The following is a 121,896-nucleotide window of genomic DNA, read 5'->3' on the forward strand; positions in this document are numbered from 1 at the left end:
CAGGCAAAGCGTTCTTTGAGATCACCACAGGGGAATTAACACCCATCCCTAGAGTACGGGTGGCACCGTCCATTTTGTTTTCTCTCCGTTTCTCATTTTCCCAATCTTAAATTCAGTTTTCCACATTTCTGAAGCGATTTGCAATGGTTTTTTTAAAAAAATCCTCATGAAACTTTGTCAGCTTGTTAGTGTGAATTCTGCCTAATAAACACGTTTTGGAATTCATTTTCTGCCTGATATACACATTTTTGGCAAGCTGCCTTCCCTAGTATAAGGCATTTTGGTATGTTATTTTCACTACAGTACTATGTGCATTTTCATGTGCATTTCTAGGAGAGATAGGTGAGTGAGCTGGCTGGTCCTCACCTTACCCAGCTGTGCCTACCTGGGTACTTGGTACATCAAACTAGACTGGGAACGGGTTGCTATTGTCCATAAAAGCACCATCTCCTTGACCATAAAACCTCTTTACCTTAGGAAGGGCTTAGAGGTCTGCACTTGGTGTTGCACCAGAGAGAGCGATTGGGGATGTTTCTGATCTATCTGCCCCCTTTTGTCCAGCAGCATCTCAGATCAGGCTGGCCAAGGTAGTCTCTAAGAAAAGGCCTGCCTTTTAACCCTTCCTGTGAACCTCCTCCAAATTCACCTTGCAATGTCAACTTTGTTCCAAATCCAGTGACAATAAAATGATGAAAGGCCGGCTGGCTTGAAAAAGATTTTCCTAATCTTACTGACATTCATTTCACTCCACTCTAAATCCTGCAGCTGTTTTGCCTCAACAGGACCCTCCAAATCCAGAATCAATGTTGCCTCTGGGTGAAATTGGGAGGGACCTCTAATAATAATTCCCTTCTCCCTGCTCCCCCCCTCCACCTGCTTCCCAGGCACTAGCTGCTCTTTCCTCCGTTTGCATCCTTTCTTCCCTAGTTTATGTGTGCCACAGATTTAAATAGCTCCAGCAGTCATTCTCTCTCCCCAGGGAAGCCTGGGAACTGTAGCTTGTGAGGGGAAAGAGTGGAAGAGATCTCTTAGGAAGAATTCTCAGTCACCTCACACCTACCGATAATTCTTTGAGGTGTGTTGCAATTAGCTAAACTGCTAGAAAGCATATGTAAACTTTGTTGCTAAACTCTAAGCCTGCAACCCTATGTATGCTAATTCATTTTTGTTTGTTTGTTTAACTTTTCTACTCGGCCTTTCCTCCAGGGGGTGCAACATGGCATGCATGGTTCTCCCCTCCCTGTTTCAACCTCCTCAGAACAACCCTGCAAGGTTGTTTCAAATTCAGAAACTTCAATAGGAAATCTGTACCACAGGGGGTTCTGTTCCTGCACTGCAGAGGGTTGCACTGGGTGGCCCTTGTTCTGGGAGTCTAGTAAACATTTCCATACGCTCCAACATTTCTCCAATAAAAATAGGGACATCCTAAGGAAAGGTGAGGGACGTGGGTGGCGCTGTGGTCTAACCCACAGAGCCTAGGGCTTGCCGATCAGAAGGTTGGCAGTTCGAATCCCTGTGATGGGGTGAGCTCCCATTGTTCGGTCCCACCTCCTGCCCACCTAGCAGTTCGAAAGCATGTCAAAGTGCAAGTAGTTAAATAGGTACTGCTCCGGCGGGAAGGTAAACGGTGTTTCCATGCACTGCTCTTGTTCACCAGAAGCGGCTCAGTCATGCTGGCCACATGACCCAGAAGCTGTACGCCGGCTCCCTTGGCCAGTAAAGCGAGATGTGTGCCACAACTCCAGAGTTGTCCGTGACTGGACCTAATGGTCAGGGATCCCTTTACCTTTAAGGAAAAGTGGGACATTCCAGGATGAAATCAGAAACCAGGATGTCTTCTCTAAATCAGGGATGTCCCTGGAAAACGGGCATGTGGAAGGTCTACATTTCATTTGGCTGTATTGGGTGTTCATAGGAACATAGGGAGCTGCCTCACACCAAGTCAGATGACTGGTCCAGCTAGCTTGGTATTTTCTCTATACTGACTGGCAGTTCCTTTCCAGGCTTTCAGGCAAGGGTTCTATGCTGGAGATTGAACCTGGGACTGACTGTGTACTCTGCCTCTCCCAGACAATTCAGCTGCCTTATACTGAGTCTGCCCATTGGCCCCTCTACTTCAATACTGGCCACACTGACTGGCAGCCGCACTCTAGGGGTAAGACCTGGGTTTCTCCCCACCGTACCTGGATAGGTCACTGGGGACTGAGACCTTCTGCATTCAAAGCAGATGCTCTACCACTGAGCTATGGCCCTTTCCCCTGGTCACACCCTATGCACAGCTTCCCACATGTTAAAACCTCCCCTGGGGTCACTTGTCTGCTCCAGTGGCTGCGCCTACACAGTGATAAATAGGATATCTCAGGGACACCACAGCTAATTCCTCTGGCAGTGCTTGTGAAAACAAAAGGGTTGTTTTTTTATAATTGGAATGGGAAAAAAACGAGGAAAGAGATTTGTGCCAAATTGAGGAGATGGAGGGTTGCAGGCGGGGGGTGGGGGTGGGGGTGGCGGAAGGAGCCAGCCAAACGATTAAGTGATCGGATTTTCCCTCGAGATGAGATTGTAGCTTTAACGGGTGATCAGCACTCTTAAGCTCTCGCTGGCGCAGCATTTAAAAAGAGCAAAATCTGTGTGGTAAAGAACTTTCATGAACGTTTCTCGGTTCCCAGAGCAGCAGGCCGAGGAATGCCCGACTTTAGCACTAAGAGGACAGAGGCGGCTGCCGCTGCTGCAGATCCTGCCTCTGCGATGTCTCCAAAACAGTGGATTTTGGGCAGGCGAAGGAAAGCAACCATGTGCAGAAGGAAGGCCGGAGAGCAAAGTTGTCTCTGCTGGTTTCAGATGTGAAGCTTGGACTATGTCTATGCCTCCGGGAAGGTTATGGAGTTGCAAAGAGAGAAAGTGTTGTGAAATAAATGCATCAGAGCCTACTGGATGAGGCCAGTGGCCCATCTTGTTCAGCATCCTGCTCTCACCTGCCGGTCACAAGCAGGGCCTGAGCACAACAGCCTCCCTCTCTCCTGTGGTTTCCAGCAATCTATGCCTCTGGCCATGGGGGCAGAGCACAGCCGTAATGACTAGCCCTCTCCTCCATTAATTTGCCCAATCCTCTTTTAAAGCCATCTTAGTTTGAGAAATGTTTTATGAATGTTGGGGGAAATGTTGAAATGAAATTACTTGGCTCTTGTAAAAAATGTTTTAAGAACTAGGTAAAAAGGTAATGGTTATGAGAAGTTGGTAAAGATAAGATTTAAGTTTTAAGTTTTAAGACTTTTTATAAGATAAGATGATAATAGAGTAAGGTAACGTAATGGCAGAACATTATGAATTATGAAAAGGATTTGCTGTGACAATTATAAATCAAGATACAAGATAAGGGAGGAGGAGGAGGTCATGGAAAGAAGGTAACAAAAATGGATAACTTGAAAATGATGGTTTGTTTTTTCTTTTTCTTCTTTTGTTGTTTTTTCTTTTTGTAATTTTGTTTTTTATCTTTGTAATTTTGAGAAAACTTTTTTTTCAATAAATATTATTAAAAAAATAAAATAAAGCCATCTTAGTTTGTGGCCATCACTGCTTTCCATGGGAGTGAATTCTATAGTTTATGTGCTGTATGAAGAAGTTTCTCTGTCTTTCTTTTCTCTGTCCTGTATATTCCAACATTCTGCTTCTCTGGATGTTCATGAGTTGTGAGAAAGGGAGGAAAACCTTCCTCTACCCAGTTTCTCCATGCCATGCATAGTCTATTACATTACCTCTTCCTCACCTTTCCTCTAAACTAAAAAGTCACATACGCTTGCAACCTTTCCTCACAGGACAGCCACTCCATCTCCTCGATCAGCTCCAAAGAAATACTATCGTCTTTTCACAAAAGGATGTCAGCTTCTGCTGCCCTGATGCTCAGCACATTTACCTGGGCATAACAACCATTTTGTTGCAGAAAAGAATAGCATGTTTCTGCAAAATCCCCAGCCTCTGGCAAAAGCTGTTTTAGGGTAGCATGACTGGTCTGGCCGCACTGGGGCCACGCTGCAGGGGGCACCACAACAATGCTGTAGAATGGAGCATGAAAGGTGGGAGCACTGAATTTTAGTGTTGCACAACATGCCACTGAAATTTGAGAGCCCAAAGTCTGCCACCAACTCTGAGCAGCTGAAGACTCCAGGGGTTACAGCACTTCAAGGTTTTGTTTCCTTGGATTGAAGGTCAGTGGAGACTGTGGTGTCTACGGTATATTGTTTTATTTACACACACACACACACACACACACACACACACACACACCGTGCACAGGATAGAGGCAGAACTTCCAAATGTCCCTGTTTTCCAGGGACATCCCTGATTTAGAGAAGCTATTCTGATTTCCGATTTTATCCCAAAATGTCTCACTTTTCCTTAGCATGTCCCTATTTATTTTCATTGGAGAAATGTTGGAGGGTATGGAGTTCTCTATCCCCCGAGCCATCTGAAGGCAATCCTGTATAGGGAAGGGTTTTTAAAAAAATGTTTTCTTAAGTTTTTATATATGTTGGTAGCTGTCTAGAGTGCTGGGGCAACCCAATAAGATGTGTGGGGCATATATAGTAAAATTATCATTATGGGATGAGACATCCCTGTTTACACCAGAGAAATGTTGGAGGGTAGGATAAAGGAGCTCACAGCATTAACATGCCAATAGACCTTGCTTCCCCAATAGGTTTCCAGGGACATGTGAAGCCACAGCTTTGGGTCCAGCACAGAACAAAGTGTGCCTCTGTGTATCCAGCTTCCAGCATAGCCAAAACTCATATACCAAAAATTTAACTCACTTGGCCTGTTTTTTCCTCCTTCCTAGGCTGACAGGGACATCCAGCCAGGCGAGTGGGGTTGGAAAATGCCTACCACTTTCCTGGACAGCATCACCACTGAGTTTTCGCTGTGTCCCATAGCTTACTCTTTGAGATGCTGCAGAGAGCACTTAACTGGCCAGCTACAGAAATTAGCCTGACTGATTCAATAGCTGCTTCTATTGTAAATGTCAGGTGTGGAAGGAGCCCCCAATCTAAATTGGGGCTTTAACCATTACCCTCCCCTTGTACCTGTTATTTAATTTTTCAGATGCCATTCACACAATCGTTTGTTGTGTCTACTGTGGCCTTGAGTGTTGCCCATGGAGAGGAGGAAAGAGAAGGAGATAGGGGTTGGGCCTGAGCTGGGGAGGGGAGAGAAAAAAGGGTGAGGGAGCTAGCAGGGATTTCCACATATCCAATCAATCGGGTGGGTATTCATTCATTATGTGATACAAATTGGGGGCCTGGGTTGATAAGTGTCCTGAGCCCCTGGCCTACCTGGCAGCAAGTCAGTATGTCAAGTCTCCAGTCCAGGATCAATCCACATATCCAAAGCCCCACAGAGATCCTGGAGCGTCCAATATGGGCAGTTGAGCAGACACAGCACCTCCGCTCTGCTGCCCTTTTATACCTTGCATGCTGATTGCAGCATCTGGGCTGGACAAGGCATTCCTCACCTGTTCCCACTCCAGCTGAGGAATCGCACACCTCCTCCCAGAGCTAGTGAGACCACCTGGCCAGCTAGGAAGCTGGGCTGTGGCTCCTTGCCTGCCTCAGCCTCCTAGAGCGCCCCTCCTCCTGCTGCTCCCTACAGCTCAGAGCCCACTGTGTTCATGGAGACAAGGGTCTCTCTGGCTCTGGTGATGGGTCCTGCTGCTCTGGTTCCTGTGCACTGACCCCCATCCACTTCCCATCCTCCGTCACCCTGTGAGTACTTACTTCCCCATCCCCTCCTTGCCTCAGTGTGTCCCAGTCCCGGCTAAACCCCTTACCGGGATCCAATTCCTCCTCCCCATTGTCCTGCCAGTTCATGAAAGTAAGAAAACGGAAGAGGAGGGAAAGGAAGAAAAGTTTGAGTAGCATGGATGTAGGGTTGGAATAGGTCCGGAATTTCCTGCACATATCCAGAATACTCCTTGCCTGGGCAGCAATTGCTAAAATGTCCAGGAAAATCTGCACATTTGGCAACCCATATCAGCAGTGGTGATGTCCCTTAAAAATAGCTCAAAAACTTATTTTCTTTTGGCAAATTTGCCAAAAATGCTCAACCACCTTTCTGTCTAGATTTTCACTATTTGAAATATGGCAACCCTGATGGATGGTCAGCAGCTACAGAGGTCAGGAAAGCTGGGAGTTCTGCAGTAAGAGGAACACACACAAATATTCACATCTTCCTGTTTCTTTCTGGATTCTACAGAAAGTGCTGGTTTAATTTTAACCGCAAGTTCTCCATATTGCTCAGGACTTCAGTAACAGCCAGACTTGCGCACATTTGCGATGCCATTTTCACCCTATTGGCTGTGTGATATTGCTGCTTCTATGATTTTGTCATGTTTAGTTTGCTGTGGAGTTGTATTTTTGGAGGGGCAGGATTTTTTCTGTGGCCTTACAATCCCATTAGGGATGCATGTTGGAGCAAAATGCTTTCATTTTGCATAGACACTCATGGGATCTGAACTAGCAGTGACTGACCAGGAATGTGACCTTGGGGCCATAGTGGACAGTTTGATGAAGATGATATTTGTTTTTAACAGAGCTTTGGACCAGATTTGATCCCACTTGTGTTGAAGTATGAATTCAGCTGTCAGTTTGGCTGGCTTCTTTATCAGGAATGGGTGACACTGTCTTACCCTTCTCCTCAATATGGATGGAAGGATCTGTCAATTTTGGCTATTTTCTCAGTTTCTAATTCAGTTCTCCAAATTTCCACATCAGTTTACAATTATTTTACTTTTTTTAAAACCCTTGTGAAAATTCATCCACATTTTAATGAGAATTTTTCCTAATAAACACAATTGTTGTAGGCAGCTTTGACTTACGTATACATTTTTGCAAAGCTATTTCCCCTAATATAATGTATTTCTATATGCTATTTTCACTAATATGTTCATTTTTACACAAACTTTCCCCAATACATGCATTTTTTGTTGCAGAACTGCATCACACAATTCGGATAAGTATGGATTTCGAGGATGGCAGTGTTTTGGTTTGCATGTTGTTTTAGGAAGTGTGAGTTTGATAAATTTGCCTTTAAATGTGAACTGATTCAAATTTCTCCTCCATTCCCATTTTTTTCAGGCCATAAAGTGCTGTAGGCCAGGCACCCCCAAACTCAGCCCTCCAGATGTTTTGGGACTACAACTCCCATCATCCCTAGCTAACAGGACCAATGGTCAGGGATGATGGGAACTGTAGTCCCAAAACATCTGGAGGGCTGAGTTTGGGGGTGCCTGCTGTAGGCTGATCCTGTTCTCTGGGGAGGGGACTGTGTTGTCTCCTAGCTAGCTAGCATAGTCTTAATTACCATATTTTTCGCCCTATAGGACACACTTTTCCCCCTCCAAAAATGAAGGGGAAATGTGTGTGCGTCCTATGGGGCGAATGCAGGCTTTCGCTGAAGCCTGGAGAGCGAGAGGCGTCGGTGCGCACCGACCCCTCTCGCTCTCCAGGCTTCAGGAGGCTATCCGCAAGCCTTGCGCGCCTGGCGGGAGTTGCTGCTGGGCTCGCAAGGCTTGCGGGCAGCAGCCTGCAGCCCGAAGCACGGGGCGCCCTCTGGAGGGCGCCCTGTGCTTCGTGCAGGTGTCCGCAAGCCTTGTGCGCCCAGCGGGAGTTCCCACGGGCTCGCAAGGCTTGCGGATAGCAGCCTGTTCACACCCCCAAAAAAACCGAGGTACGTCCTATGGGCCAGTGCGCCCTATAGGGCGAAAAATACGGTAATTAAACAAAATACATGTACTCAGTGCCGTTTTTCTAGAAAAAGAGGTACCGGAACTGAGTTCTGGCTGAAAAAACACACCCTGCATTTACTGCTTGAAAGTAGTATAAGCTCTTTACAGGGAATAGCAATGAAAACTGTGAAAAACAATTAAAAGCATTTAAAGTTAATTACAATTAACAGTCAAAGCAATTATAATATGTCTACATCTACCATGTCTTGCCTAAACGATAGTGTCTTAAGCAGGTTCTTGTCAGCTTCATTATATACAAAAAAATGAATAAAAATAAATCCCTTATGAACCTGCACCTGCTGATCACTATTTTGAGTGGTGGCTACCTGGATTCGAGGCTGGGTTTTCTGGTTCGCTTTTTGCCTCCTGCTTGCATAGAGTGTGCTCTCTGGGCTTTGCCTTTGCTCTTTATTAAGGTCCTCTCAACCACAATATATGCTATGAATTAAGATAAGATTGCAGAGAGCTGCTCTTGCAGGATCAGTGCAATGCACTTTGCAAAATATATCTTCTGCCAGCTAATGAGATTAAGCCTTGTCTAAAGCTAAACTGCTGGAGCAATGGGAACCTTGAAAATCTATTGCATTTTTTTTTAAAAAAACTTCCCTATAGAGGATTGCCTTCAGACGTCTTGTGGGTCAGATAACTCCATACCCTCCAACATTTCTCCAATGAAAATAGGGACATCCTAAGGAAAAGTGGGACATTCTAGGATCAAATCAGAAACTGGGATGGCTACTCTAAATCACGGACATCCCTGGAAAATAGGGACACTTGGAGGGTCTGCTATTGTCCTACTGTAAATGAGAATAAATGTGACTGATCCTGAGCTGCTAGTGAACCAAGATCAAAGGTCTTGCAAGCACAACCTGCAAAATCTTAGGATCCTGGACAATTTTTATGTGTTTGTAGTAGCCTGTTTACTATCACCCAAGGTCAGAGATGCTGGAGTAGACAAACAGAGGAAGTAGAAAAGCAAAGACTCTTGAAACAGCTTAATCATTCAGAAGTTGATCATTAAGACTTAATGTTTTTGCTTTCAGCATGCATTTAGGAATTTGATGAATGTACGTATTAAAACATTGACACTGGTTTCCTTGGCATTGCTTCCACTGTGGCTGAAGACTCCAGTGAGTGGGACTCCAAACTCCTCAGATGGAGCTTTAGCCACTCAGGAGGTCAGAGGCCTGCCTGAGGCTGCTTTGATTCCACCTCTAGCAGAGGGTGAGCCATGTCAGTGGCTTGATGCTCAAGCTTTGTGGATGGCCTGTTCTATTCATTATGTTGGGTAGGGAATCCCTTTTCAGCCTGAGGTCTGCATTAAACTTCTGGGGGCCAATATGCCCCTGGTGGGCAGGGCCAGAAGCAAAAAGCAGGCAAATGTGATTGTAACCTTCGTACAGTTTATCCACACACCCCTTTCCATCCTCTATGTAGGCACGCAAGATGTGTTATCAGAGGTATATCCCAGCCGGGCAAAAACACCCCAGTTCAGAGGGCCAGATAGAGAGGCCTCAAGGGCCTGAGGCTCCCTACTCCTGCATTATACTCTTCCTTTAGGACTCTTGGAATAGCATGCAGGGGCTTTCGGGCCTCACCTCGCCTCTGGATTGGTGGTGGACAGAACCAAGCCACTGGATTGGGCAGCCCTGGTTTAAATAATTGAAGCCTGGCCCTCAGCCAGGAATGCTACTGTTTTCTCTCCCCCCCCCCCCAGCTTTCAACTACAGACCTTGATCTGCATGGTAGATAAGGTAAAAATCATACAGAGTCCTTGGTCTGGACTCAGGAGTTGCCTCCCACAGTTCTGGCCTGCTCAGAAACCACCCAGATGTGATCCAGTCCACCACACACAGTGGACACTGTAGAATGAGGCACCAGCCACTTTGGCAATAGAAAACCCGCTTCCCTCAAAGGTGGTCTCCCTCACCCCCTGCCATCCCAGTGTGTGTGTGTGTGTGTGTGTGTGTGTGTGTGTGTGTGTGTAGCTACTCTTACAGGAAACCCTGAGGATGCCATTTCTGTCCTTAGTGCCATGCCAGGAACTGAATCCTCGTTCCCAGGAGTGGAGTGGGCTCCAGGCGCTCAGGACTCCCTGTTCTTATTAGCTCAGGCCTTGGAAAGCCTTTTTAAAGTTTCATGGAGGGGAGGAGGAGAGTGCTGAAGCCCAGTCCAACCAGGCAACATTGTGGCAGCAAAAGAGATCAGGCTGGCTTCCCGAAACCCATGACAGATCTGATGGATAAGTTGGTGCCATATTGATTTAGACTCTCTGGCTTTGGACCAAGACAAAAACTAACAAAATATATTCTCGGCTATGAAATCGATCGGAGGAGGTTTCTAGGTTCAGAAGAGGCACCAAAAAAGCAGAGGCAAAGATATCCCAGCTGTCATTGTTCATCACGGGTGTGGTTTGTGTGTCTTTGGGCCGATGCCAAGGGAAAGTCCTCCGTCCTCCAACCATCATGAGGAACTGGTTGTCCACAGTCATTTGGACACATGGTTGGAGATGTCTTGATGGCCAGCAAAATACCCAGAGACCCAGGCTCTTCCTATGACCTCAGTGTCCTGCATAATAGAGGAGATGCTCTCATCTCGCCAACGGAATACAATGGAAGGCTTGAGGCATTTTCTTGAGCTGAAAGAAGCTCTGCTGGGGGTGGTTTAATGCAGGGGTTGGCAACTGGTGACCCATATACTGGTTCCTGGATGCACACAAATAAATTCCCTTTGGCCCAACACCACCACACATTTAGGCTATTATGGAGGACAAAATGAGCCTTTCCACTCCAGTTTCAAGAGAGAAAGGAAACAACCCAAAGAGATCATCAACACACATTGTGCAAGCCTTATCAGGAAAGGCACAGAGATGTGGAAAACCCCTGGTTGCAGAAAGTGATCTGTGGCATACTGCTCCATTCTTACCACTCACAGGAGTAGATTCCTGATCAGTGGCTGGCTATGCTGGAGGCCTGCTTTGAGAATGGAGGTCTTGGTTCTGCTCGTTTATGTAGCCTGCTGGCAAGTGCCATGCCACAGAGGTTGCTGCCCCCCCAACTGCTACATTTATATATACAACCTCTCTTCCAAGGAGCTCAAGGCCATGCACATGGTTCCCCCAACCCACACTCCATTTTATCTTCACAACAATCCTGTGAGTTAGGCTAGGATGAGAACAGAAAGTGAAACCTCAAGCTCATGGGCTAAATGTACTCCTTTCTGGCTTTGGAACTCTCCCCAGGCCACACCCCCTTCTCCAGGCCACGCCCCTCACCAGCCCTGCATTGCACCGTCCTTGATTGTATTTGCGTGACTGGAATTTGTCCTTGAACAGTAATACTGCGATGTTTCTTGCTTCCCTGGATGGAGGATGGAATTGGGTGTGTGCAGAAGCTACTGGGCAAAGGTAAAAATCATACAGGTTGCTCTGCCCCCTTTTGCCTCTGGCCTCACCCACCACTGGAAGAATGCCCAGATGGAAATGTAGGCTTTGATCCAAAGGCGCTTCATGTCCCCTGGGCTAAGAGAGAGCAACTGGCCCAAGGTCACCCAGTGAGTTTCTCAGCTGAGTGGGGATGTGAGACTGGGTATTCCTGGGCCTAGTCCAATGCTCTGACCACTGCACTGCTGACTCTGAGTTCTCTGGCCTGGCAACTGGGAGAATGGCTGCAATATCCCTCTCAGGACCAGCTTTGGCCCAGTTGCTAATCCCATAAAGCAGACTAAGCATGTGAACTGTTGATTGTGCAGATCAGCAGGCAAAGGAACAGCTCAGCTGTGTCTCTCCAGAGACGCCCACCAGAAAAGATCATCCTGCCCTTGTACATATAATTGTTTATCCTGAAAAAGCAAGGTGAGTCAAGGGCTGAAAGCTACTCTGCGTATTCTTTGATAAAGAAAAATCCTGCTTCAAGCAAAGGTGATTTCTGCGGCATGTAGAAATTAGGCAAACGACGAGAACTTGGTTGTTTTGCATAGTTGACTCTGGTCATGCTAGTTAGGAGGAAGGACACAGAACTAGCCAGTCACATTCTTTAATTAGGCAGCCTTTCCTAAATATATCCTCACACTAATAAGGCCTCAAAACCTAGTTCTCTTTTCAAATGAAAGCTGGAAACCATATGTTGTGTTTCTCCATTCTCTTATAGAACTGCAACATGCATAGTTAGCAGCCCTGGTCAAGAGTTTCCGGCTGCTATAATCAAGGAACCACTGGTTCTTCTTCACAGAATCACAGAATTTGGAGTTGGAAGGGATTCTGGAGATGTAATCCACCCCCAGTGCAACACGCATCTCTGATCCTCCTCCTTAAGTAAGCAAACAAAATTAATATAATCTTGTACTTGATTTATCTCCTGCCTTTCTTCCATCATGGAGCCCAGGACAGCATAAATGTGGTTCTCAGGTGGTCTCCCCTCCAGGTGCCTCCTGGGCCTTCAGACTGTATGCCAAACCTATGAGCTCAGTTCAGAGTTTGTCAACCCAGGGTTACTGAATGTATAAAGGAGTGGACCGCCTTTGACAGGTGGGTTCTTATGTTCCCTTCCAACTCTACAATCACATGGCTCTATCCATAAGTTTGTATTCCTTCTGTGAAATGCAAGATGCACAAACCATTCTATATTACAGTGGTACCTGGGCTTAAGTACTTAATTCGACCCGGAGGTTCGTTCTTAACCTGAAACTGTTCTTAACCTGAAGCACCACTTTAGCTAATGGGGCCTCCCGCTGCTGCCGTGCCGCTGGAGCACAATTTCTGTTCTCATCCTGAAGCAAAGTTCTTAACCCAAGGTACTATTTCTGGGTTAGCGGAGTCTGTAATCTGAAGCGTATGTAACCTGAAGCATATGTAACCTGAGGTACCACTGCATTTATATCTTCTGCCCATCAAAATGTGATTCGCCATTTCTCCCCCATTGTGTTTTATTGTTTTCTAAAGTGGGCGCAAAATTAATAAAGCGTATTTAAAATAAAATAGAATGAAAGCGAACTGGGGTTCTTTTTTAGCATAAGGTGGGCAGAGCAACAGTGAATCTCTGTTGTTGTGGGGAGAGAGTGCTGCTGCCTTCAGGTCCTGCCTGCAGGCTTCCCATGGACACCTGGCTGGCCACCTTGAGAACAAGTTGTTAGGCTAGATGTGGTCCTCCTTTGGCCTGACCCAACAGCAAGGCTCCTCTTATACTGAGGGCCCAGGAGTAAATAGGGACATTTGAAGCATGTGCCTTGACCAACCACTGGTCATCTTTTCCTGGACGCGGGAGATTGCTTCTGCTCCAGTTTTTCCTAGCAAGCCCCTTTGCTGGGAGGAGAATGTAGGTGGCAGAGGTATTACTTATTGATGCTTTTATGGCCCACATCTCTAAGTGCCTTCCGAAAGCAGCGACGCTCATTAGGACTGGGCATCGGTGCCAAGCCCCTCAACCACACATTAAATAATTCACTAATGCATGAGCCTTTAATTTTCATTCTTGTTCCTTGTGGCTTGGAGCAGTTGGGATCCCGTGGGTGCAATTGAAGGAACCAAAGCCCGTTTTGAAAGCATAACAGACCCAACCTCCTGTGGGATTAATCTGTAGGTGGGGAAGTGGTTCCGTTGGCAAAGATTTAAGGGGACGTAATCTGACAGTGCCACAAAAATGAAACTGGTCTGCCATGACCCTGGGATTGGAGTCTTCTCCTTCATTATGATATTAAAAAATGAGTTAGAAGGGGATTTGCACACAGATGCAAGTCTGCAAGGTGAGTCAGTGCTCACCTCTGGCCTGAGGATGTTGCATTTGCTGGTCTCTGGTGGCAGACAACTCCATCACAGAAGCCCAGTGCAATCAGTCTCCCCTGCTCTGTAAGGATAAGTGTGACTATACCTTTAAGGGCGTCTTCCACATCTAGTTTAGGAGGCCTGGCTAGAAGCAGAGTGGGAAAGCAGTTGAAGAGAGAGAAGACTTGTTGTGCATGGCTCTTTATTAGAACTATTTCATTTTCAACTTAAAACCCTAGAACTGTGGAGTTGGAAGGGACCATGAGGACTATTGAGTCCAACCCCCTGCATTGCAAGAATCTTTCACCTAACGTGGGGCTTGAACCCACAACCCTGAAATTAAGTGTCTCATGCTCGACCGACTGAGCTGTCATGATCTCTGACTTGTTCATCATTAAAGGTAGAACACTGCATGCTCTGTCAAAGACTGTTGGAGTGGGCTGGGCCTCTTTAACTGAAGAGGCACCTTTCAGTAAAGGTAGAACTTACATTTGAGGCAGGACTGCTGCTCCACCGTAAGGCTGAGAGGCTGGCTGTTGCTGAAGCAACACCAGAGCATTGCTCTCTTCTAGTATATCCTGAGTCTTGCCTTGAATGAGGTCAGCGCTTGCAACTTAGGTCATTTTGATGACTGGGCACACTCCCTGTTGGACAGTTAAAGCTTAAGAGCTTGCAGTGAAGAGATCAAGTTTGTGGTGGCACCAAATTGTTCAAAATAAGTGAATGAGCAACAAAGCAATGAAATGCTGTTTGATGTAAGTAAGTGCCAAGTGATGCCCACTGAGACTAAAATAACAAACTGAACTTCACGCAAATACAGAGCAGGATTTGAACTGGCAATGGCTAACTAGCAAAGAGATCTGGCATCAATGAAAATGTCAAACCAGTGTATGACAGCTGTGAAAAAGGCAATTTCCAGGGTAGAGATTTTTTGGAAAGGAGCAGAAAATAAAACTGCCAGTACTGTACTGAAATTATACAAATCAATGGTATATCCACAGTTGGAATATTGTGGGCACTTCTGGTTGTCCCAACTCAAAAAAAGAGAAGAGAAGAGAAGAGAAGAGAAGAGAAGAGAAGAGAAGAGAAGAGAAGAGAAGAGAAGAGAAGAGAAGCATATTGCAGAAATGGAGAAGTCGCAGTAAAGGAACAGAAAAAATATCAGGAAGCTGGAGCACTTTACCTACGAGGAAAGACTAAAATGATTGTGGCTTCCCCCTGTTTTTTAACAAGGCAAACTGAGTGGTTATATAATAGAGTCGGCATGGTTAGATTCAGGCCTGAGGTCTGAATGTGGCCCTCCAGGCTTCCAGATCTGGCCCTTGGAACTCTCCCCAGGCCACACCTTTCTCACTGACCTTGCTTGGCACCCTGAATATTTTTGTGTGGCTGGAATTCTCTGAGTGTGGATCTTTATGTTGACCAGACAGTGTCATCCAGGCAATATCAGCAGCCTTGGGGGAACCCCAAGGTTTTTGTAAGTGTAAAAGTATTTAGGACAAAAAATAACCTCAATGAGACAAGGACCCCCGCCTGCTCCCCCCCCCCAACAAAAAAGAATTCAGCACAATGAGGTTGGAGCAAACAACAACAACATATAATTTGTACCCCTTGCTGAGTGCCCACAGAAACCTAACTAATGTTTGGGGGAAGGGGCGGAAAATTGGGTGGGAAACATGTCTGGGTCTTCCTATCAGAAATTGAGACAATTAAAGTTCACACTGGGTCCTTATTTAGTGGTTTTGTGGCTGCTAATTTCCTACTGATCTCCTTAGTTTCCCCGTTTAATTTGATCTGCTTAGTACAACAAAATCCCAAACAGAAATAGATGCATCACATAACTAAAAGCTCCCAGGAGTCCAAAGAAGTGCTGCTCACAGTAGAGGCTGCCTGTTGCATCTCTGAATGATTGATTTCTCTAGGCTTGTTGGCTCCATCCAATCATCTTCCTCTGGGGAGGGGTGTGTGGAATCAGGTCATTCTGCTATTTCTCTACATCAGCTATGACTGGATGATTCCTGGTGCTTCAAATATCCTTGCCCTCCCTGCCTGGATCTATGGTCTGCGATCTATCTCTGCAGGAGTCTATGTATGGAGAATAGCCTGTTGCCTCCATTCAGTCATGGGGCACACCAATCTGGCTTGAGAGCCATGTGCTTTGGGACATTAACACTTTTCACTCATATATCACACATACGAGAATCAGGACAAGGAGGCAGCTACTCTGGGTGGCTCCCAACGAATTATTATTATTATTATTATTATTATTATTATTATTATTATTATTATTATTAATTATTATTTAAAAAAGTGATAAAACATCAAACATTAAAAAATCCCTAAACAGGGCTGCCTTCAGGTGTCTTCTAAAAGTCAGATAGTTGTTTATTTCCTTGACATCTGATGACACTGCCGAGAAGGCCCTCTGCCTGGTTCCATCTAACCTCAATTCTCACAGTGAGGGAACCACCAGAAGGCCCTCAGAGCTGGACCTCAGTGTCCAGGCAGAATGATGGGGGTGGAGACGCTCCTTCAGTTATACTGGGCCAAGGTCGTTTAGGGCTTTAAATGTCAGCACCAACACTTTGAATTGTGCTCGGAAATGTTCTGGGAGCCAATGTAGGTCTTTCAGGACCAATATAATATGGTCTCGGTGGCCACTTCCAGTCACTAGTCTAGCTGCCGCATTCTGGAAAAGTAACAATTTTTCAGGTGAATTGAGCCTCCCTGCCCAACTGATTAAAATTCTTCTTTTTTGTTTGTTTTTGCTGATTAAAGCAGTCAGCTGTCGATTAATCTACCAATTTACTCAGCCCATTCCATTAAAATGAGCACTCTGCTTTGGATGTTTTCCCAAGGGCTTTTGCAAAACCACAAGGAGGCAGGGTTGCCAACTTCACAGCATTCCACCGTAGCTCTGCCTCACACAAGAAGCTCAATCTTTGGAGAGACATAACCCAGCCTGATGGGTGGGGTATAAATAATAAATTATTATTATTAAGGCCCCTCCTTCGGACCAATGTTTTATTCAGGGTGTGCTCTGCAACAGGTTCTTGATGTAATCATAGCGCCAGTAGTGGTGGCTTTATTCTGCTTTAATTTGTTCTATGGTGCTTCTCCAGTGTCACCACATTGTCGCTGTCCAGAGGGGCTACAGTGGAACAACACCCTTCCACACACATTCATGGTATAAAATGTTATGCGATTTCAGCAGGAAGTTACGGGATATGCAGTGATTGGAAATGAAGCTGTGTGACAGCCCAAAAACTTTTGCAGACACAAACAGTATTGAAAGTGAGATTCTGTGTCACCACCCTGAGAGCATCCTGAGCACAAATCAACATGAACCTCCCCCCGTGGGGACGGGGGGGGAGCCTCACTTTCTGGTTTCTGCACCACAGGCATTAAGAGCAAGCTTCTTTCCAGTCAGTTGGCAACATTGTGCTTGCCCTTTTCAGGAAACAAGGTATCTCTCTGTCTGTATTTTGGAAAGCGAGGCGCGTAGGTCGAGACCTCCGTGGTGGGTTTCTGGGCTTCCCACACGATCGGGAAGACAGACGGTCGCACAGATCCCCGAGAGAAAAGGCATATGAAAAGCCTGCTGGATCAGGCCAGTGGCCCATCTGGTTCAGCATCCGGTTCTCACGGTGGCCAACCTTACGTATCCGTGAGAGTTTTGGAAGCGACTTGCAGCGCCTTTTTCAGTCTCCGGCTTGGGACGGGTGGCTTAGCGGGAAAGGAAGACGGCGGACCCCCAGTCCCGAACAGGAAGCCGCGCTCCTTTGCGTCCGTCTCCCTTTGAGCCTCCCGCCTGGTGGAGGAAACGCGCCCCCGGCTCTGGGCTGGCGCGGCAGGGCGGGGCTGAGTCGCGGGCGTCGTGCTTCTTGAGCGCCGCCGCGCCGTCGGAAAGGCGAGCCGCCGAGGGGCGGAGAGAGGCCGAAGGAGGCGGGTGAAGAGGGTGCCATGTGAGTCGGAGAAGCAAAAAGCAGGTGGGAAAGCCAGCAGGATGGAGAGGGGCCGAGGCAAGAGGAGGAGAAAGAGCCCGCCGCGGCGGCTGCTCCTGTTTCCAGCCGGCTGCGCTTTTGACGCTGTCCAGCTCTCCAAAGCGAAGCGCCATGTAAAACGGCAACTCTTCTAAACTTGGGCGTAGGCGGAGAAGTAATTGGGTGAGCTAGGCAAGGGGGAGAGTCCCAGTTCCTCCGGACTTCTTCTCTCTCTCTCTCTCTCTGCGCCCCCTTCTTTTCTGGATAGGCTGAAGAAGCTGCGGGGACGACGCGGCCGAGGCTAGCAGCGCACCTCACTTTCCGAAGAGGGTCCGGCACGTGCGCCCTGGGCGCCTCCAGCCCTTGAGACCCGGGCGCGGCGCTGGGCGAAGTGTGACCGGGCGAGGAGCGAGCAGAGCGAGGGCGCGGAGTTCCCTAACCTGGCGCGGGCGTCGAAGTGTCGCGGCGGAGCCCCTCTCGGTCCCCTTCCTCGGGCCATGATGCCGGGCTGACCGGCTTCGGGGCTGGTGCCTCTCCATGCGGTGACGGTGTCCTCTCCATCTTGCCAGCGCTATGGCCGGGGCGTCTGGCGGGGACCGTGCCATGTTGTCTCCGGCCACGATCCCGGGCGGCGGCGTGGAAGCCCAGCGGGTGGAGTTCGTGGCCCTTACAGCCGTGCAGACGGAGAAAAACGACGTCCCTGCTGCCGGCAGCCCCAGGCGCCTGGGGCTCCTCGGGACGCCGCTGCCGGTTCCCCCGGGGGGCTCCGGAGCCCGATCCGCCTCCAACAAGCGCTACCGGCGCCTCCAGAACTGTCTCTACAATGTGCTGGAAAGACCCCGAGGTTGGGCGTTTATCTATCACGCCTTCATGTGAGTACTGGACCCCCCCAGACCCTTCCCGGACAACCTGAAACTTTCCCCCTAAGGGTCTTTGCATGGGGTTCCGTCATCCAGGGGTGCCAACTTGAATAAAATATTGTGGGGGCCCAGGTAAGCCCCACACCACATAATCGATCACATGACTCAGTGCACACACATCATTTGAATGGGAATGCCCATCAACTCTGTGGGGGCCCAGCCCTCTCAAATATGTTATTGTGGGGGCTGAAGTCCCTAGGAGTTGGCTCCTTTGCCATGCATCCAACTCTTTAACACCTCGGTTCTCCCTGTCCCATCTTTTAACAGGCCCAGAACTAAAGACCATGGTCCTTTCTGTTTGTGTCTTTCCTCCTCCCCTTGCAGTATTAAGATGTATTCCTGCTATTCTTACCGCTTCCCACAGTTTTATGCTTAGGGAGGAAACATGGGGTGAGGGGCGAGCAGTGGCGTAGCGTGGGTTGTCAGCACCCGGGGCAAGTCAAGTAATTTGCGCCCCCTAACCCTTGGATTTGCGCACCCTAACCCTAACCCCCAGATGTTGCGCCCGGTGCGGCTGGCCCCCCTGCACCCCCCACGCTACACCACTGGGGGCGAGAGGATTCCCCAAATAAGAGGTGTTCTGGTGGAGCTTGCTTTCTAGTAAACACAGGTGAGAGCTTGGCCCGAATGGATCAGAAAGTTCAAGAGGGCCAACATTGTCTCACGCTGACCAAGGTGTGCTGCCCTGAGCTGCTTAGTAAATAGCTTGTTTACAGCACTGGGCAGGTGTGCAGGCTCATGCAAAACATATTGAGGGCACTGTTGCAAGGGATGCTCAGCAGGCCAGTGTTGCTCCACTTGTGAACGTGGCCCTGAAAGTCAACAGAGGGCTGAGCCTCCCGCTATTCCCAGTCTGCATAAGTCTTGCGTTCTTTAAATTGCACGTCTGTAAAATGCAAAGCCAGATTTAAATGGCGCTTGGGCAAAGCAACTTTTGACATGACATTTGGGAAGTGCAAGTTTCACCTGACCAGTCCTTGATTACGCAGCCTACCCTCTGCATCCTATTTTCTTAAGGGCCCAGCCCCTCCTTCCTACAAAGGACTGCTGGAATAGGAGGGCAAAGCTGCTTCTCTGTCACCAAATCCAGATCACGGCCATATTCCCCTTCAGAAATCCATTTCCTCCTTGACTTCTTGCCTGCTTGGCTAGAAGCAAGCTTTCTTAGGCATCTATGCAGTCCCAGCCTATCTGGGAACCGCTTTGTACCTGCAGGTTCCTATTTGGTTTTCTCTATTCTTCAGTGCAGACTCCAGGATTTGCTGTGGGGGCAGGGGCTCTGCTAGAAAAGGCAGGACATGCAAACTATTGTTTCCCTTAGGAATTATCTGCTGCTTCTTGGATATTTTGTGCAAAGTGGGAAGGGCAGCACTGTTGGTCCAGCGACCCCCTGTTGGTCTTGGGCAAATGCCCAACTTTACCACCCTCTTGCTCTTGCTGACTGGCTGCTGAACTGAAAAAAGTTGCACAATGTCGCAGTTAGAATGTTAGACTTGGAGTTGAGAGACCTGGGTTTGAATTCCTGTTTAGCCAAAGAAACTCGCAAAGTGGTGCAGGCAGAGCCAGTCCCCAGTGTTCAAGCTAGGCTAACTCTTTGGGCATCTCTCTCTCTCTCTCTCTCTCTCTCTCTCTCTCTGTGTGTGTGTGTGTGTGTGCAAAGGAGCCAGCCTTCCCTCCAATGAATCCTAACCTGCAGTTTCCCGGCTTTCATACTTTAAAAAGAGGAAATAGCATAGAATCATATAATTAATAGTGAAGTTGTAAGGGACCACATCTGGAGCATTTTTAGAACCTGAGATATGAAGCAAAATGTTCAGGCACTCTTCCTCTCATAATGAGTTTTTGAGAAACTAGCCTGCTCTCCCCATGCCACCCTTATCAGTTTTTTAAAAAACTTTTTGTAAAGTGCATGCCCACCTTACTGCTATGCTCATGCATGCCACATCTATATCTTTGGAGGAAGGGATGGGATGGGTGTGTGAGAGAGTTACTATATGGCCAATGGCCCATTCCCATATGCAGATCCTTGCTTCTGCTGCTTTCCCCCCCTTTTCTTTTGCAATTTGGTGTGATAAAAGAGCCCTGTGTAACTCTGAAGCCTGCACGTTCTTTTGCTGATCAAAGTTTGAGCCATGATAAGGTATTGTGGTGCTTGTTTTGCTGCTCTCTTTCTTTGGCCAACACAGAGATCAATAACTTGAGCTAATGCAGATAGACAGGCAGTTCCTCAGGTCCCCCCTTGCAACCCACAAGATTTAGGGCGCAGTTTAAAAATCAGTTTGAAAAATATATTTAATGATGAAGCCATTATTTTGCTCTTAACTTCTGGTGGCAGCTTAAGCAAATGGCAGGTCTTCGCTTACTTCATATCACTGAAGCTATAGCCTCCAATTTGGCTAGCCATTGCTCCCTGTATTCAGTAACTAGTGGTAACTGTTTGCAATTAAGCATAAATTTACCCAAGCTGTATTCCTAGTCTGATTAATAAGTGGTAAAAGGGTTAGTGCTGCTCCTTCTGTGCATGCTGCAGATTGAACAAAGAGGCTTTTTTGTTTGTGTTTTTTGCCTTGGTGATTGTGGATATGAAGCCAAGCAGATACCTCACCTGGAAGGGGAGTGATTGGCTGTGATTTGATGACCACTTACATTTGGATAAAACCCTGGCTAAAGCCATAGCATAGGATTACAGTGGTATCTCGGGTTACAGACGCTTCAGGTTACAGACTCCGCTAACTCAGAAATAGTACCTCTGGTTAAGAACTTTGCTTTAGGATGAGAACAGAAATTGCGCTGCAGCGGCGCGGCAGCAGCAGCAGGAGGCCCCATTAGCTAAAGTGGTACCTTGGGTTAAGAACAGTTTCAGGTTGAGAACAGAGCTCTGGAACGAATTAAGTTCTTAACCTAAGGTCCCACTGTACTCTTCCCATTCCCTCTTTCATGTAAGAAATCAGTTTCCAGGTGAGAGGTTGGGACTGGCTGGATCTAAAATTGAGGTGAAACTCTTGACTGTGCCCCTGTTGTTCAGACATTGAGGGCACCATATATCCAGTACTTTTCAGAGCAGCACAGCAAAACAGATCAGGAGCTTGCAGTTCAAATTTTGCAGCAGTGGAAGCAGCTGAGGAAGAGACAAGGGTAGAAGGAATGGATTTTGAGCAAAAGCAGTTTCCTTTTTGGAAGGAGTGCTGGATTTAAAAGTGTTCTTTAATTCTGCTTCTTTTATATGGAACGACAAGTTAGAGGCATTATCTGGAAGACTTGGCACCAGGGGTTTCCGTTGCCTGAGCCGACTGAGGGAAGGGAGGGCCAGATCTCTTAAGTGATGGCACCAAACTTTGGAGGCAACAAGGCACTTAGATTTTCCCTTTCTTGTGCATCTCAGGCTGTGCAGCCACAACATTGTGCCAGCAGCCAGAACCAGTTCCCGGGCTGCCGGGGGTGCATTGGTGTGATGTTTTTGAATGGTATGGAAAGTCAGTGGAAAGTCCACTCCTCCCAAAGGAAAGTTAACCTTATTGATGCTGAGAGAACCCTGTGGTGACAGAACAGCATTTCAGGCTCTTTGAACAGAGCAATTCCTGAAGGTCTCCCTGTTTTTCACTGCCACCTGCTTAATCTTACCCAGGGCATGTTCCTCCCAGCTTCTGAGCTCAGAAATGTGATCTTCCTCTGCCTCAGGACCCATTTTTCCACAAGAGGGGCAGCCTTGGAACACGGGAAGTTGTAAGATGGCAGTAGATAACTCTGCACATGAGTAACAACAGATGTCTATGATGATGCTTCCATGCCCCGGAGCCTCTGATCTCTGAAAAGTTTATATTGGCCATACTAGCTAAGGGGATCCTCCTTGGCTAGGGTGCCATTTAGTTGTGGGGCTAACAGGTAAAGGGGCCCATTTTGTGTTCTGCCAGCTTGTGAACCCTGAAAGGTACCTGGCTAGTGGCTGTTGGCAACTTCTGTCTGTAGAAGAAGGATGAGGAACCTTTATCCCTCCAGTTGTTGCTGGTCTACAACTCCCTTCACCTCTGACCATTGGTCATGCTGGTTGATTCTGATGGGAGTTCTTACCTTATTTATTTCAACCATTTGTATATTAGTTAATCATAGTTGTCTGGGCACCACAGTTCAAGAAGGACACTGACAAACTGGAACGTGTCCAGAGGAGGGCAACCAAAATGGTCAAAGGCCTGGAAACGATGCCTTATGAGGAACAGCTAAGGGAGCTGGGCATGTTTAGCCTGGAGAAGAGGAGGTTAAGGGGTGATATGATAGCCATGTTCAAATATATAAAAGGATGTCACATAGAGAAGGGAGAAAGGTTGTTTTCTGCTGCTCCAGAGAAGCGGACACGGAGCAATGGATCCAAACTACAAGAAAGAAGATTCCACCTAAACATTAGGAAGAACTTCCTGGCAGTAAGAGCTGTTCGACAGTGGAATTTGCTGCCAAGGAGTGTGGTGGAGTCTCCTACTTTGGAGGTCTTTAAGCAGAGGCTTGACAACCATATGTCAGGAGTGCTCTGATGGTGTTTCCTGCTTGGCAGGGGGTTGGACTCGATGGCCCTTGTGGTCTCTTCCAACTCTATGATTCTATTATTCTGTCTCATTATTTAGAGACAGTCCAGTGACACCTGAGTCCAGTGACACCTGAAGGACCACTGCTAGAGAGGCTTCTCCAGATCTCCCTACCCTAGGCTGGCTCCTGCAAGGTCCTTCAGGAAGATGTAAGGCAGAGTTGCAACAGGAAAGCTGAATATGAGGTCCAAAAGATATTCCTTCCGTCATGGGGAAAAGGATCTTGGTTTCAATAGGCATACAATAGGCAACTGGGCTTCAGTCTCCTGTCCCAGCTCCCCTTCTGCTGATTCACCCCAAAATACTTCCCTTTTTTGCAGAATCTGATCCCCACTACGGACGTGATAAGCTCCTTTATCCTGACTCAGACCATTTGTCCATCTAGCTCAGTATTGCCTGCACTGATTGGCAGTGGCTCTCCAGGATATTCAGACAGCCTTTCTTTCTCTTGGTCCTACCTGGAGATGCTGGGGAATGAACATGCAAGGCAGGTGTTGCACTTTCTCTGGGCCTCTGTCTTGCCCTACCTGGCTGCTCCTTGTGGCATTATTTATCTCTCCATCTATTAGACCTCGATCTCTTCTCAGTTGTGTCTACCTCCTTCCCAAACACTGCAAGGAGCAAAGCTAGCATAGCTGTAAAGTGGAACAGAATCTCTTCTTGATTTGTGTGTGAGACCATCAGACTGTCTTGGCAATCCTGCCCTCCAACACCCTGGGCATTTGCCTCCCTGTTCACCTTTTTAAAGGAGCAGTCCTTTATTCCCCCCTTAATTTTGAGAATACAATTATTTGCTTCTCCACTGATCATATTACCGTCTGAGTAGGGATTCAGTTTGGGCTGTTCCTCTTATCTGCCTTTGTCTCCAAACAGGAACTAGATAGGTAACTATTCTATATTTCTTTTCACTGAGTCAGGCAGGGTGGAAGATGTTAGTTTTGTGTGCCCTGGAGGACACAAGCACCTGTTCTCTGCACTGGAAACTTTGGCTGAGGCTTTTTGTTTCTTTGGGAAGGTGTGTTTTGTATAGACAATCATGATACAATAGCTATGGCCTGATGCCTAGGCATTTTAAATTGGTTTTAGCTTTAGGCTATTAAAAGAAGAAGAACTGTGACATGCTTTGATACTGTAGCTATACTTTCATTGTTAAAGAATTTTATTTTTTAAATTTCTTGTTTTGAGCTGCACGAGAACTTTCATAGAATCATAAAATGATAGAGTTGCAAGGGATCCTGAGGGTAATCTAGACCTGCAATGCAGGAATGTCAACAAACGCATCCATGACAGACGTCTGCTTGAAAACCTCCAACGAAGGAGCATCCACATCGTCCTGGGGGAGACTGTTTCACTGTTGAACAGCCCTTACCATCAGAAATTTCTTCTTGATGTTTCGTCGGAATCTCCTTTCTTTAAAAAAAAGTGGGATTTGGTCAAAAAAGGTGGAATTTAAATATTTCAAACAATATAAACATAAAAAGCCCTGTGAGACCGGTCAGTCCTGTTGATGTGTGCTTTAATCTGTTTTCAGTTTATCATTTCTTTCAATGTTTTAAGTAGTTGTTTTCGCTGATAATTCTGTTGTTTTATTCATTTTGTAAACCAATTGGAGGTTTTTGCTATCAAGCGGTGTATTAATTTTATGAAATGAATCATTATTGTCACTTTTAAAGGTTAATTCTCACCCCTACCCTGTTCTGTTGCTTAGCAGCACAAACTATTCTGCTGATACTCTTTTTAATTTTTGAAATTGTTTTTAATGTTGACTTTTAAATTGTTGTAAATCACTCTGAAACCTTAGGGTGAAGGATGGGTAATATAACAACAACAACACATTATTTTTCATCTAAGAAAGAAAAACTTTTTTCTTTTTCTTTTTGTGAATTTCATACATACTGGCTTTCCCAGTCTCTTCCCTTCCACTCCCAAGTTCAAGGGAGAGAGGGTGTGCTTTCCTGCTTTGAATTTGAAAAGTTGTTTGAATGTTTAAATAAGCTGGTTTAACAGGCTCATAGGCTTTCCAGGATTGGAAAGGACCCAGAGCCCAAACCATTCATTTGCGGGTCTCTTTTTCCTGTGCGTAAAAGTCTCTTGGCATTACAAACTGTTTAAAAACCCCCGGCTGTGAGCATCCAACTAAAGAGGCAATTGGTGAAAAATCTACTTAGTACTTGAGGAAATGTTATTTATGTTAAAGCCGGCAATGGACTTTTGGAGAGAGAGGCTGCTTAGTTTAATTACACTGGAGGAAACAAAGATTAAAATCTTAATCTCTTTCTTGCTGCCCGACAAGGCTGTCTTGAGTGAAGACTTCATTTGACTGCGTATGTTGTTCACTTTGACTTTGTGCAGGTTTGCTTTGAGCTATCTTCCGTGAGACTTGCCGGGGGGTAAGCACACTTAGGACTGCGGCCTTAAAAGTTCCTTTGGCCAGGATCTAGAGGGCAATGGGGACTCAGTTGAATTACACAACAACTTGAGAAGCAAGTGGAAATATATTTCTGTAACAGATTGCCCCTCTGCTTTCAGACTTACGATAAACACTCAGGCTAATAAATGCCAGGGAGAAGCTACTGTTTGCTCTCCTGCTGTGGTACCCAGAATAGTAGAAGAATATTTTGCAAAATAATAATTGCATATTAAAGATGATCCTGTTATTTGCAGTTATTTATTATAAAAAGTATATAATAATTTTTATTGGCTTTTACACATATTTTCCAGCATATCATTCTTTTAAACATCGTTTCAAAATCTTTGGCTGTCACCACCTAAGACTTCCTTTAACCTCAACTGATGGTTTTCTAAAATCTTTTCTAATTATGCATTTTGTTACTATAGTTATTGCTATAAATTCAAATCTTAATACCTATTCTTTTCACAATAATTTATATATTACTCCTTACAAAACTTCTTTTGACCCTACAAGCGATGTCAATTGATTACAGTTGCTTTCCAAATATATCGAAAACTTCTTCCATTCCTTTAGGAAAGTCTGGTCCTGCTGGTTCGAATTTTCCTGGTTAATCTCGCCATCTCACAGATATTTATTAAATTGGGACGTGGGTGGCTCTGTGGTCTAAACCACTGAGCCTCTCGGACTTTCCAATCGGAAGGTCAGCGGTTTGAATCCGCGCAATGGGGAGAGCTCCCATTGCTCTGTCCCAGCTCCTGTCAACCTAGCAATTTGAAAGCACACCAGTGCAAGTAGATAAATAGGTACCATTGTGGTGGGAAGATAAACGGTGTTTCAGTGCACTCTGATTTCCATCACAGTGTCCTGTTGTGCCAGAAGCGGTTTAGTCATGCTGGCCACATGACTCGGAAAGCTGCCTGTGGACAAACACCAGCTCCCTCGGCCTGAAAGCGAGATGAGCGCCGCAACCCCATAGTCCCCATTTATTTAATTAATTTAGCTTCTGCCTTTTTCTCAGTCAGGATGCAAGGCAGCCCAGAGCATAAATGAAAACAAATACAGCTAAATCCACGCAATCAATATAAATATTGTTAAAAATTAAATACTGTCATTAAAAGCAGTACAAAACACTTAAAAGCATTTAAAAGCAAAAACTAAGAAAAGAAAAAAATCCTTCTTGACAGTGTATATAGATGGTCGTTTTGCAATTGTACCCAAAGAACTGGATGTTGCAAGAGTGGGATTCTCTGGTAGTCTCTATAATGGTAGTCATGAGAATGCAGATGACTTGGTTCTAAAACTTCCCTGGATCATGTCCTTTACTGTCTGTTTCATCCCAGAGCCTTGGAGGCAGGGAATAGTAGAATAAAATTCAGATGAAGGTCCCACTCACGTTGCTCCACCTCATCGACCCACTTCTGTGGTCAAAGCACATACATTACCTGTGTTTTATTCAGCTGTGATGTGCTGGTTCCCAGTATGGATTTGGCAATGGCAGGGTATGATTTTAAAAGCAAGTTCCTAGTCCACATGGTGAGAGAAAGAGATGGTCATATTTGTTGTATCTGCTTGCCTTTGGAACTTAAAGGACTATATGTACATCAGAATGTCGTGCATTTCACTAAACTTTGGGTTTCCTTGGTGTTAGAAATTTGGGGCTACAGCTTGTGAATGCCTGTGGAAGAGTTGGTGGAAGAGCATAACGGGGAAGAGTCTGAGGTGCACACTGAAAAATTCCTAGTTCTAGGACTTATAATATGCAGTTTAAAAGTTACTCAGAGAACCCATGGAGGGGAGGAAGGAATTCTTGAGATTCGAAAGAATCTTGTGCATTTTTTTAAACTATGGATGAATATGAATGTGAACGAATTTCTAAAACCAAATAAAAATTATTTATAAAAAAAGAATGAAAAAGGCCTAGTTCAAATTTCACCACTGCTGTAAACTCAGAAGGGGCACTTAAGCAAGCTACTTTCTCAGTTTCAGTTGTCCCATCTGCAGTATGGAGATAATCTGTCTGATTTGCAGCAGGATGTAAAGCATTTTGAACATTTAGATTGCAATCCCATTAAACTCAGTGGGGTGGACTTCCGAGGAGACATGTATAAAAGGGTTGTGCTTTATAAATGCATATTATTGCATTGTCCCAGCTGTATAGCAGCTTCAATTTGATTCCAGGCATAATGCAAGATGAAGACATATCTATAAATCCATCTTTCATTTGGCAACGGGTTGCCGTAAATTGCTTTGGGCCATAGCTCAGCGGTACAGCATCTGCCTTGCATGCAAGAGGCCCCAGGGACCAGAGTCAGTCCCTGGCACCTCCAGGTAGGGCTGAGAGATGTTCCTGCCTGACACCCTGGAGAGCTGCTGCCAGTCAGTGCAGACAACACTGAGCTAGATGGACCAATGTACTTACGATATGGCAGCTCCCTATGTTTTCTCTTCCTTCAGAACAAGGCTTTGTATTTGCTCTTGTTTCTTTGGAATTCTCTTGCTCGTTCTGAATTGCCTGGGTGCTGCTTTCCGTATTTGGCTCCTATCTCTCCCTACATCTGAAAGCTCAAGGTAGCTAGCAATATTTTTCTTTTCTTTTCTTTTTTAATTGAGATGGAAATATATCAGCTAGCCCCACAACGTGGAGAATAAGAACCCCATCCCTAAGCAGAAAAAATGGAATATTTATATCTTTTTAAGGTTGGCTTTGAAACCTGCAGGTTTATTTATTTTGATTTGTAAAAATATTTCTATGCCAGTATTCATAAAAATATATATCAGAGTGTTTTACAAACAGTGTATGTGTGCGCGCACATGCGTGCTGTGGTTAACCCCTGGAAGTTGCTTTTGCAAGATATGGCAATGGCTAAACAGTTTCAAAAGCAGGGCAGACAATTCACAGAGGGAGGGTTTTAGGAACAACCATGATCTAAGAGGAACCTCCAGGTTCAGGGGCAGTCTACCTCTGAATGTAGGTTTCTGGGGAACAGGCAGTATTGCAGGGAGGGGTGCTATTATTTTCACATCCTGCTTGTGAATTCCTGGAGATGTACTGTTGTCTAGCCTAGCATATGGAACAGAATGCTGGACTTAACTAGAGTTGTACTCAAATGTCCTCTCAACATTCTCTATTTGTAAGTCACAATTTTCCCAGCAGCCTCCAGTCGGTGTGGTACCCTATTAGCAGTTGTAGCCACATAGCCATATTTCCCCCTCTAAGGAATATTATTTGCCGCTGCTTTTGTGTTGACAGTCTGGTCACTATTTTGAATTCTCCACAATCCCTAATGGGGTGGGGGCATGAGTGGTAACCATCATCAAAAAATGGTGCAGAACTGCAAGGTGGGAATTGCCACGTGGTCTTCTTTGAGGCAGGGGAGTGTGTGAGAAAAATATGAGACATTTTCTCGGAAAAGTATTTTGAGAAATTTCAGCTTAGCTCTTGACTATATGTACCTTTGGTTTGATTCAGCAAGTTACTCTTATAGTCTTTAACTTATAAAAACATGATATATATATATATTTTAAAAATCAGCATTATCAGGAAACTTGAGTTGTCATAAGTGACCCTCTTTATAAATAAATGGGAGCTAATTGCATGAGGTGGAAGTTCCTGGTACAAATAAGACAGCTTTCGGCTGGCTGTTGTTTATAGCTTTGTCCCCGCCATCTGGGTGTGTTAATACTGGCCTACTTTGCAGAATTGTTGTAGAGATAATTAAGATGATGCATGGGTAATGCTTATGAATTGCATTTTGAAATGTGCTGAATAAAAGCTAAGCATTTGTTAAAAGCAGGTTTGCCCTCTCTCCCTTTACCAACGCGTGCCACGTAAAACACACATCTGAATTTGTTAATTTCATTAACAAACTCACGCTCAGCAACAGCAGAAAAGACAGTACAATTCATCAAATGTGGGCCTTGGAAGGGAGAGCCTCACGAGTCCGTGCACCGGGGAGTCTCGGAATGAAGAGTGATTGGGTTAGCGGCAAGTGGCGGAGGACCGCCTTGCCTCTAATTGTTTTGTAAAGCCCACAAAAGCATTAATGATCTATGAGTTAATAGCACTGGGTGGCGATGTTCCTTGGGTTCAGCACAAAGGGTAATTATGCAAAACAAAAGGAGGAGTGGCAGGCCTTGAAACTTTGCATCGACTCCCGTGCTGGGCGCAAAGAGACAGCGTTAATTCTGGAGGGTTCAGAGGTGGGGCTGCCTTGTGATATCGAAGATGACTTCCCCTCTTTTCCACCTAATTAGATAGCTCATCTTCTTTGAGCATCAGGGTTGCAGCAGGGTTTCCGAGAAAGCAGGAAAGCTATAAATCAAAGAGCAGGTGTTACGATTCCCCTGTGCTGGGGATCTTGCTCCCTCCCCTCCCCCCAGTCTCTCTTAACTGGGTTATTTTAACAGGATGGATAGACAGAGAAAAATATCAATGTGCAAAAGGAGAGAAGTGGTGTGCCTGATGATTATTACTGATCTTTTCCTATTAGCCATGCACCAAACCCCACTTTTGAAGTCTGGTGTAATGTTCAGATTCATAAGAGGCATAGTTTTCATTTTAACCCTATTCACCAGGTCTCTAGCCCTCTTGGTGTGTGTTGTAGATTTAGTTCTTCTCTGCCCCCTGAACCAGTTTCTGCACCAGTTTCTACAGCTGCTGTGGACTCCACTGCATGCTGTGTAGTGCAGAAAAGTCCACATGGAACTTGGTGCTGATGCAGAATTTGGTCTTTTGACAATCTTGGCTTTTCATTGTAATCTTCCAGGTTTCTAGCCCTCATCATATATTTCGGTGTGCATTATTGCCTGCCTACTCACCTGCTGGTCTCTACAACTGACAGAGCTTCTGCAACTGAGTTCCTGTGCCAGCTGCCAAGCCAGAAATATGGGGGAGCTGTTAAGTAAAGAATCAGTCTTAGTTGGTAGCAGCAACTGTTCTGTACTCAGCTTCTACTGTCAGTCCATTGATCCCTTTAGATCAGTATTGTCTACACCACTGGTCTTCACCTGGTGGGTTGGGACTCACTAGTGTGGGTCATGGCCTGATCCAAGGTGGGTCGCAGCAAGAGCTCTACCACCATGCAAACATATAGTAAAAGGTTAAGAAACAGATCCCCAAAATGCCACTTAGTAGAGTTGTGTTTGTTTCGCTGTGATGTCTTTGCTGTCACATTACAAAATGCTTTCTTTCTCAGTCCCCAAAAAAGAGCTAGAAGTGAGAGATTGCATTGTTTGTAAGTTCCAAGGGTTCAGTAGTTGTTTAGTTGCTTGTTTGCAAATATTGTGCTAGAAAATGAGAAATCCCAGCAAGGGATTTAGCAGGGTGGGAGGGATGGCAGTGAACTTCCAAAGCACAGCAGAAAATTCAGCCCAGTGCAGAATGTTTCCTTAACTCCTTGAATGTCATGGAGAGAAGCTCTCAACGGAGAGTTGTCTTCTTATCCAGATCTGTTGTTCGGAGAAGGAGTCTCCATTGCTACTGAACTGGTACCCTGGCAGTTTGTGGAAGTTAGAAGCTCAGGCCTTTGGGCTCCATCCCTGGTTGCTGGGAAGTGGCTGGGGTCATGCGGGAGGGGGGTGCTGAGTTCCACAGGTACATTGCATTCGGCTGAGCAGGCATGACTTGTTGCAAACTGGGAGTGGTACAATGATTGACAGAATTCCAAACAAATATATATTGAAATCTGATAAATTGTACCGTGCTGTCCAGAATCATGTAAAAGGGCCCTATACTGAGTGAAAGCTTTCTTATTCTGTGTTCTCTTAATTTAATGTATGATGTCAGTCTTTCCATTTCAGCCACATGCCATACCTTGTTTAACCATTCAGTTATGGGTGATGTGTTTGTTATTTCTCGCTTTAGAAGGCACTAAAATCTTAGCTGCTAGCAAAAGATTGGCAACGTGAGTTTGTGGGCTCATTAACGCCAAATAAATCTATGGAAACTGTTCCCATGTTCAATAAGAGGTCATATCTGAGGGATGTATTATTTGCTAGAGCAGTCAAGTCCAACATTTTCCTGTTGCCTAGAATGAACACACAGGGGAATGTGGCTCCAGACAGGGAGGACTTCCTGTCATACCTGCTCTGGAGCCTCCTCCCCTTGTGTGTAACCAGGTGGATGGGCGTGACCCTAGCTGACCATGTAAAAGGGCTAGCCACGCAGCCATCTTCCCTTCTTCTCCTTTGGACTTCCTCTTTTGGATCTTCACTTCTGGATCTCTACTGCCTCTGGCTCTTAGCCAGCACATGGCACATCCTTACAGAGGATGAAAGCAACAAGTACGTTAAAAAAAAAAGGTAAAAGGGTAAAGGCCCCTGTATGGTTAAGTCCAGTCAAAGGCGACTATGGGGTTGCAGCACTTATCTCACTTTCAGGCTGAGGGAGCTGGCATTTGTCCACAGATAGCTTTCCAGGTCACGCAGCCAGCATGACTAAATCACTTCTGGCACAACGGAACACCGTGACGGAAACCAGAGTGCACAGAAACTCCATTTACCTTCCCGCCACAGCAGTACCTATTTATCTACTTGCACTGGCGTGCTTTTGAACTGCTAGGTTGGCAGGAGCTGGGGCAAGCAACAGGAGCTCACCCCATCATTGGAATTTGAACTGCCAACGTTCCGATCGGCAAGCCCAAGAGGCTCAGTGGTTTAGACCACAGGGCAACAAGCAGAAAGTCTGAGACCTAGCTCTGACTTCTTTTCTCTACAAATGTAACTTGTAACCACAAGATAAAGCCTGCCTTCAGATTACTGGTGTGAACTGAATGATAGCAAAATTTTATTGTTATTTTTCAAGAAGACTGTGTTGTGTTATTCTTATTTTAAGAGGGAAATAAAAGGGAAAATTTACCTGGAACAACCCAGATGGGACAAGCCAGACTGGATTGCTTAATTAAAAGACTCCAGCTTAGGGGTGGGCAACCCAAAGGCTAAGGGTGGGATGCGGCCCAATCATCTTCTCAATCTGGCCCGTGGACGGTCCAGGAATCAGCATGTTTTTACATGAGTAGAATGTGCGCTTTTATTTAAAATGTATCTCTGGGTTATTTGTGGGGCCTGCCCGGTGTTTTTACATGAGTAGAATGTGCACTTTTATTTAAAATGCATCTCTGGGTTATTTGTGGGGCATAGGAATTGGTCCTTTTTTTTCTTCAAGTTGTAGTCTGACTCACCACATGGTCTGAGGGACAGTGGACCGGCCCATGGCTGAAAAAGGTTGCTGACCCCTGCTCTAGCGAGTCATCAACTGCTTCACTATAAGCTGCAAGGGAATGTTCTCTGCTGTTTGCTCACTAGCAGGAGTGAGGAGGGATAATATCAAAACAATATATCCTCTCCTACCTTCCTAAACATTCCCACAATATCCTGTAAAATCCGTCCCCACCCCACAACTGCTTCACCATATATATTCAAAATCAGCATTTTTAACTTGTCTTTAAATTGCTTCAGGGTTATTTTTTAAGAATAAAATAAATAAATGATGAAGCAGATAAGGTAAAACCTATCGTATGTTGCAGGTTGGGGCAAATCAGTGCTGTTTTTAGGCCAAATCAATTGTATTTTGCTTTTTAGCAAAATATGTGTCATAATCAGAAATGAGCTGCACTTAGTACAGCGAAGATTGTACTGTATATTTTTTAGTATTTAATATTAAAATGCACTTTAAAATAGTGCTTTCTTAAGTTCAGATTGCTTAATAGATGTTATCTCCACAATCAACTTAGCCGTAGTGATGTGAGAACACAGGTTCTCTTATGGATTAGTAACTGATTAAATACGTAATAGAAAGTGAAAAGGAGGAATAAATGGGCAGCTCTGATGAAGGTGCTGGAACAACAACTCCCTTGTGAGGAATGACCTCAACATCTGGGGCTCTTTTATTTTGGTGGGGAAGGTGAGTAACTGGGGGGTCAGGACTGAGTTTTATAGAAGCATACACCGTGTAGGAAAGTAGACAGAGCTTTGCCATCTCTCTCATAATTTTAGGTCATTGCAGCAGACTCAGTACAGACACAAAAGGCAGCATTTCTTCACACAATGCATCATCTGTGGGGTTCACTACCAGAAGACTTAAACGGCTTTAAATGAGGATTAGACAAATCCATGATGAATAGGACTATCATGGCTATGTACATTACCTCCAGCAGGGAAAGACAGCTATTACCCTCTTATTCTGCTGAAGAACATAAGACGGTTCTGGCTGCTGGATCAGACCATAGGACATGTAGTCCTGCATCCTGTTCCCACAGTGGCCAGCCTATGGGGAACCCACAAGCAGGACCTGAGGGCAACAGCACTGCCCCTACTTGAGGCTTCTAGCAACTGTGGGATTGCAATTTACTTCCTAAAAGACACCCTAAATGAAATATACTCAGAGTCGCAAAGTGATTTCATGCTCTTTATTCAGCTCATAGTGGTGAGGAGGAATGAATGAATGTCCCCTCAAAGTATCTGCTTTATATACATTATTTACACAATGGGCTGCACATGATTGGTTAATTCTGGAATTCTACTGTAAGCCAATCAGGTTGTGGATTCACTTATATCTGGAGCATGATTGGGTGGTTCCTGCCAACCAATCATACTGCTGCATTGTTCTAGGACCAATCAGACTGCTGCATTCTGAATCCTATTGTTCTAGGACCAATCAGACTGCTGCAATTTGGATCCTATTGTTCTAGCAGACTGCTGCATTCTGAATCCTATTGTTCTAGGACCAATCAGACTGCTGCAATTTGGATCCTATTGTTCTAGGACCAATCAGACTGCTGCAATTTGGATCCTATTGTTCTAGGACCAATCAGACTGCTGCAGTTTGGATCCTATTCAACTCAGTACATAACACTAAACAATTCCTTATAGCAGTGTTTCCCAACCACTGTTCCGCGGCACACTAGTGTGCCGCGAGATGTTGCCTGGAGGGAGGCGGGCGAGTCGGGCGGCGAGAGGCGGGGCGGCGGCGGCGAGGAGAGGCCGCCCAGCGCGGGGCTCTCGCCGTCTGCCTGCCTGGCTGCCTGCGAGCTCGGCGGGCAGCGCCTCCGTCCGCAGCGCCCGCCTCGCGGCTCTCATTCCCTGCCAAAGCTCACCCAGCCAAGCCGCGCTCTCCTTCCTGCCTCACTTTGCTGCCTCCTCCCCCCCCCACCCCCAAAGCTTGGAGGTTCCCCGGCAAGGGGGAGGGAAAAAAATTGAAACTTACACTTTTGTGCTTCCCTCCCGGCGTGACGCTGCGCGCTGACGTCACGGGGCTGTAATGGTGGTGTGCCTCGAGATTTTTTTCATCAAACAAGTGTGCCTTTGCCCAAAAAAGGTTGGGAAACACTACCTTATAGTATAAATATCACATTGCATTGGTTTTTCTGCCTTCCCAAATGAAGGTGGGGACACATAGCTATCATGGTGAGTAGCCCCCAATAGGCTTACCTTCCCTGAATTTGTCCAGTCCTCTTTTTTTAAAGGCTGACTTTGTGCTTGTGGGCTTCCTAAAAGCATGTGGCCTGCTACTGTGTGGCATCAGTCTGCTGGACTAGTAGATGGACCTTTGGTCCGATCAGCAGAGCCATCCTTAGGGGCATGACCATTAAAACAATGATCCAAGGTAGGTCAGAATGGGCTGTTCTCCCAAAGGGTCTTGGACCTTTGCAGTCATAACTGGAGATGTCGGGGGTTGAACCTGGCACCTTCGGCATGCAGAGCAGATGCTCTACCACTGAGCTACACACCCACCCCTACCAGGCTTGTTTTTTTTCTGGCTTAGCTTGGACTCTCAGCCTCATATAACAATTGCAATGAATGCAGCAGAATTTGGACCACTTGCTTTGAAAATCCCCTTCCAGCAAAAATGCTTTCAGTGGGGAAAGTGTTGTTGCCAGCCAGTCCTCACTCACAGCCTTCCCTTAATTGCGGCACTTTTTCTTGAGGTGCTGACGACTTCCTCACTGGTGAGATCGTGTTCCTCTCTAACCAGCTCCTTGGGTGATCAGCAGTTAAACACCGTGGACCTGTAGTATCCGCTTTTTTTGAGTGCGTCACTAACAAGCAGGAAGGTGGCATTCATGCCCTGCTACAGAAGCTCTGTTCTCCTTTCCAGGGTGGCAACCTTTCTAAAAATACCATTGCCATTTGGGAATCAATAACACCAGCCGATGCCTCCCGTTACTGCTGTTCTCCTTGATCTTGGAGGAGACGCAACGGGGTACCCTCCCTGTAGACCTCTGTGCATGGGAGTTAATGTGGATTAAAGAGTGTGATATTTCTTACTAGTGATACTTAAGGAGAAGGGTTGAAAAAGCCTCCACTGAGTTATTAGGGAAGCTTTTGGGCACCTGCAGATGTGAACCGGGATGAAGCGAGTGTGTTTCAGCATACCTACCCCAAAGGCATAGGGCTCCTTTTCTTGAGCGTTAACGATGATTTGTGCTCATGATGGAATCAGGGCAGTCTCATTCTCCATACTGTTTGTGCCTGCAAAGGTGAACACGTACAGCTTGGATTCCAGTTCCCTGTAACTTCCTGCTGAAATCTGGTAACTTTTTGTAATTCAAATGTTTGGAGTTCCCCACCACCACTACCACCATTCTGCTTTTGTCATGCTATAGTTTTCCTCCAGATGCAAATGATGTGGTGACATTGGGGGAGCATCACAGAACAACTGACAAATTGGAATGATGTGGGAATGATCCAGTTTATATCCACCACTAATGAACTATTATTGCATCAAGGACACATTACACAGCACACGCACGCACAGAGCACCAGTCTGGAGGGGTCTCATAAACTTGAGTGCTTTTGTGGCAAATGGTGCTAGGATGCTCTACAGCAGGGATTGCCCAGGTGGGGCTCTCCAGCTGCTATGTAGCGCAGCTCCCATTAGCTCCAGCCAGCATGACCTCGGAATGTTCAGGCTGATGGAACATGGCCAGGAAGGCTGGGCCAATGGGGATTATAGTCCAAGACATCTAGAGAGCACCAGGCTAGCGATGGCTGTTTGAACAAAATGGGTTATTTCCCCACCCCACACTCTTTTGCGCCACAAATGACAGACAGGGTACTTAATCTTTTGTGGAATTTTATTTTATAAATAAAACAAAATATTGCGGCTCAAATTGGATTTGGCAACAATGCTTTAAGGCAGGGGTGGACAATTTGTGGCTCTATAGACCAGGCATAGGCAAACTCCAGCCCTCCAGATGTTTGGGGACTACAGTTCCCATCATCCCTGACCACTGGTCCTGTTAGCTAGGGGAGTTGTAGTCCCAAACATCTGGAGGGCCAGAATTTGCCTATGCCTGCTATAGACCACTGGTTCCAAACCCTTTTTTAACATATAGACCACTTGAAAATTACTGATTGTTTTTGCCTGTCATAGTAAATGTGATTCCACCAGAATTTTAATTCGAATATGATAAAATGCAGTATAAGAAATAAGAGAAGCAATAAAAATACCCCCCCCCAATGATCCTCAGGGTCCATATGGGGATTAAACTTGCAATCTTGGCATTATCTGCACAATGCTGAAGTTGCTTGCAAAAATGTGTGTATTAGAGAAAATAAGCTATAAACATGCATTATATTGGGGAAAATTCTTGCAGAAATGTGCATATTAGGCAAAATCACATACAAATTAGAAGCTTGCACTAAAATGCTGGTGAATTTTCACAAGGACTTAAAAACAAAATCACAAACTGATGCAGAAATGTAGAACAAACCTTAAGGCTAGAAAATGCAAAAATGAGCGAAACAAAATTTGACAGATTTGCCCTTTCCTGTGCCATTAATGACTACTTCATTTATGAAGAAGTCATTTATTAATGACTACTTCATTTATGAAGAGAGCCAGTGTGGTGTAGTGGTTAAGAGCGGTAGTCTCGTAATCTGGTGAACCAGGTTCGCGTCTCCGCTCCTCCACATGCAGCTGCTGGGTGACCTTGGACCAGTCACACTTCTTTGAAGTCTCTCAGCCCCACTCACCTCACAGAGTGTTTGTTGTGGGGGAGGAAGGGAAAGGAGAATGTTAGCCGCTTTGAGACTCCTTCGGGTAGTGATAAAGCAGGATATCAAATCCAAACTACTACTACTACTACTACTCCTCCTCCTCCTCCTCCTCCTCCTCCTCCTCCTCCTCCTCCTCTTCTTCTTCTTCTTCTTCTTCTTCTTCTGCAACCCTCTCTTGCCGTTTGCCCTCCCTTTCTCATGACACCCCCCTTTTGGGTGGGGTTTCTTCACCTGTTGATTTCCCAATTTGCTCTTTTGAAAAGTATGTAGCAGGCTTTGCTCTTAATGCCTCTAAATCAGCTGGGGGTAGGATGGGAAAAGGAACAGTTGGCTCAGCAGAATTTTCCCATTTTCCTGGAGGACCATTTCATTAAAAAGAGCAATTTGACCAGAAGCAAATTACAGGCGAGAGAGAGAGAGAGACATTTTTCCCTATCCTGCACCCTCCCCCCTCCCCGCCCAGACAACACAGCCGCTGTTTCCTTAGAAATTTGAATTTGTTCCTTCCTCCCTCCCCAGCTACAGTTTGGAGGCCTGTTTGCGTCTCTCCCTTGTTAACAGTTATTTGATGCATACTTGTTTAGAGGACCCCTTGTTAAAAACCTCACCTTTTGGACTCGGAGTTCAGGGTATGATGAGACGGGAGCAAGCAAATTGGTGGCCACGAGGGAATTGTGTTGGCTTTATTGGCACATCTGTTATGCTGCTTAATGAAAGCTGCACACCCTGGCAAGCTTTGCCTGCACACCCAGGGGCTCGAGAGATTAATTCGGCCCCGAATGGCAAAAACAACCAATTCAGCAATTTCCCCTCTCCCCTTTTTTTTTTTTGGATTTGTGTGTTGGAGAAATGGTGCTGCCCATGGACAGACGTGACTGCCCGGGTAGTGACTTTTAGGTACAATTGGTAGTGGGCGATGAGATGGTTCTGTTTAATGGACACAATCCAGCAGGAAGTTCTCAAGCCCTGAGCAGTAGAACTTCCTATTTGGTTTGTACACCCTGTGAATCTGTGGGAGATGGAGGGCGCCCTGTCAGATTGTCTGCTTCGGCTGGCAAAATGTCTTTCTGAAAACTTGTAGGAGCAGGGCCAGTATAGTATAGACCGGGGTTGGGGAACCACATTTCAGCCCGCTGCGTTCCCTTCTAGGCAAAGCTTATTTGTATGTGTGCACGTGCGCCAGAGTTGCGTGGAGCCAGAGACAGAAAAGTGGGCAGGACCAGAGGCAAAAGTAAGGGCCTATCCACACTTCCTCTTGTGCAGTGTTAGAAACTGGGATAGAAAAGCTAGGAGCCAAAACGGAATGTCTCGTCACCATGGGGAGGTGTGTGTGTCAGCAACACTTTTTTTCCCATTTGGTAAACATAAACTAATATGTAATTTGCATAAGAGACACATTGTTAATTTCACATTTTTATCAGATATTGTTAATTCATGTTTAACTTGGTGTTTATGATAAGAATACAGTCGTACATTAGTTCTCAAACAGAATTCATTCTGGGAGTCTGTTTGACTCCCGGAACCATTCAAAAACCAAGGCGCGGCTTCTGACTGGCTGCAGGATGCTCCTGCAGCCAATCAGAATCTGTGAAAGCCGCGCCAGATGTTCGGCTTCCAAAAATCGTTCGAAAACCGGAACACTCACTTCCAGTTTTCGACCGTTCAGGAGCCGGAACATACGAGTACCAAGGCGTTCGGCAACCAAAGTATGACTGTATAGGTACCATACTTTAGTTTTCAAAACACTCTACCCTTTATTGTTAAACTCCTTAACATTGTTTATCCTTAACGTATACTTCAAGGCTTCAAAGCACATGCATTTCAGTAATCATTGAGCATCAGCCAGGTGCAAAAAATGGCACCCAGACTTTTTGAAGTGCTCGCAAATGGAGGATCTTTGGGGAAAAAATGCGCCTGGCGCCCTGCTAATTTCGAACCCTATGTCTTGTCCTGCTGCTTTTTCCCAGGAAAGCCAATCTTTAACACTGAGTTAGAGCAAAAGGCAATTCAGATTGCCATTTGTTGTGATCTTTCGCTAAAGAGCCGGAACTCATGCTTTCTTGGCACAGCACACAAGCGGAAATGTGGACGAACCCTGAGTGCAGAAACAGATGTTGTACAGTAGGCTACATTCCAGGCCTACAAAAGTCAAGAATTCTTCACACGCTTTTATCGCCCTCCTCTGCCAATCCCTCTATCCCCTCTTCCACACGTGCAAGAGGCATTATTACAGTTCAAAGACAGATTCCTGTTAGGCATGGAGGGGGCAGGGCCAGTGAGAGGTGTGGCTGTGGGGAAGGGGGATGGCCCAGGCAGAATCCCAAGGGCCGGAGAGAGAGGTCTTAGGGGCCTCATTCATCCTTTGTGCATGAGTTTCCACCCCTCTGGCACAGACAATATTGGGCTAGATGGACAAGACATCTGACTTGGTGCAAGGCAAACTATGTTTGTTAGAACATCATAACTAGAATCAAGTGGTAAAAATGACTGTGGATTGATGGACATAGAAAACAAGTGGTTGACACTCTTTTTTTGTGAAGGCCGTGGTGGTGCAATGCACGATGTTGCCACCTGCTCAGTGATCTTGCAGCTGGAATCTAATGTCCACACAGGTTCTTAGTGAAAAGGAGAGCCCTGTACAATGCCTGCTCCCATCTTTTGAGACTTGATATTTGCATCTTGCTTTGATACTGGTGGAAAGCAGCTGCATAGGGATGGGGTGGTGGTGGTGAGACATTTTGGGGGTGTGGAAAGGGAGGAAGACGCCACAGAATAGCTTCAGCAGGCCACAGGTTTGAACACCGTGCAGGGAATGCGCAGCAATGGGAGGAAGGGGGCCCGTGAGCATCTGCGCGCACTTGTTCCCCAGGAAGCTAAAATAAAAGCCAGCTTTGTCAGCAGAATTGCCTCCGAAATGGAGCAGCTCCCCACCTTTCCCACCACATCTACAGGGACGTGCCGGCGAGTGCCTTGAGGAGAAGGGCGTAAAGGTGCTGAGCGGAGTTGCAGTGGGCCGGTGTGTGTTACAATAATAGCACAATGCTTAATTATAAAGAGCCACCTGGCAGCAGGGCTGCCAAAAAGATGACAAATGGCACTTGAAATCCCTTCTGAAATAGCTATAAAAACCCTTGTTCTCCTACACGTTGGGGAGATGTCTCGCAATGCAGTTGTCCCATTGTTGTAACTTAATACAAGGCAGTGAGGACAGGGAAGGAGGATGGTGAAGGCAATGTGTGGGTGTGCAGAGCTCAGCGGTAGAGCATATGCTTGGCTTGCAGAAGGTCCCCAATTCTGCCCTTGGTTGTCTACACTTAGAATCGCCTGGGGCAGCAGAACTAAGAAGGTCCTCCAGCTGGAGACCTTGGATTGCTGCTGAGCTGTGTTCCCCTGTGGCCTTGACTTGGTAGAAGGCAGCCTTATGTCTTCATAACATCCAGGTTGATCTTGCAGAAGAAACATTGCCTCGTCTTGTCCTGCTTGGGAAATTGGTAGGGTCTACTTTGAGCAGAGCCAAGATGTGAAATAATGGAGGGTTGTGCCCATAGAACATGCAGTTGGGCCAGAGGGTGGGACTGCAGCTAAAAAAAAATCGGTCTGATATGTACTCTTCACTTTAAAATGGATCAAAAGCTTCCAGTGTGAAAAGCTGGATTTTGCAACCTGTATAAATGAATTTCCTTCTTCTACACAATTTATTCTGCTCTTCGTGGTCATGGGGAGGGGCAGCGCAGTGAAGCCCCATAAATTCTTATCTTGCTTTGGAGGTTCCAGCATGTGTTCCCTTTCATAGCCATGAGGGCTAGAAATTTGGTGTGTGTTTTTTAAAACAACAACAAAAATGAACAAAGATATGGAAGTTGAAAATCTCAGGAAGTTGAATTCTGTGGTCAATTTTGGATTTGGTGGCTCCTGTGGAACATAGCCTATAAGTCACTGTGGTATCCTATTGTCAGGACTGCAGAGGTCAGTGTCCTACACAGAGCTGTAAACAGCCAAGGTGCAAGGCTTGGAAGCTCCTACCATCACAAAGGTGCTCTCAGTGGGTTCTCCTCCCCTTTTCTCATTGACAGCACTTTTTCTTCCAAACCGCTTCCCACTACCTCTGAGAGTTTCTTTTCTTTAGTCTTGCCTCACCTTTCCTCCAAGGGGCTCACATGGTTTTCTTTCTCCACTGCCCCACCTTTGTTCTTAGAAGAAAGAATCTGGACCCAAGGTCACCCAAGGAGTTTTGTGGTTGTGTGGGGATTTGACCTTGGAGACACTCTTTACTACACTGTGGCTGGCAAGTGAGAAAACACCTGCCCTCTCATGCTGATGGGAGCTTGCTGCTCACCACCACCACCACCACCTGCCTGAGCACCACCTGGCAGCAGGTGAGGTGTCAATATTTAGCCCTTCCAGGTTTCTGGGGCCTTAGCAATTGCCCAAGAATCTCAGCCTCTTTAAAAGCTGCCCTGATCTGCTTTCATCTCCTTGGCCAGAATTCCCCAACCTGGTACCACCCCTGCCAAATACCATCAGCTCTACTCAGCATGGCTGAATGATGTTGGAACTGATGGGAGTTCAAATTGGAGGACACTGGGTTGGGGAAGGCTGCTGTCCATGCAGATATGGATGTAGTTGCAACCAAAGAGAGCAGCTAGAAGAACAAGCATGTGTGGGAATCAACTGGCTGGCTTCAAAGGAAGCAAAAGGAGATAGATGCATGCAAAGAATGGGCTGGTCCTACAAGGAGTTAAAAAATATTGAGAGGAGAATTGGTTTTTCTTTAATTTTAAACCTTTCTTTAAAAAATAGACACAATTTTAAAAATAAAAATAAAGGTTTCAACAATAGTGTTCCTTTAAAAAATATAACCTGGTTTTATAATCCAATATTCAATGCAGGCATGTTTGTTTAAGTCTGGATCCATTGTCCTCTGTTGAAGACATGAGTTACGTCTGCTTTTTATGTAAAAGAATGAATAGCACAGGGGAGATATGCGACACTCAAGGTCAAGTTTTGCAAACATGACACAGTAGGTAAGCCTTTGCCAACCTGGTAACTGCACAGCACAGGGCTGATGGGAGTTTTAGTCTAAAACTTCTGGAGAGCTCTAGGTTGGAAGATGTTGGAATAGATCATATAGTTTGGTCACTTCTTTCTGGACCCAGGGGCTGCTTGCTACAATTCTGGATGTGTCATCCTGTATCTCACCAGGATTCTCTAATGCGCCCATCTCAATGATCTTGAACTTCTGCATTATACTCTCTCTCTGTTCAGTTCCCAAATTCATGACTCTCTACCCCCCTGCAACAGAATGAATGTTTACTTTCAGGGCAAAGATGGGGGAGGCCTTTATCCCCTGCTGTGATCCCAATCCCATTTGCTGTTCCCCCACACATGCAATTTTGCAGTGTCAGGGATTCCCATCAGTAGCATGAGTTTCCATTGGTACAAAAGGGGGGCTGGACTGAGGCTACAGCAAGTAGCAAAGGTTTAAAGCGGCCAGTCCAGAACATCTCCCACTGTCCTCCTGGCGCCTGGAATTTTAGAAAACCCATTCAGGCAATTGCTAATTGTATGGATAGGGCTTCTTCGAGTTCCCTTCTTTGATTTTTAGGTTAATGTTCTACAATAGGTCTTATCCATCTTGATCTCTCTCTCCCCCCCCCCCGACACTTTAAATCAATCCACCTGCTTAAATTCTTTTGGAGCTTGGGGTGGGAATAGTGACTCCTTTCTCCTTCCATTCAACTACTGCCAACGGTGACCTTGGAATGGAAGCTTCCCCTTTCAGACCCTATGACCTGCTTGTTTTCTGGGAGGTTTTTTTGCAAACAAAAAGGCCAACTTTCAGGTAGAGGGTGGTGACCTTCTGCTCCTTCTCAGTCCTGTATTTCTGTTCCTCCCTCGGCATCAATGCTTCAAAGACGCTGTTTCAGCTAAGCATAACAAAATTATGTGTGTGCCCTTAGCTTTGATAAAATTTCCCTTGCTTTATGGGGCTGGCTGTTTGATGGATAAGGTAGAGGTGAGCCGAAGCGTCGCACAGAACACTCAACATGAAATATTTACATCCAGTTGCTCTAGCGCCAGGGACTGAGTTTTGCCATCCTTTTCCAACTGGGCTTCTGTCGTGGGGTGTTGCTGGATGATGGATGGATCGATGGGCAGGATGCTCGTGTGTACTGCTCGGCTGCTGAAAGAAAGGTCAATTTATTAATGTATTTATGCTCGGCCAAGGGGCTGCGACTGATTCTAAGGCACGGCTGTGTTTCCACCTGTAGAAATATCCCCTCTGGACCTGGTTCCCCTCAGCCGCCCCCTCAGCATGCAAGCTGCTGTGCCGGGGATCCTTTCACTACTGGATGGGATGTAAAAAGCTTTTGCCCATCCCATAGTTCTGGTTTGAAGGTTCAGCCTTGAGGTTTGTGTTTGGGAATCTCGGAGCTGCCCAGGATTCCCAAACATGCTCTTGAAGCCAGTGTGGTGTAGTGGTTAAGAGTGGTGGACTCGTAATCTGGTAAACCAGGTTCGTGTATCCGCTCCTCCACATGCAGCTGCTGGGTGACCTTGGGCTAGTCACATTTCTCTGAAGTCTCTCAGCCCCACTCACTTCACAGAGTGTTTGTTGTGGGGGAGGAAGGGAAAGGAGAATGTTAGCCACTTTGAGACTCCTTCAGGTAGTGATAAAGTGGGATATCAAATCCAAACTCTTCTTCTTCTTGAAGACCTCCTGAGAGGCTGATGCTGGAGCCTCCTGACTGGCATCTCTCCTGACACTGAGGACAAAGAATTAGCCAAGTGTTCCTAAATCTGAGTTGGCTTTTACACCTGGAGCTCGCAAGCTGCCTCCTCCACTGCACCACATCCTAATGCAGGCGTAGGCAAACTCAGCCCTCCAGATGTTTTGGGACTACAACTCCCATCATCCCTAGCTAACAGGACCAGTGGTCAGGGTTGATGGGAGTTGTAGTCCCAAAACATCTGGGGGGCTGAGTTTGCCTATGCCTGATTACTGATTCTTAAATTGTTGTCTCCAGGCCACTGTTGGTCCATAGTGAGCTGGTTTTTGTCAGGTCTACATAGCCAAGGTGGGAAATGTTGGAGCACACAGTCACAAGTGGGGCTCCTTCTGTTTTCTGGTGCAGCCATATGGAATAAGTGAATTGGTGATGAGCTGGAAGAAACTATTCTTAAAGTTTGTTTGTATCACTTTTTAAAATTAATATTTTATATTCTTTGGCAAGGCACTTAAGAGAGATACTTTTGATTAAGCGATATATAATTTTTGCAAAATAAACAAAGCAGTGGTGCTCTTCAGCCACAGCTGCTCAAAGGGGGACTAATCCTTAAAAAAAGTTAGCTGCTGTCTTGAGAAGAAATAGAATCTGGCTGTTTGGGAACTATCATTTTAAATGAACAGAGCTGTTTGGTTGAAGGAGGAGCCCACATGCTGTTGTCCAAAATGCCCCCCTGCCAAGCCCCCTTGCCCATCACTCACTGCAACTCTCCCCTGGAAGCCTTTCCTCATCCATCACAGAGGCAGATGGTCCATCAATCCATCCCCTGTCAAGTAGTTGCTGTTCCATCCAGTTCGTACCATCTCTGAATGCCAGGAGTCCGGAAAGAACTGCTTGGAGCATCACTTACATCCTGAAGTGGGCACTGAGGAAGGGCACCCACCACAGCTGAGATCTGTAACCTAGAGAAGAGCTTTCATTTTAAAACCAGAGGATTATAAGGCTAAATGTTGACCATAGAGATAATTTAAGTTGGAACAGCAGGCACACAGTCTGTGGAGGCTAGCCCTGTCAGCAATGTCCTTTCTGGATTTTGGGCTGAGTTTTTCCAAAAATCAACTGCTGCTCTTTTACTTACAGAGGTATAACTGAGGATACGCTGGTGGTATTTTGTTCAGTTGCAAAGCTGGGGGTAAGCAATCTTCCACCTTCCATTGTTCTGGCCGAGTATGATGGGCAAAGGCTGCGTGCTACCTTAACTTTATATAAAGATTTAATGACTTTGATGGATGACAGGTGTAGTGGGTTTTCGGGACAGGTGGCGCTGTGGTCTAAACCACTGAGCCTCTTGGGCTTGCGGATCAGAAGGTCAGCAGTTCAAATCCCTGTGACGGGGTGAGCTCCCGTTGCTCTGTCCCAGCTCCTGCAACCAAGCAGTTCGAAAGCATGCCTGTGCAAGTAGATAAATAGGTACTACTGCAGCGGGAAGGTAAACGGTGTTTCCATGCGCTCTGGTTTCCGTCACAGTGTTCTATTGCACCAGAAGCAGTTTAGTCATGCTGGCCACATGACCTGGAAAGCTGCCTGTGGACAAATGCCAGCTCCCTCAGCCTGCAAAGCAAGATGAGCACCGCAACCCCAGTCGCCTTTGACTGGACTTTACTGTCCAGGGGTCCTTTACTTTTACCTTACCTATTGGGTTTTCTTTCCCCGTTTGCTAATTTGCTGTCTCTTTCACACCCTGAGCCCTCAACAGCTTTACATTAATAGCTATGATTGCTCCTATTCAATAGACGCAAGGAGAAATACAATTACTGCAAAATGAGGTGCTTTTAGCACTTCTGCCCTGTCGGGACAAGGTCTGAATGTAATTGGTTTAAAGTTAGCGGAATAAGATTTAAGATTGACCCTTTCTGACTCTTTACAGAGCAGGGATGCGGGGCAGGAAGAAGGTTTGATGGCCTACTCTGGGCCCCGGCCAGTGGGAGCGAGTTTTCTCACTGCTGTCTAGGAGTCCTGGGTGCCCTGGCAGGCAGGGCGGAGAGGCCTGGAGTGTAACATGCAGCAAGATAAACAACAGCAGCGGCCCTCGCCATGGTGACGGCTAGAAACAAACGCTGCTCCACAGAAGGGTATTTATATCCTTCGGAGCAGATCAGATGCCTTCTCTCCCTTCTCTCACTCTCCATAAAGGTCGGCAGAACGAGGGATGGGTGGATTTATACGACATGCTGTTTATATAAGAGGCAGGCGACCCTTCAAGTCCTCCTGGGAGCTGAGTGCTGGCTTGGAGACAGCCAGCAGGAACCCCCCCTTTTTTTCTGGCTTGAGAAATTAACATGATGGCTGTGGGTTGGGTTTTGGCATGGCTGCCCGACCCAACACATTTTGCAGCCTGAGGTAAATAAGATGTCTCTCTCTCCACCCCACCCCCACTTCTTACCCCGTGTAAACGGCTGCCTGCTGAATCTTACTTCAGCACCCGTGATGGGCAGCAGGCTAGTTTTTGTAGTGGGGAAGGGGGCAGGACAGACTGTGCAGCAAAGGTAAATGGCTGGGGGAGGGGAGGCTTGGGAGAAACAGTCAAAAACTGCATTCCTCCAGCATCAGCCTCCTAAGGTGGCCATCTCAATTTGCCCACCAACCATCTCCATCCCTCCCAACCTTCCTGGATGTCAAGATCTGTTTGGGACGACAAGGACAACACTTCCTTGGTAGTTCTGCCACCCTCAGGAAGTTGGGAGATGGTGGCCCAGGAAGGGAGAGGGCTTTTTCTGTCGCAGCCCCTCAAATGCAGAACGTCCTCCCCACAGTAGTGCAACTAGCAACTTGCTTGTACAGATTTTCCCCCCTGTGTGCTGAAGACACATCTCTTTATGTACTTATTTATTGAGATAATGTGTGTTACTTAAATACAATTGTCTTTAAGCAGTGTGCAAGTAACTCACAACAATAGAGATAAACATTAAGTTTGACTGCTAAGGTGCAGTAATGTGTTTCCCTCCTTTACTGGGTTTATATCTCTCTGTTTCATCTATGGGGACTCTGCTTCTGGCTCTCGTCTTGTTTCTGGATGGTGTGTTTTCTTCTTCTTCACTCGCTCATCCGGTTTTGGTGGGAAGCAAATGATAGCATGGAATATAGCTTGGCGAACAGCCTGCATTAATATTTTTCTCTTGGGTTGGGATGTTTGAAACCCTCTGAGATCTGTCTTGAGTTCTACCGAAATCACTTCATGACCCTTTGCAGTTCTTACACTCTTTTGCTTGAGCTGTTGTTGGGTGAAGTCCATGGTGATAGCTGCTGGTGTGGGAGATTTTCCTCCCTGAAGCGCAGCCCAAACACTGCTCCTTCCCCCTGCCCCACACCAGGACCACCAGCTCTTTAAGCAGTGAGGATCCTCGGGCTTAGGTGGTGGAAAAACTATGTTTAATTAGGCCAGGAGTTGGGAACCTTAGGCCTAGGGGCCACATGTGGCCCCAAGCCTCACTATCTGACCTTCAGGACCCTCCTCAAGCCACACCCCTTCTTCCCAGGCCATGACCTTCTCCAGTCCTGCTTTGCACCCTTCTTGAGTGCTTTTACCTGGCTGAACTGAAATATGTCCTTGAAGTCTTGATAATGCCTCTTGCTTTCCTGGCTGGAGACTAGAGAGAGTGGTGTGTGAATGCAGAAACCAGCCTACAGTACTGTATAAACTGGATGATTTAATATGAATATCAGGGTTAATTTGGATTGCATACTTTAAATATGCACTATGTAACTCCAGATACAGTGGTACCTTGGGTTACATATGCTTCAGGTTACATACGCTTCAGGTTACACACTCCGCTAACCCTCAAATAGTGCTTCAGGTTAAGAACTTTGCTTCAGGATAAGAACAGAAATCGGGCTCCGGTGGCACTGCAGCAGGAGGAGGCCCCATAAGCTAAAGTGGTGCTTCTGGTTAAGAACAGTTTCAAGTTAAGAACAGACCTCTGGAACGAATTAAGTACTTAACCCGAGGTACCACTGTATTATGTTTCAATATATGCTGTAAGATGCCCAGAGTGGCTGGGAAAAACCAGCCAGATGGGTGGAGTATTATTATTATTATTATTATTATTATTATTATTATTAAATTGCACTTATTGTTTCACCCACTTTTGCTGCTCGCCTCACCCACCACTAGCATGTGGTCCCCAAAAGGTTGCCTAGAAGGAAATGTAGGCCTTGGACTGAAAAATGTCCCCAACCTTGCTTTAGAAAGCATCGCTGCATCACCCGCACCCATCAGTGTCTTGCCTTTCATGGATCCTGCTTGTGGTACTGCCCAAAATAGGTTGCATTGTCCTGCTGCACAACAGTGCTACCCTCGTCATCCTGCAGCAGGGCGCTCATCCTATTGTCTCTGGCCTGTTTTCTGGTTGTCATTTTTTAGTGGTGTGGCGTTAAGGGTGCATCCTTTTTATATTTATGGTTGTAGCAGCACTTTTAGGCATATTGTTCTATGGTATTTTTTTTTGCCCTGTGAATTTGGCTTTTAAACTGTTGCCAAGCTCATTTGTATTTTATGGATCTGTAAATTGCTTTGACACATTTCCTTGCAGAACGTGAGGAATAAAGGCAGCAGTAGCAATATAATTGCCTGCCGGTGGGCTGCAGGTCCCTAGGAGGCTTATGAGATGGCCTCTTAATCTTTGGCCTCCCTTTGTGGTCTTCCCCCTTCTTTGCTGTCACAGTATGCTGAGCTGATGAGCTATTTGTAAGAGAGGAATGCCCCTGCCTGCGCAGGGACCATTTGTGCTAAGATCGATCACTCGGTCCATCCTGTCCCAGTCTCCCAGCTCTCTTCCCTTCTTGCCACCAACACTTTCTGGCTTCAGATGCTAAGCTGTGAACAAGGAGGACCTGAGACGAGACTCGTGAGATTAAAGCCTTGAAAATACTTTAATCTGGGTGGGAAAGGGAAGGGAGCAAGGGCTCTGTCAGCTGAGAACACAGCAGGAACGTCTCGGAAAAGTGCAGCGCTTTTCTGTCTCCCCAACAACTTATTTTATTTTGTGTGGAGTGGATAAGTGACACAGCTGGACTTTTCAATGGCTGGAGGTAGTATTAGCTATCTTTCCCTCCCACTCACCCGCAAATAAAAATAGCAGACTCTACTTGTATTTTGTATTTGAGTTCTCTCCTCTGCCCCCACCATGTACATACATTAGTTCATAATATCCTTCTCCTCTTGTTTAAGTGGTATATGTAGAGAGGCATGCAATGCTGATGCATTAAAGCAGAACATGGCCTGGGTTCAAGTTCTTTCTGAGCTGAACTGAGCAGGGAGAGGCTTTTTTTTGGGGGGGGGGTTGATAATTACGGGAACTTTTTTGCAGGTTTCATAGGAAGTTCTGGTGGGCTCACTGGCACCTATGTGTTTGTGATAGGGCAAATGTGTGTCTAGGGCAAATTTGCTTTCTTGGACACAACTTTCCTCACCTATGTAATGGCTTTAGCTGTGATCTACCACCCTAGGGTGACTGTACCCCCCAAAGGTACAGATGTCCTCTGCAGATGGACAGTCCAATCTTGTGCCACATTTGTTTGCAAGCAAAGCCTTCCTCTGTTCTTTGAGACTCACTCCCAAGCCAGTGTGCTTGGAGCAGCCGTGCAAACATGCTAGATGCATGAACAGGTGATGGCATTGCTTTATTTGACATTACCACTTTGCAAAACTGATAAGCTTTACCAGAATATTTACATATTACTAGCAGCCTTGTCCTTGGCATTGCTTGGGAATTCAAAGGGGGGGGGGGGGAAATCAGCGCAGTTTGGAAATCAGTGGTTATAATCGGTGCAGCGGTGAAAGGTTCAGTCTGGCATCTTGCTTCAAAGTGGCTTGCAAGTGTGTCCAAACATAGACAAATACCTACTTCTTGAGGATTTGGTTGTTGTTGTTGTTGATAAGATTTTGTTAAAGCTTCTTCGTGATACAGTAGGATAAAAGAAACTAATCTAGATAAAGGCAGAAACAGAGAAAGAAAGAGAAAAGAAAACACGGAGTCCTCTCTCAAATGTAGCTCTTAACCCTTGTCTCACACAGAAAGTGGTGGACCCTTCTAACTCTTACCAGGGAGCTTTCCTTTCTTCTCCCGGTCTCTCACCCTGGGAGGCCTTCCCTCCCCTGCCTCTCACTCAGAAGATTTGGTTGTGGTATCTTAAGATTTGTCTAGTTGCATAGTGAACAAACGGCTTTCCAAAATATACAGTACATCAATAAAATGGCTCAATGGCTAGGTGCTGTAGGAATCATGTTAAAAGGAACAAATGTCCATGCATTGCCTGATGTCTAAAAAACTAAATTATGGTTTCTATTAACAGAAGGGGCAGAAGAGAACATAGTTCAAGTTTTGTTATGAAGTTATATAAATAAAACACACAATCAAGTATATTTATGTCTTTTCTCAAACTATTTCAAAAGTTATGAAAGGCATGCCAAATTTCCATCAATGCTTGCCTTGCTGGCTTGTTTTGGTGTAAATGTACATTAGACTTGGCATCCTGGTGCTCTGAATCTCTTTTGCACTGCAGCTCACATCAGTTGTGCTCGCAGGAGCTGATGGTGCATATTCCAAAACAGCTGGAGGGTGCCAGGGTGGCAAATGCTAACATAGACTGATATGTAACATGGGAGTTTATTCATATACATAGGTGGTGGGGAACTTTTATCAGCTGAAGGGCTGCATTCCCTTTTGGGTGACCCTTCTGAGGGGTGCCTGCTAGTACTAGGGGTGGCACAGGCAAAACATGGGTGGCACAGTGGATGAGACTCTTTTTGTACACTCAGCTATGCAAAAGTTGGAGGTTTCTACATATTACACAGACCTTATTTAAAACTTTTTGAAAGTTCAAGTATACTATGTCAACCTCTATTAAGGATTATCTCTATTTGTGTGTTTGTGGGCACTCTCAGTGACCTCTAAGAGGTTCATGACTTATCCTTACAGAAGCCATGCTAGCTCTGCTTCAGCATGGCTTGTTCTTCTGTATGCCCAATTTTGTTATCCTTAAGAATATTTTTCTGCAGTTTCCCAGAGCAGACGTTAAGCTAACTGCCTGTAATTTCCAGGATCTCCCCTGGATCCCATTTTGAAAATTGGTGTTACATTGGCTACTTTCCAGCCTTCAGGGACTCAAAAAGAGTGTGGAGTAAGACCAGTGAGAGGTGTAGCTGGGAACAGAGGGTCTATCCTGGGCAGAGTCTTGAGGGCCAAATCGAGAGGGCCATATTTGGCCCCCAGGCCTCAGGTTTTCCCATATCTGAGATACAGGATATCCCAAATGGTGATCAACCATTTCAATTGGCCTGGGAAATGTTGTTTCCCATTTCTCTCCCAGCCACCAACCTCCACACAATGTTATTCTAGTAACTGTAAGGAGATACTCTGCTAAAATAAAAAATTCTTCCTACAATTGAGTCAGTTCTTCTGATTATTTCTTCCTACACACTACCCAGGACTTGCTCCATGGGTTGGCATAACTGGGCATTTTGTGAGGGCCCACTAACCCTAGCAAGGGGCCCACTGCCAAGGGCCTTCTTGAACCGCTTGCTCCTCTTTGCCATGGCAACCTCCTTGCCCACCTGCACCTCTCACTTGAGCCCAGGCAAGTGTGCTGGTGGCAAGGAGGAGCTCTCCTCACCACCAGATTTGCTGCTATGGGCTCTTACTTTATTGCAGAGGTAGAAACCTGTAGCCCTCCAGATGGTGTTGGACTCCAAATCCCTTCATCCCTTGCCATTGCCATGCTTACAGAATCTGCTGGGAGTTGGGGTCCAATGCTGTTTGGAGGACCGCTGGCTCTCCATCCTTGCATGATAAGTGAGCACCGCAACCCCAGAGTCGGTCACGACTGGACCTAATGGTCAGGGGCCCCTTTACCTTTTTAAGAGTTTTAAGAATCCCACTCTTAAATTAATATACTGAGAAATGGGGCATTTAAATTTTTTTTTTTTAGGAGGAAGAGCACTGTTGCTCTTCTGCGCAGCTGTTGCATTACCTTGCCTTCCTATATCCAAATTCATCGGATACTATTTTAGTAATTCGGGTTGGCAGGCATGCAGGACAATTGATCAATCAGATATTGTCAGTTGATCGTCTGTTGCTTGACCACGGCCAATTATTCCAAGAATGCCACTGTGCAGTTGGCAGCTTACCTTCTTAAATTTCATGACAGGGATCATTTGCTAGCAAGGGCAGGAGGGAGGGAGATAATCTCGCCCTACAATGGTCACGGATAAACCCAACAGCATCACAAAAATGCATCTTCAAGGAATACCTGTGGGCATCTGTGAACCAGAGCACAAGGATCTTGTCAGCGGCAAAAGCCATTGTGCAAGGGGGAGAGTAGACCAGGACCAGAGAGACCTGGGTTCAGTTTTTCACTCAGCCATGAAGCTCAGAGTAAGCTTGGGCAAGCACCATCTCTCGACCTAACCTACCTTATAGGGTTGTTGTGAAATCAACAACAACAACAACTACTACTACTACTACTACTACTACTAATAGTAAATAAAATTGGGGTGGCTGTACATTACCCTGAGCTTGATATAGGGGGAGGGCAGAAAAAAGATGCAGCAATCCAGTCTTCCCCAAGCCTGGGGCCCTCCAGATGTTCTGGACTATGGCAGCCATCAGCCCAAGCCACTTCCTGTCTCCTTATGGTGGACTTGCACCCTGCATAAATAAAGTGTACCCCACATGTTTGGACCCCAGCAACGAAAACAGATGGTTACTAGAAAAGAACTGTGGCAAACACACCAGCCCACTTTATAGGGTTGTCAGAAGACATATTGAGATTATGCCTGCAGGGTCTTTCAACATTTTTAAGCAGGGACCACCAGTGTGGCATCCATAATTGCACATAGCCCCACAGAAGCGTTCCCTGGTGCCTGCAGCATCCTCACCCCTGCTCAAAGTAGACTTGAAGGAAGCATTCTGTTGTAGCCAGAAGACTAGGCTGCAGCGTGTGATTGGTTGCAGTTTGTATGGGTTACCCACGGCAGTTTCCCCACTTTGCAGATGTGCACCTGGGCCCCTGAAGGCTGGCAGTCCCCTGTTAATGCACCCTATTGGTGCTGTGTCCTGAAGTGGCAGTTTCAGAATGTTTTTTCCAATGTAGATCTGAGTCTTTATTGCACATCTTGTAGCTGTCAATATTTGCAGTTTAACTGCATATCACACTGTACAGTGGTACCTCGGGTTACATATGCTTCAGGTTACATACGCTTCAGGTTGCAGACTTCGCTAACCCAGAAATAGTACCTCGGGTTAATAACTTTGCTTCAGGATGAGAACAGAAATCGTGCTCTGGCGGCACGGTGGCAGCAGGAGGTCCCATTAGCTAAAATGGTGCTTCAGGTTAAGAACAGTTTCAGGTTAAGAACGGACCTCCGGAATGAATTAAGTACTTAACCCGAGGTACCACTGTATATAGAACCATGGCTTTTCACTTCTGCTACTGCTCCTTCCTTCCTCCCTCCCCTTTTCTTTCTTTCTTTCTTTCTTTCTTTCTTTCTTTCTTTCTTTCTTTCTTTCTTTCTTTCTTTCTCTTGTTTCATGGATCTGACAGTCCTGGTCTCAAACCTGCAACCTGCTCAGGACTCTTATCAGCAGCATTGACTGTTTCCTTTGCACCCTGGGGAGGAGAAGAATCTTGCCTTCTCTCCTGGCATCCATATTTGCAACATCTGCAGCTTCTCTTTGCACAGTTCACCTCCTCAGCCTTCCAGCTCTGCTGCCTTTTTTCCATTTTAAGGCAAATTTCCCATTAGTCGCCCTTAGCCACATGTGACTCGCTCTCTACTAAGCAGCTTAAGAAAGCCCCTTTCTAGTGTGTGTCTGCATAGAAGTACACATTTAAAAAAAGGGGGGGAAACGAAACTTTCAGCAAAGGTTTTAGACATTAATGCCTAGCAGGTGATCCAGTTTACGAAGTATTCTTCTCATACTCTGTACTTTGCATGACCCTTTTCGTGGGATGCTAATCCCATTTAGGGATTATTAGGCAGAAGTGGAAAGAAGGGCGGACATCCAGAATCAGGGAGTGTGGGGTTTCGCTAATACATATTCCTCTCATGAGAAAGGGTGCAGTACGATTGAACTAGCTGCAAGTAGCCCCAACTTTTTGCAGTGCTTTGCAGTGTTTCATTGCATGCTGGTAAGTACTTGCTAATGAGTCCCTCCAGACTGGTTGTGTGGTTGTGTTGTGTGTGCAATATGTTGTTAATGCAGTATTTGTTTGTTTGTTTGGTATACCACCCTCCATCCAGAGATCTCAAGGAAGTTCACAACATAAAATTACAGTATAAAAACACAAAACACATAATAAAAATAAGAACCAAACCAAACCAATAATCACCCCCTCCCACAACACATTTAAAAGGTCATTGGATGTTAATAAGCCAAAGGCCGGGTTGAAAAGAAACATTTTCACCTGGGGCCTAAATAGTGTATTCGTGGTGGATATATTAGACGTGGTTGCTGGGTATCTAACTGAGACTCTAGGTCTTTTACAGCCACAGCAGGCACTGCAACCTTCTGACAGTTTGACTTCATCCCCAAAGGCGCACACTCCCATACCTGCTGGGCATGTTTAGCCTGGAGAAGAGGAGGTTAAGGGGTGATATGATAGCCATGTTCAAATATATAAAAGGATGTCACATAGAGGAGGGAGAAAGGTTGTTTTCTGCTGCTCCAGAGAAGCGGACACGGAGCAATGGATCCAAACTACAAGAAAGAAGATTCCACCTAAACATTAGGAAGAACTTCCTGACAGTAAGAGCTGTTCGACAGTGGAATTTGCTGCCAAGGAGTGTGGTGGAGTCTCCTTCTTTGGAGGTCTTTAAGCAGAGGCTTGACAACCATATGTCAGGAGTGCTCTGATGGTGTTTCCTGCTTGGCAGGGGGTTGGACTCGATGGCCCTTGTGGTCTCTTCCAACTCTATGATTCTATGATTCTATGAATTGCCCTGGAAAAAAGAGACATCCAACACAGTGCCCATCAGCTCTAGCCAGCGTTGGAAGTTGGGATCCAAACCATTTTGAGGGTGCCAGGGTGGTGAAGGCCGCTGTAAAGGGCATTTGTCACTTGTGGGCAGTTCACGTACATCCGAGTCATACACGGCTGGCAGTAAATACAAGTCAGACAGCCAGGAATGTCAGGAATTTAGACAAAGGGAACCAAAGCAGCTAAAGCCATCATCCCTCTACTCCCCCCCCCAACCCAGGCAAGGGAGTATGGTGGGGTGGGGTAGGGGGGAGGTGTATGCCAAACATTTGTATGGGGCCCAGATAAATGCTGCTATTCTGCATGGAGTGAAGTCTTGGTCTGGCTTGGTATTAACATTCAAACAAGCCTAGGCTGCAGCCTGTGGTCTGCCTGGGTTCAGATGTCAAGCTAAGCCAAACTATGGCTTTGCTCTTGGTAGAGTGGCAATATCAGGACTGGCAGAGGAGTGAAGCAGCCATTGTCTTGTTCATACTTAGTTTGGCTCAGTGTTGTGTGTGAACCAGGCTGGTGGCAGCAGGAGCGAGGGATCTGTGATAACCGCAAATAATAACCAAAATGTGTATTTTTTTGTTTCCTTTCCATGAAGTGCTGTATAAATATTGAAGTGAATTCTGTAAATTGCATGCATATTATTCACTCATCTTTTTCAGCCTGTTTTGAATCTACTCCCTGTCAGCTTAGTTGCCACATGTCAATTGCCCAGGGTGTCACACACACCAGTGGGATTTTCACAGTTGATCTGCAGCAGTTGCTTTCTGTGGCAAATTCGATTTACTTGCTGCATAGAAAATCTTTAGGGTAGCAATTCCAAAGTCTTTCTGATGGATTCTGCTGTGCTACTGATTCCCCTACCCCACTACCAAGCTGGTCCCAAAACTCAGGAAAGTATTGCACATGGCCTCCAATACAGCTTATTGTTATCAAAGGGAGATGGACATTGCAGTCCCTGCACCAGGTGTCTCCAACCTGTTTCCCTCCAGGTTTGGGGCTGCAAAACCCATCAACCCTCACCACTGGTTTTGCAGGTTGGCATTGATGGGAGTTTTAAGGAAAAGATCCAGAGGGGGTATCAAGCTGGGGTGGTCTGTGCTGTGCACTACTGGAAAGAGAGACAGAGAGTCTTTTGAACAAGGCACTCACCCATAATATTAGGCCTTTCTCTTTCTTCCCTCTGCTCCTCCCAGTTCCCAAGTATCAAGGAGTCATCACTACCATAAACAATTCATGCTTCCCTTAGTGCATATATTAAAACAATTAAGCTCCTTCAAGCAGCCTTCAGGTGCTCCTTGTCCAATGTAAAAAGTCCCTTTTTGTTCTGTACCCTGGGCTCAAGGCCAGGTGGGGTTTTTTTTTAGCATGGAGTTGGGCTGGCGATGCCTCCATTATGGACTCTGTTCTTTCAGGGACTTGGTCCTGATTTGGATACACACTTGGACTTTTGGACCTGCATACTCTCATAGCTTCTCACCACTGTGGTCTCAACCACTGAGCCTAGGGCTTGCCGATCGGAAGGTTGGCAGTTCGAATCCGTGCGACAGGGTGAGCTCCCGTTGCTCGGTCCCTGCTCCTGCCAACCTAGCAGTTCAAAAGCACGTCAAAGTGCAAGTAGATAAATAGGTACCGCTCCAGTGGGAAGGTAAACGGCGTTTCTGTGCACTGCTCTGGTTCGCCAGAAGCGGCTTAGTCATGCTGGCCACATGACCTGGAAAAAACTGTCTGCAGACAAACGTCGGCTCCCTTGGCCAGTAAAGCTGTCAGAGGTCCTTTACCTTTACCTTTTTACTCTCATAGCTTCTCACCCCTATTTGTTTGTTTGTTTATCTGTCCTTGGCAAAGTCCTTTTGAAATTATATGCACATGCATGCATAAACATAAACACAAGCAATGTGTCATAAGAGCATAAGAAAAACCAGTACAGCATCCTGTTTTCATAGTGGGACACCTAGAGGAAGCCCAGAAGCAGGACCTGGGTGCCACAGCTCTCTCCCCTCCTGTGGCTTCCAGCAACTGGTATTCAGAAGCATTGCTGGCAGTAGGGGCAGAGCATAGCCATCAAAGGTAGTAGCCATTAATCCAGTCATTTGTCTGATTCCCTTTCAGAGCTGCCCAGGTGGCTATCATTGCCTCCTGTAGGAGCAAGTTCCATAGTTTAACTATGTGCCGTACCTTTTGCCTGTCCTGAACCTTCCATCATTCAGCTTTGGATGTCACCTGTGCAGGTGCACTGGAGGAAGAATGCTATGGTATCTAGCAGCGTCCGATAAAGTTTCTTTAAGGCCCTTGTGTGAGGTACCCTCCACGCCACCCCCCCCCCCGCCTCTCACTGCAGCAGGTCCAGGGGGGCTCTTGACTGAGAGACCCTCGGCAGGTGTCTGCAGATCATCCCTTGATGTTGGTCTTGAGCATGGAGAGGGATTTATTATTTTTTTCAGCAGCTTCTGAGCAACCTAATACCATATTCCATAAGCGGTTTTACAAAACAAAATAAAGGGCTCTTCCACACTTTCATTTGTCCCATGCCTAGCAAGCACAGATCCAAGAAGTTTTCTAGGCATGGGTCTGAGTGATTTCCCCTTACCCCTCTCCTTTCCCAAGGCAAACCTGCTCTTTAGTGCTAAATTGGAGCAAACATCAATCCGGAAAAAGCCTAAATTGCTGTTTGCTCCGATTAAGCACTAAAGAGCAGTTTCCTCATGGGGTAAAGCAGTGGGACAAGGGGAAGTGTAGATAAGCCCAAAGATGAAACAGTTAAAACTTAAGCATAAAATCAGAAGGTTTAACTTGAAATCTCTGCTGAAATAATAATAATAATACTTAAACCTCCTGAACATGGGGGGAGGGGGACTGTTTGAAATGACAGTGACTCCCACAAAGACTACAGTGATGGGGCTTGATATAAGCAATCCAGGTGGTCCTTAAACTATCGTAGACTCAAGTTATGGGCCTTGTAAATTAATGCAGGAACCATGAACCCAGTAGCACCCAGACAGCTAGTGGAAGCTGTTAAGCACCCAAGGTATGTGCTGGCAGTAGCCTGTCCCCAGCAACACTTCCACAGCAAGCATGCCCAGCATGAAAATGAAACAGGATTCTGCCTTATTTTCTGCCTTATATCATGCTAAACCATAGTTTCATTGAGCTCAATATTGTCAACACTGACTGGCAGCAGCTTTCCAGTGACACAGACTCGGGTCCTTCCCAACCCTACCTCGAGATGCCACAGATTGAAAATGGGTTCTTCTGCATGCAGAGTGTTTGTTTCAACCCCCCCCAACCCAGACCTCAAGGGAACTTTGCGTGTTGCAGTTTCATGCTTACCCAATTGACTTTGGATCGCCATACAGTGCCCAAATTCTTAGTAGCTGAATGACGGCTGAATTACTTTCTGCTTTGTTGCACCCCCATCTCCTCTGAAATCGCTTGCAACATTTTGATTTTTGATAATCTTTGCTGCCGGTGATGGGAGGCGTGGAGCTCAGCTGATTAAAGATCTGGGCTGCCGTTAGATGAAATTATTTTTGCCTCTTAAACTTAACTATAAATGGTAGGCTTACCCTGGCTTTTTCCTGGTGCAGATTTAATTTTTAAAAAACTGTCGGAATTGTGCAGAGTGATGTCTAGAGCTCTCTAGAATAGTTAAGTTCTGAAAACAAGCAAAAGAAACAGGACGGTGGTGCTAAAATCTTTCTGGAAGCCCCATACCTTGTTCTTGAAACCCTTTTCCTAATGGCAAATGGTCTGGGCATTATGTTCTTTCTTGGTAGCAATGAGGTTAGGAAGAGCCAGGATGCATCAGACAAATGGGCTGTTTCCGTCGGAAGGGAGCCAGCTTCTATGGAAGCTCGCAAGCATAACAGCAATGGCCTTCTCTTCTTTATTCTCCCCTGACCCTGGGGTATAGTGCCTTTGCACATGGAAGCCCTACTCAGCTCCTATGACTATAAAAAAAGCTGCCTGTCCAGATGTTTTGAATTCCTTCTGCCCCAGCTGTGGCTGGAGCTGATGGGAGTTGCGTTCCAAAACATCTGTAGCACATGCAGAAGGTTCCTTGTTTCCAGGCAGGGCTCAGAAAGGCTGAAATTCTGGACAGCCACTGTAGACAGTACTGACCAATGGTCTGAGCTGGCATAGGGCAGATTCCAGCTTTGCAGCTGGAAGAGAGCAGGACTGGGTCCTGTGGGGTGTGTGTGTGAAGACCCTTCCTTGAGGTCTTCAAGCACAGGCTGTGCAGCGTTCTGCAGGGGATGCTCTCGATCTGCAATTTCCTGTACTGAGTAAGGGGTTAGCCCAGGTGGCCTCTAAGATCCCTCCGCTGTCAGGTGCTGGAGTCAGGGGTAAGGTAAAGGTAAAGGGACCCCTGACCATTATGTCCAGTTGTGACCGACTCTGGGGTTGCGGCGCTCATCTCGCTTTATTGGTCGAGGGAGCTGGCATACAGGTTCTGGGTCATGTGGCCAGCATAACTAAGCCGCTTCTGGCAAACCAGAGCAGTGCACGGAAATGCTGTTTACCTTCCCGCCAGAGCGGTACCTATTTATCTACTTGCCCTTTGACGTGCTTTCGAACTGCTAGGTTGACAGGAGCAGGGACCGAGCAACGGGAGCTCACCCCATCGCGGGGATTCGAACCACCGACCTTCTGATCGGCAAGTCCTAGGCTCTGTGGTTTAACCCACAGCGCCACCTGCGTCCCTGGAGTCAGGGGTAGGTTAGCAATAAAACAATAAAGAACCTGCTGTTGGTGAAATTAACTCTTTGTTGAAAGAAACAAACAGCTCTGTCCTAGTCCAGACCTAGTTCCCACTAGGTCTTGCCTGCCATGAGGCAGTTGCGAGGGTTGAAGGTCCCTGCCTCAGAAAATTGGCTTCCAGGTGGAGAAATCAAAATTAGAAACTGAACTGTTAGAACCCAATACTAAGAATTTGTCAAGAATGTATAATTTGCTGCTGAAATGGAATACACAAGATGAAACAGTCAAATCAGCTATGATTAAGTGGGCACAGGACATTGGTCATAACATTATGTTTGCTGACTGGGAATGGTTGTGGAACACCGGGATAAAATTTACGGCATGTAATGCCTTAAAGGAAAATATTATGAAAATGATCTATAGGTGGTACACGACCCCAGTCAAGCTAGCAAAGATTTACCATTTGCCTGATAATAAGTGTTGGAAATGCAAAGAAACTGAAGGCACTTTTTACCACCTTTGGTGGACGTGCCCAAAGATTAAGGCTTTCTGGGAGATGATATATAATGAAATGAAAAAAGTACTTAAATGTACCTTCCCTAAGAAACCAGAGGCCTTTCTCTTGGGCATTGTCGGCCAATTGGTGTTAAAAAAAGATAGAACTTTCTTTCTGTATGCTATGACAGCAGCAAGAATACTCATCGCAAAGTATTGGAAGACACAATATCTACCCACCTTGGAAGAATGGCAGATGAAAGTGATGGACTACATGACACTGGCTGAGATGACTGGCAGAATCCGTGATCAGGGGAAAGAGACGGCGGAAGAGGATTGGAAGAAATTTAAAATCTATCTTAAGAACTATTATAAAATTGATGAATGCTAAAATGTTGAGGTGTTGAGAAAGAAAAGGGGATCACAGCGACATAAGATTAAGTTGAAGAAAAGATTAAGAGGACATATATTTGATAAAATTATTTAGAAGCTGCTGAAATAATTTGGGAAATTGGGATGCAGAAAGGGGAGGTATGGGGGAGTCCGAGAAGTGAGGGATATGAAAAAAGGTTATGAAATTATACATGTTTGTATGTCTTTTTATTTGTCTGTATTGTTTAAAAAATGTTGTAAAACCAATAAAAAATTTATATATATATATATATATATATATATATAAAGGTCCCTGCCTCCCCACTGCTCTCTAAGGCTCCTCTCCCAGTTCCTCCCCCAGTAAAAAACTAGTGTCCACTATCCTGCCCTGCATGCTGGATTTCTTGATCTCTTTGCCAAACCTCAACAAGTCTGCTTTCACTGGACAAAAAGAACAAAATCAGCCCGTGGTAGATTCTCATTTTTCCAATCTTAAATTGAGGGTGCCACATTCCGCATCAGTTTGTGATTATTATTTTTAAGTCATCATGAAAATCCACCAGCATTTTCAGTGACCATTTCCCCTACTATGGACATTTTTTCCCAAGCAAATGTCACTAATATAATGCATTTTTATATGTTGTCTCCATTAATATATGTATTTTTAAAATGCATACTTTCTCATCATTTAATGTCTTTTTGTGCATATTGTTTGGTTGGAAAACTGCATGGCAAAGTTCAAAGAAGTGTGAATTATAAAGGAGTTTTTTTGTGACGTGTATTGTTTCGGGAAGTGCAAATGAAGTATAGGTTTGCATTAAACTCTCAACTTTCCAGCACTTTCCCACCCTGCTACCTGTATCTCCTTGAAACTGGCCACGCTCTATTTGGGCTCACCACCATTCCTTTTATCCTTCATCCTCCCAGACTCCCTCTGGGCTCCTGTTTGGAAAGAGTTAACATCAGAAATGCTGAATGGGAAGAAGGAAGGGGGCTTGTTAATAATTCAGAAGGGGAGAGAGTTGTCTCTTGCTGCTGCTGGAGAAGGCAAGATGGTAATTGTACATCATCATCATCATTGCAAGATCTTGGCCTAAGCTGCAGGATAGTTTAATCCTTCCCCTTGAAATGCAGAAGGATCAGCGAGTCTCTGGTCACATACCCACCCAGCCACACAGAAACACTCCAAAGCTGTTTTACCCAGCGGGGAAGAAGGGATGGCTGTGCACCCCATACAAGGGCACTCTGGGCCGGGCTTTTGTGCATGGGTTTATTCTGCAACATCATTAATGCAATAATTGTGCATTATTGGGTTTAAACTGGACCATCCACACGTCATTCCTTTTTATCAATAGTTCTGCAGTGCTTCCTGAATGTGATTGCATTAATGCAATCCGGAGGGGCCCTCTTGTTTGTATTCTGCCACAAAACAACTCTCCAAATCTGAACATTTGTGGTATGACACTATACATGATTTCAGCAGGAAACTGCAGGGCATGGTACTGCTTGTAAACAAAGCAGTGCGTCTGCCCTGAAACCTTTGCAGGAGCAAACAGTATTGAAAGCGGGATCATATGATATAACTGCCCCATATAACATCATGAGCACAGGTAGTCATGAATGCACAGTAAAAAGGACACCTGGAGGGGCCCATAGACAGGGCCTTTTGGGTGGCTGCTCCTAGACTTTGGAACTCCCTCCCTAGTGAAGCTAGACTGGCTCCCTCCTTGTTGTCTCTGCTGGCAGCTGATTACTGTGCTGTTCTAACAGACATTTGGGAACTGGCTGGTTTTAATGAAAGGGCTTGTGCTGTGCTGTTTTTATTGTAACTGTTTATATGGTGTGTGTGTGTGTGTGTGTGTGTGTGTGTGTGTGTGTGTGTGTATATATAGTTTTTTAATTATTTTTTTCTAGGTTCCATTTCCCACTCTGCATCCATTTCCCTTTACCAGCTCTCCTTCCTCTGTTCACACATGCCACCCTGTTACCTGAATCCGTCTCTCTCATGTTCTGCTGACAGGATAGGAAAAAACGAGCGTAGCAATTCTCTTGCCTCCCTCCATCCTATTGCAAGTTTGAGAAAGTCTGGCTACAGAGGCAAGGAAGTCGGAGGAGGGGGGACAAGGGGGAAAATGCAACCCCCCTTCTTTACCCTTTGTCAAGGGCTGGAATCCCTTGTCATGAAATCGAATACTCTGGGAAGGAAAAGGGAAGGAAAAGAAACTCCCAACCCCTAAGGGTGGAGCCATGAGTTGATGAGACAGTGTCTGCCTGTATCAAAGCAGTCTTGTTGCTGATGCTTGTAAAACAGTGGGGGTGGGAGAGGGGGCACACACATTCATGTACAAAATTGCCATGCTGTTGACCAATTAAAGCAAGGATGGGAAACCTTTTCCAGCTTGGGGGCATATTTATTTATAAAAGTATTTGCATCTTGCCTCTCACAAAACTTCAGGGAGGCAGGCAACTGCATAAAAACATTAAAAAGCAACATGACCCCATCAAGGGATATTTTAGACAATTGCATAAGCCCAGTGGCATATTTTCTCCTGAGGGCCGTGTTCCAGTGGTGAGAAGGAACAGAGGCAAAACAGGATGGAGGAATAAGAAACGTACATTTAGCCTTTGTACAGCAGGCTAGTTTCTACATACACTCATACACCCCTCTCTGCCCTCCACCCAAGCAAGCAAAAAGGCCTTATCAGAGTTCAAAGGGCACATTCCAGCCAGGCAAAAACACTCAGGGTAGAAAGCAGGGCTGGTGAGGGGTGTGGCCTGAGGGCCAAATAGAATGGCCTGGAGGGCCTCATTGGCCCCTGGGCCTGAGGTCCCCCACCCCTGAATTAGAGAAATGTTTAGCCCAATTGATTAAACATATTTACCTTTTTAAAAACCTTTATTTGTTTAGAATCTTCATATAGGTGCTTCTTTTAAGAAATAGTGGGGATTGTGAGATAGAATCAAGGAATTGTAAAGTTGGAAGTGACCCCAAGGGTCATCTAATCCAACTCCCTGCAATGCAGGGATCTCAACTAAAGCATCCATGACAGATGGCCAGATGCATGAATCATAGAATAGAATCATAGAGTTGGAAGAGACCACAAGGGCCATCGAGTCCAACCCCCTGCCAAGCAGGATAATGTCAGTATAATGCAGTGTTTCCCAACCTTTTTTGGGCAAAGGCACACTTGTTTGATGAAAAAAATCTCGAGGCACACCACCATTACAGCCCCGTGACGTCAGCGCGCAGCGTCACGCCGGGAGGGACGCACGAAAGTGTAAGTTTCAATTTTTTTCCCTCCCCCTTGCCGGGGAACCTCCAAGCTTTGGGGGTGGGGGGGGGAGGAGGCAGCAAAGCGAGGCAGGAAGGAGAGCGCGGCTTGGCTGGGTGAGCTTTGGCAGGGGCAGGGAATGAGAGCCGCGAGGCGGGCGCTGCGGACGGAGGCGCTGCCCGCCGAGCTCGCAGGCAGCCAGGCAGGCAGACGGCGAGAGCCCCGCGCTGGGCGGCCTCTCCTCGCCGCCGCTGCCCCGCCTCTCGCCGCCTGACTCGCCCGCCTCCCTCCAGGCAACATCTCGCGGCACACCAGGCAACATCTCGCGGCACACTAGTGTGCCGCGGAACAGTGGTTGGGAAACACTGGTATAATGAACAGAGGCCAGTGCACTGTTAGGTAGAAAGAGGCCAGAGAAGATTTCCGTTACTAACACAATGCTCATCAAATGGTGGACATGTAAGTGGAAGAACTGTTTTGTTTTGTTTTATATTTTGCCTCCAGGTTTTTTGTTTTTGTTTTAGCTATGACCATCTTTAACAGATTTTTGCTGGTTGCTGGGCATGCAAATAGGTTTGAGATGAGAATGGATATTGGTAGAGTGGTTGTCGATGGCAGAGAGACACAGATGCTTCTTAAAGATATTTCACTGTGCTGTCTCTGGGGTGAAGGACTGGCAGGGGCTCTCATCCAGGTCAAAGGATGCAGGTTCCCCAAGTTGTTAGTTACCCCGCTCTATTTTAGCTTTTAGATGGAGTCTCTGCTGAATGACAAAGTGGTTGAGGAAGAGAGACGAGGCACCGTCAACCAAAAGCGTGTGTTGCCATTATTTAATTCTTTATGCAGCCCTTTCTGTTGTACGTGGCACTTTGCAGCATAACCCCAATGGTCAGATACCTGCCCCAAGGACCTCACAGTTGGAAAAAGAACAGACCACTGGCTTAAAGTGCCGAAATACTCCGACTGAGAGTTGCTGGGGAGTGCACTCTTGCAGGCGAATCAGGGTTTCTGCCAATGGTTGGATTAATTGTCTGAGGTTGGAATGGGATGGTGCAGAAGTAGGCAGAGAAGAGATCGGGAAAGCTAGGAAGCCACCACTTGAGGGTTTTTTACACTCTGACTTGCTTTTTGGGGATTAGTTTCAGGTCCCAAAGACTCCTGTTACAGCTGATTCAACTGTAATCCTTCACATCAGCAACAAAAGAAGAGAAACTGAATGTCAGTACTGGGCAGGCTCAGTCTTTCTCTTGGTGGAGGGGTGTCTGTGATCACGGCTCCCCCCCACCCTTTGCTATATTTAGCAAGTTGATTGATTCATCTTGGCGGGTCTCTTTTGTTGGAGAAGCTGTTTTGGAACTGCATCTCTCTGCTGAACTAAGGAAAGGGTTTGCATGGAGAACTCAAGGGTCCTAGAGGGCTAACGTTACTGCCCCACCACTGTTCACTAACTTTTAAGCTTCTCTTCTGCTCCCCACCCTCACCTGTCTCGACTCCTTGCCTGAAGATGGTACCTGCCTTCTTGGGGAATCTGGTTTGTGATTCTCTAGGCAGTGTAACACATTTGCCCAAGTGCAATGAGTTCCTAGATTTGAAGCTGAGCAAGAGGTCATCTCCATTAAATTGCTGAAAGTTGAGATCTTGCAAGAGTTCAGTTGCAGATCAGCAAGCTAACATAATTCAGCAGATCCAAAAACATTTGAAAGAACTTGACATCCTGCTCTTTTTTACTTTTAACAAGCACTGTCAATTGCATTACAGTGGTACCTCTACTTATGAACATGATCCGTTTCAGAGTGCGAACAGCACCCCGAAAAGTCCATAAGTAGAGTGCGCTACTGCGCATGCACGAAGCGTGATAGAGCGCTTCTGTGTGTGCGGCAAACCTGGAAGTAAACACTTCCAGGTTTGCCACGTTCGTAACCTGAAAAGCCGCAACGTGAAGCAAACGTAACACGAGGTATGAGTGTACTTAGAAGTTTTGTTTTGAACACACACATTTATGGAAAGTGTCTTAAATTAATTCTGCCTACCCCCCCTTTATGTTTGGAACTCCATCCTCCAAACACATACATGATCCCTGTCTGTCTGTCTGTCTGTCTGTCTGTCTCTCTCCAGCCTGCCTTCCTCTTTTTAAATCCCAGCTCCCAGCTCAAAATCCCCTTCTTTGACAAATCATCTGGGGTCACTTCCAGACAACCTGTTTATTGAACATTTGTTCTGATTTGATTTCAAGGAGGCTTGACAATAGGTGCTGTTTGCTGAGTATTTATTCTGATTGGTTTGTGGGGAAATGAGACAGCATCGATTCAGGCAAAGGTATTTTCCCATCACTTTCCTTATCGGAAACAGTTCAGCTTTGGGGGAGGGAGGATTGAAATTTGTTGTTTAAGAGCTCCATTGCACAACCTGAATTTGCTCATTTGTGATTGAATCTTACCCAGAAGCTCCCTGGCTTAACCCCTCTGCCCTCACCCAGAATCAAAACAAACCTGAGATCCATGCAACAGCTATTTACTCCTAATTTGCACCTCCTTGCTCTCACCTCTCCAATTCCTCTCCTGTCTTGGATATCTTCTCCTCTCCCTTGCCGGTCAGTGTAGACAGTATAGATCTCAATGGTCTGAGTTGGCATAAGAGAGCTATCTGTGTTCCTGGAACTTAATTGCCAATTTAACTCTTTGGTAAACCACATGTCTTGCAGGATGGAGCTGCTAGGCATCTCTAGCTAAAAAAGAAAATCAGGTATCTGGTCAGTATAGCGCAGTGCTGGGGAAGTTGTGAACTTCCAAATTTTGCTGGAGTAGAACTTGTATCATCCTTGAGCATCTGGAAGGCCAGAATCTCTTCCGCACCCCTGGGGTAGATAATACTGCACAGTGGCGTAGCGTGGGGGGTGCAGGGGGGGCCGGCCACACCGGGCGCAACATCTGGGGGTTAGGGTTAGGGGGCGCAAATCCATGGGTTAGGGGGCGCAAATCCACGGGTTAGGGGGTGCAAATTACTTGCCTTGCCCCGGGTGCTGACAACCCACGCTACGCCACTGATACTGCATTGCAAGGACCAGAGGTCTCATTTGATAGGAGGCAGTTCCCATGTTCCAGCCTCACTGCTGCTGCTTAGTTTCATCGGATGATCTTGAGTTCTAGAGTTATATGAGAGGGAGGAAAACTTCTGTCTGCACGCATTCCCCGCACTGAACACAATTTAATAAACATCTTTTCGTGTCCTGCTGAGCAGCAAAGGGCAACTGGGTGCCGTCAAGAGGAGACAGTCCTCTAATGCTACTCGGCTGTGGATTAACCAAAATGATTCCGAAGTGTAGCCGGTAACTGACATACTGACTTGTAGGAGCTGAGAGTCCCCCCCCCCCATTTCTTTAAACCAAGTGCTGTCAAATTGTCACGTACATGCATGTACCTAGTGTTGCTGCCTGTGGGTCTTGGGGGCAGTGCGCTGCCCTGGGAGATGGATGGTCTCTGCACGCGGTTACGCAAGCTTGTGGGCCAGTCTTTCCATGTGCCATATTTAGAATTGCTGGATCGGGGGAAAATATTTTTGCACAGCTCCCATTCCTTTGTCTTCAGCAATCTTTGCTTCCCCCTTTATTCATTTCTTTGCTAATTGTGCCAACTCCACCTCCCCTCCTTTTTTTCTTTTAAGGATGCTTGGATAAAAGAAGGGAGGAAGATTTGAAATAGCTTAGCTTACACTCTTAATCGGCCCATTTTTGGAGGATATAGCGGCATTGGTAAGAGAAACAGTTCTTTCAGACAGTATAATGTTTCTCTGTGGAGATTTCTACCCCTCTAATTAGTAATGATCAAAGTCACTTTGCGATGTAACAACTGGCCATGATTCAGAGACGTAACGGTAACATTTTCTCCCGTTCAGCACAAAAAAGGTGCAAGTGTTATTGATTGTCACAAGCCACTGTGTCAGCCCAACCCCAGGGCTTTGGGTGGCTCATGAAACTCCCAGTCCACGTCTGGAGTTTCTTTGTTTTTCTTCTAATATCTAGCACTGACATTCCACTGTTCATCGAATGGCATTGACACAGCTTGCAATGTAAAATGCTAATATACCAAAGATGAAACAGCAGCAGTAGAAACAGCAGGTATAAATGGCAGATGAAACAAGAGCCAACAATTAAAAGCCCAAACAAAAGGCAGCATAAAAGGCAATTGAAAAGATCCATAGTACCATTTAAAGTCATTAATTTGCAATGTCAGAACAAGATGAACTTGGTGCAGCACCCAAAAATGGGAGTTGCATAATTTGGGTGCCACCACCAAAAAGTCTATTCTTTTTCTGACAGCCATCTGTCTGACCTCCAGGTGGCTATTCATCAGCCCGGGGTTCTTGCAGTCTGAAGCATGAAGCATGAAGTGTAGCAAGCAGTGGCGTCTGTTCAGTTCCACCAACCTCATTCCACTCTCAACCAGCCCCCATTCTTACTTAAAACCAATCCAAGAGGTAGCCCTGCTTCCCAGCTTCCTCTTCCTCCTTAGTCTCTGTGTTGCCCTTGCAGAACACAGCAGGGTGGAGCAGGGGGACAGAACCAGAATTAGTTAGCTTTGCCTGTCAATGGCTCTAGCGCCACCTACTGTTGGGCTCCCTGCTTCCCACCCTACCCATGGGCTTTAGCCATTACTTTCATTGACCCAGAGTGGGAGGCCAAGTTTTCCACATTCATCCTTTCGCTGGCAATCCAAGGGCTTTGTGCCTTAAAAGTTCTGTGGGTCTTGCAGCACTCTTTAAAAGAAAGCTCGGAGGGAGCCTTTGGCTCACCCTGTGGTCGGACATATCTTCCTCCCAAGGCCAAGCCAGGCAAATTTCAGCACAAGCCATCTCTTCTCCCCACACACCCCAGGAGTGTGGATTCTGTGACCACAGAACCCTCCTTCCTCAGAAGAGATTGGAAGACATTGATATGTTTGGCTGGCAACAGGGTCTTGTTTGCTCCTTCTCTCTTTTCATTCATTCAGTTTTTAGAAACCGCCAGAATCGGCAGTATTGAGATCCGGCGGGTTTCTCATTTCAGGCGCCTGCTCTCGGACTGCAGCGAGGCGAGAGTTTCACATCCTTTGCTGCGTGCCTTTTCTACCCAAGCTCCAGTTTTTCAGCCCAACTTGAGAAGTTTTCCAAAAGGCCAAAAGGATGGGACTCGCTGTTTTCATTATTCTTTTAGTATCTCTCACGTGTTTCCAACAACACAAACTCTCCTACTGAGTTCATGCAGCCTGCAGAGTCCTGTAGCAAAGGTGTTTCGTGGACTGTGCCATCTCAGGCTGCAGCTGCAGAGGAGTCTGAATCCTCGTCCCAAGAAGAAATCTCCCTGCATGGAGAACTCTAGCATGCAGTGGAGAAGTGTTCACCCTAACTTTCCTTGTTGTCTGTTATCCCCCCCCCCATATGTACTTGGGAGAGGATTCAAACACACAGCTGGCTTTTCTGCCCCCCCAGCCTGCAAAACTTTTATTTCCAAACTTTGCTGATTGTACTTAGCTTGTCCTCTGTAGCAGAGTTGTCAGAAATTGTGAGTGAAAGATATTGGGTTGTTTTGGTTGTTGTTTTTTTAATAGAAATAATAGCAACAGCTTGATCCATCTGAAGCTACCTGTGAAGTGCTTGGGAGACTCTTGTGCAGGGGTCAGCAAACTTTTTCAGCCGTGGGCCGGTCCATCGTCCCTCAGACCATGTGGGGGGCCGGACTATATTTTTTGGGGGGAAATGAAAGAATTCCTATGCCCCACAAATAACCCAGAGATGCATTTTAAATAAAAGCACACATTCTACTCATGTAAAAACATGCTGATTCCCGGACCATCCGTGGGCTGGATTGAGAAGTTTTTTTTAATGTTTGATGTTTTATTATTTTTTTTATATATGGTGGAAGCCGCTGAGAATGGCTGAGGCGACCCAGTCAGATGGGTGGGGTAGAAATATAATAATAATAATAATAATAATAATAATAATAATAATAATAATAATAATAAATGTCCCTTTCATTGGAGAAATATTGGAGGGTATGGAAGAGACATCAGTCTGGTGGGCAAAAGCATAGCCAAAGAGAAACACATACCATCCACGTGAAGAATTCCAAACCCTGGGTTCAGCTAGTGAGAGAATCCACTCTTGCAAGGCCAAGGGGGAGTGTGTGTACATACTGTCAGACCCAGGGGCTTTGCCTTGTATTCCTAGATAGCTAAGGTTTACTTGTGAGTTTAGTAAATGCCAAGCGCTGTTCTTGAGTGGAGTCCTTTTCCACGTAAGTTTACCTTGCATGCTGCATGGACAAAACTTGCCATGAAACTGGGACCCAGGGTTTAAATTGCGCCTCAGCACAGCAGCCCCTGGCCAGGGGGCCTTAAGCTTCCTTTGTAGAGTGTTCTACGTGTGACCCACCAATCAGGTTTGTATTGTGGCCTCCTGGCTGGACACGGCTGTATTTCCCCACCCACCCCAGTCTCAGGCAGGCAGCCGAAAAGAAAAGACTTGTCATGCTTCTGCTGGACTGTTTGTGCATGGCTGATGAGCAGCTTGGTCTGTGAGTCTACAGCCGACTTGCCATAAGGACTAGAAGCTTGAGGTTGAAGCGCGGCAGAGAACTGATGGAGAAACTGACCAAGAAGGCTTTGAGCTTAATGGGGGAATTCTGAATAGATGAAATAGTGCAGGTCTCTCCAAGAGCAAATATGGCATGATTCAGAAAGACATGCATAGGGAATAGCTGCCACACTCCATGGAGTGCTGGCTTTATTCACAGCTGTGACCTCAGGGGCCATGACTGATCCCTCCTCCCCCCAAAAAACTTTGCTGGTCATGCCAGTTATTAGTGCAATAATGGGATTCTGAGCCCCTTGTCACCACAAAAGTGCTTCCTTTCACCAGTCCCCAGAGAATGGCTACAAAGTCCCCCCCCCCTTTTCTTCTTTTTATAAGTGATTAAATATTTAAAATTCTGGCTCAACTCTGATAGTGCTCAGAATATTACAGGCTGTGTGCGTCTCTTGTTCTGCTTGTTTGAGATCAGCATTTTCCCTGGTTGCTGTTTGGGAAAGAAAGACAATGTGTAAAAATTGTTTTGTTGCTTCCCCTTGGATAGCTGGGAAATGGTTTGGCTCCCTGTGGCTGAATTGAGTGGGGAGGGGCCCCTCAGGCTCAGGAACCAAAAGTGGCCCCCAAGACCTCTCTGCCTGGCCCTCGGGACCCTCCTCTTTATTGTCACGTATGCTGGTAGCTTATTCCACACCCTGTAACGATGAATTCCACCTGGATTGTGTGTTGTGTGAATAAGCATTTCCTTTTGTCTGTCCTGAGCTTGCTGGCAGTGGGTTTTCCCTGAGCAACTCTAGAGCTTTAGCCTTCTGATCAAGGAAGTTACAATGCCGCTAAAATGTCTGCATAATGTAGTAAGTTCATTCATAAGGATACAGCTTTTTCTTCTGATTTTCTTCTAGTTAAATAGGTGAAGTTCTCGTCATTTTTCAAAGGGGCAAAGTCTTGCAAGCAAGGAAGAGGCAAGCAAACTTTACAGCATACCGGTATTTCACCTTAATAAATGAGAGCTCAATTATGGGCATTTGATAATATTTCATTCGCTTGCTCTTTTTCCTCTTACTCATGGGAAAAAGCAATGAGCTCTGGTGCCAGCCTCCACAACTGCTGGAATTCCTTCTGAGACACTCACCAGTTTTGGAGATTTTACCATGCATTGCTCCCAGACTTCTAACTTATCTTTGTAGGCTAGAAACTTAGGAATGTAGGAAGCTGCCTGAGTCAGACTATTGGTCCAGCCAGCTCTATATTATCTACATGGACTGGCAGCAGCTCTCCAGTGTTTCAGATGGGGCTCTTTCCCAACCCCACTGAGAGGTGCCAAAAATCAAACCTGGAACCTTCTTGTATGCAAAGCTCTACCACTAAGCTACTGCCCCCCCTCCAAAAAAAGCCTTTAAAAATCTGTGAGGTTGTTTTCTGGATGCAACAGAGATTTCTGCTGGTCATTAGGTATTTGTCTCTCTTCTCTGATGTAGCCATGTCTTGGACTTGGTTTGCACATAAAGGGAGGGGAAGTGATAAAGTTCTAAGGTGGTAGAGTGCTGGGCAAGGATCGCATATTAGAACACTTCCCTGGCTGTAGTTAAACATCCCTGCACTTAGAAAGCTAGCCCAGAAGGTGGTGTGGGCTAAAATGTCTCCCCCCTGATGTGCTTGCCTTCTACTTGCAGGGAGATTTTACTATTGCAGGAAGATCGCTCCAAAGTGGCACCTCCTGCTGACAGAAGAAAACTTTTCAAGCTTGCAAATTCAAGTCTCCGCCTTCATTTCTCTTAAAAGAAGCTGAGAGGCTTCAATAAACTAAGATAAGATTGGCATTTGGGGTGCGGGTGTGGCTAGGAGGTTCAATGGCTCATCCCCCAGATTTTGCAGTAAAAAAGTGTTGTGCCTCTAGCTCTGGTTTCCGAGACCCAGGCTCCATCAGCTGCTCCATGCTGCCACCTATGGGCCATGCCTCCCACCTGCAGCTTGGTCAGATGCACTGGTGGCGTGTTCTTGAGGGTTCTCTAAATTGTTGGTGTCTGAGGTGGAAACTCCAGCTGTCTTCCATGTCTGAGGAGAGGGTTGCTGAGAATGCTTCCACTTCCAAGTTTCCACCTGGTCTGTGTTTGATCAGACTCCAAGCCTGGCTGGACCAAGAGATGGCCAAGCGCCAAATGTACTCTCCTGCTCTCAAACATGGCAGCTCCAGTGTGAATTATGTCCATCCCCCTTTGAGCATGGCCTGCTTTGGGGCTCCACTGCTCCCTGGTGAGCCCATGCCCTACTTTTCCAAAGGATTGGCTAAATTGAATAGGCTAAAAGGGGCCTCCCTGCTTCCTTTTGCCCAGTGGTGAAGCTGCATGCTCTGCTACCAGGGGCAGACAGCAGGAGGGGGCATGGCTGGTGCCCCCCAGGGGCATGACATGCATCCCAGGGGCATGACATGCCACCCATGGGGGTGTGACACACATCCTGGGGGTGTGACGTGCTGCCTGCAGGGGCATGACACGCAGTCCATGGGGGCGTGGCACCCAGCGTGTGAGGGGTACACGGCGTGTGTCCAGGGGGGCTGCCGCAATGGCACCCTACCAGAATAGTGGTGCCAGGGGCAGTCTGCTCCCTCCCCATTCCCATTCCTCCGCCAGTGCCTCCGCCACCTGACCCTTTTAATTGTAGGCGTTGGGTAAGGAACCTGAGCTACGATCCCTCTCCATAGGCCAGTCCAAAGAAGACCTCACCCTTGCTCTGTGGTGTAGTGGTTAGACTACAACCTGCGGAGGGGGAAAGCGAGCGTTCAAACAACCCTAGAATCATAGAATCATAGAGTTGGAAGAGACCACAAGGGCCATCGAGTCCTGCCAAGCAGGAAACACCATCAGAGCACTCCTGACATATGGTTGTCAAGCCTCTGCTTAAAGACCTCCAAAGTAGGAGACTCCACCACACTCCTTGGCAGCAAATTCCACTGTCGAACAGCTCTTACTGTCAGGAAGTTCTTCCTAATGTTTAGGTGGAATCTTCTTTCTTGTAGTTTGGATCCATTGCTCCGTGTCCGCTTCTCTGGAGCAGCAGAAAACAACCTTTCTCCCTCCTCTATGTGACATCCTTTTATATATTTGAACATGGCTATCATATCACCCCTTAACCTCCTCTTCTCCAGGCTAAACATGCCCAGCTCCCTTAGCCGTTCCTCATAAGGCATCGTTTCCAGGCCTTTGACCATTTTGGCTGCCCTCCTCTGGACACGTTCTAGTTTGTCAGTGTCCTTCTTGAACTGTGGTGCCCAGAACTGGACACAGTACTCCAGGTGAGGTCTGACCAGAGCAGAATACAGTGGCACTATTACTTCCCTTGATCTAGATGCTATACTCCTATTGATGCATCCCAGAATTGCATTGGCTTTTTTAGCTGCCGCGTCGCACTGTTGGCTCATGTCAAGTTTGTGGTCAACCAAGACTCCTAGATCCTTTTCACATGTACTGCTCTCAAGCCAGGTGTCATCCATCTTGTATTTGTGCCTCTCATTTTTTTGGCCCAAGTGCAATACTTTACATTTCTCCCTGTTAAAATTCATCTTGTTTGTTTTGGCCCAGTTCTCTAATCTGTCAAGGTCGTTTTGAAGTGTGATCCTGTCCTCTGGGGTGTTAGCCACCCCTCCCAGTTTGGTGTCATCTGCAAATTTGATCAGGATGCCCTTGAGTCCATCATCCAAGTCGTTGATAAAGATGTTGAATAAGACCGGGCCCAAGACAGAACCCTGTGGCACCCCACTAGTCACTCTTCTCCAGGATGAAGAGGAACCATTGATGAGCACCCTTTGGGTTCGGTCAGCCAGCCAGTTACAAATCCACTGAGTGGTAGCATAGTCAAGACCCTCTCCATCATGAAGCTCCCTCTGCCCACCCTACCTCACAGGGTTGCTAAGAGGATAAAGTGGGGAGGCGGAGAGCCAGGCACACCACTCTCATATCCTTGGAGGAAAGCCAGGGCATAAATGTAATCCTAAATGCACACTTTTAAAAAAGGAAGCCTTGCCAGTCTCCATTCATTTCTCCTTAACATTTATATATTATTGTTGTATTTTTAAAATTTATTTTTAAAAAAACACTTTAACTTTTAGAAATCCCAAAGTGGTTTACAGTGGTGGATTAAAAATATATCAGCACAGTAAAACATTATTGATAAAACAGAGCAAAACAGTAAAATATAATAAAAACAGTACATTTAGAGGGTTTTTTGAGAAGTTAAAAAAAACCAGCCCAGGAGATTATTTTATTTTTTTATTTCATAAGATTTATACACTTGATTGTAAAAACAAACAAACCCTCAAAGCTATTTACAAAAAGATAAGACGATAAAATTAAGAAAAAATTGCAACCTTAACTTAAAACATACAAAAGCTAAAATACCAAAACAGATTAAAATTACATCAATTTTCTAAATCTGTGTTGAAACAGTGAAGATAATCTTTGCCAAATAAACACTGCCACATTTCCTTCCCTATCCTTAGAGTTATTTGATCTTGTATCTTATTTTCTTACAGTACGTACAGGATGTGTTGTGGGGTCTGCTGACTAGTTCAGTGAGTTGATTTAGACTGAACTTTCTGACGGTAGCAGCTGTTTGACGGTGGAACTGCCTACCTTGGAAGGTTGTGGGTTCTCCTTCCTTGGAGGTTCTTAAACAGAGGTTGGGTGGCCATCTGTCAGGGATGCTTTAGCTGCGATTCCTGCATTGCAGGGGGTTGGATTAGAGCACCCTCAAGGGGGGGGGGTTCCCTTCCAACTCTCCAGTTCTATGATTCTATGAAAGAGGAAGAAAACAGTGTCAGAGGTATGTGCCATTGCCAGCCCAAGCTAATCTGTGTCCCCCTCCTCTTGTTGTTCCAGATTTCTCCTGGTCTTCAGCTGTCTGGTCCTGTCTGTGTTTTCAACCATCCCAGAGCATCACAAATTCGCCAACCAGTGTCTCTTCATCCTGGTAAGGGGGGCTCCTCTGGCCCCCTCCTCATCTGTCTTGCTCTCCTGTCTGCCCATCTTAAGTCTGTTCTTCATTCTTGCAAATCCCTTCTCTCTGCCTTTGGTCTTGCAATCCTTTCTCTTCAGGTGGCTTTGCTATAGGGCCAGCTCCAAGTTTGTAAGTAAGGGACTTAGGGATCCCCATTCCATTCCCTCCAAGAGGGTGGTAGCAGCTCCCTCCCACCATTCTCGGTTTGCTTGCCCCAGGAAAGGAAGAAGAATAAGCAGAAAAGTTTGGATTTGATATCCCACTTTATCACTACCCGAAGGAGTCTCAAAGCGGCTAACATTCTCCTTTCCCTTCCTCCCCCACAACAAACACTCTGTGAGGTGAGTGGGGCTGAGAGACTTCAGAGAAGTGTGACTAGCCCAAGGTCACCCAGCAGCTGCATGTGGAGGAGCTGGGACGTGAACCCGTTTCACCAGATTACGAGTTCACCGCTCTTAACCACTACACCACACTGGCTCTGGAATCAGAGGTTGGCATCACTGGTCACCTTCCAAAGGTCGTGTCTCAGTGGGGTCCAGAGAAGGCTCTTTTCCTTCTACTGCTGCCGCTTCTCCTTCTCCTCCTCTCTCAGCAAACCAGCAGTGGAAGGAATGAACAGGGTGGGGTGCCAAGAGCAGGTGCCAAGGAGATCCAGGGTGGTGTAGTGGTTAGAGTGCCTGATTATGACCTGGGAGACCAAGGTTCGAATCCACGCTTATCCAAGAAGCTCACTGGTTGACCTTGGGCCAATCACTGCCTCATATCCTAACCTGCCTCTCAGGGTTGTTGTGAAGATTAATTGAGGCAGGGGAGAACCATGTGCATCACCTTCCGCTCCTTGCATGGAATGCAAATGCAATAAGCAAATACAGTGGTGCCTCGCAAGACGAAAAGAATTCGTTCCGTGAGTCTTTTCGTCTTGCAATGTTTTTCGTCTTGCGAAGCACGGTCCGTCGCAACTGCGCCTCTTCAAGCGGCTTTAAAAAGAAAGCGCAAGACGTTTTTGTCTTGCGAAGCAAGCCCATAGGGAAATTCGTCTAGCGAAGCAACACAAAAACGGAAAACCCTTTCGTCTAGCGAGTTTTTCGTCTTGCGAGGCATTCGTCTTGCGGGGCACCACTGTATATAAATGAGGCCACCCCTCTCCATTCCACCTACAGCAGCTGGCTGGCCTAGTAACTGAACCTTAATTCCCTAAATGGCCTTAAACGGCCTTGGCCCAGTATACGTGAAGGAGCGTCTCCACCCTCATCATTCTGCCCAGAGGTCCAGTGCTGAGGGCCTTCTAGCAGTTCTCTCGCTATGAGAAGCCAAGTTACAGGGAACCAGGCAGAGGGCCTTCTCGGTAGTGACACCCGCCCTGTGGAACCCCCTCCCACCAGATGTCAAAGAGAAAAACAACTACCAGACTTTTAGAAGACATCTGTTTAGGGAAGCTTTTAATGCCAGATGGGCAGGGTATAAATAATAATAATAATAATAATAATAATAATAATAATAATAATAATAATAATTATTATTATTCCACACTGATGACTGGAAAAGCATCCTCTGCTTCCCCTGAGGCCACAGAGTAGTTTAGGAGGGGGCTGGGACAGGCTGTGTAGCAATGGAGACTGGTCCTTTAGGGCAACTGGGGGAGCACTGCCCCACCAACCTCAGCTTACATCTACTTTCCTGCTTCCTGCCTTGCAACCTTTGCAGGTGGTGGCAGCAGTGGCTGTCAGCTTCCTTCTTCTGGGTCTCAGTGTTGCCCTTGCAGAACTCAGCAGCGGGGAGGAGGATGGAGACAGTTGCCTCTGGCGCCACCTGCTGTTGGCCTCCCTGCCTTCCACCCCAGTGAGCACCAGCCACCATTGCTGTGTTTGCAAGTCTACCCTCCAACAGAGGGATACGACCACAGGACTTGGAAGGACAGCCAGGGAGTGGCCTCTACCGCCCCAAACCTCCGCTAATAGAGGCAGCTGTCTCGCTTGGCCTAATGGTAGGGCCAGTACCTGTCAGATGCTTTGCTTGTGGGCTTCCTGGAGGACTCTGGGTGCATAATGCTAGCTTAGCTGGATCTTTTGGTCCGATTTGGTAGCAAGATTCCTCTTCTCATAGCCGACAGTCCTGGTGGTGAACTTTATCCGTATGGAAAAGGCGGGTGACAACTTGGGGAAGAGGGAAGGGTGACCAAACCCAGGGGGAGGGGGTGGGCGAGAAGAATCTTTAAAAAAAGCAACTTTCCCCCAAACTGTCAGAAACGGCTGATGCTGGAATTCTCCCGACTGAGATGGAGACTAAATTAAGAAGGTCCGTGTGACTTTCCCTCTAGTAAGCAAAATAGGGGCTTGTTTGTGAAAAAGGAAAGAAAGGAAAGGGAGGCAACGAGGCAGGACAAAGCTGACACGGCGGGAAAACTTGCCCTTATTGACTAGCGCTCCAAGGGTGCAAGAAAAGGATGCAAGCTCATACGGGCTTCCTGGGCAAGGGTGCTGAAGCGCCACGCTGGCTTTCCAGTCAGACCAGGAAAGATGGAGAGGCTTGTGAAGCTGCCATCTCCGAGGGAAGGGTTATAATTCATTGGCAGAGCATCTGTTTTCCATGCAGAAGGTCCCAGGTTCAATCCCTGGCATCTCTGGGCTGGCAATATCCCCCCCCCCAGCTGAAACCCCAGAGAACTGCTGCCAGTCAGTGTGGACAGTACTGAGCTAGATGGAGCAATATTCTGACTCAGTAGAAGGGATCTTCCTTTGTTCCTATTTAAACCATCCCTTTATTTGGAACCACAAGGGCTGGAATCTTACTTTAGCAAAAGGGAAGGGCCATAGCTCAGTGCCAGGGCCCCCGCTTTGTGCACAGAAGGCCCCAGGTTCAGTCCCTGGTGTCTGCAGGAAAGACTGGTAATGTTCCCCATCAGAAACCCTGGAGAGAGCTGCTGGAAGTCAATGCGGACAATACTGAGCTGGGTGGACAAAGGGTCTGGCTTGCTATAAGGCAGATTAGCTAAGTGGAAGGCAGATTCCTAGGTCCCTACTGCAGTGATTAACTTTATGGATAAAAGGTTGGGTTTCTTCAGTTACATGAGAAACCATGGCTCCATACCTCAGCTGTACAGTGGTACCTCGGGTTACATACGCTTCAGGTTACAGACTCCACTAACCCAGAAATAGTGCTTCAGGTTAAAAACTTTGCTTCAGGATGAGAACAGAAATTGTGGTCCGGCGGCGCGGCAGCAGCAGGAGGCCCCATTAGTTAAAGTGGTGCTTTAGGTTAAGAACAGTTTCAGGTTAAAAACAGACCTCCGGAATGAATTAAGTATGAATTAAGAACGAATTAAGTACTTAACCTGAGGTACCACTGTACATGGAAACAGCTGCCGCAATTCCTTGGCTTGAAACAAGGGTGACCTGGAGCAGACTCCCCTGTAGCTCAGTAAAAGCCTCTGCTTTGCAGGCATCACCAGATGGGAATGGGAGAGACTTTTTTTCCTGGAACCCTGGAGAGCAGCTGCCAGTCAGCGTTGACAGTACTGAGCTAGATGGTCCAATAGTCCAACTCTGTGTAAGGCAGCTTCCTGTGTTCCTACGAATAGGCCAACCAGGCTGGTGCTCACAAGTGGCTTTGCAGCTGAAGTTTTCTGGGGGTTCTCATAATACGTCCCCCAAATATCTATTCGAAAGTGAATTCCTGGCATCGGTGTAAACCAACTTCCTCCACCTTCTCCAGAAGAGATCCTTTGCTATCTGAGGTCTGGCCTTTGCTTGGGAGAGGGATCAATGATTTTCAATGAGGACATTTATATTTAGAAAGCAGGTCCGTATGCCACCCTGCCCTTTCCGGATTCTAATTTCTGCTTGTGGGGTCCATGGGGGCCTGCCGAGGTGGCCTGGTCACTGGGCTGTGGCGGAAACTGCAGGGGGGGGGGTGAGAGAGGTCTCATTTTGCATGGCTTGAACTGACATTTGGTAGTCGCATAAGGAGGAATCTCATAGCTGTACTTCTGGTCTGATCCAAGCCCCACCTAATCCAATGTCCCATTTCAGCCAGCCTGTTAAGATGCCTCTGGGAAGCCATTAAGTGGGAGCCTCTACCTGCAGCTCATTCCCTGGGCCTGACATTCAGAGATTATGCTGATTGTCTCTTGAACACGGAGGCTCCATTTTAGTTGTCATGAGTAATCAAAGAGGTATTTATTTATTAGATTCCTTGCCATCCTTTACTGTGAAGCCCCAGGTTAAAACAATAGAATATTAGATTACAAGGATAATACCAGGTTACGACCACGGTGAGAAATTATGGTTACAACAATGCAATATTGAATTATAAAATGCAGCCGCCGCAGCCGTAAAACACATTATCATGAGTTCGTTTAAAGTCTTTCAAATTAACAGCTGTCTCTTAATTTTTACGGCAGCAAATTTTGTAAGTTAACTGTGCTTTATGAAAGACCGTTGCTTTGCTCTGGTTTTATTTTTCCTTTTTTATATATAGGGGTTCAATAGCTATCTTTAATATGCTTTTGTGGGAGAAGGTGTAGCCTGTCTTATGGTACAGTAGTCCTGAAAGGCGAGGTGTAAATATTTTATTAAATACAATATATGAGTGCGAAGAAGCATGTTCCTTTATTGATTTTAAACTTAGCCACATGTCTGCTTATTTGGCTGACTTTCAACACACACACACACAAACATACAGGGGGGCGGGGCAAGTTCTTACTATTACTGTTAACGGAGAGTGATTTCAGAAGTGTTTTGTAGCTTTCTCCTGCCTGGTTTACCCCTCTCCAAAACCCCACATCTGATTTTTTCTGTTCCTCTCTCCTCCTTTGCAGGAATTTGTCATGATTGTGGTTTTTGGCATGGAGTACATCATCAGGGTCTGGTCAGCCGGCTGCTGCTGCCGCTACAGAGGCTGGCAGGGACGCTTTCGATTTGCCCGGAAACCTTTCTGTGTCATAGGTACGCCTTTCGTTTTGCTCTATAGCAGCCAGGAGAGAAAGAGGAGTCACAGGAAGAGACATAGCAATGGGACAAGGAGTGCACAGCTGGTCCACATCTTTGCACTGAATGTGTAAACCACACCCACCTGTTAGCCACCAGACATCAGGAGCAGCAATCTGTTATCCTTGATCTAAGCACTCAGATATGCACTGCACTAAGATCAGGAGATAATTCTGTGCCTGCTGCCTTTCAAAGAGCAAACAGAGCTTCATTTGTGATCTTAGTGATGTGCTGAGATCAGATATAAGCCTGTACCTGCTGCTGTGGCCTGAACTTTGAGCCAGGGCATGCCATGTGACATCAGGTAATTGACAGATAGGTGGCCCCAACCTGCCCATCAAAAATGGTCCACAGAGGGTGAACCAATTCTGGATGGGGCCCTCTTCCTGTATCTAATTCCCCACCGCTGATACAAGGCTAGCCAGCAACATTGTTCTTGGGGTAGTGTGCATAGAATGGTAACATACAATTTAAAAAGACAATTTCATATTTTATTTTATTTTTTGAAAACCCCAACTTGCAACATAAAATTCATTTTCTGTAAGAAAGGAGAATCAAAATAGACAATTCAAAAGTACATCATGCAGCTCGTAAACAGGGGCTGAAAAGGCTAAAATTGTATATTTGTAAAAAATAAATACCGTATTTTTCGCTCTATAAGACGCACCAGACCACAAGACGCACCTAGTTTTTGGAGGAGGAAAACAAGGGGAAAAAATATTCTGAATCTCAGAAGCCAGAACAGCAAGAGGGATCGCTGTGCAGTGAAAGCAGCGATCCCTCTTGCTGTTCTGGCTTCTGGGATAGCTGCGCAGCCTGCATTCGCTCCATAAGACGCACACACATTTTCCCTTACATTTTAGGAGGGAAAAAGTGAGTCTTATAGAGTAAAAAATACGGTAAATGCAGGTTGTTAAAAAAGAATTAAAATGTTCCAGAAAGACAGCAAGGCAGGCATCAGATGGTTCTTTCTTAGGAGGGCGTCCCATGGCTCAGCTACTACCACTGAAAAGCCCCTGAGCCTGCGGCTTACCTTTGTGGGGGCACCTGGAACAAGTCCTCTGAAGATCTAAGGCTTACAGCAGTTATATATAAGAGCATATTATTTTTCAGGGATCTTGGTCTCAAGCTACTAAGGGCTCCAAAGGTTAATAGGACCCAGAAACAGTGAGATCCTAGATACAGGTGACCTTAAGCCATCTAGACCTTATGTTCCCCTTTCACAGAAGGTTTTTAATACCTTCTTCATGATTTGAATAAAGACATCCAAGTTGTTTTACTGCAGTTCTTAAAGAGCTCTGGGTGGCCTTTATCTCAAGCCCTGCTTTGTCCTTTAGAGACCCACATTTTTCTTAATTTTTGCTGAGCTATCAAGTTCTCTTCACCAAGGGCGGCCTTGAATGCCACCTACTGGAAGTCCTGAGCACTGCATGCATTGCATAGTCTTACTCGCTTCGCCGCAGGAGAGCTGGTGTAGCCCTTTGAAAAGAGAACTTTAAAAATAGTCCCGTTGCCCCAGTCTCACAGCAGTGTCACTGCATAGCATGCCTTGCCCCAAGAGGTTATGTTATCTTCCTCCTTTCTATTCTTCCTACAACTGAAGATGCTGTTTTTAAAACAAGCTTTTGATTCCATGTGGTTCAGTTTAAGTAATTGCTTTTGACTTTTGGCTGTTTGGCAGTGGCGTAGCGTGGGTTGTCAGCACCCGGGGCAAGGCAAGTAATTTGTGCCCCCTAACCCGTGGATTTGCGCCCCCTAACCCTAACCCCCAGATGTTGCGCCCGGTGCGGCCGGCCCCCCCTGCACCCCCCACGCTACGCCACTGCTGTTTGGATTCTAGTTTATTGATGCACCTTTTAGTTAGACAGTTATACTGGATTATTGTTATTTTTATGCCTGTTTTTATATTTTGCAAGGTGCTTTGAATTGCTCTTGCAGTTCAGTGGCAGAGCATCTTATTTGCTTACAGAAAATCCCAGGTTCAATCATCCACATCTCCAGGCAGAACTGAGAGAGGCCTCTGGAGAGCCACTGCCAGTCAGTGTCAACAGTATGGAGCTAGATGGACCCGTGATCTGACTCAAAATAAGGCAGCTTCCTATGCCCCTAGGACACATTTTTATACAAATAATTTAAAGACTTTTCATAGTTCAAGGATGTGTGCTTCCCTACCGCCCCATTAGAACATAAGCACCCTATGAATCTCTCTCTGTGTGTAATTTTGGCCCAGTTGCAAATCCTTGGTGGTGCTTCAGGTGACCAGTTTCTGCACTTAGGCAGAGGGTTTTTGCTGAACACACAGGGATCCGACCCACCCCTTGGGCCCTGGATCATGCTTGCTTTCCCCTTCTCTTCTTCTGTTCCAGATTTCATTGTTTGCATTGCTTCTCTGGCCGTCATCGCTGCTGGCACCCAGGGGAACATCTTTGCTACCTCGGCACTGCGCAGCATGCGCTTCCTACAGATCTTGCGCATGGTGCGCATGGACCGCCGCGGCGGCACCTGGAAGCTCCTGGGCTCAGTGGTTTATGCGCACAGCAAGGTGAGTTGGCAGCCTGAGGCAAAAATAGAAGGTACAAAGCACACTGTGGGGGTGGGGGTGGCCATGTTTGAGGTGTGGGAAGAAAGAGGCTCAGTTCCAGCACTGCAAAGACCTAAAGACCTTCAGCCTCTCATTTGTCTTCAAGAAGAGTCTTGCTGCCAGATTAGGCCAAAGACCTATCCAGTCCATCACCCTATTCCCATAGTAGCCACCCACATGTAGACAGGAAACCCACAAGGAGCACCTGAATACAGAAGCACTCTTCCACACATGGTTGCCAGCAGCTGGTATTCAGAGGCATACTGCTTCCAATGCGGAAAGTGGTTTTAAATCTTTTTGAGGATGACTATGAGACTGAAAAAAATTTGAATCATCAACTTCTGGAAAATCAGGGGTTCTCAACCAGAGGCAGATGGATAAACCTGTTTCCATTCTATGGCATTTTGCTGTTGCCCAATCAAAGGTCTGTCCCATCTCAGGTTTTGCAGATTTTAAAAAACAGAAAGCACAAAAAATTCTACATTTAAATTGTACATATTCTGCATTGCACATGTATTCTTCTTCCCCTAAAATGCACATTTTTGTATGCTTTCCAATGCATAAAATATATGCTTGTCTTTCCTCCTTTCAATAAAATGTATAGTACATCTTTTGTGTGCACATTTTTGGGGCATTGCATAATCTGGAGAAGTGCATAATCTGAGTGATAATTACATTCTGTTCCACAAGAAATTTTGGTAACAGAAAACTGGGTCTGTCAGTTGCGGAGGTTAAATTTCTTCTCCCTCCCTCTTCTCAGCACGTCTGCTTCCTCTCTGAATAAGCAATGATATAAAGCAGCAAAACTTATACAAAGTTCCAGGAGACCACGTGGTCTCTTAATAAGATCACTATTTGTTTGTTTGTTTGTTTGTTTGTTTGTTTGTTTGTTTGTTTGTTTGTAATATTTCTCACTTGCCCTTCACTGTAAGGTCCCAGGGCAAATCACCAAAAATATAGCACACAATTATAAAAACAGATAAAAATGTTGCAATTAGAAAACAAAGCAAGATACAGTGGAACCTCGGGTTACAGGTGCTTCAGGTTCCAGACTCTGCTAACCCAGAAATAGTACCTCGGGTTAAGAACTTTGCTTCAGGATGAGAACAGAAATCGTGCTCCAGCGGCGCGGTGGCAGCGGGAGGCCCCATTAGGTAAAGTAGTACCTCAGGTTAAGAACAGTTTCAGGTTAAGAACGGACCTCCAGAACAAATTAAGTTCCTAACCTAAGGTACCACTGTAATTTCAAATGGAACAGAACTAAATAGAGAGAACTGGCATGGACTATATATCAGAGTGGCCTTCTCATCTTCTAGTGGGAATGATTATGTGTGGCGTCCAAGCCAGCCAGCCAACCCCTCCACCAGGAGACTAGAAGCAATAAGAAACCAAGCAAGGCATTCCACTCACCATCTGCCCAGTTTTCCGTTTTCATTTTTAAGTGACATTCAACTTTCTGTGGACACTTAGCATGCTCAGTCATCATTAGGCTGGTTTGGGGTGTGGGCGTGTCTCTTTGGGAGGCTGCTTTTCTTAAAACTGTACTTCTGCAAAGCTCAAGGTTCCCCTGAGCATGCTGCTATCTCATTGTGTGGATTTCAAAGCCCCCCGGAGAAACATTGAATGATTCCAGAGAATCGCCAGTCATGTTGTGGCTTTTGTAGTTTAGGAAGGCCTTTCTTTCCTGGTACTTTTGGGTATGTTCATATCTCAGTAGAAGAGCCCCTGAATCTTGCACTCTGTTCCATGACTTAGGTTTCTGTGTCCTATTCCTTTGGTTTTCTAGCTGGCTTTTTATGTCTTCAGCTAGGACTGCTTTGCTCCAAGTTCCTTTTCAGGTTACTTGCTGAAGTTCACTTTTGTTTGTGTGTGTGTGTGTGTTTGTGTGTGTGTGTGTGTGTGTGGGCAGGAGCTGATCACAGCTTGGTACATCGGTTTCCTGGTCCTCATCTTCGCCTCCTTCCTTGTCTACCTGGCAGAGAAAGATACCAACAAAGATTTTCTCACCTATGCAGACTCGCTTTGGTGGGGTACGGTAAGTTAGACATCTTTTTGATCTGGCCTGCTCTTTCGCCTTGGGATGGGCAGGGAGGGAGAAGAAGTTAAGTTTGTTGGGGGATGTTTCAACTGACCTGTTGAGAGCACACTGGGTGCTTAGGAGATGTGGAGGACCAGGCTATGCGCTCCCTCCACTGTCAGAGACTGTATGCTAGGAATTGCTGGAATCACAGGTGGGGAGAGTGGTGTTGTGCTCAGGTTCTGTTTGTGGGTTTCCCATAGGCATCTGGTTGGCCACTGTGAGAACAGGATGCTGGATTAGAGGGGCCATTGGCCTGGTCCAGAAAGGTCTGTCTTATATTCTTAAGATGCAGGGGGTGGGGACGACTGAGTGCAGAGAATATCCTCCATAGTCTGTGGAGGGGGAAGAAATTGACTTCAATTTGCTATTTAATATGAAGCTGCCTAATTCAGGTGGTGCTGTGGGTTAAACCACAGAGCCTAGGACTTGCCGAACAGAAGGTCGGCGGTTCGAATCCCCGCGACGGGGTGAGCTCCCGTTGCTCGGTCCCTGCTCCTGCCAACCTAGCAGTTCGAAAGCACGTCAAAGGGCAAGTAGATAAATAGGTACCGCTCCAGCAGGTAGGTAAATGGCGCTGCTCTGGTTCACCAGAAGTGGCTTAGTTGTGCTGGCCACATGACCCGGAAGCTGTATGCCGGCTCCCTCGGCCAATAAAGTGAGATGAGCACCGCAACCCCAGAGTCGGCCACAACTGGACCTAATGGTCAGGGGTCCCTTTACCTTTAATTCATGCTTCCCATAACAAAGTGAATGGCAGCCATCCTTTGAAATTCACACTTCTTTGAATTTTGTAATGTCCTTCTCCAACCAAAGAGATGGGTGCAAAAATGCATATATTAAGGGAAAGTGTGCGTAAAAATATACATGAATGTAGCAAAATGCTGAGATTGCCCTTTTACATATATTGTTTAATGTTCATCCTTACACTTACAAGGAACCCATCATATAGTGTGACAGTACTTAATTTCTGAGACTCCTTTCCTGTTAATATTAGGCAGGTGCCCTTGTTGTATTTTTTTTTAAGCCTGCTAGAAGCACTTTCATTTAGGCAATATAAAGTACCCAGATGTGTACTTTTATTATTATGAATATTTTATGCTATTTATGTAAGCAGCTTAGAGCTTTTTTATTTTAAGCAGTATATACATCTTGTTAAATTTTTTTAAAAAATCATGTTAAGGGAAATGGCTGGCAAAATCTGTATATTTGGCAAAGTTGCATACAAAAATGCGTGTATTAGGAATACACACACACACACACACACACACACACACACACACACAGTGAGGACTTTGCTAAAAAACAAACCAAACTGATGAGGAAATAAGAACATAAAAGACCCCTACAGGGGTTTCCTGCAGCCAATCAGAAGCCATGCTTTAGTTTTTAAATGTTTTGGAAGTCAAACGGACTTCCAGAATGGATTCCATTCGACTTCCAAGGTACAACTGTAGTTGATAAAGACCAGAGGGGTCCAGCATCTTTTTCTAAGAATGGCCAACCAGATGCCCCAATGGGAAACCTGCAAGGAGGGCCTGAAAGCAACAGACGCAACTCTCCCCATGTGAAATTCCAGCAACTGGCATTGGGAGGCACAATGCCCTCCAGCACAGAATGTAGTACATTGCCGACATGCTTAGTAGCCATTGACAGCCTTATCCTCCATGTAATTGTCTAATTCCCTTTTAAAGCCATCCAAGTTGGTGGACGTCACAACCTCTTGTAGGAGCATATTCCATTGTTTCACTATGTAATGTGTGAAGAAGTGGTTTCTTTTTGCTACTCCTGAATCTTCCAACATTCATCTTACCAGTAATTGAATATTCCTGAGTTCTAGTTGAGAGAGAGAGAGAGAGAGAGAGAGAGAGAGAGAGAGAGACCTTCTCTTTTGCCACACTGTGCTCCCCACCCCCACTTACACACCTTTTATTTAAATCGAAAAATTCAAAATGTTTGTAACCTTTCCTCATAGGGGAATTGCTCTACCCCCATGATCATTTTGGTTGCCTTTTTCTGAACCTTGCCCAGATCCAACTGGGGGTGAGGCAACCAGAACAGGACACCGGATTCCAAGTGTGGTGACACCGTAGATGTTTGTAACGGCATTATGGTGCCGGCAGTTTTATTTTCAGTATGTTTTGTGGGGAACTGAACTTAAGAAATGAAAAGTGTTGTGTATCTCTCAGCTTCACCCTCTGAGCGTGTAAAGGAACCAGAAGTTGACGTGAATCTAGTGGATGCCAGCCTAGTCCTAGCCAGTCATCCTGACTGAGATAGCTCAGTCGGTAGAGAGTGAAACTCACAATCTCAGGGTTGTGGGTTCGAGTACCATGTTGGGCAAAAGATTCCTGCATTGCAGGGGGTTGGACTAGATGACCCTCATGGTCCCTTCTAACTCTTTAATTCTGTTCTATTCTATTCCCAGATGTTGTTAGGCTACATCTCTCATCAGCCAGCATGCCCAATGGTCAGGGATTGCGAGGGCTGCTGTCCAACAACCTTTGGAAGTTGCCAGGTTGACGGCAGGGTGATGGCAAAGGATTTGTATTGACATCTCCTCTTCTGCTTTCAGATCACACTCACCACCATTGGCTATGGGGACAAGACCCCCCAGACGTGGCTGGGCCGGGTGTTGGCAGCCTGTTTCGCCCTCCTGGGCATATCGTTCTTTGCTCTACCTGCTGTAAGTAGGTGCCAATGAGACCTGGGGGAAAGGCTAACAGGGATGGCAGACTGGTGGGTAGGGGGAAGTGAGGAGACACCAATGCCCTTGTCTGGCACAAGCAGGTGGGCTGGTGGGCTTTTCCAAGCAGTTGATGGGGCTCCTCCTCCAAAATTAGGCCTTGACCTCTGTTTTCTTGCTCCATTTCTCTTTTCCACACAGGGGATCCTGGGCTCGGGGTTTGCTCTCAAAGTCCAAGAGCAGCATCGGCAGAAGCATTTTGAGAAGAGACGGACACCGGCGGCCAACTTGATCCAGGTGGATAGAAAGGAGAGAAGAGTTTGCTGCAAGGCCCTTCTCCAGCTCTGTGGGTGGGCTGAGATCCTGGGATTTCCCCCCACTTCTTTATTTGTGATAGCCAAATCCTTGCCCTTGTAATTGTGGAGGTATGCTTAGAAGGGTGTGGACAACACCTCATGGAATGGCTGGAATAATCCCCCCAAAGAAACCAGGTGTTACTTATTTAGAATCACAGAATGGTAGAGTTGCAGGGATCCCCAAGATTCATCTAGTCCCTGCAGGGACCTCAAATAAAAAATCCCCTAGAAACATTTTTACCCTGCTCTTTAGGCTTGCAGTTGCTTATGGAAATCAGCTAAAAGGCACGGCACACAAGGAAGGAGGGATGGGTGGGAAGGAGGGAGGGAGGGGAAAAAAGCAAGGCTGAGCAGCAGTTTCTTAAAGTAATATAGCTCCTCCCCAGGACAAACAATATGACAATGTATTATGCAAAATAAGAGAAAGTAAGCAAATTTGCATGGATCACAGTGTGGAGCTTTTCTTGGCACAAAAGGGGGGCACAGCTTAGTGGCAAAGCATCCCTGGCAATGGATCTTGAGTTGGGGAAAACGACACTCTGCCTGCCTTAGAAAATTGATGACAGTGGGAACAAGGGCTCATGCAGATTTCCACTTGTCCCATTGCTTTCCACTGGGAAAACCCATGGTTTAGCACAGCAATTGGGTTTTTTTGCAGATTGCCAGATTCAGTGGTAAACAGAAGGTTTCCCTGGGGAAAGCAGCATGGCAAATGAAAAACCACTCCGCCCCATGCCTAGAAAGCATGGAGCAAGCCCTAAGTATCATTGCTAGTAGAGTAATGGTCAAGTGGGAGGGGTCCCAGTTCACAGTACAAGATTGTGCCTAAGGTCCCAGGTTTAGTCACCACTCTCTCTGGATAAAAATATCTCATCAGGGCTCAGAAAGACTCCCTCTCTCTTCCTGAGATCTCAGAGAGCCACTGCCAGTTGGAAGAACAATGCAAGCCCTATTTAAGGAAAATGCAACCCCAGCCCCCTTCTCTTGCTTAAATACAATAGCTGAGCATGTCATAGGAAAAGGTGGTGGGTGGGAATCCCATCAGCTTTCCCCAGGACTCTGGTTTTCCTATGAGCTCAGCATGTTAACCCCATCAAAGCTGGATCCAAAGGGGAAACTGCTAAAGCTAGCCAGGAAACCTCCTCCAAGTCCTAGAGATTTGGGTGTAGATGGCCTATCTCCCATGGTTACGTATATTATTATTTTTCACATAAGAAGCAGCTTTTTACTTGAAACACTGGAGGCTTTAGCCTATTGGCCCATCTAGCTTAATATTGTCTACACCGACTGGCAGCAACTGCCCCACTCCCAACAGCCCTTGCAGCCAGCACAGCCTGTGGTCAGGGGGTTGATGGGAGTTGGAGTCCAACAAGATCTGGCATGCCCCTGGCTGGTTCCCCTGCACAATAATATCATTTATGAAATTTATATCCTGCCCTGCCTCCCCAAGAAGCCCAGTGTTGCAGTCTGGTCCTTTGCCTATTCATCCTTGTTCTATCTGTGACCTCCTTCTTGGCCCCCTTTCCCCTCCCCATGTTGCATGCTCAACCCAATTCCGATTCAGTTTTTCTTTGGCTGTCCCTCCATCTGCCCTGCATTTTATAATATAGAACCTGCCATCAGGGCAAAGAACAAAAATCCTGGTGTGTTAGCCATGTGCCTAGATTGTTTCCTTCCCATTGTTGCTGGAAAGGTGATGCTTCTGACTCCCCCTTTATCTCTCTGGTTCAGAGGACTCTTGTGACAAAGGGGACCCCTCCTGCCCCTCCCATCTCCTCCTGTCAGCTTTCCTGCTGCCCCACTGCTAAATGCAACTCCAAGTTGCCTTTCATTCGCTGAAAGGCCGACGAGGAACAGCTGGAAATGGACAGTGAGCGAGACAAAAGGGGAACGCACTGATTGTTTCAGCACACAAAGCAATCGCAAGGACACAGCTCTCTGCCCCCTTTGCTCCCAAGAAGGGCTCCTCTGTCCTTCCCCACCTGATAACGCCGGCCAATTCAGAAGGCCTTGCTTTCTGGAGCAGATGGAAAATGGTGATATGGCCGTCCACTTTCTTCCACCCCACCCACAATAATTCCCTATAGAGCATTTCCCCACCCCCAGAAATAAATGGGAAATGATTTGGGAGAAACATCTCAGAATATTGAGCTGCTGTAATTTGAGGACTCCTGGGAGAAGTTTATGGGCTCATCATCCTCTGGTTTAGGCCCCAGCCCTGTCCCCCTGCCTCTGCCCCAAATCCTCTCTATGGGGTTGAGCGTCTCATACTCAAGGCATCTGATCAAATGAAACAGATTAATACTGGAATGTGTGATGAGACAAAGCATACGTTACAGAGGGCCTCTGTGTTAGACTGAGGAGTACAGTGTCTAAAGCCAGTTCACAACAATGTCATGGTACAGGGAGATGTGACTTTCCAGCTGGGTCATCCCTACCATTGTTGTGGAGCACAGAGCTGAATACACTGTGTGACATGCCCCCACACCTGCCTAAGGTATCCAAAAAGTCCCAGGTTCAATCCCCGGCTTCTCCAGGTAGGGCTGGGATTGTCAGCATCGCCCTAGAGCCAGTGCACCAACTGGACTCTTGCACCTCAACCCCGACTGGGCTAGGCAAGCTGGGTAGCACCGCCAGAGACCTCCTTTCTCACAGGAACAGGTCACAGTGCTGTGGACTCACAGCTTAGAGCTGAGAGCACCGGATTCACTGTCTCAATAATACAGTCGTTGCGCAGCAGAGTTTTGCAGAGTCTTGCAGAGTATAAACCACTCGGAGAGCAGCTCTGTAGAATATCTTCCTTTTATTCTATAACTACAACTATGATACAAAACTATATACAGAGCTGAATATTCTAAGCATAAATCAATGCTACACTGAGAGTCTGCAGCTGCTCTTAGCAGCAATCTTATCTCTAGGCACTCTCTTTCTCTCCGATACACTGACTGACTGACTCTCTCTCACACACACAGATATGTTGCTGGGCAGAATAAGTAGATAGGCAGGACACGCCTCCTCTTCTCTGTGGAGAGTCAGCAGAGACCATCAGGAGATGGTCAGGAGATTCTTGAGTATGGGAGGGGTGAAATCTCCTCATCCTCCCCCATTTCATCCGACCATTTCAAGAATCTTTAACATAACTGCAATTTGCACATACACTCCAAAAGTTGTTCTCTGCTTACAACCTTGGTTAACATATCTGCAGGTATCTCTCTCCCGGTATATAAAACACTTTTACAATACCATTGAATAAGCAGCTTCTGGAAAAATCTTCACACACATTTCTTTCTTTCAAATGCAAATTGACATTTCTAATTAGGCAGATTTGAACAAACCATTTTTCAGAACTGAAATACACGCTTTCCTTCAAATATCAGGTAAGGAAATAAATAAAGCGTTTTGTGCTACTACTCTCAGCACACTTCATGCCTGGTTTAAAAACTCCACCAGAGTTGCTCGTGACCGCAGTCTTTGCAAACTCTTCAGAAAACCTTTTCGGTGGTACACCCTTGGTTGTTCTCTCGGACCTGCGCAGAACTCTTTGATTCTCTTGTTCTGGTGCTTCCTCCTCTTTGGGAGAATGGGGAGCTAAAGTATATGAAGCTGCTAAGTCTGAGTCAGCGTCAGACTCACCTGAGGCTTTTGAGCTCTGATAATCTGTGCCATCATCTGGAACTACACTGGCATCAGGATTATCACCACCAACAACACTTGCCTCCCTCTTAACTTTCTTTGCCCCTTTTGCACCATCATCACAAATGGGATGGCACTGAAAAACGCCAACTCTGTCCCATTGTGGATTGTCATCAATACTCCTGGTCAGCCTTATGGTTTTCGTGTCTGTGATCAGAACACGATAAGGCCCTTTCTCATATCCTAGGAAAACACCACGTTCTCCATGCTTGCTCAGTTTGTCACCCTGCGAGGTGTGCACCCAAACCTCCGAACCAAAAATTTTAAAATGCTTTACACATGGCTTTCTTCCGTGAAGCATCTCATATGGGGTGCAATTTACACTAGACTGGTACCTCCTGCTATACACGTGACAGAAAAACGAAAGAGCTTCAGCCCAAAAAGGATTGGGCAGCCCCGAATCATGTAACAGCGTTCTGATTCCTTGCTGCAGGGTCTGGTTTACTCTTTCACATAAACCATTCTGCCAGGGTGATCTGGGCGTGGCGGTCCTATGCTCAATGCCCTGTTCAGAAAGAAAACTCTCAAACTCTTCTGAACAAAACTCTCCACCCCTGTCTGTGAAAAGAAAACGTACATTCTCATTATGTACATTTCTGAGCCATTTACAAAACTGGCGAAACTTGGTAAAGGCTTCAGACTTTTTCTGCAGCATATAGACCCAAACATATTTCGAATAGGAGTCTATCAGAACCATGAAAAACCTTGAATTGCCTCTAGAGAGCGCTAGAGGCCCCACTAAGTCTGCATGAATGACTTCATATGGTTTCTTGGCCTCTCTCCCAGACTCTGTACCTTTGGGAGCTTGCCTTGCCTTACTCTCAGCGCAAGAAACACATTTCATGTGGTAGGGACATTCTTTCAACTTCATACCCTGAACCATATCAGGCATTTTTGCCACAGCCTGGAAATTCAAATGAGCATAAATACGGTGATAATAATGAATACATTGGTCATGCAACTTCTCATTCTTATCCACAGATAAATTGCAACACTCTTTCTCAGTTGCTTCTGCAGTGCCTGTACCTGAAACAAAAGGCAATTGGTACAATCCATTTACACATTTTGCATACAAAATGAGCTTGCCATCTCTAAGAATTTCACAGCGAGATTTAGCAAACACCACCTTAAACCCTTGACGATCAAGCTGGGAAACACTCAACAAATTGTCCTGAATATCAGGCGCATACAGGACATTCTTAATAGTTGCATTCAGGCTCTTTAAGAGCACAGTTCCCTGAGCCACACTCGTGAGAACTGCCCATCTGCTTGATGAATTTCTTTTTCTTGCTTCTCAAGCTGAACAAAGAGATTCTTATCTTTGGCCACGTGGTTTGAACAGCCAGAGTCGACCACAAAGAAACTCCGCCCACGTTGACTGGAACAGCGAGAGATCAAGGCCTTTGAAGTAGCAGGTGCTTGGGGATTTCTTCCTCCTCCCCCTCTGCCTCTGAAGTTTCCCTTCTTCTTTGAAGACTTCTTACACTGGAAACTCAAATGGCCTTGTGCTCCACACGAAAAGCACCGCTTCAATTTCAAAGCTTTAACAGCAGCAGTTTCACTTTCACTTTCCCCTGCTGAAGACTCAGGCACATTTTCAAGCACATTTTTAACAGCACAGTCCCGGCTTTCTTTAACAGCCTGTCTGCGATCCCACTCATTCAGAAGCACGCTAGACACATAATCTTCTGTTAGCCGGTCAGAAGGCATTGTGGAAATCTGGGCAGCTACTCCATCATAAGACTCATCTAGGCTATTGATCATCAGCATTGCAAACACAGCCTCTGAAATAGCCAGGTCTCGCTGAACAAGGTCCTGTCTGAGACGCTTTAATTGAGATAGATGGCTAGGCAAATCACCACTTTTCTCCAACTGCAGCCTGCACAGCTTCTTAAAGAAAATCACACTGGAACCAGCATTTTGTCTCAGATGCATATCTCTCAACTTATGCCAAACAGCTTGTGCAGTCTTTTGACCCTCTAAGTTCACCAGCAAGTGGTCTGAAACACTCAAAACAATTGTCCCTCGGGCTTTCATATCTGCAGCATGCCATTCAGCCCAATCATCATCATCCTTATCTGGAGGGTCATCTTCTATCGTGTGAAATAGCTTTTCCCTCTGTAAAAGCGCTTTCATCTTTACTTGCCAAACTGCATAGGTTTCAGGCGTGAGGAGAGGAAAGGACAGAGCCAGAATGTGCACAGGCCATGTCTGCTATTACTTAGAGCAAGACACTTCCCTCGTGCAACACAGATAAAGCCTTGACTCCTTCAGCCACTCTCTCTCCCACTCAGAGCGCAATTAACAGGCAAACAGGGATGCTATCTTCTTCCTTTGGCAGTCAGCAACATACCTCCATAAATCAAGCAGCAGCAACAGCAACAGCGGCAGCTTGAATACTCTGCTCCAAAACAGCTCTGCTTCTGGGCACCACAAATCAGTCCAGCATGCAGCGTCCGTTCCACCGTCCGGCAATCAGCAACAGAAACCTCTGGCGACTGGGATGACTGGGACGCCTGGGATGACTGGAACAACACCAGGTCAGACGACTGGAACAACGACTGGGCCCACAACCGATGTCAGCATCGCCCTAGAGCCAGTGCACCAACTGGACTCTTGCACCTCAACCCCGACTGGGCTAGGCGAGCTGGGTAGCACCGCCAGAGACCTCCTTTCTCACAGGAACAGGTCACAGTGCTGTGGACTCACAGCTTAGAGCTGAGAGCACCGGATTCACTGTCTCAATAATACAGTCGTTGCGCAGCAGAGTTTTGCAGAGTCTTGCAGAGTATAAACCACTCGGAGAGCTCTCACACACACAGATATGTTGCTGGGCAGAATAAGTAGATAGGCAGGACACGCCTCCTCTTCTCTGTGGAGAGTCAGCAGAGACCATCAGGAGATGGTCAGGAGATTCTTGAGTATGGGAGGGGTGAAATCTCCTCAGGGATAAGTTCCTTGCCTAAAACCCTGGAGAGCTTGCTGTCAATTCTGTTTTTTTTTAATAAAATTTTTATTGGTTTTACAGAATTTTTTAAAGACAAACAAACACCTAAAAAGACATACAAACACGTATAATTTCAAACCTCTTTTCATACACCTCTTTTCCGGGACTCCCCCATACCCCCCCTTTCTGCATCCCAATGTCCATAATTTTTTAGCAACTTCTAAATATTCCTTTCCAACCTCTGTCGTCTTAATCTTTTCTGTAATCTGATCTTATATCACTGTATCCCTTTTTTTTCTGAAAACCTCAACATTCTAGCATTCATCAAGTTTATAATAGTCCTTAAGATAGCTTTTAAATTTTTTCCATTCTTCTTCCGCCGTCTCTTTTCCCTGATCACGGATTCTGCCAGTCATCTCAGCCAGTGTGAGCTTGCTGTCAATTCTGAGACAGTTCTGAGCTAGATGGGCCAATAATCTGACACATCTCAAGACAGCTTCCAATGTTTCTACATGGCCAGCTACCTGAAGGTGTGGAGAAATACGGTCCATATCTGTATGTGGAATGGGACACAAAGGGGAGCTCCTTTGTCCATTGCCCCATGCAGCAGAACCCCTTTCGCTATGGTTTGCAAATCAGAAGTCACCCTTGTGAATGCAGGCCAGCACCACCACTCCCTTCATTTCCCAGGGTTAAACATGGCTTCGTGCTAAATGCACAGCGATGCCCTCTGTGATTTACAGAAATCAGATTCCCTCTTAACCATAGCTTCAAACCACGGGTACCGTTTCAGTTTTGTAATAGAACCACAACTGCCACTGTGAAGGGAGGGGGCAAGTTGCTCTGGAAAGTAAAGGAGGAAAATGGCGCTTGCATTGTGTGTGGACCACTTGGAGGTTCTGTTACATTACAGTATGCAAGTATAAATGAATAAATGGAGAAGGAATCTTTTGTCTTGATTTGCAAAGATTGCTGCCTGGGACATCTGTGGGGTAAAAGGCAGCAGATTTTGGCCCCATTTCTGCCAAAGCAATAGTGCAATTCCTTCCCTGTGAAGCTTTTTCTAGATTTACCTTTAAAATCCAGTATCCTTTTTCCAACAACGTCTGACCAAATGCAGGTTGGATTGGTGGGTGAGAATATACCTGGTCTTCTGCATTAGAAAAAGAAGTGTACAGACCATATATTCAAAGCACATCCACACACACCCCTCCAGAATCCTGGGAATTGTAGTTTACCCTTCAGGGATCTACAATTCCCAGTACCCTTAACAAACTACAGTTCCCAGGATTTGGGTGTGCTTAGAATGTATGGTGTGCATGCAGACAAAGATGGTCCTGGTTGCAGTTTTAAACTGCTGTGTTTTTGTTGCAGTTTGGTGGTTTTACTCTTATCTTGTTTATCTCCTGTAACAATGCTGAGGTGGAGTCTATCTTGCATGTCTTTTTAACTGTAGTTTCTCCCAAGGGACTAGGAAAGCCCTAATATATCCCATTATACAGTCCCTTCCTGGCTTCTTTTCTGAGTCTCACATGATCACTTAGCTTCAGGGCTACAGTAAATCACCTACAGCACATTTTTGAAAATGGCCATCCTTATTAGACCATTTCTGATTGTCTTATAAATATAGGGACACTGTTTGGTGTTTTTTTAAACAAACAAACAAACAAACAAACAAACAAACAAACAAACACAATTCTGTGTTTTTTAGTTGTATTCATTGTATTTGCTATTCATTTTTTCTAAAAAAAAATATTGTTTTTCCCAAATTGTTACAAATCAGATCAGATTACCGGTACTTAAATTTAATACAATTTCTTAAAATCAGGTTTCCAGCTCCTGTTGCAAACATATGCTGGTCATTTCCTCCCGAAACCGCATCTTCTCTTGTTTAATGTCCAGTCATCATCCTTCACTAGATGTTAAGTTGTATTTGTTATTAATTGTTATTAATTACTGATTTCACAGAAAGAAAGGGAAGGAGGGAGATATATATCTTGTTTATCTTGTTATACTGTGATATCTTCGTGAGCCACCTTGATTTCAAAATGAGAGAGTGTCAATCAGTAACAATAATGAGATGGGCACTGGGGAAAACAAGCAATGCATAAAGAACATGCCCTTCTCTTTCCCTACCCCCATCCCCCTCGTCCCGGTTGGTGCAGGCTGCGTGGCGCCTCTACTCAACGGATGTCAGCCGGGCCTACCTGACAGCCACCTGGTGCTATTACGACAGCATCCTTCCATCATTTAGGTAGGTGTGAAGTTGCCTTGATGGAGGAGCCTACTTGGTGGTGGGCCCCTAAAATTCACAGACTCTCTGCAAGCCAAGAGGTGGAGAGCCAGGGTTGGCTGGAATGGCTAAACCAGTGGGGCTGATAATTAACATCAGGTTCAGGATGGCAGTGGTTGGACTAAAGTTACATTTTTTCCTGTTTTCTTTGTGGATTGTTGCCATTTCATGTAACAGTTTTCAATATAATGGACGTATCCGTTCCCCAGCAAATAAGAATGGTGGGGACATTTGTGTCACTGACTTTCTGTCATTCATCCAGTGTTGGGTAGCTGGTGTTTGATAGATCCAAATCAGGGGGGTTCTTATGTTAAGTTAAGTTAATATGGCAAATTAATTTGGGGAAATGTTGCCATGCAGCAATAATCCACTGTTCTTTTTCTGTTCAGTCTATGCGCTAGTCAGATGTCTGTCTTTAGGATGGGAAGGGAGAGCACAGAGGGCCTGAACATTGCAGGCACTCAGGTTGAAAGGACAATGTCTCTCCCTCTCTCCCTGTGCAACACTCTTTTGCTTCCATAGTAGTGAATGACAGCCATTCTGTTGCACAAGAGAGGGGAAAAACAGGTGCCCTCAGGAGTGTGATGGTATGACTTTTAAAGGTGAGGCAGTGGCTTATGCCTCTCGTGCTGCTGTTTTCCCTGGAGCCAGTGGAGGAGTGAAACAGAACATCTGCTGGCTGGGGATTGTGTGCAGATCTCACACCCTCATCACAAGGCATCACACTTCCATCACAGTTCCATCCCCCTCTCCCTTGACACATGACCTTCCCATCTCAGTCAGTGTCGGGACTTTGTTTGCAAGGACTTCTGTGGAGACTGGGAGGTGCGGTGTGGATGTTGGAGGAGACCCTTAGTCTTTACATGCTGATATATATACTGTACTCACTCACATACATATATACATGAATATGCACTGGTGGGTGTGGACATACGACGCTGGCCTTTACTGAACCAGACTTGTTAATCCATCTCGTTAAGTTCTGCCTTAGGCTCTTCAGGGTCTCAAGTAGGGAGTTATAGCAACCCATAGTAGAAGTCATATGACAACCCAGCCCAGCAGGTTTGCACCACAGAATCATGGAATGGAATAGTTGGAAGTGAGACAAAGGGTCGTCCAGTCCAACCCCCTGCAATGCAGTTGTCAGATGATTGATTCCGCAAAGTACAGCGAATGACTTCCATACTTACCTTTATATAGCCTGATTCCACGGCTGGTTTCAGAAAACATATTCAGTAGTGCACACCCTGTCACAGAGGCAGCCAAACCTTTGGGGCCAGTAAGCACATCTGGAATTTTGAGAAAGTGCCGTGGGTGCCTGCCTCCCAATGGCTGCTGCCGGGGTGTGGAAGAACACAGAATTGCTGCCGCATCTACAACAGCAGGGAAAAAACAGGGCTGCAAAGCAGCCCCCCCTCCCAGAACCCCCTCAAGTCAGTGGGAGAAATTGCATGTATATCAAGTGCCTGCACGTTCATTCACAGAAAGAAGCTCTTTGCACTTCTCAGAACAGAAGTGAAGATGGATGTCCAGCCCTGGCGTCCCATGGATTGCAGGCGTGTTTCAAGGGGGCAGGTCCAACGTAAGAGGGCCTGAATCTGTGAAAGCAGGAACCAATCGGGAAAAGCTATCAGTCGTTCATGCATTGTAGATTTTTGAGGGGATATTTTCTGAGAGCTTTTGTGGGCACCATAAGAAGCAATTACATTAGTGCCGGTGGGTACAACTTGGGCAATCTCTGCTGTAGCAAGATGAAAATATAGCACTCTAAAGAGCAAGGTGCTGCAAGTTCCTGTTTTGTTTGCCTGCTATTTTGTTCATTCTTATTATTTATTTATTTATTTATCAATCAATCAAAAGATTTCTACACTGCTTTTCATTTACCAAAAAGAATACCACAGTGGTTTGCACAATAATAAGGCATAGTAAAGGTAAAGATAAAAGGACCCCTGACCATTAGGTCCAGTCGTGACCGACTCTGGGGTTGCGGCGCTCATCTCGCTTTATTGGCCGAGGGAGCCGGCGTACAGCTTCCAGGTCATGTGGCCAGCATGACTAAGCCGCTTCTGGCGAACCAGAGCAGCGCACGGAAACGCCGTTTACCTTCCCGCTGGAGTGGTCCCTATTTATGTACTTGCACTTTGACGTGCTTTCGAACTGCTAGGTTGGCAGGAGCAGGGACCAAACAACGGGAGCTCACCCTGTTGCGGGGATTCGAACCACCGACATTCTGATCAGCAAGTCCTAGGCTCTGTGGTTTAACCCACAGCGCCACCTGCGTCCCTTATAAGGCATAACAGTATCCAATAAAAATTAGTAAGCAGTAAAATTGTCACAATCACCAAAGTCTACTAATAATATGAAAGGCTGGGGTAGCCAGCATGGGGCTAGTCAGTTGTTTTGCTGTACAACTCTCAGCATCTCGTCCCATTGGCCAGGCTGACTGAGAGTGATGGGAACTCTAGACCATTGTTTCCCAACCTTGGGTACCTAGCTGTTTTTGGAGTACAGTTCTTATCATCCTAAACCACTGGTTTTGTTAGCTAGGGATGGTGAGAGTTGTAGTCCAAAAACAGCTGGAGACCCAAGGTTGGGAAACACAGCTCTAGACCATAACATCCTCAGGTCACCATGTTGCTACCCTTGGCCTGGATGAACAGGCATGTCTTCCATCAGCAGTGAAAGCACCCCACAGCTGCGGCATAACTTGCTTTGACCATACAGTAGCTTTGTATGCAGTTCACTCTGCTGCCATCGGAAGGTTGGAGATGGCATATTTTGTTGTGTCCAGTAATTTCAATGTGTTTTCAAGCTGTGTGCAGAACCAAGCAGTTTATAAGGTTCAGGTCCAACTATGAAGCCTCACCACTGCAAGGTTTTGACCAGGCATTCAAAGGCAAAATACCAAAGCCGAACACCTGGAACCCCCCAGTTCAACAAACCCACCTTGGCCAATTCACACCTCGGAGAGACCAACTCAAACAACTGAAAGAATTATGGGTTACCCCCCATCTTTATTCCTCCCCTTTAATTTCTGCATGTTAGATTGATATTATTATTATTATTATTATTATTATTATTATTATTATTATCATCATCATCATCATCATCATTATTATCATTATTATTATTATTATTATTATTTTCTTTCCCCCCCTTTTCAAAGCATTTTAATTTCTCCATGTTTTTATTTGGACCCACCCCTAGAGAACTGGTCCTTATGTTTGACCACTTGCACCGAGCTCGCAATGGGGGGCTCAGGAACTCTGAGGTGAAGAAATTCCCCGATGGAGCTCCACCACCGTATCACTCCTTCACCTCTGGCCTGAAAACCATCCATCCTCCATTTTGCTCGGGGGAAAGGTAGGGTCAAAGCCTCTTCCATGCCTGTGGTGTGTCCCCTCTGTCTGTCTGGTGTGTTGGCTCTTTCTCACTCTGCTGCTGCTGCCTTCTGGTTTAACATCTGACATACGTTGATCTGGCTTCCTTCCATTCTGCAATGGCCCTTTGACTTGAATGCACCACCAGTCCTTCTTCTTGGCCTCCCCCTTCCGACTGGAGTCTGCCGCTACATCTTGCCTATTCTAATTAATCATTTTTAACAAGTGCATTTTCTACAGAGAACTTCGGCGTTTGTGAATTATAGCTGTCACCATCCTGGCCTTTTGGTGTGGATTGTAAGACTTCACTAACAGTGGGACTCTAGTTTTCTATCACAGATTTTAGTGCCCACCTCAGAACCCTGAGAACCAAAGTTTTTAGGATATGTTTCTTGCTGCTGTGATTGTAGGGCAGAATGAATAGACGATGGAGAATTTGTTTCTGAAGACTTGGAGGTCAGGATTGGGCTTCTTTATTCTGCTCTCCAGTAGTTACAAAGAGGTTTAGGGAATAAGCAACACAAGCTACTTCCTCTGTCTCTCATCCATGTGATCAGGAAATCTGCTCTGAATCAAAGGGGTGGCAGCAGTGGCATAGCGTGGATTACCTGTGTCCGGGTTAAGGAAAGTATCCTTAGCAATGCCTGCCAATAGGCTGAAATGAAGGGGCAATAGCTTGGCAACCTGTCCGATTTGCAGCTAAAGTGCCCCATGAGTGTCAAGCACAGCTGAGAGTGGGACGGGGATTGGTCGGGAGTGGGTGACTTTCTAAAGCCTGTGCAGAGGGCACCCTAGCAACCAGCTGCTGCCCAAATCCACTCCCCAGTCCACCCATGTGAACATTGGGATATTTTTTGTGTGAGGGGGAGGACGCAATATTTTTCATTTTTCATTACTACTTTCTTTTTCTTTTGAAATTTTGCACCCCTAAGAACTTTGTGCCCAGGGCAACCACCCCATGGCCCTGCCCATGCTATGCCACTGGGTGGCAGAGAGTGACAAGAGGGGGAAGATCTGCAAGGCAGAAGGTATGGTGATCTATGCACATAGTGACCGGATCAGAGATAGACTTTAAAAAAGACATATATTTTATTGGTTTTTAACAACTATAATAATACCTGTAGGTTTTTACATGCCTACATCACGCACATATAAGAAGGAGAATTAAGCAGAGGCACTGCAAAATAACTGAATTATCTGAGACATAGCCTCTCCCAAAGCAAGCATGAGTGGCTGGAGGTCTGACATTGACATCACTTCTGTTTACATGGCTGTTGTACAGGAACCAGAACTTATTATACGGATCTTGTTTAGTTTGGCCTCTGACAGCTCTTCTGGGTTGTGTTAGATACTCAAAAAGAGCCAAATCCCAAGTTTTCCCTTGCCATCTGGGAAAAGTCAGACTTTTGGGGGTCTTTCCAATGGGAGGTGGTCTCTAAACAGACAGCAGCAAACAGCATGGCAGTCGGGTCCTTATTTGTAAGAGGAGGGACAAGGGACTTCTGCCTTAGGAGCAGAAAGCTGTTTATAGAACCTATAAACACTGACGAGGGTTTGGCAACTTGTGGGGATGGAAGGTGGGAAGCAGAGACTACAAAGTTTGTGCTTCGCGGTGCTGAAAATCCATTGTGTGTTTGTTCCTTCATAACAGACAGGCAGCAAATATTTCTTGAGGCTAAAAAAAATAAAATCTGCTAGCCCTCAGCAGGGCAGATTTGTCGCTGGATGCAACCAACTGGATTGTCTTGACTATATGAAGGCTTGTGTTGCTGGACCGGATAGTTCCCCCCCTCAAGTCTCCTTTGCAGTCCCTACCTCATTTCATCATCTTTTTCTCTCTCTCCTCCTCTTTACCTCCCTCCACTCCTCCTCCTCGTCCTTCCTCCACCTTCCCATCTTCACCATTCCCCATTCATTCCTGGAAGCTGGAAAGAAGAGGAAGCTCCGCCCCACAAGTGTTTACGCCTAAGGTAACCTTTCCCTCAAAGCTGCTGTGTGCTTTTATTCCCCCTCAAAAGAGAGACCACAGGACGGTAGGTTTTCTTCCAGAAGTACGGACGTTCTGCAGCTGCTGCTTGGGGAGAGGTCATCAAAGCCAAATAAACATTGAGTGTGTGTTTGTGAATGTGTGTGTGTGAGAGAGTATTGGGAAAGAAGCCAGTAGATTGTTACCGCAGAGACATTGCCTGCATGCTTTTTAGGCTCTAAAGCAGGTGGTGTCCTCCTGCTGGTCTCCTAGCAACCACCATCACTGACCTTTGGCCATGCTGATTAGGGCTGATGGGAACTGAGAATCCATCAACATCTGGAGGGCACTGCAAATGATCAATGACCCCTGGATCATATCCAGGCCTAAGAGGGGAGCCATTTGCCAGACCCAGAAACAGAGAAATGGTTAAGCAACACCTCAAAAAATGGGATTTGATAGCAGGCCACATTAGGGTCATGGGGACTCAGCCCATTGCCCTCACTTATTTCTCCCAAGCAGTCTTCCAAAAAGTTGGTTGCTGACACAATTACATTCTTTTGATGCTACTGCACAGCTGCCTGTTCCAGTGTTCCAATGAATGCATGTCTCAGAATCACGATCGCAGAGAGACATCTTCCGGTTTTCCCAGGAATGCCTCTGTCAGTTGCTTCTTTCGTGCAAAGTTTCAAGTATGCACCTTGCCATATGGAGGCAGAGAGCGAAAAGTGAGAGAGAATGTGTGTACCAAAACTTCCTGCACAAAAACTGGTTATTTGCTGCCCCCCCCCAGTTCTTTCTCTGAAATGTGCTTATCCTTTTTAAACCAGAAGTTTTTCCAACAGGTTTTTTTATTTTAATATAATAATGGATTGCTTCCTGAAGGGGTCCAATAAATTGCCCCATGCCTGCTCATTTGAATTAGGACCAAAAACTTATGGATAAGAGTTAAATATTCAGTCACATTTGTCATTGAACGATTCGTTCTGCAGGGGGTGCTGTATGCACACAAGCATCCATTATTGCCAGCCTCAGCAAGGCTTTTTCCCTCTGGGATCATCCTTCTAACTTCCCTTCTGTGGCCCCCCTTACTAACTTTTCGCCTCCTCCTCCTCCCACCTTTCCCCTTCTGTTGTTTTCTTTCTTTCTTTCCATTTCTCTAGCCAGATCTTTAGTAGTAAAAGGAATTTCTTTCGGATTCACACCGGCTGGAAACAGAGGTACCGAGGCTTTGGATCTGCTACCCAAGAGATGTTTTGGGGTTGAATTGGATTTTAATTGTTGTTGCATTGTTTCGCCCTGTGTTGGTTTTTTCCTTTCCTTTAGAAAAAAAAAGGATGGCATGCTGCTCCAATGTGCAATGGAGATATGCATGGGGGTAACCCTCTGAATCTTGCTATGAAGTCCTTTCTTGGTGGGAGATACGTTTGCTCTCCTGCAACCAGATAATCGGTCTCCAGTGCAGCTTAAAAGGAGATTCCATTAATGTGTTTCAGCTGGAACCATAGAAAAAGGAGAGAGAACTATTCAATGTCCCCCAAACTCCTTTTAAAATGGTTCCTTTCTCTAGTCTTCTAAACTTTTCTACTTCCTTTCCTGTTGGGTTGGGATTTGACCTGTCTGAACAGAAGGCAGTCGATGGACTAAAAATTGATCAAATGTTTATGTGACGTGGATTTTATCAGGACAGTGTCACAGAGGGAATCATCCATGGTTCAAAAAGGTACCACTACCAAGTCCCCCAGAGGCTCAAGGGGTGGAGACTCAGAAGCCAAGGGGATGGAGTGTGTTTGGGGCAGAAAATGGTAGTGATGGCTCAGGCTGGGGCTTCTCAAACAGGGCCTGGAGCTAATAGCAGAACCTCTCATCAAGCTAAACTCATCAAGCTTACCCTCTTTATTTCTGGCCAAACAGCTTGATACTTTACTCCTCTTCGCAGCAAGGACAGCGAGGAGGGGGTTAAACCCCGGACCAGTGCACATCATGAGAGCCACCAACCCTGTGCTAGAATTCAGTTTTATAGAGTGCTGATCTCACCAAGGTCCCTCCCACCTGTAGATAATGCAATGGGCTCACATGAGAGACATCACTGTTGGACAAGCTGTATTGCCAGGACAATAACTGTCTCCTCCTCAAATTCTCCATTCCAAGGAAGGGAGCCTGCAGCCCTCAAGATGCTTCTGGGCTGCACCTCCAATCAGCCTCAGTCAGAACGGCTGTTGGCTGAAGATGATGGATGCTGTACTTTAGAGATTCCTTTAGTGACTAAATGTGGCCACTAGACAGAGTTGGTCCATGTGGCTTCAAGTCAGGAAGTTCCTGTTCTCAAAGGCGATTGTGTTGTGAGCAGGGAGTCCTGCTTCCACTGCTATCAGATGGCCCCCATAAAGCAGTAAGGAAGATAGACTTCTGCTTCCATCAGTGCTCAGCTGGGGCAGAAGAATCTCTGCCCCTTCCCTTTTGCAACAGCTCACTTATTGTCTCTTTTTAGAAGGCAGGGGAAGAAGAAGAAAAAGCTCAGTTATATGAAGCCCAGTTTGGTGGTGGAGCTTGTAGGTTTCATTAAGCCCCACTGCCCTACCTCCCTCATTTCATAATCTGAGCAGTGCCAAAAATTAATAGGAGGAAAGTAGGATTTTCCCATTTTTTTTCTTATAGCAACCCTGAGAAAGCTGTGCTGGAGATCTGCTTGCCTGTAGGTGCTTGATGACAAAGTGGGTTTGGAATAACTCTTGGGGCCAGTAGTGTCTTTGTGGATTCTCTCTCTCACCCACAACACCATGTCATTCCAGGGGAAGTGGTTCCATTAGCACGGTGATGTCACCACTTTTCATGGGCGTCTGGATTCCAATACGAGCACTTGCTTCTGCGTCTGGGTGCCACGCCCACATCTGCAGGGACGCAGAGAGTCTTCAGAGTCCACAGCTCATCCTGTAGGACTTCTGCTGCATTAAACCTCAAAAGGATTGCATTCAAAGCTCACCTACTGACCCCACACCCTGAGATTTTCCTAGGTGTGCATCCATGGAATTATAAGTTGGTGGTTGTCATGGATGGGCTCAATCAGTTTTCACCCACAGGAAGAATTTAGTCTGGCAGAATATGCTACACAAGGGCTGGCCCTGAAGTTATTCCTATCGTGTTTTTAGTTGAGATGCATGGGGGAAAGGTGGAGCAGGCGAGGGGGCCAAGGAGGTTGACAACTGCCCCATCAGTGCAACCCAAGGAACAAGGCTGACAAATACCGTAATTTCTGCCCTGGTGGCAGTTATTGTGTGCCAAGGAACCCTGGCTTGAAAGTCAATTGGCATTATCCCTCGGCAAGAACCCTGGACAAGCGTTTCCAGAACAACAGCTTGATCACAATTACTGATCATAGGAAGCTGCCTTATATTCAGTCAGACCATCTAGCTCAGTATCATCTACAGTGAGTGACAGCAGTTCTCTAGGGTTTCAGGCCAGGTCCTTCCTAGCCCTAACTGGAGATGCTGCTGGGGTTTGCACCTGGGACCTGCATGCACAGCATGTGCTCTGCCACTGAGCTATGGCCATGGATATGTGCAGAAATAATTTTTGTCGGGGGAAGTCTGTGACACTTGCATGAGTCTGTGTACAGTAAAAGAAATAAATGCATTTAGGATTCAGGAGGGAAAATGCCCTCCCCCAAAATGGACACCCGTGGCTATGGCCCTACCCTCAGCCCAGCAGTGTAGAGCTGCAAGGAATGCTGGTGGCGCAGAAAGGGTGAACTCTCAGTTCTTGGAGGGCAGGCTTTGCCAGCCAAGTGCGCTACAAAAGATTTAGGTGGTGGCAACTCCCATTGGTCCCAGCCAGCATGGGTTGTGATGGCTGGAGCTGATGGGAGGTGCAGTCCAAAAGCGCCTAGAGGGTACCTGGTTGCAGAAAGCTGCTCTCAGATGATGCTGAGGACTAGGAGGAGGCCTGCAATCTGTGTTTTGCATGAACTGAGGGTGCACTTCAGTAGACTCCCCTGCAGTGCATCAGTGGGTTCTGCTGAAATCCAGCCAATGTGGAAAGGGGTGTCTCCAGTTAAAAGACTGAAAACCGCTGGCTGGAAGGATTGGTGGAAGAAGTTACCCAGAGCAGACGTTCTCCCCACATCCCACCCCAATTCAGAAGGCACCCTGGTGCTTGAAGGTGGCCAAGAGATGGTTAGTCTCAGGGCTCTTCCACCCTTTTGTTTGTGCCACAATTTCCAGAAAAATTCAGGGAGGAGAAGACTTTGGGTGGCTGCTAACCATGGTGGCTGTTCTCTGTCTCCATGGTCAGAGGCAGCAATGCTTCTGAATATATATTTTTTGGAAACTGCAGGGGGGGAGAGTTGCTCTTGCACTCAAGTGCTGCTTGCAGGTTCCCCACAGGCATCTGGTTGCCCACTGTGAGTACAGGACGCAGGGCTAGACGATCCAGCGGGCTCTTGTTATGTTCTGTGCTTCTGACAGACACATTTTGCCCATTCACTCTTATTTTAATGTTGAAGGCTAACAATGCTTTGTTGTACCTGGGTGGCAGAAGGCCTTCCATAGTAGCTTACAAGTGAGATCAAGAAACTTAACATTTCTCTTGACTTTTGTTTGTTTGTTTGTTTTAAGGAAAGTTGATAAGACCCAAATGTAAAATCCTCTACTGTTAAATTTGCCTTTGTGTGGATCTTATGCCAAGTGGTGACTTCTGGTCCTTGCACCTTGGGTGTGGGGCTGCTCTTGCGTAGCCTCCAGACATCTTAGAAAGGGTTATGTGATGTGGTCTGTGCTACACATTGTTTGTTCCATCTCTGGATTACTCAGTGGTAGCAATTCTTTCAATGCTGGATCTTCATAAAAATCCTGTGGCTCAGTGCTAGTGATGTCACCAAAATTTGTATTTCTGGGACTTGGAAATACTTCAGGAGTTCATAATGCTCAACTCAAATATGGGGTAAGCATTATAACCCCTGAGGTTGTTGCTGTTTTATAGGTCAGAACCAGCACTTTGAATTCAGCTCTGGAACAGATTTGCTGCCCTCTTCCTCGCACTGTCAGCTTTGCTTGGGTTGGAGGCCTCAACTTCCTACCAAGGGAGATGTTCTTGGCCATTTAGCCAGAACATCAGCCGAAAGACTTATTTATTTTAGCTGGCTCCCATGTACTCCCCCAAAACCTCTGGAGTATCCAAACATCTCCTTTCCAGGCCTCCTTTTCTGGCGGTGTCTTTCAATTTCTCTTTATCAGCTAGTCATTTTAATGCTTTATATTTTTGTTTCTTTCTTTTTCAGCCCTTACCGTAAGTACCTCAGTAGCATCTGGACCATGAATAGAGTTTTGTGGCATGACTTGATTTTGTCCTTTTCCTTCTCTCCCCTCACCTATTTCTTTGTTAACAACAACAAAACAACTGTCAGTGGTCAGGATTGGGTGCACTATATAGTGCACAAATATATATATATATTGGTGTGTGTGTGTCTGCACTAAGGTAACTCAAATTCTACAACAAGCTGGATTCTGCAATCTTATGTCTGTTAAATATATGTGCATGAACTCTCTTACTTTGCATTATTTATTCTGGTTCTCCTAGTTGGAAGGAGGGGTCAGGAGCTGTTCAGGGTACTGAAACTCCACCCCTAATCCTTACAAATCTTAACCAGAATTCAACAAAACTTGCCCACACACTGTCATGTTGTTGTTAGCAATGATAAAGACTAGAATCCTTAAAAAAAAAAAGAGTTGACATTCTCAGAGAGTCTTAATCCTTAAGTCACTTTTGTATTTTTAGGGGAGGTTGTGTGGAATTGCAGCTCTGATTTATGATATGCCTGTGTCCTAGAGAGTGTCCTTACTAAGCACAGAGGGGAAACTGGTCCCTCTGCCTTTTCCTGTAGATTTCCCCCCCTACTCCTGCATAGCTAGGATGTCCTTCCGTGCCCTGATGCCCTCCAGAGATTTTGTACTACAAAATCAGCCCCAGAGACTGGTGGGGCAATGGAGGAGAGTTGTACCCAAAAACATTTGAAGGACACCAGGGGAAGGTTGAGCTAAGGAGTGGATTTAGCTTTGATACTACTGGTTGAAGCAGTTGAAAGAGTTGTCACTGCCTTACAGTGGTGCCCCGCAAGATGAATGCCTCGCAAGACGAAAAACTCGCTAGACGAAAGGGTTTTGTGTTTTTTGAGTCGCTTCGCAAGATGAATTTCCCTATGGGCTTGCTTCGCAAGACGAAACGTCTTGCGAGTTCTTGCAAGTTTGTTTCCTTTTTCTTAAAGCCGCTAAGCCGCTAAGCTGTTAATAGCCGCTAAACCGCTAAGCCGTTAATAGCTGCTAAGCCGCTAATAGCCGCTAAGCCGCTAATAGCCGTGCTTCGCAAGACGAAAAAACTGCAAGACGAAGAGACTCGCGGAACAGATTAATTTTGTCTTGCGAGGCACCACTGTACTTAAGAACCAGTCATTTAACCTTTTCTTTTCACTTCCACAAGGAGCAGAAAATAAAGCCATCCTTGTGGAAGGGAAGCAGTCAAAATCATTTGTAAAAGTGTTAAAAAATAAAAGACACCCATTAATTGCGAAACAAAATGACAAAAATAAAAATAAAATCACTACCACAGTTTATACTGCCATTTGTACGCTAGCTAGGACCACCTTCTTATTCTGGATTAACTAATCCAGGCTAAAATGCATCAATTGGGGCACAACATGCATGCCTTTGAACCACCGTGTCACACTTCCATTCCTGATTGGGTAGGAAATCTGTGGCCCTCCAGATGTTGGACTCCAGCCCTAGCCAAAATAGCCCAAAGTCAGGGATGATGGGAGTTGTAGTCCGGCAACACCTGGAGGGCCACAAGATATCCAGTCCTGTTTTGGATTAGTCATATTGCAATCCTATCATACCTCTCAGAAGTGAGTGACACTGAGTTCAGTGGGGCTTATTCCAAGGAAAATATTACAGGATTGTGTTGTATGAGGGGCTGATGGACACACAGCATATTTTGACCAGTCATTGGTCTTCGCTGATGCCTGACTTCTAGAATTGGCTTGTGAGCAAGCAGAAATTCACTTGAGTTGGGGGGAGATACCACAGGCTAAATAAGAACCTCTTTGAGTCTCAGTGTGGGTAGAGTAGCCGTTTATTCAGGTTCTGAGTTCAAGACCTTGGGAAATGCCCTGTCTTTAGCCTGCTGTGATCAGGCTATTCTTTGTACCAATATTTCCTCTCTGATTCTGACATACATCTAGAGTTGGTGTAGGATGTCAGAACCATTGAGTCAGCTCCAGTCAGCTCCCTCTTGGAAGCAGTCAGCAGGTCTACCAGGGACCAGAGTGCAATGCGCCACATCTCTCTATCTCTTTCTCTCTAGCGCCCCCTTTAGGTTGCTGCTTGCATCCTCCCCAGCTCAAGAGCCCCTCACCTCCCTCCTAATTTCTCCGTTCCTCCCCTGAATCCTTTGCAGCAATAAAATGGGCATCAAGGACCGCATCCGCCTGAACAATTCCCAGAGGCAGGGCAGCCGGGGGAAGCAGCATCTGGTCCCACCTCTCCGCCGCTCTCCCAGCACCGAGAATGTCAACGAGGCCACCAGCCCCACCAAGGTGCAGAAGAGCTGGAGCTTCAATGACAGGACAAGATTCCGGGCCTCATTGAGGCTGAAGCCCCGGACACCTGTGGAGGGTAGGTCTTGGGAGCACCTGCAGTTTGGGGTTCTGAAGGGGTTCTGGGGTGGGGAGAGAAGGTTGCAGAGGGTGCTTCTCTTTAGGGGCTGCTCCTCAAGATGCCTGCAGAAGAAGGAGTTCTAGACAGCTTGAGGGAGTGAGCCAAGCCACATGCTACTACAAAAGGAAGGAAGGAAGAAATACAGACGTCACGGGGTCATTAATCAATCTGAATCTGCTAGGGGAATTTCATTCCTGTTCTAAATATGATACTGATAGTATGCAAAAGCTACCTCCAACTGCCCTGTTCCTGCCCTTCAATCTTCACAACTTTTATTGGGAGGCAAGCTTATACTATTGAGCAATTGTGTGCCTGTGTGTTTGCACACACCAGGATAAACAAAATCAGAGCAAAAAGGGGTAAACACACACACACACACACAGAGAGAGGGGTGTTGATGATAGGGAGAAGCAATTATTGTGCAAATGAACTGATGAAGGGTGGAGAGAAATCAAGAGGAAAGTGGAGGGCAATTTGTGCGAATGGTGGGTTGTGCCTTCCTTAAACTGACTAAGAAGGCAGGAATGCCCGGCAAGTCATTCTCCTCCCATGAAGCCCTGTTTCTGCTCACAGTTGATGGACCTGCAGAGGAAAGCAGTGAGGAGAAGGCCTACCAGTGTGACTTGACTTTTGAGGACATCATGCCTGCTGTGAAGATGCTCATCAGGGCAGTGAGGTGAGCCTTGTGGGGCAAGTGCTCTTGGTTCAGGCCCCTGGGGGCCTTTGTCTTGTGTTATTTGGCAAGTGTGGCTCTGGGTACCCCTTTCCTCCTTCCATCCATCCTCTCTGATGGATTGATGCCTTGCTTTTGATGAGACAACTTGAACTTTGAGATGGGGGTGGCTGGGTAATTGACTTTAGGTTGTTGACTTCCCATTGCTGCACCTGTCCAAATGAGGGCATAGGTGGCAAATACCCAAGTTTTACAGATTGTTCCCCTTTCTGGGCTCAGAGCCCAGTACCACAAGCGTACAGATAAAGATAACTTCAAAGCAAGCCAATTAGCTTATATCAAAGCAAACAAATATAAACATGTATGACAACATCTACCAATTAATTGTGGGGTTATCTTGACTACCAAGGTGGTGTTAGCAAAACTTCCGGGACACTTTGCCTTTGGTTCAGTACACCTGACTGGCCACGGTAAGAACAGGATGCTCTGGCTAGCTAATCCTTTGGCTTGATCCCATGCACCTTTTCAAAAGTTCTTACTGGGCTACATGGACCAGTGGTAATGGGAATGGGTTAGAACATCTACTTTGCATTGATGAGGTCCTACCACCTGGTATCTCCAATTAGCAGAGATAGACGAGTCTTCTGTCTGCAACCTTAGAAAGGTGCTACTAGACAGAGCAGACTATGCTAGATAGGCCAGTGGTCTGTCTCTCTGTAGGGCATTTTTCATCAAATTATCAGGCTGCTTTTCCCTCAAGCCTTCTGGATTTTTACATTTTTGCAGAATTCTCAAGTTCCTGGTAGCCAAGAGGAAGTTCAAGGAGACGTTGCGTCCGTATGATGTCAAGGATGTTATTGAGCAGTACTCAGCTGGTCACCTGGACATGCTTGGCAGGATCAAAAGTCTCCAGACCCGGTAAGTGGAGCTGCTAGTGCCTGCTTGGACTATAGTTTCTCTTGCAGGAAACCCACTTTCACCCAGAACTCGCTTCCCTCCTTCCCTCCCTCCCTCCCTCCCTCCCTCCCTCCCAGTGTTGTTGAACTACAACTGCCATCATTGCTCATGGTGCTTCTTCCCTTGTGCTTGATCCCTACAGCCAGTGCCGAATGTTGCAGCATGATTGCTGACAGGAGTGAGACCCTCCAACATATAATACCTGTGCTCAGGTGTCTGCGTTGGCTGACAGTTTGCTGCCAGGCCAAATTCAAGGTGTTATTATTAATTGAGAAAGCCTTTAATGGCCTGGGTCTGGTTTACATGCGGAATCACTTTGCCCAATATACGCCCACTTGGCTGCTTCAATTTATAGCACTGGTATGGTTGCAGGTGCCATGTAATACTTGCTCAGCATTTATAAGAAATATGTAGCCATTCTTTGGCACTTGCTGCCTCTTGGCATCAGGCAAGGTATCTTCATTTAAAGCACATTACTTCCCCCAAAGAATCCTGGGAACTCTTTTTTAAGGCTGCATGGAATTATAGCTCTGTGAAGGCAAGAGGTGATATGGTTGGAGTTTATGACATTATAAGTGGTAAGGAGAAAGTGGATAGAGGGAAGGGGAAAAACTCATTCCTCCCTCTTCCTCCTCCTCCTCCTCCTCCTCCTCCTCCTCCTCCTCCTCCTCTTCTTCTTCTTCTTCTTCTTCTTCTTCTTCTTCTTCTTCTTCTTCTGTGATCACTCATAGCTGAGTAAGATTGTCTTCCATGAACTCATGGGCATCTATTGAAGCTGAATGTTGAAAGATTTGGGAAATATGAAATAAAGTATTTCTGCAGGCACAGAACAGTTAAACTACAGAGCTCACTCCCACAGGAGGCAGCAATGGCCACCAATTTGGATGGCTTTAAAAGAAGATTAGACAAATTCATGGAGGAGGAGAAGGCTATCAATGGCTATTAGACATGATGGCCATGCTCTGCCTCTATGGAGGGAGGCAGAAGTGCTTCTGAATGCCAGTTGCTCGCCCTTGCATCCTTAGCCCTCCATGCATTGTTGCATCTGTGATTTCATTTTCCTGCCTTTCTCTTCTCTCTTCCTTGCCTGGCAGTGTGGATCAGATTGTGGGCCGGGGGTCTATTGCTATCGATAAGAAAAAAGGGGAGAAGACACCACTGGAGGTGGAGCTGGCAGACGACTTCAGTATGTTGGGCCGAGTGGTCAAGGTGGAGAAGCAGGTATGGCTGGAAGTGGAGGACGGAGGGAAGGAAGGAAGGAAGGAAGGAAGGAAGGAAGGAGGGAGGGAGGGAGGGAGGGAGGGAAGGGTCTGTAATGCACACACTTGAGAGGCCTCTTGCAACCCCCAGCTAGGAATAGCTTTATATGTGGTCAATTTTTAAAAATGTTTTAAGATGTTTTTAGCGTTTTATCACATCTGTTACACTGAGATCCTTTGGCAGGAAAGGTGGGATATGAAATAATGTATTTATTTATTTATTTATTTAGCTAAACTAAGGCCTCGTTGCCAGCTGGAACACATAGTGGCCATAAGATCAAAGAATTGAACTGAACACTCATTAGAGACAACTTGGCTGCAATGGTGGCAGACTTTCTGAGGCTACTTTTTCAGCTAAGGACTCAATCAAATCTAGAAGCTAGAGATGTGAAAGTTGAGTTTCTCCCCTTTGGTTTTCCCTTTCCACTCTGATCCGGGGCACCAGAGGGCCTTTTTCTCCCTCCCTCCCCCTCTCTCCTTATCCTGCTCTGCAGTGTGGCAAGGCTCAACCAAGGTGTAGGATACAGTGAGATTTAAGCTACACACAAGACAAAGCAGGGCTCAGACTGTGCTCTGGAGTTACTGCAGTTGAAACAGAGCCCTGATAGAGTAGTAGCAACAGATGCAGCCTAATAGTTGAAACTTCCTCTGCTTAAAGGGCTCGGCCTTCTCTAATAATCTCCTCCAGCAGTGGAACAGGGGAGGTTCAGGTCTCCCTGGGTCTTTTTACAGTGGAGTTGTGAGAGGAAGACAATGCCACATTCTTGGCCTGGTGGTTGGTGGGGAGGCACTGACTCCTTCAGGAGCAGTGCCTTCCCCTTCAGGTTCAGAGTCCTTGCCTCCATCACTTGATGGAAAGCAACCCAACTCCTGGCCTTTGACAGACCTCTCTTGCTTTGTGCAGGTGCAGTCCATTGAGCACAAGTTGGATTTGCTGTTGGGTGTCTATTCTCAATGCTTGCGGAAAGGGTCCGTGAACTCCATCAGCCTGACGGCAATGCCAATCCCCACTGGGGAGCCTGACATCACCTCTGACTACCACAGCCCCGTGGACCACGAGGACATCTCTGTCTCCGCTCAGACCTTGAACATCTCCCGGTCGGCTAGCACCAACATGGACTAAGATGGCGTCCAGCCTAGCCATGTGGTCGTTACACACCAGCCATATTAGGGAGGGCAGCATCTCTCCGCTTCCAGGGCAGAAAGGAGGGATAGACAAACGTTGCCGGCTGCTCTGACAGACAACGCTCTGAGAGCGAGAGCCCTTCGTCACCCTCGCCATCCTGGTGGGGCGCCAACTGACTCCTCTCAATGCACCTCAACTTTACTTGAAGTCTTCCAGCTGCAGAACAAAGCCGCTATTACTGGGCGTTCCAAGAAGGATGCAGTTTTCGTGCCCTCCGTAGAGCCATTGTGGCATGTCTGTGGCTTTTTAAACAAAAAGTGCTAAATAGCAGCGCCTGGCAGTCTGAACTGCATGGGGCAGGTGGTCTTCTCCATGGAGAGAAAGCCACACTAGCCTGAAACATGACGCAGAGGGCTCCATCCTTTGCCCTTCAGCCTTTGATGAGCATCTTTGAAGGTTCTCTGCTATCAAAAGCATCTCCAGGTGCATCCAACTTCATAGGGGCTGGACCCTCCTTTGTCACAGAGATACCAGGGCTGAAGAGCCAACAACAGCCCCCTCCCCCAGCCCAGCAAATAACACCGGTGGTTCCAGACACTTTACTTTATCGGCTTGTATCTGACCGCCTCTGGCTCCGGACTTCTACCAGGTCGGAGATGCTTACTAACAGCTATGCAAATGTTAGGTAACCCTTTCTTCCCCGGTCAAAAGCAAGGGGCATTGCGACTCAAGTGAATGTGGTTTGCATCTAGAAGAGAATAATAACTGGCAATGTCTATTCCTGCTCTTGGCAGCGTTTAAGCACCTTGGCTCTTCCCCCACTCACCCCCACCAGGTAGTGGACGTTGCTCTGTGGCCCCGATATCATAAGCACAGCGGGACCTTCCTTGCAGGGGAAGTGCTTCCCAGGTGCAGAGCAAACACGATATGCAACAATCTTAAATATGCAACCTGAAATCAATCTTTACAGTCGATCAGTGGACTTTGAGCCTCCCCTGACTAGGACACGGAGGCAATCCTGATGCCTTTATATGCTCACCTAAGAAGGCCAAATCCAGTTGGCCAGCAGCAGAGAAGTTCCTGGTGACCTGCAGGGTGGTTTGCATCTGATTCCTGTTTTTAGGGCAGCAGCCAGCCTGTCCCAAGGGATTGTGGCTCCCTTGCATCCAATAGCATTAGGCTTTCATGATTAGAGGCTCTGGTTTTGTGGTGGTTACCTTGATGGAGGGCGCTCTGGCGTAGCTTTAGATCCTCCCTCCCCTCAGACCACCTAACGAATCCAGCCCCTTTGCTAGCAGACAGGCCCTGGTTGACCCCCGATTTCTACCCCTCAGTCTCCTGCAGGCAGCCCACTAAACTGCCTTCCTACGATTCTCACCAAAAGCTTGTTTCCAACATCATTTCAAGCCCCAACCTCTGCATCTTTGGGAGCTGTTCCCATTATGAGGCTGTGCCTCCAGATATGATACGGTATTTTTATTTATTTTTTATGTTATTACTATATTTCTATCCCACTTTCTCCTCCAAGAAGCTCAAGGGTGGTGCACATAGCTCTCCCCATCCCTGTTTTACCCTCACAACAACCCAGTGAGGTAGGTCAGGCTGAGAGGCTATGACTGGCTCAAAGTCACCCAGTGGGCTTCATGGCTGACTAGAGCTTTGAACCTTGGTCCCCGAGGTCCAGAACTCTAACCATGACATCTCTCTGGCTCTCAGACTTGCCTTCCTAAAAACCTTTCCCAGTTAGCTTGTTTTGCTGTTTTCTTAATCTTAATTGCAATAAGCATCACTGTAGATTCAGTCTTGAGTGTGCTTTCTTGGGGAAGATCAGTGGCTAAGACCTTCTCAACACATTACCATTCCAGGTGTGTGCTATTACAAAAAACAACAGCGACAACAACACTTAGGTAGGGGTGGATAATCTTTCTTTAGCTTGAGGGCCTCATTTCCTGATGGGCAAGCTTCCAGTGGCCGCATGTCCTGGTGGGCGGGTCCAGAGGGTAAAGTGGGTGGAGCAACAGGGGTGATTTTTGTCTAGTAGGCAACATTCCAACTAAGCAAGAGCCAGAGGTTTCTACCTACACCCACACACAGCACACCCCTCTCCATACAGGCAAACTTGTGTCCTGTGTTCCAAGGACACAGGCAAAACACTTGTGAAAGGCATGGCCTGGGGAAAGGGGCATGGACTAGGAAGAGTCGTGGCCTGTGAAAAGCCCCAAGAGCCAGACAGAGAGAGAGAGGCCAATGAGCCTGAGATTTCCCAACTCTGCTTTAGAAATTCATCTGCAAAAATAATGTACAAACCAGATGTGTCTAAAAGCACATGCATCATACCAGCATGCATGTCAGAGGTCCACAATTGACTGCAGCTCTGCCGAGTTGACACTCTGCCGCAAACCTGAGCTTGCTGCTGTGTAAACAGTGGCCCTTAGATCTAGTAGTTTGAGGGGACCATATACTTCCTCGCTCTCCATTTCCATTGCACATTCTTGTTGGTACAGAGCCATCCCACAATAATTTACAAGCTTGAATGGCTTGTTCCTTCCTACCTTTCCTCCCCTTTCTCTGGCCTCTACCTGGCCACCTGGATTTCACAGTGTACTCCCACCCTGATTGGATAATTATTTTTAAGCAGGAGATCAGATCAAAGTCCTTCCTCTTCCTCATTTTTTCTGTCTTCCTCTTCCTCAATTTTTCTGTCTTCCTCTTCCTCAATTTTTCTGTCTTCCTCTTCCTCATTGTTTCTGTCTTCCTCTTCTTCATGGTTTTTGTCTTATCTTCCCCACTGATTTTGTCTTCTCTTTCTTAGTGCCACCACCACCATTGCCATACATGAAGATGGAGGAGGGTTTAAAACTGGAAGGTTATCCCTTTCTTTTCACCTCACAGGCAACATCACCAGGGTGATCCAGTTGCCCCAGGAGGTATCAGATTAGGGGGAGGGCCCTGCTTCCATTTCACGCCTCCTTAGGGTGCATGCCACAAAAGCCCCTCTGGCCTCCCGTGCACCTTTCTCCTTTGCATGCTCATGCATGTGTCTTGAAGAAATGGCTAGAGCTCTTCCTGACTTCTCAGCCCACCGAAGCCCACCTCTCAATGCACTGAACACGGCGTCTTTGGAGAACACACCCCAAGTCTTCCATCCAAGACGGACGTCTCCAAAAGTGGGAGGGAGAAGGGGCTTGTGTGGTTGGGGGAGGAAGAGAGGAGGGGCATGGCTTTGACCAACCAAGGTAAATGAAGTGGACCCTCCGATGGATTTCCAAATAAACCTTGTTTCTGAGACAATGAATAGTTACCTCACTTTATTAACTTATTAACTTATTTGTTTCATTAAAGTTTTCAGTAGACGGTTGCCTGTGTGTCTCGTTAATTATCTGTTTGTGGGAGAAACCTGCAGGCTGTGTGGATGGGGGCCAGAGTTAACTTGGGCTCCATCTTGGAAATGATTGTCCGTCAATCTGCATGGGGCGGGGTGAAAGATGGAGTGAGATATGGTGATCACTAGGAACCCCCTTGCCTTTCAAGGCTATTGAAGCCTACTGTTGAGGGAAAGTTGTACATTAATTCATTCAAAGCATTTACACCCTGATGTTTAGCTCCCAGGATGGCCTACAAATCAGTAAGAATAACAAAGTGGCTGCTTACCATCTAAAAACAGATGACACAAAGGAAACAGGGAGGGGGAGGGAAGAGGAATGCCAGCAAACCTGAGACACCCAATTCTTTCTGTTACATGGTTCTTGTAAATGACCGACATGGCTAGAAATGAGCTACTCACAGTTAAAAAAACAGGCAATGGCATATTGGGGATGGGGGCACAGTTATACTGACAGTGTATTGGAGGAGGAGTCTAGACTAGCAGGGGAGAGGGCAAATGAGGGGAGATGGTAGTTATTGACTGTTTTCTGCTGTTTCTGTTCTTTCAAGAAGTTGGGAAGAAGATATAAAAGGGCCAGGAGATGCCCTGGGCTACAACAGGGATGGGGAATCCTCAGCTTAAGGGCCGCATTCCCTTCTAGGCAGGTTTCCTGGGGCTACGTTCCAGTGGTGGGCAGGATCCCAAGTAAAAGTGGACGAAGCGACAAATGTCAATTTTATCATTGTTATGCACACACAGTCCTCTCTAGCCCCCACCCAGGCAAGGAACAGGCATTATCAAGCATTCAAGGATACATTCCAGCCAGGTAAAAACATTCAGGTTGCAAAGCACCAGGGGAGAGATTTGGTCCCTGAGCCAGAGGTTCTTCCCCCGCCCTATGGGCTAGGAAGAAGCACAAGAACTGGAAGAGACTTGGACCCCTGCCTTGACCTAGAGCAGCCTTTCTCAACTTGTGGGTCCCCAGATGTTGTTGAACTACAACTCCCATCACCCCTAGCTAGCAAGGCCAGAGCTCAGGGATGACAGGAGTTGTAGTACAACAACATCTGGGGAGCCACAGGTTGAGAACCACTGACTTAGAGAAGGCTGCTTGCCATGTCAAGCTGTTCAGCCCTGGGCCATAAATTATATGGTTGCTACAACATGGTCCCTGGTAGCATCCCACTGGCCGTAAGAGCAGCTCACAATTTGCCACTGTCATAAATGAGTTAAGCATATTTTGGCTTCTCTCCCCGCCCCACCCCCAGATATGAAGCTAAAGTCCCATGTTAGGCTCATCTAGATGCAGAAATGAACAGTCTCCTGATGGTTTATGTGTGGGGTTGTTAAATTGAAATTTAAACAATTAAGTTGAACACAAATGTGGGGCGGAGGGAGCAAATTTGGATTGGGGCAGTGGCAGTAGGGTGGGAATGCTGAACTCTTTACCCCAGGGGGCCTTTTTCTGATTAAGACTATCTTCCCCCAGACACCCACCCATGGGTGAAAAGATATGGGGGTCCCTGTGCCTTTTCCCTCGGGAGGCAATGTGATTGTGGTTGGTGGTTCCCTAACTGTTCTTCTCTCAGACCACCTGCATATTGCTGAAGGTCTTGGTAGACCACTTAATCACAGTTCAGCCTATACAGTACTAGTAATCATGATGTACTGTCTTAGATGCTGTAGGTCCTTAATTGTATTTTTATTGCTTCTTTTATTTCACTTAGTAGGGACGCGGGTGGCGCTGTGGGTTAAACCTCAGCGCCTAGGACTTGCCGATCGCATGGTCGGCAGTTTGAATCCCCGTGGCGGGGTGAGCTCCCGTTGCTCGGTCCCAGCGCCTGCCAATCTAGCAGTTCGAAAGCACCCCCGGGTGCAAGTAGATAAATAGGGACCGCTTACTAGCAGGAAGGTAAATGGCGTTTCCGTGTGCGGCTCTGGCTCGCCAGAGCAGCTTCGTCACACTGGCCACGTGACCCGGAAGTGTCTGCGGACAGCGCTGGCTCCCGGCCTATAGAGTGAGATGAGCACACAACCCCAGAGTCTGTCAAGACTGGCCCGTACGGGCAGGGGTACCTTTACCTTTATTTCACTTATTACCATTTGAAATCCACACAATTCAGAATGCGAACAGGAGATACAGAAGAATCAATAAAAATACAATTAGAAATCACTACAGATATTTCATGCAGACGTGCCACGGACCACCTGACCTTGTTTTTTAATCGTAACCCACCCTGCTTGGGGCCTGAGCGCAAAATCACCCTCCCTTCCTCCGGTTCCTAGCAATTTGGCTCCCAGCAAATTGCAGAGCTCTTAACATTCCCATCTCAAAGAGCCGCCTCTGTCTGGTTTGGGCAGGACAAGGCCGGGACAAAGGTATGCTGCTTACCTGCCTGATTTCGTTCCAACCCAAGGACGTAAGAAGACTCTGAGGAAGGGGTGGCCTTCTGGCCTGGTGCCACCACAGCAAAGGTAATATGGAAGGAATGTTGGGAGGTTGCGACATGGTCCAAGATCTGGAGTCACTCAGAATCCTGCCACCACCATCCATTCTGCCTTTTGAGTGTTTGGAAATGACCACTTATCCCATCCCCAGGGTCTGCATTCCTTCACAGCTGCTAGGAGCACCCTGTTAATTTTTTCTATACCTGCAGGCAGTCTACCAGTCCCCATAACATAATCAGCTGTTACAATTACGCAGTGAATTTTAGCAGAATGTATGACTGAGGATTTGCTTGTGATGTAGCTGTTTTTTTCCATCCCTTTCCTTAAAGCAGCAGTGGAAGACCTGGGGACCCTTCAGAAGTTGCTGGACTCCAGCTCCCATCACCTCTGATCATTGGTGATGCAGGCTGATGGGTGGTCAAATATATCAGGTGGGGGCACACATTACCCATCTCTGCTTTGAGGAATATGGCATGCAGCACTGGTCACCCGCATGTCAAGGCGGGAGCTGGGAGCAAGTCAGCAATAACTCACAAGGTATCAGTGAAGTTCACTCTTTATTCAAAGAAACAACACAGCTCTCTTCCTAGTAGGTCTTGTCCCAATGAGGCAGTTGCGAGAACTGAAAGTCCTCACCTTCCACTGCTCTCTAAGTCTCTTCCTGCACCGGCACCTTCTCCAGCAACTTGAAGCTCCTTCGTCTTGTCTCTCTCTGCTCTTTCCTCTTCATTCCTCTTCATGTACTGGGAGATGTGGAGGGGGCAGGGGGAGAAAGCAGGTCACAGTGGGAGAGGGAGACTCCCTGGCTTCTTCAGCAGCCTACCCCCACTCTGCCTCTAGGCCCCTCCTCTCCAGCCTTCGCTTCTGCCTCTGATTCTTGGCTGCTCTCTGCTACAGCCTCTTCCTGCTCACTAAACCCTGTTACCTCTTCAGCCTCTGATACCTCCCCACCCCATGTAATCAGACTGTAAGGGATGCTTGAAAAGAATTAGAAGTGTGCATTGCTAAAAACATTAAGACCACCATCAAGATGTCCTTTAAATACATCAGTGGCCGGAGACCACCTAGGTAGACTGCTGGACACTTGGATGACAAGAGAGTTGAAGGCATACTAAAGAAGGATAAGGAATCTGAATTAATTCTTTGCATTTGTCTTCATAACAGGTCCGGCCCTCTAGAAGGAGTTCCTGTTTGTTTGTTCATTTGTCATGCATAACACTTCTTTATCCTTCTTTAGTATGCCTTCAACTCTCTTGTCATCCAAGTGTCAACCTTTTTGAAAATAGCCCTATGCAGGGTGCATGATATCAAGAGCATAACAAGGACACAGATGATTGTGTTACAAGCCTACCACTTCCTGTGGCCTATAGCCACATTTTTTACCCTTTCCCATTTTCCTTTAACTAGAATCATACTGAAATGGAAACCAAAATGGCAGGCAGGTAATAGATTACCCACAATGCCTCTGGGCTGTGCCAAAGTTCCTTCAGGTCTGTTCCTCCCTTCACTTGCTATGACATTCAGCCCCCTTGCCCACTCACCCTTTCACAATCTGCTCTCAGAACTATCCCAAATAATTGTGCATTACTCAAGGACAATGGTGGGTTTTGTCCGGTTATTCTATGGGAACTTGAACTTTCCAGGAAGAGAACAGAGCTGTTGTCTGTCAAGGCTCAGAACATCTGCCCATGGAGGCACAGACCCCCTCCCCCATTTCATGATGCCCCTGGGAACATGAATGTGCCTCAGGGGGTCACTATGAGCTGTGCCACAGCAGCAGTAGACAGAAACGTGCCATGAAGGACGTCTTTCCATTCTGTCTATCTCCAGG

At 46.4% G+C, this 121,896-nt stretch overlaps 1 protein-coding gene and 1 long non-coding RNA gene across 4 annotated transcripts; one reads left to right on the top strand and one right to left on the bottom strand.

The window, feature by feature from the left end:
• Window positions 1-17,507: 17,507 nt before the first annotated feature.
• Window positions 17,508-117,611, top strand: KCNQ4 (potassium voltage-gated channel subfamily Q member 4). Of its 3 annotated transcripts, XM_081200039.1 has the most exons (16): window positions 17,508-18,390; window positions 75,451-75,541; window positions 80,385-80,511; window positions 82,920-83,095; window positions 85,044-85,169; window positions 87,787-87,897; window positions 88,099-88,194; window positions 97,059-97,147; window positions 100,394-100,549; window positions 102,492-102,536; window positions 103,696-103,752; window positions 109,979-110,196; window positions 110,812-110,914; window positions 111,698-111,829; window positions 112,963-113,089; window positions 114,032-117,611. In XM_081200039.1, the coding sequence occupies exons 1-16, from the start codon at window positions 18,092-18,094 to the stop codon at window positions 114,248-114,250; spliced, it is 2,172 nt and encodes a 723-aa protein (XP_081056165.1). In that variant the 5' UTR covers window positions 17,508-18,091; the 3' UTR covers window positions 114,251-117,611. The 3 variants fall into 3 exon arrangements, with proteins under 3 accessions (XP_081056165.1, XP_081056166.1, XP_081056167.1); XM_081200040.1 differs by lacking the exon at window positions 103,696-103,752; XM_081200041.1 differs by lacking the exons at window positions 102,492-102,536; window positions 103,696-103,752.
• Window positions 108,248-109,987, bottom strand: LOC308590255. The gene is made up of 2 exons (XR_014009734.1): window positions 108,957-109,987; window positions 108,248-108,623 (listed from the first exon to the last, which is right to left on the bottom strand). It is a non-coding gene; the product is annotated as an uncharacterized lncRNA (long non-coding RNA).
• Window positions 117,612-121,896: the final 4,285 nt, after the last annotated feature.

Source organism: Podarcis bocagei, assembly GCF_964188305.1.
Source record: "Podarcis bocagei genome assembly, chromosome: 7".
NCBI classification, from domain to species: Eukaryota; Metazoa; Chordata; class Lepidosauria; order Squamata; family Lacertidae; genus Podarcis; species Podarcis bocagei.

Coding starts and splice junctions, on each gene's coding strand:
- KCNQ4 (XM_081200039.1), top strand. CDS start 18,092: ATGGCCGGGGCGTCTGGCGGGGACCGTGCCATGTTGTCTCCGGCCACG. Junction 110,197..110,811: donor GCCCCGGACACCTGTGGAGG/GTAGGTCTTGGG, acceptor TTCTGCTCACAG/TTGATGGACCTGCAGAGGAA. Junction 111,830..112,962: donor ATCAAAAGTCTCCAGACCCG/GTAAGTGGAGCT, acceptor CTTGCCTGGCAG/TGTGGATCAGATTGTGGGCC.